This window comes from Mus caroli, unplaced genomic scaffold (assembly GCF_978045245.1).
Source record: "Mus caroli unplaced genomic scaffold, Mus_caroli_1 scaffold_8, whole genome shotgun sequence".
Lineage (NCBI taxonomy): Eukaryota > Metazoa > Chordata > Mammalia > Rodentia > Muridae > Mus > Mus caroli.
Window position 1 is genome coordinate 24163448 of NW_028227263.1, and position 144179 is coordinate 24307626.

General features: G+C 42.7%; 1 protein-coding gene across 1 annotated transcript; it reads left to right on the forward strand.

Annotated features, from left to right (window-relative positions):
- The first annotated feature begins 897 nt into the window (after window positions 1-897).
- On the forward strand, window positions 898-65579 carry Usp31 (ubiquitin specific peptidase 31). Its single transcript, XM_021168785.3, has 16 exons — window positions 898-1625; window positions 32343-32480; window positions 33506-33591; window positions 33685-33777; window positions 34494-34629; window positions 36859-37003; window positions 38608-38785; window positions 41276-41387; window positions 41851-41945; window positions 43695-43772; window positions 44634-44763; window positions 49298-49417; window positions 51602-51827; window positions 57776-57934; window positions 59424-59576; window positions 61292-65579. The coding sequence occupies exons 1-16, from the start codon at window positions 1008-1010 to the stop codon at window positions 62863-62865; spliced, it is 4041 nt and encodes a 1346-aa protein (XP_021024444.1). The 5' UTR covers window positions 898-1007; the 3' UTR covers window positions 62866-65579.
- Window positions 65580-144179: the final 78600 nt, after the last annotated feature.

Consider the following 144179-nt stretch of genomic DNA (forward strand, 5'->3'; position numbering starts at 1 on the left):
CAAACTTGGGTTTAAATGAGATGTCAAAGGCACTGAACTGAAGACCAAGGAAGGTATTCCATGATTGGCATAGTGTGTGGAATACAGAGGTAATCATGAATGAATACCTATTGAGAGTGTACACTGTAGGAAGGCAAGCAGAAACTCAGTTTCAGTCTTGTCGTATCCTTAGAGTTTAGTACAGTATTTGGCAAACAGCAAGTGTTCAGTTGCTATTTACTGAATGAATGGATGGATGAATGAATGATTGAATGAATGAATGAGTAAATGCTCAGTGTATTGAGTGATTAAAGGGAGAGCTCAGAGGATTTAAAGGCTGTATTTTACAAAACTTTTCAGCAAGGCAATGCTAATAATATTACTTTGCTGAGACCTCAAGGTACATCCTGAAAGAAAAGCCCACCAGAATGTGCCAGCTCCGTGACCACGTTTGGGTGGGTACGCGGCAGTCCCTCGGGAGCCAGGCTGAGTTAACTCGCCTGGGACAAGACAAAGCTGTATCTATCAGCTCCTCTGCCACCTGGTACGTGGCATCTTGATTTCAGTACTTTCTCTAGATCTTTTCTATTTGACAAGCAAAGACGGAGACCCACCCCTAAAATCCACCATCCAGCGCCTCCTCCAGCGTGCAGGACCGTGCCCATACTAAACATGGCCAGTCTTGAGCTTCAACACGCAGAACCACGCCCTGAGCCGAGGGAGTCCTTGAATCAGGGTTCAGGGAGAGAGCTGTTCCCACAGTCAATATGGCGGCCTCGCAGCTTCAGTGCGGGGCGGGGCTGCGATGCCAGCGGGTCACGTGAGCTGCCCACTTGGGCGGCCGCGCGACGCACGCGCGCCCCTCGGTCGCCGCTCTCTTGCTCGCTCTCTCCGCGGCGCTCTGAGGTGGTGTAGGGCGCGAAGCCCCCCGGGCCGGGTGAGGCGCAGGCGGCGGGATGCGGCGGCGGCCGTGGCGGAGTCGCGGTCCGGGCGGACTGGCGCGGTGATGAGCGTCGGCAACCGTCGCCATGTCCAAGGTAACGGCGCCCGGGCCCGGGCCGCCGGTGGCGGCGGGCGGGAAGGAGAAGCGCTCGTTCAGCAAGCGGCTGTTCCGGAGTGGCCGCGCTGGGGGCGGCGGCGGCGCTGGCGGCCCCGGGCCGGCCGCGCCCTCGTCGCCCTCGTCGGCGCGCTCGGTGGGCAGTTTCATGAGCCGCGTCCTCAAGACGCTGTCCACGCTCTCGCACCTCAGCTCCGAGGGCGCCGCCCCGGACCGCGGCGGCCTCCGCAGCTGCTTCCCGCCCGGGCCGGCCTCCGCGCCCACGCCGCCGCCGTGCCCGCCGCCGCCCGCCTCGCCCGCGCCTCCCGCCTGCGCCTCGGAGCCGGTGCCCGGCGTGGCGGGGCTCCGCAACCACGGCAACACGTGCTTCATGAACGCCACGCTGCAGTGCCTCAGTAACACCGAGCTCTTCGCCGAGTACCTGGCACTGGGCCAGTACCGGGCGGGCCGACCCGAGCCAGAGCCGGAGTCGGAGCAGCCGGCGGGCCGCGGGCCGCACGGCCAGGGCGAGGTCACCGAGCAGCTGGCGCATCTGGTGCGGGCGCTCTGGACGCTGGAGTACACCCCGCAGCACAGCCGCGACTTCAAGGTGAGCCCGGGGCGGGGGGCCTTGGAGCTCGGGCGCTTCGTGGGCTCCTCCTCTTCGGGCCGGGAGGATTTCTGCGCTGGGTGCTCAGAGAGTTCTGGAAGATAACCCAGATGACAAAGGAACGCATTCCTCCCACCATTCATCCAGCCAGCTTGGCTTCCGAGCGCCAGAACATGGGCGCCAGGTCCTGTGATCCGCCTTGGGGATGGATGTTGCCAGGAGCAAGACCCTGCCTTCATGGAACTTCAATCTTTGGAGCGGGCATTGGTGGGAGAGTATCTATCCATCTGGGTTTGAATCCGGCTTCTGCTTCTTAAGTAGTAAACCACTGAGCCTCTTTATGCTCCCGTTTACCTGGTACTTACTCATAGCAAGTTGACAGGTTACGTTGGACAGCGAGGTTACCCAGTTTGGGCACTTTTAGGGGGTTCAGTGTGATACATAAAGTGCATCAGCTATGTTTAGTGCCGTACATGCGTAGTGCTTTTTTTCTGTTCTTAAGTACAATGAACCAGGTGTTATGAGATAGTACTTTGAAGAAGGCAGAACCTGATGATGTAATAGATGTGGTCCTGGCCCTTGGCTTGCAGCTGCTGGTGGAGCTGCCCGTGTACTGAGAGGATGAGATTGGGGAGCAGAGGAGTTTGCTGGGTCCAGATGGTAAGGGTCATTTAGGCCATCCTAAGGAGTTGGCTTCTTATTGTAAGCTGAGCAGAGAGGTGATTGGAGATTGTATGAGGGCAGGTATGATATTAGCGAGAATGGAGTCGGACAGTGAAAAATAAGTCTTTCCATTCCTTCCCTCATTTACTCATGCTTAGAACTCCACACTTTGATAGTTACCCCCATTTTTTGACAGCTTTCTCACCTTGATTTTCTACCAGCCTTCTCTATTTTTTTTTTTTTTTTTGGAGACAGGGTCCCACTATGTAGCCCAAGGCTGACTTTCAACTCGAGATCTTCCTGATAGCCTTCTGTGTGCTGGGATCAACCTATCCCTCTCCACTGCTCTTTTAAAGAAAACAAGTTTCAAGTTTAAAGACGTTGGTAGACAACATTAAAAAATATTTACATAGGCGTGGAGTATGTGTGTGTGTGTGTGTGGGGGCTCTTGTGTAGAGGTCAGAGGACGATTTGTGGAGTCGGTTCTCTTATACATTTATGTGGGTTCTGGGGATTGAACTCAGTTTGTCATGTTTACCTGATGGTCCATCTTGTCAGCCCAACAGTAGCTAAATTTAATAAGGTTATTATGCTTTTATTGAGTTTTTTTTTTTTTTTTCATTTGTCTTCTATTTATGGCAAGTGGTACTGGTTTTCCACTGTGCTATCAAGTTTCTCTCTAAAATACCTTTCTCTAAGTCCTGATTGGATGGCAGGCCTGAATGATGATGTAGCTGAGCAGTCTGCTTTGGCTAGGTCCTGCCTTCTTGCTGAAGAGCAGCACTGCCACTGCCTACCACTGCCTTTTTAGTTGTTTTTGCTTATAATGTGATAATATTGCTTAAAAAGAAAAAGCGCTAGCTGTTTGATCTCGACATTTTGAATGGAAGTATTAGTCTGGAACGAGGACTGGAGAAACAAAGATTAATGTTAGAGGTCTCCAAGTAAGGAACCAGGAGAACTGCATTTGTGTAGGACCCCTCTCCTTGGTTTATAGTTACCCACAGGTAGCCTCAGTGGAGGGGAGGTTTTCCAGGCAGGATCCTAGTGTGAAGTTTGCAGTTTCTTGGCGTGCCAGCTTCTTAGCATGTGAACATTGCAGTTGTTGTTAGGAGGTGCTGCTCCCTTCTGTATCTCTACACTGTGAGAGCAGAAATAGGTTAGGAATTCTAGGCGTGCAGGATGATTGCTAAGCATACTTGAGCAAAGTTGAATGCATTCTTCGATGTCGTTCCCATTGCTTTTTATGAGGCCGTGCTCACTTTTACATCCATTACGACCATTAAGTGGGTCGATACTTTTAGAAGAATTGAGATTTTTAGAGGCATATTTGGCAGTGTTGTGCTGGTTCTTGGGAGCCCTCATGTTTGAAACACTGTAATCTTTTGAAACTTCAGTACAGTTCAGTGTGTATTCATTAATTCACCTTCCTTTTAGTGACAGTTTACTCAGATAGGAATGCATTCAACATCAGGAGGAAGATTCCTTAATGAGAGCCTTGTGAAGTAGAAATGTTGAACAGGCTGGCACAGTAGTCTGGTGGTTCTCCAGAGAGTTCATGGACTCACTGCTGACGCAGACCGTTCTGTTTCCTCTCTGTTGTCCTTAGCTGTTATTGGGATTTTCATCTGTGTTTGTTACCTCATGGTTGTCTGACAGAGGCACCTGCGGCACCCTGTATTCCAGTAGGAAGACAGGAAGTCACAAGAGAAATAAATGTTCTCCTAGGAACCCCCAGCAGACTTCTGCTGACATCACAGGTGACATACCTGTCAGTTGGCTGCCATGAGGACTTAGAAGCAGGTGTTTTGGTTTCTGCTTTAATATAGCAGATGAGTAGGGTTTTGTCTCTTAGGCAGCCCACCCAAATGACCTCATCTACAATGGGCCAGACACTTGCTATGAGGGGTAGATTCCAATGGGACTTAGGTTCCCTGAGAGCTCATCTTGCACTTGAACTTGTACATGACTCACATTTATAGTTCACTTGAGTATCTTGTGATTAAAGTAAATTCTGATTAGCTGGAGTGGGGCCTCACAGTTTGCTTTTCCAACAAACTCCCAGGTGATACCGCTGCTGCTTATCTAAGGATTATACTTCGAGTAATAGTGGGCTTCAAGGAGCCGAAGATAGGACATAACTGAACAGGAGGCACAAAAGTTTCCTGGGCCAGGAAGTGATAAGGGGTAGTGTGAAATCACATATGCTTTGAGGAAACAGACATTAGGTAGTTTTGCACCATGACAGCCATCGTGGTGCAGACCTTCTTTGGGGAATGATGTTGTGAAGAAATTGTGAAGGGCTTTGTAGGATGCTTTGGACTTTCTCTTGGGAAGTTGGGAGCCTGAGTTGGTAAAGCAGGAGAGTGTAGGACTTCTCTCTTTCTGTCTTCCTCCCTCTCCCTCCTTTTGCTTTCCCTTTCTCCCTGTCTTCTGTCTCTTGCTCTGTGGAGGGTTGGTTGGAGACGGATGTGAGGCGTGTCTGTCCCTGATCCCCTGTCTGTGGCCCTCATGGAAACTTATTGTGTGCTTTCCATATTCAGGTAGCTCATTGACTCTCAGAGTCCTCCTTAGTTCTTGGCTCCAGGCAGCCATCACCCGATTGGAGTTGGCAGAGGAGATAGAACCAATTGGCCTTCTTGGTTTTACCTTTTAGTCTAGAAGAGCACTCACTAGATTTGAGTGCGATCTTATCGTGTTAAGCCTTCCAGGTAACTCATGTTTCTCTGTGTAAGTTTTCAGTTAGAATTCTTCCTTCTAACCATACTGATTTGAGCTTAAAGAACTTGCCAGGTAGATGTGGTTTTTGTTTTCTTCAGTTTTATTATTTTGTTTTATTTTGTTTCTGGTTGCACTATGGTTGCAAACTGAGTTTTATTGACTAGAATGGCAAATTGGCTCTACTTTGATATGCTTCAAGAAAGTTCTCTAGCTGCAGCCTATATATATATTTTTTTTAAATAAAAAGTATCTTTTAATGCTCTGATACTGTTCATGTACTGGCTTTTGATGAGAGCATTTTTACCTTTTCCTGTGCCACATACCTCTCACCCCCTGGGACATTTGTCTATCTTAGAAGATATTCTTGGCTGTTACACATGAGATGAGACTGCTATTGCATCTAGTGGGCATATTTCAGGGAATCTGTATGCCACAATGTGAACTCTCCTCCCCCCATCATTCAGCCCAAGATATCAGGAGTGCAGAGATGGAGAAGCAGTTTGTTCTCAGCTTCCCTAACTTTCCCAACCTCTAGCTTGTTTACCTTGTAGATTTGGTACATGTGTGTGCACACAGACTCTGTGTGTGTGTGTGTGTGTGTGTGTATTCACATGTGCGTGTGCACAAGCATGCTCACTAGGGTAAAACTTGGGTGCAACCCTTGTGTTAGCCACTTTCTTTATAAAACAGTAAGGTAAATAAATGATTTTGAAATCAGAATACTCATTCTGGTGTTATAAGGGGAATCAACATATTGCTTTAATTTTACAAGGAGCATGAATGTTCAGGTTCTTAGGATACCTTTTGTTATACTCCGTCCTCCTTGTAACAAGTGTAAAAAAGACAGATGGGCCACTTTCATCCAAGAGAGGTAAGTTTTATACGCTCAGTTTTCAAACCGTGGTCCCAAAGAACAACTGCAGCAGAGTGATCTACTGATAGAAGTGATCTGGAGACTCCAAGTTTGCAGTAATCAAAAACACTTGGCCTGTAGTGGCCTTATCAGCACAGCCTCTGACATGACAGGGCTCAGTGGAGTGCTTGAGCAGGCCTAGCGGACATGCTGAGACGAGCAGCATTTTTTCACTCTGAGACGGTGGTGCTGAATTGTAGTGAAAATAAGGTCATCTGCAGCCAGCTTTGAATGTATGCCATTCCTCCTGAGGATCAGGTACTTTCAGAAATCGTGCTTAAAAACAACCCTTTCCGACTCTTTAGATGCATGAGCTCATGTATATCACTTCTTATCAGGCACAGGAGGAAGGAAAGACGTTGCCTAAGTAGGCTTCTTGGGGAATGAAATACATAGACACTTATTGAACTCAGTGTTTGTTGATGTTCTGGTTCTTTTTGCTAGGATAATACATACACTGGCTGACTTCTAAAGAAATGTATGTACTTTAGAAGTTCTGGAGATGGGGAATCCCAATGTTGAGAGGCCCACATCTGTCAAAGAGGATTGATTCTTCCTCTAGCATCCTATGGCAGAAGAGGTCAGGAGATAGAGCTTGTGAGTTTGCAGGGGGTGAGGAAAGAGAGTATAATGGAGTATAAACTTGTTCTTTTATCAGGAACCTACTCCTGTGATAATGACATCTATCCATTCTTAAGGGCAGAGCCCTTATGCCTAATTGCTTTTTAAAGGTCTCAGGGTTTGTATTGGGGATTACATTTCAAGAACAAGAGCTTTGGGAGTCATGTTTAAAACATGGCATCTGGCTTAAACCACACCAATTATTCTGCAGTATTGTGTTTAAAGGAGCTAGTTTAGGTGAAAGGTTGGGAATAGAGGATTTAGTGTGCAGATTATGGAGCAAAGTTCTTGCTGTCAGAGGACCTATCTGTTAGAGGGAAGCAATCTTGAACTATTAATTGTAGGTTCAATAGGAGTTCAGAAAAGGACCAGATTGTAAGCAGAAATATAAGCAGAAGACTGATTCATCTTTTAATTCACTGTCAGGAATTAACACTTCTACAAATTGGAGTTCCTGACACTAGCTACTCTTTGGGTATATAGTGTTTAAATAAAATGATACAGCAGTGGTAAAATAAAGAAAGCAGTAAGCAACATGGTTCCTTCTCAGAACTTGTCACAGAAGAGGCAGATATTAGTCACCACTGACTGACAAGTAAGAAATTTTAAATCCTAAGACCTAAGAAAAAGATAAGGTATATGCGTGAGAATAATAAATTTGCCAGAAGGATTTGGGAGCAAAATGGACTCAAAAAGACTATATTGTGGGAAAGACCTGGAGGTATATTTAGAAGTCTGACAGATCTTGTTTGCAGTGCAAGGAGGCACACGAGGGGGGCAGATGAGGCTGGAAAGGGACAGGCCTCATTGGACCTTATAGGCCAAGATGAAATATTTAAGTTTCATTCTGAGCAAAAGCTGGTTGTTACTGGTTTCAAGCAGTGTTCTGGCGTGATTATGTTCAAACATGAACTGTTCATCCTGGTGCTGAATAGTGAGCAGAAACCAAGCTTGAGACCAGGCAGTAGGCTTTTATAATGGACCTGCTGAGCACACTGCGGGAAGGAGATAGATTTGAGACACATGTAGAGACAGACTATCTTTTCCTCATCATTGCCAACAATTTGACTCTTTATGTGTATGTGCAGTATATGCTCTATATGTTTGTCTTACTGTCTGTGCCACACTGTTTTGATGACTATGACTGTGTAGTAAGTTAGAAAATCTGGTGTAGTACCTTCTTACCTTTATCCTTTTCAGGATCCTTTTATCTTCAGCGTCTCTTGATATTCTGTATGGACTTAAGGACTTTTATTTCTGGAAAAAAAAATGCTGTTGAAATTTTGACAGGGATTATATTCATCCCATAGACTGCCTTGGGTAGCAGTATCATTATAGTGATACTGAATCTTGCAGTTCATAAAAATGGGACAGCTTCAATCATGCCACTTCTTATTTCTTTCAGCTGTGTTTTGAATTTTAGTACAGTTTTTTTCTGCCTTATTAAAACTGACGTTTTATTCTCAATGATGCTATTGTGAAAAGAATAGCTCTTTTTGGTTTGGGAATGGGATCCAAGGCCTGCACATATCAAACAGGTTTTCTGCTGCTGAATTGAGAGCTACACTCTCAGCTGCATAAGTTGACTTGCTAATTTCTTTTTTGGATTGTTTATTAATAGTGTATAAAAGTATGTAATTGATATAACTTTTGTCATGTTGATTCTGTATTCTGCAACTTTGCTATTTAACTTATTCTAGCAGATTTTCCTAGTATCTATAGTTTTCTACATAAAAGGTGATATCATTCATAAATAGTGATAGGCTTCTTTCCAATTTTGATATTTTTAGTCCCCCCCCCCCTTAATTGTAAACTGGGTATCCTTGTCTCATTTCTTGGTCTTAGAGCGATGCTTTCAGACTTCCACCATTGAGAGTGCTCACCCCTGTCCTGAGGCAGTATCCTTTCCTTTCTGGTTTGTTGACCCTCCCCCCTCCCCAACCCTCTTAATTCATTGAAAGAGTTTTGGTTTTGTTAAGTGTTTCTTTTCTGTATCAGTTTGAGATATTCCTGCCCCCACCCAGAATTTTGTTAATGTGTGGCATTTTTACATTGCTTAATGTTTAGTATGTTGAAACCACATTTCACAGCAGGAATAAATTCCACTTGGTTATGCTGTCTACTCTGATTTTGATCATTTTTCCTGTTCTGTTATGTTCTTTAGTAATTTGGAGTTGACTGTGCTCATGTGATGTGGATTTACACTGAGGCTTGTGTACTTTGGTAAGCCGTAAGGTAGTGGCCTCTCTTCTAGCCCCACTCCTCTAATTACGGTGAGACCTTGAGGCTTACATCTCTGGGCTTTACTCCCTCATCTGCAGAGGAGATGACAGTATATCTATTTCCTAAGCTTGTTTTGGAATAAATGAGAGAAGAACCTGGCAGAGGGCCTGCACACAGTATTCAGCAAGTGCTAATGGATGCTGTTCTCATCCAACCTTATGATCACCCTGCTTTTGTTCAGAAGGCTTCTTTAGCATTTGATGATGTACTTGTGAATTTTGCATTCTGTTTCACCAGTTCTATTGATATCAAATATTGCTTATTCTCTTTCATGCTCTTCTTTAGAGTTTCTCATTTTGTCAAGTTAAAAAAAGCAGTTATTCTCTGTGAATTTTACCCTTAAATATCTGTATTAATTTGGGATAGAGAACTATCCCTACTGAATACTTCTATGCCATTGACAAATATCAGTAGCCTTCAACAAAATGTCAAATACACGATATAGTGAGAAAGCCTGCATCAGCGAATAACTGAGAAGAAGTGGGATAGTAAAGAACCACCTGCTCCTCAGAGGATAACAGGACTGCGTGCACTGATGCATACATTCTTCCTAGGCCCAGATACTCCCTACGTTGTATGAACTGTTGAAAAACAGAGAACTTATCCAGAGACACGGGGATTCAGATTTCTTAACCCATTGTTTTTTTTTTTTTTTTTACCCAGTTCCCTGTATGCAGTGGGCAGCAATTAAGTCTTATTCAGTATCACGTTCTTGATCCTGGCTTGTGGAATGTGCACACTACTGGTTAATCTGAACTGAGGAAGCCGTAGCTAAGGACAGCTTGCAGACTAGACTGTTAGCAATGTGGATATGCTGTTGTAGACTTGGAGCAGACCTCATTTGCGGCTTTGAACTTTCAGAGAGCAGGGAAGAAATCAGAGATGGCGTGGCAGGCCTCAGTACTCAGGACTTATGAGCAAATAAAGCCAGAGAATGAGTTGCTGTGTAGAAGGGTGCACTTCCTGTCACCAGGCTCCCTTAAGCAGTCTGGTGACAAGGGGCTGCATGTCCTGTCCTGTCCTGTCTCTTGCCTCTTTCCTTAGGTAAATGTGGGAAGACTATGCACTGCAAGGTGAGTTGACAGCATTTGGCAGCTATACAGGGAAAGGATGAGGTAGGAAGAGTTGAAAATAATATGGAGGGTTCTTGAGACAGGGTATCTTGGGGTGGCACTTTTCAAGACTGGTAAAGTGGAAAATGGTTTTGGAGGTGAGGGAGAATTTAGTTGTATTTGAACTTTAGAAACCTAGGCAAAAACCATTTTTAATGCTGTCTTTCTTCATTGTTGCATTTTCAGGAGCTGTACAAAGTGGGTCATATAAGTCAGCAGTTCTCAACCTGTGAATTGAGACATCCTTTGAGGGGGTTGTCAAATGACTCAACAGGTGTTGCCAAGGACCATCAGGAGACATGACTCATATCAGCAAAATTACAGTTATGAAGTAGCAACAAAAATAATTTTATGGTTGGGGTCACCACAACATGAGGAATTGTATTAAAGGGCTGCAGCGTTAGGAAAGCTGAGAACTGGCCTGTCTGGTCTGTCCATAGAACAAACACCTTAACCCAAACATAGTTGACATAACATAGATGCTTGTTCCCAATGAATTGTTTTACATTTTCCTTTGTGTGCTTCAGAATTTTGCTTTGACTCGGCCACTTCTGTTTGATATGTGTGGTTTGATGAATTTTTCCTGTCCCTTTATACCCTTGTCACAAAGAGAGGTAACTAAATGGGGCAGTGTTTTCTGTTTGTATAGTTCCCCACAGCTGTTTCCTATAGTAAAACTCTGGAAAACAATGACCTCATAGTTTCCACATACTCAAAACAAAACAAAAAAATCCAAGGTTTTTTTTTTTTTTAATTTTTTTTATAGTAGTGGGAGAGAAGTCATTAAAAACTTGAGTAAAACCTGTCATCTGTTGCCTCTTCTTCCAAAAATTATTTGCTCTGTTATTAATTGTTCATTCTCTGTTCTTCAAATGATCTTTTTTCTTTTCTGTATAACAAACATTTTTGCAGGGAGCACATGGGGTTATCTTGAGTCTTTTGTGTTATGATTGTTCCTTGTCTGTGTAGAACCATTGTTCTGTGCCTGCACTGAGGCAGTGCCTAGAGGAACTGGCTAGTCACTGAACATCTGTTGCTTCTTCCCTCCAGTTGTCAAGCTCAGATGGAGCAAATAGTACATCCACAAACAAATAATTCATGCTTTAGAAGATTCCATGGGGCTAGTCAGACAATGACCTTGTTGGTATCTGCTCCTACTAAAAGAATGTTGATGCTTATCATCAGATCAGTACATTTTAACTCTTGACATTCTTCTAATCTTTAAGAACAAGGCATAGATATTTGGTTTTTGAGAGCATTAAGAAACAATCATGGGACTGGAGAGATGGCTCAGGGGCTAAGAGCACTAACTGCTCTTCTGAAAACCAAACCAAACCAAACCAAAACCAAAAACAAAAAACCCAGAAAAACCTGGTTTAATTTCTTGCACCTACACGGTGCCTCACACTTTTTGCAACTCCAGTCCCAGGGGATTCTGGCTTTGTGGATATCAGGCATGCATGTGTACATGTGGGGAAGACACCTATACACATAAGTACAGATTAAAACAAAAACAGAATCATAAGAATTCTCTCTCTCTCTCTCACTCTCTCTCTCTCTTTCTCTCTGTGTGTGTCTGTGTTAAGCCAGCTTATTTACAAAGTGATTTTATACTTGATTTAAAAATTTTTACAGCAGCTCTGAAAAAGAGGGGTTATTGTTCTTTTGTCTTAAATTTTGTTTTGGGTATTGGGATTCTGTGCTAGTGAGTAGCAGAGCTGGATTGCAGTTCTACATGTATTTTTTTTTGAGCATTAAAGGAGAAAGTATAAGGAGGGTTTCGTGAAGGACAGTGGTTCTCAACCTGTGGGTTGTAACTCCTTTGGCAAAACCTCTATCTCTAAAATACTTACATTATGATTAATAACAGTAGCAAAATTACACTTAGGAAGTTGCAATGAAAATAAATTTATGGTTGGAGGTCTCCACAACACATAAAGTGGTGTGTTTAGTACACTTTAGTATAGAAAGTGTACTGAAGGGCTGCAGCATTAGGAAGCTTGAGAACTGTAGGTCTAGAAACTAGTATCCTGTACATGTCCCAGAAATGATGGCTGGGATAATACAGGTCCTTGCTGTCAACTAAAGCCACCTGAGTACCTTCTTTGAATCCAAATACCCAGAGTGCAGAGATCAAACAGGCTGTTGGAGCCATTCTCCATACTCTGTGTGGTTTGAGAGTTCTTGGGCATCAGATGTGCTACCCTTCACTGCTGCACTTGGTCACTGAGCAGCTCTTTCAGGTCAAGTTCTGAAGTGAACTTGGAGGTTTCCAGGTGTCATCCTAGTCGAAATGTTTATATTAGTGGGTCAGATAAGGTTCCAGTAGGGATACTGGTCAAATTTGTAAAATTCTGAAATGTATTCCTTCAAGTTATATAAGATAAAACTATCTGTAAGATTATAGTAGAAATGGAATAGAATGTTGTAGCTATATTTTGTATTTGGGTCTTTAGCAAGCTGCCCATGGGTCATATGTGAAGGACCCTGATTTATTGTGTGTCATTGGCATGAAGCTTAGGCTGATCCGATTGTCAAATAGGTATATAGTGTTTTGCTGTCAAGTGAGTATCATATCATAATATGGAGAGGTAATTATTCTATTCTCAGTAGACCATACCTAAGGGTTAGTGTTTCATTGTGGGATCCTTAGGCTAGGACATTGTGTAATCTTGACTGAAAAACTGCCACTTCTGCAGTCGATGAAGAAGCAGAGAAAAGAGATATGGCCTAGGAGAAGTGACTTCAAGTAAGGTAAGGGAGTTTACTTTGAGGGAAGGCATTTGGTAGCTCTTCTGCACACAATTCCAGCTCCTAGTTCTGGCCACCTTACATTTTAGTTATATAATTGCTATAGTCATCCTACCTTCCTCATTTGTAAACTCTGCCACTTCCAATTTAAGTTTGTAATGCTGCCAGATTAGACTTCTTAGAGTTTACTTTCCATTACATCTCAAAAATCACTATTGCCTTTCCTGTCACATACAGAATGCTGTATGTGTTTCTTAGCATTTAAGCTTCTTCATGATGTAGTCCCTTTTAGCCGAAGGGCTGAATAAAGACTAAGAGACTTTGGTTCAGATCCTGAGGTCTGTGGCAAGGGACTTTTCCTCTTAGTTGAGTTTTATTTTATGATACTGGTATAATAGTAATACTTTTCTTGCTTGGCATGGTGGCTTATTCCTATAATTCCAGGCTTTGAGAGGTTGTGATAGGAGGATCACTAAACTTGAGGCCAGCCTGGGCAAAGGGGCCTATCCATCCAGGTCAGCCTGGGATATAGCTAGATCTTGCCTCAAAGGAGGGAAAAAAGCTTTCTTTATAGAGTCAATACCATGAATAAGTGAGAAATATCTATAAAGTGCTTAATACAGTGCCTGAAAAGAGACCTGGTAGCCTTGTTCTCCTCAGCCACTTGCCCCCACTGGCCTTCCCTACTTTCTCTTCTTTGTGGGTCCAGGGAATATAATTCCTCAAGACCCACTTTAAAATCCAGTCCTCTATTAAAGCGTCCCCAATCCCTGTGAATGATAGTACTAGCCCCTTCATTGAAAGCAGGTAGGTAGCAGTTTTCATGGAACTCTTTAGGCGCTAACGTTCTCTTAGTTATGTTTAAATAACAAATCTAGCTTGTGAGGGGAGAATGTTGAGCCCACATGTGCCTGATTCTCAGCTTTGCTAGTTACCACTTGGTGACTGTTCTTATTTAATAACCATTGCCTTTCTTTGACTGGCTTTTGAAGTGAATTCCAAGCCATTACTAGTTCAGTATCTGTCCTGTGTTTTAAAAATCACTGTTCCATCATCCACCTAAGAAAACGAACATGGATTTTGTAACATCATCATTCTATACTATGTGTGTTTCTTTTCACACACACACACACACACACACAGACACACTCACTTTTCTTTTTCTTTTTTTACAGTTTATATATATTAGGATTAAATATGGTCCTAAATTGTTAGTGGATTAAGTCATTTAGTTCTCTCATAATTTATTTATTTTTTTCTTCTTGTAATTTCTGTGCTGTGTGAACTGTTCATGTTATTATCAGTGTTTTTCAGATTATTTGTGTTTGAGGACAAAGTTTTAAAAATTTCAAGCTGGATTTGGCAAGATGGCTTAGTGGGTAAAATTATCTGCAGCAAAGCCTGATAATGTGAGTTTAATCTCCAGAACTCACTGTACAAGTAGAGAACTGACTTAAATGTTGTCCTTAGACTTCCACACACATCTCATGCAATAAACACAGACACAGACACACACACACACAAATAAAATTTCAAATTGTTTTGAGCTGATGTGTAATGTGGTGCATATTAAGTACTAGAAAAATGAATCTAGCCGGGCGGTGGTGGCACAAGCCTTTAATCCCAGCACTCGGGAGGCAAAGGCAGGCAGATTTCTGAGTTCGAGGCCAGCCTGGTCTACAAAGTGAGTTCCAGGACAGCCAGGGCTATACAGAGAAACCCTGTCTGGAAAAAACAAAACAAAACCAAAAAAATTATGAAAAATGAATCTAAAACAGCTTGTAAGACATTTTGGGCTGGTGAGATGGTTCAGTGGGTAAAGGCACTAGCTGTCGGTTTAAGTTTTATTCCTGAAAACTACATGGTAAAGGAGATAATTGGCTCTGTATCACATGTGTGTACACATGTACACATACAATAAATAAATAATTGTAAGATTTTTAAATGCTTTCATCTTAAAGAAACAGTTCAATTAAAAGAGTATTAAGTTTAGCAGTTATTGTTCATTTATCCATGCTTTTTGTAAGTGCTTATTGCTGGTTTCTGCATCTCATGGTCATGATTTGAGAGTTCTATTCTGGAGGTTTCTATAGTCTTTTTTCATGTATTCATGGAGCTTCAGCTGAAATCTTTCTCTGTCCATATTTCTTGTAAAATGTTGTTAGGTCTACAGTTTAAGAAGATTAAAGTTCCCCTTTTTGGTGATCCCTTGTGTCAGTGGTGCTGTTAGCCTCCCTCAGGGTATCTGTCTCTTTGGCTGTGTCTTTTGTAATATTGGCAGTTGTTTGTAATTATTCCCTGTTCCGTTAATTCATTAAGGGCTGAAGAATGGTGAGTTTAGTTCTGGCATTCATTTTTTATGTTTCAGTTGTGAATACTTCTACAGAGACACTTGTCCTCTTTGGTTATCCTAATGTATATTTTGTAAAATAAAGACAACATGCTTAATGCCTTTGCTTTATCTTCCAATTTTAAAAATAATTGATTTCCTCATAATGGTTTTTATAACTATGAACTCAAAGGCTTATTATTTTCTCTTAGTCATAATGTCATAATTACTCATCCCATCTCCTGCCATTCTAGAGTTTCCCCTTATTCGTTGGCTCAAGGGGGTCTCTCTGACCTGTCTTCCCAGGTGCTAGGACATAAGCCACTAAATTTGCCTACTGGTAGCCTTGTAGATACATAAATTTTTGGTTATTTTTGGCCAATAGGATGAGTCCTTTTGACACAGTACTTGTAGTTGGTGATGTCAAACTAGAGTGTAAGGAAGTTAGGATGTTCCTGGCTTATTGTAAATATTTCTTGTACCAGGTCTGGATTCATCCAGGTTGTTTAAGGAGTCCTGGCTCTTCAGTTCAAATGATACTGAGATACCACACTGTAGGAATGTATTGTTTTAAAGCTAGATCATGAATTGAAATTCTAGTTGAGGGTTTCAGGGGCTTTTGCCTCTGTTGGACTTAACCTTTGTGTCTCCTTTCTCCTTCGATGGAGATCCTCTTTACAGCATGTGGATTCTTGTTGCTTCGTCACACTGTGCACTTATTACAGTAACAATCCAGTGTTGTGCTAACAAGGGGCATTTGAATCGCTTTCTGATGTCTACACCATAAATCCTTCTGGGTTCTGGGTCCCTACTGTGATTGAAAGTCACTTGGAATCATTTCCTGTGTGGTTCTGTTGTCAACTGGCTACAAAGTTAAAATCTTGCTGTCTGAAGTTTACTTTTGCATTATTATGTGAAAAGTATAATTTATGACTTGAAGTCAACTCTGCAAAGTAGATCTGTTTAAAAGTTGATCTTTTTGTCTGATCCTTATATCCTGTCCTTTCTCTCTAAATTTTATGATTTATTCATCCACTGTTCAAATACAAGTAGATGTGTGTGTATGGTTTGCATTGCTCTCTCTCTCTGGCTTGGGTAGTAGTTGCATGGGGGTGTGTTCGTCCTTGTGTTCTTATGTGAGGAGCACACAAATGTCTACAGTGTCTGCTGTACAGGGGATTGTTTTATATTCCTTACAATATTGTAAGACAGATTTGCACAGTATTACTTGCTTTATAGATTATGCAAAGAACACTTTCTGTACAGACTTCTCATTCCATGACTCTGCTGCCACATGGTAACTAGTTCTGCTCTTTGCTCTGAGTACCACTGGGACAGAAAGATCCTCTTTTAAACTATAGGGAAGGGCGTTCATCCTTTCCTCGAGAGCCATCCTTCTAGCAGGAGAGTGGTAATGGAAGACTATTTCCTGTGTATATTTGATCTTAGTAGTTATAAAGACACATTAAGTTGGACTAGCCTTCAATCTGCCCTAAAGTAAGAGTCCCCTTTTAAAAGTTCAGTGACAATTTGGTAAATTTCCCTGTGTTAGTCTTTATTTACTGGACGTCAGTAATTAAAAGACAGATTCCTTTGAAGTCAACCACTAATCATGGGAAATACCTGTGAGTAGATAATTTGGGAATTTTAATAGTTCAGGAAAGAATGGAAAGAGGCCTCACTTTCTGGTTGAGCAGTGGGTGCTCTTTCTCTTCATGTGAGAGGACTCAGCTGCCCTTTTCACACTTGTGAACTTAGAGAGTGGTTGGGTGTTGTAGCTGTGACTTCTTCCTGGATCCTCCTTGTTTATGTGGTCATCATCAGATACCATGCTGGGTTGAGGGGAAGGAAGGCCACAGTTGAAGGCTACTCCTTTTCTTTAGAAAATGCTGTGAACCTATGCATTTGACTCATCAGAATGCTGGAGCAGCTGAGATCTTGGCAGGCCATTGAGCCCCAGTTTTCTTAGCTTTTCTTTCCTTACCATACATATGTAATTAAACTCATAGATTGTGGGTATTGGATGACTTAATATGGCTAATTCTTAGTGTGATATATTCTGTGCCATTGACTTGTCAATATATGATCTTTAAACACCAACTGTCCTGAAGATTTTAAACTTTTTTCTTTAAATGGATGGCTGAATCACATGCTGTGCATATTTTCCTAGATACTTTGTGCTGTTTTTGATCAGAGTTCTCTGATATGAACATTAGTTGCTGAGACCCCTCATCTTTGACATGAAGTGTTTGTTTGGGGCCATACAGGTGAAAGGTTCTAGATCGCTGTCTTGTGGTGCTTGCTCCCATTGATCTGCACCAGTGCCGTTCATGGTTCATATTCTCTTTCTGTGTTCTGTTCCTGGTAGCCTGTCACTTGCTGCTTCACATCTGTATTTGACAGTTCCTGATCTGCTCCTAGTTAAGTATCTGGGTGAGTAGAATCTGTAAGAAGTACATATAGCTAGAGCCCTATAGCTGGAATGAGGTGTGTGTGTGTGTGTTTGTTTGTGTGTGTGTTTCTTTTTGAAGGTAACATTAAAGCTTTTATAGAATATTGCATACGTGCAAAAAATGCACAGGTCATTAGTGTACAGATTGATGGATTATCCTAAAGTAATGAATTGTCACCTGGGTACAAAAATAAGTTACCAGCACCCTGGAGGCTTCTGCTCTCCCTTTAGTGGCCTTATCCTTTACAAAGGCAGTGTATCCTTTACTCATTTTGTCTCTCCTTCATCGTTATTTCAAATTAGATACTAAGTATTTATTGGTTTAAAAATCAATTTTATTGAGATACAATACTTACACTAAATCATGTATTTTATGTGTATAGGGACATAAACAAGATTTGAGATTTTTCGGGAGTTTTGCAACCACCACAATTCCAGAAACCTACATTCCCTTAAGACTAGTGGTCACAAGCTGGGCGTGGTGGCGCACGCCTTTAATCCCAGCACTCCGGAGGCAGAGGCAGGCGGATTTCTGAGTTCGAGGCCAGCCTGGTCTACAAAGTGAGTTCCAGGACAGCCAGGGTAACACAGAGAAACCTGTCTCGAAAAACCAAAAAAGCCCAAAAAACTAGTGGTCACTCTACTTCCTCAGCTTTATAGCCTTACTTATCTGCTTTCTGTCCCCATAGCCATACTTGTTCTGGATACTTCACATAAACTTGTGATATGTGGCCTTTGTTTTCTGGCTTCTTTCATTTAGCATGTTGCTTTAAAAGCTCAGTGCTTTGTAGCATGCATGCACTTTATTTCTTTGCACAACAGAAATAATTATATATGAACAGTCCATTTTGTTTATTTGTTTGGTTTGGCTTCTTGTGATAGTTTATGTAACCTAGTCTGACCAGGAACTCATTAGGTAGCCTGGTTCAGACCTTGCCTTTTCTATTTAGCCTTTCAAATGCTGGTATTTCAGGTGTGTCCCTTCTGTCCTCACCTGTATTTATGTTGTCTTTTCTTTTTGGTCCTTTGAAAGACAGACTGCATACATGGTGCTACTAGGAACATTGTATTCAGGTTTTTGAGTGGATGTATGTTTTTATTTCTTCCGGATATGTACTAAGAGTAGAATTGCTGGGTTGTATAGTAACTGCATAACTGGCCCAGGAGTGTCAAACTCCTCTCCAACATATCTACACTATAATTGATATTAATCCATTGATGTATTTATTTATGTTTGTATGTATAATTTTGCATTATGCAATTTCTGTTTCATATTGTATTTTGAGTAGTTTTGTCCAATAAAATTTTTGTAGCTCATTCCATGAACATGTAGTATCTATCTGGGGACATTTAAGTGACTTCTAGTCATGATGAACTTTTTTACGTACATCTTTTATTCATTTCTTCAGGCTAGTAATGGTGACATTCCTGTCAGAAGTTACCTTAAATCATGTTGTTACCCAGTTTTACAGGGTTGACTGTCCTCTAGCAGTTGGAAAGAATGCTTTTTTGAAATTTAAAAAGGAATCTTTTATGTTACTAAGTGGAAACCATTTTACAGATTTAGTGCAGATCTGGGGATCAGTGTCAGAACATCATACATAGGAGGCAGGTGTCCTGATACCAACAAAGTCTAGAAAGTGCAAGTGGATCTGTGTGATACTAACATTTTGCCATTAGGTATCACTCTATTTTGACTCCACAGGCTTCCCTTTGCTAAGTATCCACAGACTTTCTTTTGGAAAATGACCAAGACATAATCAAAATAAAATTGGTCAAGATTGGGCCACACCAGATTTAGGCTGTGGGAAGATTCTAAATTGTCTTTTGATAGGAAAAAAACTTGGAGGCTCTTCATCTGGGCTGGTTTTAATGAGATCACATTGTAAAGTTCAACAAGCAGAGAGAGACTTTGTCTCCCTGAGCCTGAGGAAGTTGGCCTGGTTTGACTGACAAGCATGCAGTGTGGGGGGTGGAGAGAGATGCGTAACCTGTAACTTAAAAGCCGATTAAGATTTATTGGGTTTACCGTGGGTTTATGGCATTATAAATGTATGATGTATTGTGAAACTTTATGGATTTACTTAGGAATACCATCTCTTGGTGACTCCTAATAAATGTTTCAGCTGTAAAGAGGCAGTAGAAGCAAAAGGATTCAAAGCAAGAGTCTTTTTTTACAATAGTTTGGATTCCTTGTTTAAAAAGGTTAGTCAGAAATACAGGTCAGGTATCAAATGTCAGCGTCTCCAGAATCAGGAGGGTATATGCTGTGTGTGTGTGTGCATGCATCTGTCTGTCTGTCTGTTTGTTTTTCTTTCCTCTTGTATGAAATAGTCTATTGTCTGGTAGTCTGCGTTCTCCAGAAAGGAGAAAAGCACATGTGTAGCCAATGTGTACGAACCCCCTACTCCCAATTATTGTTCCCGAGACAATACAGTTCTATACCAATGATGTACATTGTATTATATCTCATGGTAATTTAGAGATTAATTTATATTAGGATGTCCATAGGCTAAATGGAAGTACTAAGCCATTTATTTTATAAGGTACTTGAACATCTGTAGTTTAACTATCCACAGATGCTGTGGAACCAGTCTCCAGAGGGATAATTATATGTGCATGTTTGTACCGATGGGTAGTTAAGCAAGGTTAGCCTTGCCTATTTCTTCCACTCTTTGCCTTTTCCACTTACTCAGCTTCCTAAGTGGAATAGGTTGCTTCTACCTCAGGAAGCACTGACAGGGTTATGCTTCTCTCTGGCTTCCTTCTGTCTGATCGGGAAGCTGACACTGCTGTGCTATTTCTCTTCCTGGGACACTTAGCTGTATTCCTAGCCTCTGGAAGCCAGTGAGTAGATGGAATTCTCTTTCTCTTTCCCTCCTAAGTTGCTCTATACTGGCAGCTGTCACTTTGCCCCAGAAAATTTTAGTTTTAGGCTTTGTAAGTCTTTTTTTTTTTTTTTTTTTTTGAAGTTAAATGCTTTATTAAAGTACCAGTTCTTTTAAACTGTATAAACTTAAATTGTACATTTTGATGCTTTTAAAATAAAACATTTTTATATTCTGTGGTAGCAATATGTACTAGTTCCTTAAATATTTAGATGACTTTTTCAGTTTTCTTCTTTGATGCTTAGATGGTTATGACTAATATGCTTCCCTTATGATTACCATTTTGTTGTGTCAGGTTTAGGCGTTTGCTTTTAAATTCCAAGCCAAAATTTCTCACCTTCCTTTAAAAAAAGAAAAAGGCCTTGTTTTGCTATTGTTGGGAGGAATTGTACATTGTATTGGGAAATACCAAGGAGGAGAAAAGAAGACACTTTTGAATTACTTGTTACTTAATTGGGATATATAAATATATTGTGGTGAGCTGAGCTGACTAGACCTGGAGTCAGCTCCCTCCGTATGCAGAGGTCAGCAAGCATGAATCTGTTGAGGCAGAGCAGCTTGAACAGTATGAAGTGCAGAGCCCCTGCCTTTACTTGGCCTGATGAAAGAAGAGGGAGGTGTCTGGTTGCTCTCTAGAATCTTAGGATGCTGGGCAGAGAAGTAGTCACATGCTGCCACTTGGTTCTCCTAAATATTCTGAATGCCTCCTTACTTTTTTCTTTTTGTTTGTTTTGCTTTTTTTTTTTTTTTGGAGCATCTTTGGATTTAATAAGACATGAAATGATTTTCCTATACTTATTTTTTTCTTGAAAATATATTTTGATTTCACTTTCCCTTACCACCAATTCCTTACAGATTTTTCCAATGACCTATTCACCCAACTTTATGTTCTCTTTCTCTTTCTCAAAATGAAGAAAACCAAACCAAACCCCCCAAACCCCAAGAAACAGCCCTCAAAGAAGTCAAAATAAACAAGCAAAAGGTCAGTACGACAAAAATGTCAAAAAAAACCAAACTAAGACAAAACATTGGAAACATATAATTGATCATGGGGCCTGTGCTGAAGTATCCTTAACATACCCAGCATGGCTGCCCTGTAGAAAATGATTTTCCCTCTGTCAGCAGGCCTCACATGCACATAGCTTCTCGATTAGGGGTGGAGCATGTGACCATTTCCCTTCACAGTGCTGAGACTCCCCATCTGGCTTAATATGTGCACATGCATGCTGCCACAGTCTCTGAGAGTTCATATATACATTAAGTCTTGCTGTCCTGGAAGATACTCTTTCCTTGGTGTCATCACTTCTGGCTCTTACAGTCTTTCTGCCTCCTCTTCTTTCAGACTTCTGAGCCTTGAGGGAAGGGATTTCACGAAGTCACCACATTTAGGCCTGAGTATGCCAAAGCCTTCCACTCTCTACACATCATTCAGGTGTGGGTCTCTGTGTTAGTTCTCATCTACTTCAAGAGGTAACTTCTCTGATGAGGGCTGGGCAAGGCACTGATCTCGGAATGACTTTTTCTAACTCTATCTATTTACTTGTGAAGTTCATCATTTCAATTCTTTCCTTTTCTCTCTCTCTCTCTCTCTCTCTCTCTCTCTCTCTCTCTCTCTCTCTCTCTCTCTCTCTCAGAGAGGGAAGAGTTTATTTCATCTTATATCTTACAGTACATTATGAGTGGTAGTCAAGACAGGAAATCAAACATGAACCTGTAGGCAGGCACTGAAGAAGAGGTCATGAAGGAATAGAATTACTATCTTGTGCAGTCTGATTTCTTATTCCAGCTATTCAGGGATGGCACAGTCAAGAAAATAATGACCTTTTGCCTATTAGACAGTCTGATGGAGACTTTTTCTCAACTGAAGTTTCCTTTTTCAGTTTGATTCCTGTTAGATTATATTTGATAAAAAACAAAGAACAAAAGGAAGAAGGAACAAGAAGAAGAAAGAACAAAAGAAAGAAGGAAGTAAGGAGAGAGAGAGAGAGAGAGAGAGAGAGAGAGAGAGAGAGAGAGAAAGAGATTGAGAGAGAGAGATTGATTGATTTTTCTGGATTCTTTGTATATTCTTTTTGTTTCTACTTGGTTGATTTCAGCCCTGAGTTTGATTATTTCCTGCCATCTACTACTCTTAGGTGTGTTTGCTTCTTTTTGTTCTAGACCTTTCAGGTGTGCTGTTAAGCTGCTAGTATATGCTCTCTTCAGTTTCTTTTTGGAGGCCCTCAGAGCTATGAGTTTTCCTCTTAGCACTGCTTTCATTGTCCCATAAGCTTGGGTATGTTGTGCCTTTATTTTCATTAAATTCTCAAAAGTCTTTAATTTCTTTCTTTATTTCTTCATTGACCAAGTTTCATTGAGTAGAGAGTTGTTCAGCTTCCATGTGTACATGGACTTTCTGTTGTCTTTGTTGTTATTGAAGCCCAGCCTTAGTCCGTGGTGATCAGATAGGATGCATGGGATTATTTCAGTCTTCTTGTATCTGTTGAGGTCTGTTTTGTGACGGATTATATGGTCAGTTTTGGAGAAGGTACTATGAGGTGCTGAGAAGAAGGTATATTCTTTTGTTTTAGGATGAAATGTTCTATAGATACCTGTTAAATCCATTTGGTTCATAACTTCTGTTAGTTTCACTGTGTCTCTGTTTAGTCTCTGTTTCCATGATCTGTCTATTGATGAGAGTGGGGTGTTGAAGTCTTTTACTACTATTGTATGCGGTGCAATGTGTGTTTTGGAATTTAGTAAAATTTCTTTTATGAATGTGGCTGCCCTTGCATTTGGAGCATAGATGTTCAGAATTGAGAGTTTATCTTGGTAGATTTTTCCTTTGATGAGTATGTTATCCTTCCTTGTTTTTTTTTTTTTTTTTTGATAACTTTTGGTTGAAAGTCGATTTTATTCAATATTAGAATGGCTACTCCAGCTTGTTTTGTGGGACCATTTGTTTGGAAAATTGTTTTCCAGCCCTTTACTCTGAGGTAGTGTCTGTTTTGACATTGAGGTACGTTTCCTGTATGCAGCAAAATTCTGGGTCCTGTTTACAGATCCAGTCTGTTAGTCTATGTCTTTTTATTGGGGAATTGAGTCCATTGATGTTAAGAGGTATTAAGGAATAGTGATGTTGCTTCCTGTTATTTTTGTTAGAAGTGGAATTATGTTTGTGTGGCTATCTTCTTTTGGGTTTGTTGAAAGAAGATTACTTTCTTGCTTTTTCTAGGGTGTAGTTTCCCTCCTTGTGTTGGTGGTTTCCATCTGTTATCCTTTGTAGGGCTGGATTTGTGGAAAGATACTGTATAAATTTGTTTTTGTCATGGAATATCTTGGTTTCTCCATCTATGGTAATTGAGAGTTTTGTTGGGTATTGTAGCCTGGGCTGGCATTTGTGTTGTCTTAGGGTCAGTACGACACCTGTCCAGGACCTTCTAGTTTTCATACTCTCTAGTGAGAAGTCTGGTGTAATTCTGATAGGTCTGCCTTTATATGTTAATTGTCCTTTTTCCCTTACTGCTTTTAATATTCTATTTTTGTACATTTGGTGTTTTGATTATTATGTGACAGGAGGAATTTCTTTTCTGGTCCAGTTTATTTGGAGTTCTGTAGGCTTTTTGTTTATGGCATCTCTTTCTTTAGGTTAGGGGAGTTTTCTTCTATAATTTTGTTGAAGATACTTACTGGCTCTTTAAGTTGGGAATCTTTTCTCTCTTCTAAATCTATTATCTTTAGGTTTGGTCTTCTCATTGTGTCCTGGATTTCCTGGATGTTTTGGGTTAGGAGCCTTTTGCATTTTGCATTTTCTATGACTGTTGTGTCAATGTTTTCTATAGTATCTTCTGTACCTGATATTCTCTCTTCTATCTCTTGTATTCTGTTGGTGATGTTTGCATCTATGACTCCTGATCTCTTTCCTAGGTCTTCCATCTCCAGAGTTGTCTCCCTTTGTGATTTCTTTATTGATTCTATTTCCATTTTTAGATCCTGGGTGATTTTGTTCAATTCCTTCACCTGTTTGGTTGTGTTTTCCTGTAATTCTTTAAGGGATTTTTGTGTTTCTTCTTTAAGGGCCTCTACCATTTACCTTTGTTCTCCTGTATTTCTTTAAGGGACTTATTTCTTCTTAAAGTCCTCTATCATCATCATGAGATATGATTGATTTTAAAATCACAATCTTGCTTTTCTCATGTGTTGGGGTATCCAGGGCTTGCTGTGGTGGGAGAACTGGGTTCTGATGATGCCAAGTAGCCTTGGTTTCTGTTGTTTATGTTTTTACCCTTGCCTCTCGGCAGCTGGATATCTCTGGTGTTAGATGGTATTGGTGTCTATGACTGTGGCTTGGGAGACCAGTTTTCTCCAAGATGAATTTGGGTATTGAGAGCTGTGGCACAGGGTCAGCTCCAGGTTGCAGACGGAAACCTGAAGGATCCTGTCTCTGGGCTGGTCCCTCTTGGGCCAGGAATTTGAGCAGAAGTGCTGGTGTTACTTGTGTTCACAGGTGTGCCCGCCTCCTTACTGTTAAAATACTATCCCCATTAGATAAACTGCATTTTTGTTTCAGGCTATATTTTGTTTGTTTTGGGTTATATTTTGCTTGTTTGTTTATTAGTGTGAGCATTCCCATATGCCTAAGTGCCTATTTTTTGGTAAGTATTCTTCTTACCTTTAGTAAGTTCTAGGACTTGAACTCAGGTTATTAGTCTTGTACAGCTATTATTGTCTTTACCTGCTGAGCCTTCTCACTGGCCCTCTAGGCTACATTTATTATAGGAAGAATACACTTAAAATAAAATGGAAACAGATGAACAAAGGTTTACTTAAAATTAGCAAATAAACTTCTAGAAGCCTCCTGGTGAGTGTAGCTGTTCAGTCTCTAAACATATTGTTGACTACACAGACGATTGACATTCAGTGTGAGAGAATTTTAAGTCCTGTGTCAGCCTCAGTTGACACACCGGGCTACGATTGTTGCAAGATGCTTTGCTTTATTTGTCAGTGGAAAGTCATGGTCAGAAATGTCTAAAGGCTGAGTGTTTGCTTTGGACAAGCTACTTCATAGTTCTTTCAAATTTTATTTTTGCTGTTGATTTTGTTTTTGTTTTGAAACAAGGACTCTGCATAGCCCTAGCTGACCTGAAAATCACCTGTAGATCAGTTTGCCCTGAAACTCAGAGATTTTTTTTTTTTTTTATGAGGTGGCTAGCTGTATACACACTTCTTCTTTTTTTTTTTTTAATGACGATTTTTTTTCTTTTTTTTTTAATTAGGTATTTTCTTCATTTACATTTCCAGTGCTATCCCAAAAGTCCCCCATACCCTCCCACCCCACTCCCCTACCCACCCACTCCCACTTCTTGGCCCTGGTGTTCCCCTATACTGAGGTACACAAAGTTTGCACGACCAATGGGCCTCTCTTTCCACTGATGGCCGACTTCTTACACATGTCTCTGCCTCCTAAGTGTTGGGATTAAAGTGTGAACCACCACATCATTTGTGACTACTAATACTGTAACGTGGAATTTTTCTCAGGATGGATTTTGTAGGGAATGACACCCATAGTTACTTTGAGCCCAATACAGTATATGCACTCAGTAAATCTTAACAGTTAATATTGTCTTAAGTGATACACAGTTATGAAGGGGCCTCTGGAGCTTCTCATAAGATTTGGTGATTTAAAAGTGAAATCAGAGCTTTTCCAGCCTGTTCCCATTTGGTCTGAGTCTCTTTTCACTTTAGATGTAGAGTCACTAGAAATATTACAGTTGACAAAGACTTGGAGTGCTCAGGTTGTGCCATAGACTAATGATGTTATATCTCTGCTCTTGTCAGGAGATGAGCTTTGTTTGTCTGGCTTGATTTGGCAGTTTCCCAGATGACTGTGATGTGTAGCCAGGCTTGGTAAGCTGTGATTCAGATCCTTCTAAGGAAGGAGAGTAAAGGTTAGAGGTTGCAGTGGAGACTTAGTATGCCAGAATGTACAGACCTTAGAGTTTGTCTTCCAGGGTCTGTTGCCAGATTTGTATTGGTAGGCTAAAGGGCGGCCTCCACAGAGGAGGTGAGGGTGAGGGAGTAGATGAAGGACACAGTACTGTTTGATCACAGCCCCATTCTGTACCCTGTGTGACATACTGCTATGTAAGTACTTTGCCTTTTTCACTGTTTCCTTGCCCTTCTGATGTGTAGCACTCACCCATTCTCACAAAGATCAACCCCTAAGGCTTAGATAACTTAGTAGTTATCCCAAAAATTAGATTAAAAACAGACAAATGCTTAGTTATTTCTAGCATTAGTTTAGAAAACTAATTTTACTTTAGATACTATCTGTGCATTTAGATGCTCATATTTCATATATTTCTTTAAAATAGTAGATACAAGTTGAATATCCTTTATCTGAAATACCTAGAATGAGAAGTGTTTAGAGTTTCAGATTTGGTTTTGGATTTAGAAATATTTGTGTATATAATGAGATGTCCTGGGGTTGTATGCTATGTAGGGTAGACACAGAAGGATCTCTAGGGCTTGCAGGCTCCTATCCTAATTCTAGGTTGAGTCAGAAACCCTAACTCAAAAGAAGAAGGAGGATGCCAGAAGGATGGTGGTGAGTGCCTTTAGTCCCAGCACTGGGGAGGCAGAGGCAGGCAGATCTCTGAGTTTGAGGTCCAATACAGTCTACATAGTAATTTCAGGACCAGGCAGGGCTATCATTAGGCCCTGTTTTGACAAAGAGAGGGAGTAGGAGGGAGGGCAGGACCTTGGACATCTCGTTGCCTCTGCACCTGCACAGGCATGCACATTGCGCATTTATGCATATATACTACACTACACACATACTATACCACCACCACCACCACCACACACACAGAGACATACAAAATTTTTATTTTGGAACATTTTAGACTAGGAATCCTCAATCTATGTACTTGTCCTTCTGAATTCTGTGACTGTTTTCAACATTCTATTCACTAATTTTGTGTGTATATGGATGTCAGAGGACATCTAGTGAGAGTTAGTTCTCTCCTTCTATCATGTAGATCCTAGGGATCAAACTCAGATTTATCAGGCTTGGTGGCAAGTATCTTTACCTGCTGAGCCATATTACTGGGCCAGCTCCCCAAACCCTTAGGAAATAAATTCCATTTTCTTTTCTGGCAAAGAAAGTAGATAGTGATTGTTTGATGAATCTTACAAAAACACTGTCCCCAGGTGAGTAGCTCAACTCCTGATCAGTCAGTCATGTCAGATCAATATTATGTTATCTGTTTCCCATGAAATGAAACCGACATCATTACTGTGTTTATTGTTTTTGTCTTGCAGTCAGATAATGAATGTCTGTGACCAGTCAGTGTTTTCCCTCGGGCATGAGATGTTGCTGCCTGTTTAGGGGGCTCTATGAGGATCTCTCCTCATAGAGCCTCATGTCTGCAGGTTTATAGTTCTAACTGTGTAGACTTTACTTTGAGCTATGTTCCTAATTCATTCTGTTTGTTTTGAGGGGGAAAAGAATGTTACTTGGTTAAAAGATATTATGAAGCTTAAGGGTCTTGCAAATGTTTTGACTTTTATTTGGTGTCTGTAAGGATCATCAAGTTAGGAGACAATTGGTCTAATTATAGTAGGAAATATAGGTCTTAAACCAATAGACTCTGTTTAATATTTTCCAAGCAGAAATACCCAGGTTCTACAAAGCAGACACAAGTGTGTGAAGTTAAGTTTAGGGAGGTTCATGTTTTACTTTTCACAGAAGCAATGTATTGTGTAATTTTAATGCTTCAACATATGCTGTCATTCAGCAGAAGCTAGTGATAATAAGCTACTAAAAACTTCAAGGGCTGGAGAGATGGCTTAGCAGTTAAGAGCACTGACTGCTTTTTCAGAGGCCCTGAGTTTAATTCGCAGTAACCACATGGTGGCTCATAACCATCTGTAATGGGATCTGATGCCCTCTTCTGGTGTGTCTGAAGACAGCAACAGTGTATTCACATACATAAAATAAACATCTTTAAAAAAAAACCTAAAAAAATATAGTGACTAAATTTAGGACATTAAATAAATTGAGACTTAATAGTGAAAAAAAAATCTTAAAAGACAAATGAAGGTAGGATTAGATATGACTTAGAACATGATGAAATCACTTGCCAGGGCTGTGGGCGTTGAGACAGTTAAAGACTTTGACCACCAGGTTCTCTCTTACTTGCTTATTCAGTGAATCAGACATATCTGGTAGCTGGTGGCACTTAGGTGACTTGCTTTTTTTCTGAGGCACACACTCAATAATTATTTTTTCTATTTTGTTTTGTCTAGGGAAGAGGTAAGATTAAATAGTCCCTTGAGTGTCTTTGGGTGAGATGTCACCATGTTGAGGGGCTAAAAGTGGCAGAAAGAGGAGCTTTTGTGTTTGTTCAGTGGGGTTTTCTTTTCCTTCAGTTCCTTCAGTTTCTGATGTGGTGATTGAGGATGGGATTGATCCAGGATAGATTTTATCCTAGTTAGGTTTGATATAGTTCAGTTGCTTGTTCAGCCTTACTTGACAACCTAGTACAGTATCTTGGTACTCGGTAATTGGTGGGTGAGTCTGGATGACTTGAAGTGTTAGCTGTAAGAACTATAAGGAAGCTTAATGCAATCTTGATAAGTTAAATGTTGACCTGGTCCTGAAATTTTAGAGGCTGCTGTATGTAAAGTTTCACTGATACACAGGGAAGGTTGTGATTTTGGTTAATTTGTTTCTAGGATACATGAGCTGAATAAATTACCCGTGTGTTTAGAGCAGAGGGTTGCTGTGCTTCTGACAGTGGCTGTGACCTAGCTACATGCTGTCAGACTCGTTATCTCTCCCATGATACTTGAGAGCTCTTAGTTGTTCTGTTCCCTCTGTAAAGCAAACTATGCAAACTGGTGGAACCAGTATCTTCTCCTAGCTGTAGTTCATCTGTGTAGGACTGTCTTCACTTGCTTCTGTTGCCTGAACCCCTAGCCTGTTGAAGGAGAATTCCTCTACTTTTTGAATATCCCCTCTTTGAGCTGAAGAATGATCTTCAGATCTCTTTTCCATTAGCTGCCTCTCTCTAGGTAGTCACAGATTGCCTTGCTTGCACAGCTCAGCTTCTGGGATATGGAGAATAGTCAGTAGAAGCTGTTCCGTTTCCTTCCTTGTCTTCTGCTTTACTCCTTTGTGATAGATATTTGCTTCACTGAGATCAAATGGGCAAGTGAGCCCAGAGGATGACCACCCCAGTGCTTGTGTTACTTGGCTTTTCTCTGGTATTTTGCATTGTTGCTTTCATCTCCTCGAGGTTCAGTTTGTGTGAACTTCCTTGACCAGTCTCATTTCTTTTTGTTAGGCTCATGTTGTCAAGATCCTGGCCTGGTGGCTGCTCTTCTCACTAGATAGTGCTTGAGCAGTTCTCTTTGCTCATTTGATAGCCATATGCCTTTCTGATTTGAATCACTCCTCTAGATCTTTTTCCTGAGCCATGGGCAGCTGTATTTGGGGTGATACATAGATGCCTCAAATTCAGCTTGTTCAGAACTCTTTGGGTTTCTTATTTTTAGGTTTATTCATGATCATTACCCAAGTCAGAAATAAAAAACCTTAATGACATTCCTGGTATTCTCTTTAGCTTCATCTCCAGCTACCTAGTCATCTCCATTCTTCTATGGCACATACCAATATGACTTTGTTTTGATGCTCATAGGTGAAGGAACAGAAGGCCACAAGCCAACACATTTTACAGTGATCAGGAGAGATCAGGAGGCAGACTTCAGGAGGGTTGAATCTTAATCATTAGACCACCAGGGAAGAGACCAATTTATCAATGGAGATAGATAAATAAGTACAAATAGACCAAGAAAGAAGTCTGACCTCTTCTGGGAGAAGTTGGGTAGTGTAGTGAAGGCAGACCTGTATCTGTCCCCTGTTTCTGGATGACATCTATGTTGTATTCTTATAGCTCTGTTTGTTATCAGGTCCTTCCTCCACTATTTTTTTTTTTTTTTTTTGAGACAGGGTCAGTCTCTGTAGTTCAGGCTGGCCTTGAACACACACAATCCTCTTGTTCCAGGCTCCCAACTGATGAGATATTTGGTGTGAACGTCCCTCTCTTGTTTACTGGTGTGCTTTATTTGTGTCACATGTATTATTTCTCATATCTCTTTGACTCTTTCTCCCAAACCTAATCTCAAAGTATTTTATAGTCAACTTTTTTTGTTACTTACATGTAATTGTCATCAAGCTGTGACAGTTCTTTACAATTAAATTACATCCTGTTTCTTCTTTCTTTCTTTTTTTTTTTTTTTTTGGTCTTTATTATTTTTCTTAATTGGAAATAAAGCAGACAGTTTGTGATTCTCATTCTCTCTCTCTCTGTGTACATACTATGTCATCTATGTACACATACTATGTCATGTGTACCTGTGTGATGTGTGTGGGGATGTGTACATACTATGTCATCTGTGTGGAGGTCAGAGTACAACTCTGTAGCGTTGGTTTTGTTCTCTCCACCGACCTTTACATGGGTTTTGGGAATCAAACTGAGGTTGTCAGGTTTACATGGCAAGAGCCTGCTGGGATATTATCTCTCTAGATCCAGTTTGTAGTTGCTTGGTTTGCTTTGTCATTCTTTACCTTGTAGGCCATTTCCCCCATGAATCTCTTCATTTGACTCTTTAGACATTGTGCTCTTGATTTTTCTTGGCCACAGCTCTAGTGACTTCTTTTCTCAGTTTCCTTTGATATCCTCCCATACCTGAATATATGTGTTTTCTGAGTTTTCTCCTCTGGCTTGATGTCTCCTGATATCACTGGGCAATCTCAGTGGTATCTGTGATTACAATCACTCATCTGTGACTTTTGTATTTTTGTTTTTAGTGTAGACTTTTGCACTGAGCCCGCATGAGTACTTCCTTAGTTGTCTGCCCTGCCCTCCTCTTAGAGGAACCACAGAACTTCAGGCGTAGTAGATTTGAAAGAGAATTTATCATCCTCTTTCTCTTTTTCCCTTCTGTCTTGATGTATGTAAAAATTTGTCTGAACAGACATGGGTGGCATAGAGGCCTACTTCCTAAGTCTCTAATAGGCCACAAATTCCGTTGATTATGACATATTTCTAAATCTCTTGCAAATTTGCCTTTTCATGTATGTCTTCACAGTGTTGTCTTAGACTCATATTTTCTTTCCTTATTTTGTTTCCCAACTGCTTTACCACTGTGTACCACCCCCTACTCCAAATTAAACACTCATTTGCTAAAGTTGGAATGCAGTTTGTCTCATTTATCTGTAAAATGTTCTGCATGCATTATTCTGTAACAGTTCCCAAAAGTCACTTCTTTATACTTAAGAATAGTCCATCTTCTCAGAGCATGTGGTCTTAGTTCACTTAAAACCATTTCCTGGCTTCCTGTATCATCTTTGATTTGCTTTCTAAGTTCTTTCTGAACTAGTCTCGTCTTTACTCATTCCTCTTGCTCTTCCTTGCAGACCTGCGTTTTCAGGTCTCTTGGACTTCTTGGTCTTTCATAAAGGTGCCATACTTCCTTACTACTTTGTCTGCTTAAATATGTTTCTCTGCCCCCACCCCACGCCCTTGATTCCTGTCTTTATCCTTTAGGGCTTAAGGGACATGTCTTGAGATATCATTATCCTCTAGCTTGTCTTCTACTTCACGACACCTTCGCTGTACAATTACTATATTAATTTAAAAAACATATTCCTAAGCTTTTAATTCTTAGAATAATTTTAAATTTACAGAAAAGTCAACAAAAGTAGCATAAGAGTCCTTTAAAAGTCTATTGGTTTTCTTGTTATTAGTACCTTATGCCAGTATCACAGCTAAGAAGTATCTTGCTGTTGAGTGAATATAGTTTATCAGGATATTCTTCTGGTTTTGTTTTTCTGGAATTTTTTAGGACACCCTTGAGATTTTATATTCCTCTTTCAGAATTATGATAGTCTTTAGAGCTAGAACTCATGACTATTTGTGCTGATTATTTACTTGCAGAGTATTGTGTCAAAGAATGCGTTGCAGTATCGAGGAAATTCCCAGCATGATGCCCAGGAGTTCCTGCTATGGCTTCTGGATAGAGTTCATGAAGACCTCAATCATGCTGTAAAGCAGAGTGGCCAGCCTCCTCTGAAGGTGAGTGCATGTAGTCCCTGGCTCAGTCAGGGAGCAGGGAAGAGGGTAAAGAGAGAAGGAAGTCTTCTCACAAATATTCACTGGGCTTGTTGCATTAAGTAGTGACTAGCTCTGTGTGCATATAAAACTAAGTGGACACTTTATGGGATATTTTACCTGCTTATTGCGTTGGCAATGTAAGGTAAAGACAACTGTCCCTAAGGACCTTACAGTCTTATGGGGGTGGGAGTGGGGAGTTGGTTGCTTTCTAGTCCAGTAAGACACATACTTTGTAATCAGTAGGACAAATAACATAGCCAGAAAGGAAATGTATGAATATCTCTGCTGTTAGACTTGGATTTGAGCATAGGAACTGAGTCCAGAATGGTCCTACTGAGAAACATAGTATTTCTTACTCAACTTCTCTATGTGTATCCTCGATATGATAGATAAAGTAGTTCATATCATGGGAAGATTATTTCCCCAGGGAGCTTTTGAAGTTTGTGACAAGTCTCTTCTGTATTTCAAAATTTCTAGTTTTAGAAACTTGGTGGATTATTCTGATTTAAGGTCCTTTTGTTCCTGAACACTGTACTGTCATAGAACTATGTAGATATGGCTGACTTACTATATGGGAACAGCCTAAAGACCAGGCACTATGTTACTAGTCCTTGTATCCTAACATCCTATACAGTATTCTCTACATGTGGTAGCAGATGTTTAGTAGTTAGGGACATGAAGAAGTTGAATAAAATATGAAGCAAACTGTGGATTAAGCATCAAGATAAAGGTTGAAACAACTTAGGGAACAGCCGGCCTGTCTCTCAACAGGCTAGAGAGTGATAAACATGGTGTGCAGTAGTCTGTTTGAGGGAATGAGTCCATGTGCACTGTGTTCTGTTTACTTTAGCACAGTATGTTACAGAGCATCTAGGTTCCATATACAGCTTATAAAGGACTTTGAGTGTTTGTGACATTTTAGGCTTAACTTTACTCAAGAATTGGTACTTTTGGCCTGTGACTTTTCCTTTTTTTTTTTTTTTAAGCCACCATCAGAGACAGATATGATGCCTGAGGGACCTTTTCCTGTGTGTAGCACTTTTGTACAAGAACTTTTTCAAGCCCAGTATAGGTAGGAGCAAATGACATGTTCCCTCTTGTTTTGTCTGCCTGATGTAGTTCTATGTTATCTTAATGTGAATGTTTTACATTTTTGTTTTCAAAGATCTTCCTTGACATGTCCTCATTGTCAGAAACAGAGCAACACTTTTGACCCTTTTCTGTGCATTTCTTTGCCAATTCCTCTACCCCATACAAGGTAAGAATATATGTGTAAAATTAACAGTCTGCTGTGATAGGGTACTTCTTCCTCTGTAGCCTCCAGTTAAGGCTTTTTATGTATTTAGTTAAGTAATAGGTATAATAGTAATGTTAAATTCTTGAAGCTAAGTGTCTGTCGGGGTGTGCAAGCTGAGCAGGCACCTGATAGAGGCAAGCCCATGCCATAGTCTTTTTAAAACTGGTTGTCCTAGATTCTCTGGAGACCCTGCTTGTACTTATTTCAGACTTTAAAGAGTTTGCAGAAACTAGACAGTTTTGAAGGAAAAGACAGAATCAATTATGACTATGTTATTTTTGAAAAATATTTTTATGTCATAGCTTTTTCAAAGTTCTTTCAACTTGTTTAGTAGTTCTATTCCCATTTGGCTTCCAGATAAAGGGAAGTCCCCTATCCCTCAGTTTTAGATAGAGTCCTGTGTATCACAGGCTGGCCTCAAACTTGTGTGGTTGAGAGTGACCTTGAACTCTCACTCTCCTGCCGTCAGGTTCCAGGTGCTGCAGTGGCAGGCAAATGACACTGTTCTGGTTTATATCATATTGGGGGAAGGCAGGGCTGTGCATGCTAGGGACCTGAGCTGTGTCCCAGGCCTCGTTTTAGTTTTTGTGTTGATTTCAGGTCAGGTTTGTTTCACTTCTTCTATATTTGAGCTAAAATAAATAACTAATGGGAAGATCTGACTTTGATCTGCACAGGCCTCTCTATGTCACTGTAGTGTATCAAGGGAAATGTTCCCACTGCATGAGGATCGGCGTGGCTGTGCCTCTGTCTGGGACTGTTGCCAGACTTCGGGAAGCTGTATCCATGGAGACAAAGATCCCCACTGATCAGGTAATAACCTGCTAAGACCAAATTACACATGAGTCATTAAAGTGTTGCATTCTGCTTATATGGATTTTTTTGCCCCATTTTCTGCTAAACATGTTTGAAATTTAAAATGGCTTGCATTTAGTGTTGAGAGGCAGATGGATGGAGGAAATCCAGACTCAAAGAATCTAATGTATAGAAGACTGTTTCCTGCTTCAATTAATTGTGTATATAAAAGAAAAACCTGCTTTTATGTAAGACCTTATGGATTGTAAAGTATAATTACTTAGCCTTTCAGACTGCTCCTGTAGCATTTAACAGAGGCTTGGGAACCCCTTTGCCCGTTTTGGTGGTGAGAGTGGGCATCTCTCCAGTACAGTGCTCTGTATATAGCATATGCTTGTTGGGCTTCTTCTCTGACCCCTCTTGTGGGGTTTGGACCCAAGACCTTATTCCTTCGAGCAAGTGCTCTGTACCTGAGGTATATCGGCCAGCCTGTTTTGTTTCCTTACTTAAAGATCAGATAGGGGAAAGTTGGGTGTCCCCTTTTGGGAGAGGGGACACATCTTTGATAAATAGTTATGTCTTAATTGACCAAAAAATGCTTTTGGCTTGTGGTGACTTAACATATTTTACACACAGTTTTTACTGGAAAAATATCATGGGAAACATTTCTTAGGATTTATAAGGAAGAATGACTTACCAGTGAAATAGCTTTTCCCTGGATAGCTATTGGAAATGTACATGTAATTAATTACTTGAATAATAATGGTATTTTGTCCTTTGGCCTCATTTGGCCCCATTTGGGCAATTACACTTAAAGCCATGTTGCTTTAATGTAGCAGATCTCTTCCATTTTCATAGGCTGTGTTCTGGCACAATGATAAAATATTGATACTTTCTTTAAATTGCTGCTTGATTCTTTTTCTGTCCAGGATGAGGGGAGGGCAGAGAGAGGAGAGGTCTTGGCATCCAAGGCAGATGCAGCTGTGTCTTTAAAGCCTCAGTGGTGTCTCACTATTTTCTCATGTGGTATAAATTGGTGATATAATTACTAGTTTGCTTTAGCTCTCAGCTTTCTGGAGAGGTGAATTATACTTCCATGCTTACCGGGAGAAAAACAGCATACGCATTAAATTCCTTAGAAAGAAATGTGGGAGGAGCTCCCCAGGGCCATTTGTGAAACAGATTACAGACCTTTCCACCTCATGGACTTGTTTAATGTTGGTAGCAGTGGGGTGGTGGTGGGGCAGGCTGGCAGTTGGTGCCCAATGGTGCCTCTTTACCCCATTGTAGAAGGCCCTGTTCAAGGTCACAAGACTGGTTGATGGCAGGTGGTACCTGGAACTTTCTCTTGCTCTGCCTAGTCTAGTACTTTTGCCCTGGACAGCACTGCTGAACATGAAGCAGAAGCTCTAAATGTGGCCATGGTTTTCTTCCCTGCCTTTTGTTTTTCTGTTTCATCACAAAAATACAACTTAGAAATTAAAAGTGTCTTAAGCACCAGTGCAAACAAGTAAGAAGGTTACTAACTTTAGTGCTGTGTTATGTAGCATTTTTTTTTCCTGAGAGAATCCTATAATCGTTTCTAAAAATAGAATTATTTGCACGTGTTATTCTTAGCTTTGCTTTTTGTTTACTTAGGGTTTGGCTTCATAATATAGATACTCTACAGGTCATCCTTTCTAGTATCTTTCTGAGTCTGTAGGGCTGCATTAAACTAGTTTCTAGCATTGGGCATTTGAGTTGATTTTGCATGTTTCAATATAGATACCCATGGTCATTTGACTTTTTTTTAAACTGAAAAGAGAATTTAATGATATGAAAGAATGTCTTAGATTCAGATATAGACCGTCCTCTCCTAGACCGAAATCATATGGATTGTGTGGAACCTCAGGCAGGTCTCTGTTGCCTTCTTCCTCCTGTGAAACAGAAAAATGAGTAGTTCTGTTATTATTTATTACCTATCCCCAAACTCGGAGGAACTCTGGATTTAGTGCCATAAGTGGTCTGGATTTAGAGTGTATTGTTAGACAGTTGTAGAGGTTACTATACTTCTATATACTTCTAAGAGTCTTTCATTATCAGCAATTAATATGATAATAATATTAATAATAATAATTAGAAGCTATCTAATAGTCCTCACTGAACATTTTCAACATGATGGTCTTCAGAAAGTCAGCATAGAGTTAGAAAATCATTTTATATTGAATTTCCAGTTATACAACTGTTCACATTTTCTTCGTTTTTTAGATTGTGTTAACAGAAATGTACTATGATGGGTTCCATCGTTCCTTCAGTGACACAGATGACCTGGAGACGGTTCATGAAAGTGATTGCATTTTTGCCTTTGAGACTCCAGAAATATTTAGGCCTGAAGGAATTCTTAGTCAAAGAGGTAAATGGCCATGTTCTATAGTGCGTCTGAGTTTACAGATTTCACCACTGTGGGCATTGATGTGTTCTATGATAGTATACAGTTTTAAAAATAGTGATTAAGTACACATACTGTTGTGTTTTTTAGATTTTTTTTATTATCTTTAGTTTGTTTTCAATAAAATCTATTTTATTGCTACTAGTGATTCTTCTGAACACCAAATCTGACTCCTATGTATTGAACATCTGACTCTTCACCTGCCTGTTATACACAGTTCTTTACATGCCTTCATACTATGTAGAGGCCCATTTCACCAGCTTTTCTCCCTAAATACTTTAAGCCACTTGAATTCCCTAGGGTGTGTGTGTGTGTGTGTGTGTGTGTGTGTTTGAGTTTTAATATCTCTATTCCATTTCTTTTCCTAATTTATTGGAAACTTCTGAACACATTGTAAGGACATCCTTCCTCACATTACTCAGAGAACAAGGCTAATTTCTTCTTTTGTTAAGTGTTAATAACAACTGTTTTATTTGACTTCTATTTTGGACATGAATTTGCACTTGCATCCTTAGATGCCCTTCTTCCCATTCAGTCAAGTGGATTTTTTTTTCTTTTTAAACCATTATCTTTAATAAATCACTGTTCTATATTTAATTTCTTTGTTGTTTTTCTGTGTCCATCTTATTGCCACATGAATTTGTGTTCCTGTGCTCAATAATAAATAAAAATATAAATAAATTTGAGACAAAAACAGAAGGGAGAAATCTCAAAACTAATTACTAAAAATAAAAAAAAATACATAACTAAAAGAATAGCCCCAACTTCTTTTGTAACTAAGTAATAAATTTATTTGTGCAGAGTCAGGTACCAACAAAGACAGACAGACAGACAGTGAGTGAGTAGAAGCAAGGTCCCATCCCAACGACTGCTTCCTCTAGTGAAGCCTCATTTCCCTGGGTGGGCACTGCGTAGGTGACAGACTTTTGAAAAAGTAAATTAACAGATACTGCCATTGATTAGCTGCAGAGCCTTGTGATAGCATTGAAGACCTAGATGGCCCTAAATAACAGGAAGTTCTGCTATAAGACACTGAAGATTTGTGCTGTCTGTCAGGCATTTTTGTTCTTGCTAATATGGGTTGATATGTTCTAGTTATGTTCTCACAACAGCTCTTGATTAGTAAGTACAGCTTCATCTCTTGTTATAATAACCAGGGATAAGAAATTAGTGAAACCTTGTAGATGAGCCCAAATGTTGTCTGTGTTGCTTCTGGAATGCATTTGATTACTGGTTACTAAATCTAATTTTAAATTGTATTTGTGGGTCATTCTAGTAAACTTGCTCTTCAAAACCATGTCTGACTTAGATTCATGGAGAGTTCTAATTTCCAGTTTAAAAGATAGGGAAGTCTACATTAAAGGAAACAATGAATGCTGATACCTAGCCTGTTGGCTAAATGAGTGATCTTATAGGGTGTCCTTATTTTAAATTGTAGTTTAAATTATAAATGACAGTTGTTTAAAAAATTATTTCTTTTTTTTAATTATTTCTATTTCTATTCTTTGTAATGAATGAATGAGAAGGATCTTGAAGAGCTAAGTTGAGCTGTTTTTATTTTGTTTCAGGCATTCACTTAAACAACAATCTAAACCACTTGAAATTTGGCTTGGATCATCACAGACTGTCTTCCCCAGCACCAACAGCAGCAAAACAAGGTCGAGTAGACTTGCCCACCAGAGTGGCAAGCGACAAGATTGTTCTGCTTGTATGTAACCGGGCCTGCACTGGGCAGCAAGGGAAAAGGTAAGAATCAGCTACTTCCTAGTAAATACTGACATTTTTGAGACTAAATGCTTTAAAATCGTTTTTGAAAGTAGGGATGAAGAATCTACTTTTAATGGTAATTTTGCTTTGTTTTTGAGGTAGGGACTCCCTATGTAATCCAGGCTTCCCATGAACTCCCAATCCTCTAACCTTAATTCCCAAATGCTGGAGGTGCTGACGTGTGCTATCATGCCCAGCTGCAGCTAGTGTTTGGTTCTGATATTCAGAAGGAATCTTTATAAAAGTTGATTTGATCTGTTGGATTGGGAAGGGAAAGACTACAAAATTACGGTTAGAATCTGAATAAGAGGTGCATATTTTAAGACTTATGTAGCTTTTGAGAGCTTATATTCTGTGTATATAAGGCTATTCTTAGAATTCTGAACCTGTATCTTAAAACTTTATAGCTTACTGTGTCTGTTTGGATGGTACACGCTCCTCAGACTTATGTCCCAAACTGAACTTATTATCTTTCTCTTCCAATGTTTCCTGTCTTGGAAAGTTGTACCATCATTCATTGAGCATTGTAAGTCAGAAATTTGGGAGTAAAAAATCTCTCTCAGATTTCTCTGCTGCCCTCTTTAAGAATTTATGGGGACTATAGAATATCTTTCAAAGTAGCTTTGTCACCTAAGTGTCACCTGGGTGAGAACAGATGAATGTGTATCAGGAGAAGGACTTAGGTTTTGTGTGTGTGTGTGTGTGTTTAAAACTAGTCAAGATAGCCATTAATTTCACTTTGAAATAAGTTCCTTGGGTGGTAACATAAACATAAAAGATGTCACATGTATTAATGATATCAACAAAAATGCTGATGCTTAGATGCTTATATTCTCTGGAGATATAGACAGGTTCCCTGTTTTCTTTTTTTTTTTTTTTTTTTTTTTGGTTTTTCGAGACAGGGTTTCTCTGTGTAGCCCTGGCTGTCCTGGCACTCACTTTGTAGACCAGGCTGGCCTCGAACTCAGAAATCCGCCTGCCTCTGCCTCCCGAGTGCTGGGATTAAAGGCGTGCGCCACCACGCCCGGCTGGTTCCCTGTTTTCATGAAGTTGGCATTCTAGTTAGGACAGGCTAACCCCAAACAAGTAAATGCATTTAACCTCAAGTAGTTGTCACCATGTAGAAGATGGTGACACCAACTAAAATGATAGGGTGTGAATGAGTGAGGGTTCTGGGTCTGCATGTGAACCAGAGTATGGGATGGTGCCCCAAGGAGAAGGAGTGAGCTGTGGTAGCATCTGAGGTGAGGTCATGTGCAGAGGAGGCCCCAGTGCACATTAGGAGTATGATGTGTTTAAGGTACAGAATGGCAGGGAGCACATGGTATTTTCATTGCATTGCATTGATGCCTATGAAAACCCCTTTGTGGTACCAGGCTTTTAAGAGTGGAGTCATTACCTGTGATAGGAAGCTATTTGATTCATGGGGGCTTTCAGACAAATAGCTTCAGTGTTACTGCAGTGGGGAAACCACTAAGATGGTCATTAGGAATGATTTTCTTGGTGTTTTTACCACTCTGTGTCAGCATCAGAGTTCATCTTTTAGCTAGATTTGTCATTATTGCATTGACATTGATTCAGCAGCTTCTGTTTTCTACTTATTGGCTGTTTAGGCCATGAAGGTAAGTAAATTTCTTTCTTGCCATCAGTCTATTGCTGTCTTAGTTAGGATTTCTATTGCTGTGGTAACCACCATGACCATGAACAACTTGGGGAGTGAAGGGTTTATTTTATCATACAACACTTAAGTTACATTTCATCGCTGAGGGAAGCCAGGGCAGGAACCTGGAGTCAGGGTCTGGATATGTAGAGGAGACATTCAGGGATCAGTACATAGATTTGAGCAACTAGGCCATGAATGAAGCTGAAGCCAGATGTCTTCAACTTTTAACTGTGTATTAGAACTACCTGGGGCCTCCTCAGAAAAACCTCAGTGCTAGATCACATTGCATACATACTTCACCAGAATCTCTGGAACTAGCCTGGGCAACAGTCAGTTTGATGTTTCTTTGGGGGTTTCAGATGTAGCTGAGGCTGAGAACTATGTAACTGCCTCTGGTTTTAAGTGATGTAGGAATCTGGCAAAGCTCTGCTGCCTTCTACCCTAGTTAGGAACTGCCTTCAAGTATCACTTGCTTGCCAATTCCTCTCTTGTCAGTACCAGAGTATGGCTGCCTGCTTCCTGGGCCCTCTGGCCTTACCTGTTGCTGACACCTTATGTCTTGATGTACACAGTTGGATGCCTCCTTGTTGCTCCACAGAAGCCATTTGTTACCTAAGAGTCCTGAGCAATTCTTTTGACCTTATTGTCTCCTGATGATAATGACCATTGTTAGCTTATTTTTTTCTCTGTTTAAGAACTGTCCTAAAACCAGTTAGATTGTGATCCAATCTAAGAAGACTAAGACTAGGGGATTGCAACTCTAAGGGGATTGCTGTATTAATGTGACCCTATTGTTTGTGTTGTAGATTTGGACTGCCCTTTGTCCTGCACCTAGAGAAGACAGTAGCATGGGACCTTCTGCAGAAGGAGATCTTGGAGAAGATGAAGTATTTCTTGAGACCTACTGTCAGCATCCAGGTTTGTAAGCGCTTTGATATCCCAGTAGAACATGATTTTTACTCAGAAACAGCGGTTAGTACAGTGAAACTGCTTTTGTTGGGGTTTTCAAAACTGATAATTTATCTCCAGTTTCTGAAAGGAGTTGCCACTGTAGAAATTCCCCTTGAGTTGCTTTGTGTTCCTTTATGGTGCCAATCTAGTCCATATGATCAGTGAAGACACTATAGAACTTCTGTAATTTTAAGAATTATTATTGCTGTATTAAGGTATTCATAGAAAACCATTAAATCAGTGTCTAGTGAAAGCAATGGAATGGTTACATACTTGATAAATAAGTTGCATTTGAGTGCTTTGTATTCAAAGTGGAAAAGTATTTTGCAAGGTGAGCTGTTTGCTGCCCGCCTGATCTGTTTTGAAAATGCTGCTTGGAAACATGCCCTTGACTAAGCCCAGCCTAATTCTCATTTGACATTTGATACAGGTATGCCCATTCAGTTTGCGTGTGGTCAGTGTTGTGGGAATAACTTACTTGCTGCCTCAGGAAGAACAGCCCTTGTGCCACCCAACAGTAGAAAGGTAATAGACAAACACAAAGCATCTTACATGTGCCATTTAAAGTAATGTCTAATGTCTGCTATGATTTCCATGTAAGTGTCTCAAGTTCTTTAAGCTCATGTAGAAATTAAGTACTTGTTTTACTTTTGATTCATGGTAGGTACAAAGTTGTCTTAGGGTTACTATTATTGTGATGAAACACCATGACCAAAAGTAAGTTGGGAGGGCTTATACTTCCACATTATGTTCATCATTTAAGGAATTCAGGACAAGAACTAATAGGCCAGGAACCTGGAGGCAGGAACTGATGCAGAGGCCATGAGGAATACTGCTTACTGATTTGCTTCTCATGGCTTGCTCAGCCTGCTTTCTTATACAACCCAGGACTACCTGTCTAGGGTGCCCCCACCCACGGTGGCCTCAGCCCTCCCACATCAATCACCAATCTAAGAAAATACTACAAACTTGTCTACAGCCCAGTCTTTAGAGGCATTTTCTCAACTGAGGCTCTCTTCTTTCCAGTGACTCTAGCTTATGCCAAGTTGACATAAAACTAGCCACCACAGAAGTATTTGTTCTTCCTTGAAATTAGAGAAGCTCATGTTAGGAAGGGTGTGTGTGTGTGTGTGTGTATAATGTTCTGGGCATGCCGAAGTCATTAGTCATTACTTATACCTGGTGACTTATGGTCTAGAAGGTAAAGCCCATGCCCCATAGTTTGAACTCACTCATCTTTAGTCAGGTCTCTTTGCTATTCCTTTCCCCACTATAGCAAACCTGTCTTTGTTGTCATTGTGCTGGTGAGTGCTTGAACACATAACATCGTCTTATATATGCTTTGCATGAATGGTTTCTGCTGTCCATAATTTCTTTATTAAGAAAACATTTATTGGTCCTAATCCTGATGGAATTAATTATTCTACTTTACTACTCCTGTGCTTTTATACATAATATTATTCTATTATCTTTATACTATCTATTGTATTAGCAGATATATATCTATAGACTGTCCATATGTGGCTATATAAATATGGAAAATTGTACTGTGTTTTCAGCACATACTGTTGAAAAGCACACAGCTCCTCATGATGATACATGCCTATAAACCAGCACAGGAAGGTCAGAATTTGAAGGCTGTTCTTGGCCACATAGTGATTTGAGACCTAGGGTGTATGAGATCCTGTCTCACCCCACCCCCTCTTTTTTTTTTTTTTTTAAACAAACACAGTCTTGTTTGGTTTTAGACTTGAAAGTAGGTGAGATAAATAATCTAAACTATTATAGCATATGCAAAAGATAAAAGATGAATTATATTAGCCATTAGTGATGAGTGTCTCAAAAATTGGTGATAACCAATGAGTTGGCTAGTGTGCATTAATGGAGAAGGAAGGTGCAGGGGAGTTGTCATGGGCATAAGTTAGGCATAATGGGGTGGGGTTGAGCAAGTGTGAGAGCAGACTGTTCATAAGAAGCTGCATCTAGTCTGTGTGGGTCAGACCTGGACAGAAGTTGGAAGGATAATAACATCTGAGAGTGTACAAGGAAACCTATAGGGTGATTTCTTATACTCTTATTTCTGTATTGCGTGTTTTATGATTTTTTTTTTCATTCTGCTTGTAAACTAGTTACAAAATCAGGCTACATTGGTCTCATTAAAGACTTTCTGATGGGGAACTATAAAGATTTTCCAAGAGTCTAGATAGAATATAATTATATTTAAGTAAACTCTTTCATTTAGAAATAATATGTGGCGCCACTCTCATTCTTTAGGGCATTAAAGTCCTGTGGACCAGGCGGCACAGCTCATGTGAAACTGGTAGTAGAATGGGACAAGGAGACGAAAGATTTGTAAGTTACTTCTCTCTCTCTCTCTCTCTCTCTCTCTCTCTCTCTCACTCACCCACTCACCATTTTAGCAGCATATAGATATTTCTATTTAGCTGGAACATACAAGTCTTACCATTAGCTCAGTATCTTAAAATGTGTTTTCACATTTTACTGAAGGAGTTTGTTATTCTTTCCCCAACTTCTGTCCAAGGCTCAAAACTTTACACAACTTATTGCTGCTGAGAGGAAAGCCATATGTTCACTAACTGCCATGTAGGTTAGTCTACTTTGATTTTTATTTATTTATTTATTTTTTTGTTACAGGATCAGCAGCTCTTGTAGGCTTAGACAGGATCAGGTGTGTTCAGGATTGTATGGCTGTAAACTAGTAAGCCTGTATCAACTACATGTCCTTAGATGTCATGGACAAGAATGATTTAGGCAGCACTGACAGAGAGGTAGTTCTGGTTAAGAGCACACATTACTCTTGCAGAGGAACCAAGTTCAATTCCTAGCATCCGTGTCAAGTGCTAACAAGACTAACAACAGCCTGTAACTCCAGCTTCAGGAGATCTGACATCTGACCTCCATGGGGACTTACACTCACATGTGCTTACCCACACATATATGTACATACACATAATTTAAAGCCATGAGAATAACCATGGACAGTTGAAAAACGCTAACTCCAAGTCAACTTTTGAAATTACTTTGCTGATGGAGACATTTCCAAGGACATTTTGGAATGTAGAAGAGTTGAATGACTACTGTTTGAATTGATCTATTGGGATATGAATTTATAGCTACTTTAAAAAGCCGTTGTTGTGTCTGTGAATGTTTTTATAAGACATTCTCTGAAAGCTGCTTTCCCCTGAATTGTAGCTTGTTTGTAAACACAGAAGATGAGTATATCCCTGATGCAGAGAGTGTCCGACTGCAGAAGGAGCAGCATCATCAGCCACAAACCTGCACTTTATCACAGTGTTTCCAACTCTACACCAAAGAGGAACGGGTAAGATGCAGGGCCTGCAAGATGACAGTGAGGAGATTCATCATGCCTCAGGAATTTTCATTCCCACAGGCTCCACACATTTAAGTGGGCATTTTTAGTGTTAGTCCTTTTAGAACTTTTATAAGGAGTGACTTAAATTTTTGAGTATTTGGAGTGTGTCTTAGTTAGGGTTTTACTGCTGTAAACAGATACTATGACCAAGGACAACATTTAATTGGGGCAGGCTTACAGGTTCAGAGGTTCAGTCTATTTTCATCAAGGCAGGAACATGGCAACATCCAGGCAGGTATGGTGCAGGAAGAGCTGAGAGTTCTCCATCTTCATCTGAAGGCTGCTAGCAGAATACTCTCTTTCAGGCATCTAGGACTAGGGTCTTAAAGCCCACACCTACAGTGCCACACCTACTCCAACAAGGCCACACCTCCTAATAGTGCCCCTCCTTGACCCAGGCATATACAAACCATCACAGAGTGCTCTAGAAACAAGTCTTTGTAATTGTTTTCTTTTTAATGACATGGTTTTTTGTTCATTTCAATTTGAAATTCTTTAACTATTTTTCCTTAGTAATGAAAACTTTTCCCATTTTTTTTCCGTTTTATTTTATGTTTTTGTTTTTGAGACAGGGTTTCATGATATAGTCCTAGCTGCTTTAAAACTTGCTATGTAGAGCAGGATGGTCTCAAGCTCAAGGCAGTTCTCTCCCTGTCCCTCCTGGGTGCTGGGATTACAGGCATGGCCGCCAACACACCCAGCTTTTCTTAATTTAGTACACATGTACCATAATCACAGGTGTCAGAATCTAAATCAAACTTAGATTGAGTAATTAAGATAAAATGAAAATTTTTCTTAGTTGTGTAAACTCTATCTCAAATGCTTCAGTGACTGTGGCTACAGTACAGAGCAGCGCACATATTATGTTCTGTCGGATCATCACAGTAGTTTACATAGAGTAGGGATTCAGTAAATATTTAAATGTTGAATGGACAGGTAGATGATAGATAAATCTCCGTGGGGCCCAGGCCTATGGGAAATCTTGACCAGAGTGTAGAGTTCATCCAATCTTCTGTTTCTATTCATGATCTGTGTTAGTCTTTGTATAGCTGTGACAGAACACTTGACATACTCAAGATAAACAACGTAGGAGAGGAAGATCTATTTAGTTCCTGGTTTCAGGCCATAGTCCTTTGTTCTGTTGATTCTGGGTCTGTCATGAGACAGACTATCCTGGAGATGGAGAGTATGTGGAGGAGAAGGCTACTTGCCTCATGGTTGGTGGGAAATAAAGATATGAAGGGGCCAGGAAAAAGATACCCCCAAAGTTCTGTGGTGGGTGACCTACTACCTCCAGCCAGATCCTTCCCAAGGTTTCCAGTACCTACAAAAATAGTGTAACTAGGTAGGGGCCAAATATTAAGTGCATAAATCTTTGGGGAACACTTGTATTAAGCTATAGCAGGATCTTAATTTTGACCATTAGTTCACCCTTTGCTCTTGTACATATGGAATTAGACACCTTAGCATTAGAAGGGACTTTAAAACTTCCTTTTTCTATTCTTCTACCTGATTTAAAATGAATGATTGTTCTACCTGCCAGAGTGCCTTCTGTTATGAGGACTTTACCTACGTAAGACCTGGCACTCATTTGGGTCTGATAGGGACTGCAATTAGCCTGAAATAGGGCCTCTGGTCAGTCTACAACAAATAGTCATTTTCTTCAAATATGCGGCAATAAGCTTTAAAGCCTAACTGAGTTCTCTAACCTGTTTGTAGCAAGTTCCTTCAAAAATAGTTTATCAAAAGACATATGTTTATCAATTTTTAGCTTAATTATAAAGTATCCAGTTGGCTTTGGAACTAGTTGATTGAAGACTCTTGGTTCATCCTGTCGTTTTTACTATTTGTGTTTAAAAATTGACTTGAGAGATGTTTGAAAGCTTAGGGATTAGCAGATGTGTCACTGGCAGCGCTGGATCTGCAAAACAACTGGCTGCCTTGGATTGAGGGGTTTGTGATGGCAAGAGAGGTTGCTCTAGAGGCTCATTCATTTAAAGGTTTGTCAAGTACCTATAGTGTACTGGGTCCTGTACAAGGCAGTCTGACACTTAGGGATTAAGGCAGTGTTCTGCCTTCAGGTTGTTTATACCCTAAAACAAGAAAACAATTATATAAGGTTCTAGAATAGGAAGGAGCTTAGCATGGTTGAAGGCAAGTGTAACCATTGTGGCAGGAGCACAAGAGCTAAGGGAGAGAGTTAGGATAGTTTGAGCCCCAGTTAGAGCTGTGACTTATCTGTCTCTCACTAACTATCCTTGTATCTGAGAGAGGTGCTTGGCCCATAGGACATGCTTAATAAATATGTACTGGAATGTGTATGTGATACTTGGGGAGGTCAGTGTGGGGCCAAAAATAACAGAAGAGAGATAGAGGAGGAGGTGGAACTTAGCAGTTGGTTGTGTGACAATAGTTTGGGGTCCAGCTGTCTTCAGGCTCAGTACTGATGAGCAGCATCTCGTGGGTGTGAGCCATTGTTCTGTCCATGGAGGCTTTAGAAACAGTGCTGGAACTGTGATGGTGCTGATGCTGCTCTCTGTCACCTCAGATGTGTATTGTTAAAGATGACAGCACATTAGGACACAGGTGAGGGAGAGGGTGGGGGTGGTACTTCTGAAGTCGTGAGACTGCCAAGAAGATTTTGATTGAGGGGGTGGGAATATCATAGTTAATTGGGGACACTTAGACTGTCCTGTGAATGAGGTGTTGGACTTAGTTTTATATAAGGAATGTAATGGTTATTCCTGGTTGTCAATTTGACTATATCTGGAATGAACTACAATCCAGAATTGGAGGGCTCACCTGTGATCCAGCTCTTGAGGCTAGAAGACACACGTTTCTGACCTGGATCTTGGCATGGAGATCTTGAGGTATAGTGGCCATGAAAAGCTTAGGCTCAGGCAAGGTAGTATATGCTTTTTATCCCAGGACACTGAGGCAAGGAGATCTCTGGGGTCAAGGTCAGCATGGAACAAAGCAAGTTCCAGATCCAGGCATGATGGTTCACACCTTTAACTTAGGCCATACCTTCTGCTGGAGGCCTACATAAGGACATTGGAAGAAGGAAGAATCACTCCTCTTTTCCTGCTTTCACTTGCCAGCACATCTGTCGGAACCTACTTCTACAGAAGACCAGCTGAAACAACTAGCCTCATGGGACTGAGCAACTACTAGATTCTGGGACTTCCCATCCACAGCTGACCATTGTTGGGTTAGTTGGACTATAGACTGTGGGTCATCACATAAATTCCCTCAATATAGAGAGACATTCTATAAGTTCTGTGACTATAGAGAGCCCTGATTAATACAAGGAACATAATCTAAAGGTTGGAAATACCAAAGAGAGTGCTCTTGTCTTGCCATAAGGAAGATCTGTAGAAGACTGACTGACTGTATTCCTGTAGAGCAAGAACCTTCAATGCCAGGAAGACTTCATAGGCCAAGGATTCTCAGAGTACAATCACAAGGCCAAGGAGCTTTCCAGCAGTTTATAGTCAGTACAGAAACCAGAGAAATGTCTTAGAAATGATCAGTGATTAGATATTATGACATTAATACTACAGTTCATAAAAGTATCTGTTTATAATATATTAGGATTAAATGGACAGAAACCTATACTTTTGACACAAGTGTGAGACTGTATAGCCACATAAGGGGAATTTTGATATGCCACATGAGATGTGGGCTAACTAGCTGATAGTTTGGGTTCCTTTCATCTGGCTTTCTGACACTCCTATTTACCTAAGTATCTCCTCTTTTGTGTCCCAATCTTTTCTGTGAACATGATTGAGTTGCATCATCATGAAAACAGATCTCATCAATTGCGCTCCCCTTTTTAAGTTACCAGACTGGTCTTTCTCCTCTGTTTTACCCAAATTTACTGTTGGTAGCCCGTTTGTTCTCCAAAGACTTTCCTTGTTTATCTGGGAACATATGGGGAAGACTGCATGGAGCAGTTTAGTGCTGCCAGAGAAGAGAAGAGTTAGGAAGTGTGGCTAAGAGTGAGCAAGAAGTTGGAGTGTAGTGGTGTTCATGGAGGTTAGTGTGCAGAAGAGACAGGCTCAGAAATGAAGGGACGTGCGGTAAAAGGAAGAAGAAAATGGGAGGAACCTAGGTCTTGGCGTAGTCCCCTATGTTCCAACTTGGTGGGCAATAGTATGATTTGCTGAGGTAAGATGGTCTAGACCAAGAAAGTGCACATTGATGCAAAGGTAATACGCTACAGTTTGAGGCAGTGCTGGGCGTGGGGTGCATCTGTTAAGGGCATTTAGTCAGCCTTCTTTGGGGGAGGTTTGCTTAGCACTCATCCAGTGTCCACAGCAGCCAGGGCTACTTGTGCTATCCAATTGGCTTTCCTCCTGTGCAGTGTCCAGAGAGATGCTGAGGTGATCCCAGGCCCTGGCAAGAACGTAGTTCTGTTGTCTGCCATGACACAGGCTTTCATTATGTGATGCCTAATGGGAGTCCCACTCCTTGTTTCCAGCTTGCTCCAGATGATGCCTGGCGGTGCCCACACTGCAAGCAGCTGCAGCAGGGGAGCATTACATTAAGCCTGTGGACTCTGCCTGATGTGCTTATTATACACCTCAAGAGATTCCGCCAGGTGAGAAAATCCTGTCACTGGAAAAGCTAGCGTGACCTTGTTTCTCTTGACTCTTCTTAGTGGCTTGTGTGGGTTCTTGGTTGGCCCTGTTGGATTCACCCACTGATGCTGTCTGAATGTGCCCGTACATGTTTGACCGAGCCTATCTGTAGTCATGTTTTCTAAAGAATAATTTGAGTATCCTGTGATAGTTAAGTCTTGAACATTGTAGTTCATGCACATGTTTTACTTCGTTCTTGAGGGTTTGCTTTAGGCTTGTAAATGTTTTGCTTACAGTTTAGTGTGTTTACTTTAGGACTGTGAAGTAATCCTTTGTGAGAGAGGTAGAGCTGTATTTCTACCTAATGTACTAAGCAGTGTTGTCCTGCTCCAAGCAATTGCTATGTAGTTGGGGAGGTGAGTCATACATAAATACAAACATGTGCTTTTTGTTACACACCTTTATGAGTCACTTCCCCAAAAGTCTGTCTATCTCTTGAGGTGAAGAATGTCTTGTACAGCCACAGTAAGAGAGATTAATGAGAGGTGAACCTTAGTGAGTCTTTGTGGCCTGGATTTAAGAGAGTTTGTGCCTGAATAATGAGCAGATATTTGTTAGACGAGAAGAAGCAGGATTGTGTCTTCGTGTGACAGAGAAAGCAGTTATGCTGAGCCTGGGGCCTGAAGAGGCTGAAGCAGGCCAGTGGGATAACACACTCCAGAAGATGGGGTAGTGGTGGGAGCTGAGGTGGGTAGAGAGCCGCTGTTCAAGCAAGCCCTTGTAGGCAGAGTCAGGTTTTTAGTGAAGTGCTTTGAATAGAAGTAGCAGTTGCCAGATACATACTTTGAAGTGATCGTTTCAGCTGCTGGGTGGTTTTGTGGGCATTATAGAGGCTACTACTGGCTTAGGACAGAATTATAGCAATAGGGATGGAGAGATGGGAAGACCTAAGAGGGAGTAGGGGTGGCAAGGGCTATCTATATACACCTAGTCCTCAGTCCTGGGTTTTCCTAAGCACTAAGGTGGAACTTGAGGGATGATCCCAAATTCCCAAACCTTTCTAGATTTAGAGTTGGGCTTCTGTGGTAATGAAACATGGCATTTGTCTTGGGCATCCTGTGTGGACTCTGCAGGTGGAAATTAACTGAGGTTTCCAGTTTAGCTTTCTCTGGTTTTCCTAATGATAACTAATTTCCTTCACCGTTTCCTTCCAGAATCCCAGACTTAAAAACTTCATTGTCATCCTGGGCATTCCTTCTTGTCACTCTAATTTAGGTGGCTACTTGCCCAAGTTGACTTGGCTTTTCCATGGATTTCTTGTGTGTTTCTCCTGCTTGCTGTCACCCTGCCACTAAATGGTTTTCTCTTATTGTTCAGACTGATGCAGTTGCAGTCTTTTAATTGATTTCTAACTCTGTCCTTCCTTTGTGTTTTACACACTGCTCACAGTTCTTCACTCACAATTCAGGTGACATCACTTCTTCCCTCCAAACCTCAGTGCTTCTCTCTGCACTACAAAATAAGGTCCCCGTTCTTCAGCCTGGCCCTCATTCAGAAGCATCTCTCCTATAAATGTGTATTTTCCTTTAATAGATTCTAAATCCTTAGGATTGTCACATCCGTGTCTGATTAGGTTAAATGTTCTCCTAGACATAGAAAACAGGAACAATATCCATTCAACAAATTTTTATGTTTCAGGGATATTCCACATGGTTTAATAGAAAATACAGATTATTAGATTGTTGGCTAAATAGCTAAGTTCAGCCAGGTAAATGTGCATGATGGGAAAGTAGAGAGGTCACGGTTTCTTGAATGCCTCTCCTGTGCTAGGTATTGAGGTTTGCCCTTTACTTACATAGTTCAACTTTATTAATCTTGAGACATCTGACAGGGTGTCAGGATGAACCGCCTGAAATTGTCTCTTTGCTTCTAAGTTGCCTCCCTCAAAAAAGCCTTGATAGATAAAGAAATGAAAATCTAGAATTCCTTTCCCCTCAGGTTGGCCCTCACTGGTTCTACTTAAGTTGTAGTAAATCTTGTCCTGTAGTTCTCACTATTAGTCTGTTTCTGTTATGTGTCTTGAGAAATATCAGATAAGGCAATTCAAAATGATTTAACTGACAGGGCCCACATTTCATGCTAAACTGATCTGCCATCTGCTTGCATTAAAATGTCATCAGAACTTTTTTTTCCTCTTGCAACAGGAAGGAGACAGGCGTATGAAACTTCAGAATATGGTCAAGTTCCCCTTGACTGGCCTGGACATGACACCTCATGTGGTTAAGAGAAGCCAGAGCAGCTGGAGCTTGCCATCTCATTGGTCCCCATGGCGACGGCCCTATGGACTCGGGAGGGACCCTGAGGACTACATCTATGACCTGTATGCTGTGTGCAATCATCATGGCACCATGCAAGGGGGGCACTACACAGGTCTGCAGTGTGAGAGGCTGCGTGTCTGTACTGACGCTTCTTTCAAGCTGTTTGCTTGTGGCTTTTGAATCTCCAACTTCCCTTTGTCTTCCAGTGTGCCTTTTGCCAGCTCTGAGAATAGCTTCATCCTCCAGATCTCTGTCCAGGATCAAATGCATGAACCTTCTTCTTTTTTCTGAGTTCATTCATCTAGTAGTTAGCAGACCTGATGGGAGAATGTTTATACAGTGCAGCTGAGGGGCCACTCTTGTTTACCCGGCTGCCTCCCCATTATAGCTATGCAATGCTTTTGAAGTTCTAGCATCTCCCTATCTTAGAATGGTCATGAGCCATTTTCATGTCATCTATTCTTTTAAGAATAAATTTACTTTAAATTATAAAAGCAACTCTGTTCAGCATGTGAAGTGTAGAAAAAGGTGGAAAGAATGCCATTGTGAAATAGGCTTATCAGGCATATCAAGATAAAAGTTACTAACATTTAAATCATGGTTAAAATACACATGATTAAACTTAGCATTTTAGTCAGTGTTAAGTGTCCAGTTTGGTGGCATTGAGATCGCATTGTTGGCCATCACTATCTATTTCCAGAACTTTTTCATTTTCTCAAACAGAAACGTATTAAATAGGAATATCCATGCTCTCCTCTTCTAGCCTCAGAGAGCCATCACAGTCTGTCTCGGTGAACTTGTTAATCTAAGTGCCTCTTGTATGTGGGACCACATAGTAGTATTAGTTCTTTAATAACTGCAATATTTTATTGAGCATAGTGTCTTTAAAGTTCAGCCATAGTAATGCTTTGATACATGAGATACATGCTCAGTGTTTTTCATATTTTTTTTGCTATTTTACACTGATTTGATTATATTAGTGTATTTTACTCATAAATATTATAAACAACTTTGTAGTTAGCTTGCAGTGGACTCACATCAGAAGTGACTAAATCCCACCATGTATCTTCTAGGAGTAGAAACAAGTAGGCAGAGATGTAGATACAAATAAAATTCAAGGGCAGTACAGTGTGTGTGGTAATTGGTAGTGGAACGAAACCAGGGTGGGTGAAGGGTGTGGCAGGAGAAGCTCTCTGAGATTGGAAACCTGTCTGTGCTCTCAGAGTGAGAGCCACACCTTAATGATGGTACAGTAAAGATGATACTGCTTCATGATATGGTAACATCTTAGCTTGGGTAGTTACACTGATGTTCTAATGACAGATTATCTAACATTTCATTTCTCAGAATGTATTTCTCTTAAGTGACATGACTAGTAATCATTGCCATTGCTAAACCTATATTGCTTCTGCTTTTAAACTTTTAGTCTAATATTGATGACTCTTCTTGTATATACTTACTTTTTTTCTCAATTTTGATTCTTCATTTCTTTGAGATTGAGTCTTGAATTAAGGGCATATATGAACCTTGGGCATGTATGAACCATGTAAAGGCAGATTTTAGAATTTCTCACTTAGACATCTGTTTACATAAGGATTGATGGGGGGTACTATTAATTGGTTATCTGTACAGGTCCCTAGAGTCATATTGCTATATCCTTTATCTTCAATATCTTTGATGAACATGCCTCTCACGAGCTTAATTTATCAGTGCAGCGGTTTTTCTAACAAGACCCTGGCACTCTAATACTGGCCATTGGCTGGTAATGGTAGATGGAGATGAAGTGGGGTTGGGGGTATCTGCCAGAAGGTATTTAAAATTCTCGAGATTCTTCTCCTAGCAGTTAGCCAGCCATTGGCTCCCTTGTGCAGTGGCTACGTAGTGGTGATTGTTGGCCTTCCCAGCCTTGCATGCCCTCTCAACCTGCTCTCTTCCACTCCAGGAGGGCAGGAGGGCAGGGAGATGATGAGCTATAACCTATAGCCGCTCATTCTTGAAACCCTTTTAGTCTAACTCTGCAGGTAACTCTCTGTTGTCTCTGAGAGGAGCAACACAGCCTCTGGGCGTGTTCTTGATAAAACAGTCTGGCTTCCGCTTGTTTGGGAAGCAATTGCCAGGAAAAAAGAGGCTCCCTTGGTGCTTTCACATCACAGAAGACATTAATAGCTTAAATATGTTTAACCTTGTACTTTTGTTTAAACACTATTTAGATGGCAATGCAATGTTTGTTGTTTTATCTATTTTTACAGCAGCCACTTGTGCGATTTTCTGACATTGCTAGTAATGTCTGTGTTCTTAAATACATAGACATGGGACAGACATGGGATTATGTATTCTTTACTCTTAAAATGAAGGACTTAAAAGTAATTGAAATTTACTAATTACTTGCTGTATGAACACCTTCACCAGCATTCTTGGTTGATTCTTAACTCTGCTTCAGCTTTGGTAAAGAAGTCATTTTGTAAACTAGGTCCCTGTTACTGTGTAGGCAAGAAATTGGAAGGGGAAAATAGGACAGTGTAAGATTTCAGAATATTGTGTTGTTCTTTATTTAGTACAGACTTTGAAAACCTCATGAAAACCCTTGGAAGCAGTGTAATTAGTGAGAGGAGCTTGGGTGAGATTATAGACCTATCTTCCTAGCTCTGAGGACTTGGCTAAATATCTTTACTTGGACCTATGAAGTACATTAGAGTATCTGCTCATTGCCCCCTACCTAGGAGGTGCTTACATGGTCTGATCAGTGGTTCTCAACCTTCCTAACGCTGCCACCCTTTAATACAGTTCCTCACGTTGTGGTGACCCCCACCCACAATTATTTTCGTTGCTACTTCATGACTGTAATTTTGCTACTGATATGAATCATAATGTAGCTATCTGTGTTTTCCAAAGGTTTTAGGTGATTCCCATGAACGGGCTGTTTGGCCTTCAAAGAGGCCGTTACCCAGCGGTTTAGAACTGCTGGGCTGTATTCTTTCTTTTTTCCTGTTCTATGTGTGTATTTGGATGTGTGTTTGAAGGCTAGAGGACAGCCTTCCTCAGGCTTTGTCTACCTTGTTTTGAGACAGTCTCACTGACCTGAAGCTTGCCAGTTAGGCTAAGATGGCCATTGAGTCTCAGGTATCTGCCTGCCTGCCTGCCTCTCCAGCAATGGAAGTATCACCATGTGCCACATGGACCAGTCTCCCCAAGCCCCTCCTTTTTTTGTTCTTAAAGTAAACTGTTGCTTGTCTCATCTCTAAATGTTTGAAGTTGCAGTTTAGAGAAAACAATCCTTGGCCTTACTTTTTTTTAAAGTTACATTCATTCATTCATTCATTATTTGTGTTGAGGGATAGCGATTCCTATGGATGTCAGAAGACAGCTTGTGTGAGGGAGCTTGTTCTTTTTCCATCACGTGGGTCTCAGAGATCAAATAGGTTGTAAGTATCTTTACCCGCTGTGCCACCTCACAGCATTTTTTTAGTTGAAGATAGTGCTTTTTAAGTTTTTACTAGAATATCTTTGATATATTCTTGCTGTAATTGCATGGCACATATATGGCTAACTTGTGCAAGGATTTTAGAACAGAGCCTCTCAGTTTTTCTAGATAAAGGCCTTGCTATTTTCTATTTTAGCATTTCAATCCTTCATTAGCCAATTTTATAAAAATACAACACAAATGTTAGCGCTGTATCATATTGCTAGATGCTTTTGAATGTCCACAAAAGGAAGCAACGAAACAGGGATAAACATTCAAAAGCATCTAGCAATATGCTGGTGTCTGAGCCAGAACTTGAGTAGCTCTGGTCTCGAAAACACTTTGGAAGGCAGTGTTAGATAGAAAAGCAGGTAGATAAAGTAGTTATAAAATAGTTAGCTGGGCGGTGGTGGCGCATGCCTTTAATCCCAGCACTTGGGAGGCAGAGGCAGGCAGATTTCTGAGTTTGAGGTCAGCCTGGGCTACAGAGTGAGTTCCAGGATAGCCAGGGCTACACAGAGAATAAAATAAAATATTTAGCATATTAGTTAGTTACTGTGTGGCCTTTCCATGTCACAATCAAGAACAGACCATCCTGACAGGAGGCAGACTGAAGGAGAGCAGGGTTCCTCAGTCTCCTGGTGGGTAGGTGTGTCCACTGTGCAGTCTCCTGGTGGGTAGGTGTGTCCACTGTGCAGTCTCCTGGTGGGTAGGTGTGTCCACCGTGCAGTCTCCTGGTGGGTAGGTGTGTCCACCGTGCAGTCTCCTGGTGGGTAGGTGTGTCCACCGTGCAGTCTCCTGGTGGGTAGGTGTGTCCACCATGCAGTCTCCTGGTGGGTAGGTGTGTCCACTGTGCAGTTTCCTGGTGGGTAGGTGTGTCCACTGTGCAGTTTCCTGGTGGGTAGGTGTGTCCACTGTGCAGTCTCCTGGTGGGTAGGTGTGTCCACTGTGCAGTCTCCTGGTGGGTAGGTGTGTCCACTGTGCAGTGCTGCTCCTACTCCCCTCTCCAGAACAGCAGCCTCCTCCCAGACGGGCCTGGCCTGACACCAGTTGCCCAGCCAGTGCTCTTGCTATGATGTCTCCACTACATTCTCTATGGTTCTGGTAGCTGTACACGACCTCCTTCCTATATTTTGAGCCTTTGCTTCTCTTTTGGGACTTGTCTAGCCAGCAGCAATTCCTCACCTGGGTGGTTCCATACTTGGAAAAGTGAAGTGGCCTAATGAGAGTGCCACTCATCATCACTCTCAGAATTGTGTGTGTCGTGTCCTTGAAGGCCATCCTAAGTCTGTGTGAGCATTTACTGGATATTTCAGCACTCATCTGCGTTCAGCAAATGGATAGTTTTAGAAATGTGATGATAATGTGCTTTTCCAGGTCAAGCTTCCTAAGGTTCCTTGATCTAGCCTTGGTATGGCTTGGCTTCATGATCTCATAGTTTGGGAGTAGGTATGGTGTTTGTGATTGAATCCAGGTTCTTGGGCACATATTGTATTATTGAGCTATACTCTCAGCCCTAGACTCTTAAGTTTTTATTGGCTCTTGAGGGTTCTTTTATTTGTATATGTCAGGTTTAGAGTTGCAGCTATAGAGAAGACTCCATGCATGTATTCTTAATTTCTGTGTTCTCAAGTTTGCCAGGGAACTTACATAGGTTGTTTAGGCTTTCCCTGAAGAAAAACGGTGGGGCATGTTAGGGCTTTAAGTACAAGCCAAAGGATTAGATGCCGTATGCTCATATGCCATATACAAAATGCCATATATTCATCCTTCATCAGTTGCATGACCATATGCTAGGCAGTCTTTGTATGAGGGTAATATGGCTCTATTTGTGGAGTTTGTGTGTGGAGGCCAGGGGTTCTTCTTGGGTGCACCCATTTTGTGGTTTTTGTTGTTGTTGTTTCTGTTTTGCAAATTTGACTAGACTGGGTGCTAGGGATCAAACTCACGGCCTCATCTTTGTCTGATCTTTTCCCAGCTGAGCTATGTCTCCAGCCCCATAAGTCGTCTTTCTTAGCCTATGTAATAATGTACAAATTATTGTGAGTAATTTGTAGTAATGATAAATCTCAGGATAAAATGAGATGTTTAGATTATGGTAGGTCTTAGATGTCAGTGGTCCTTTCATATTATTTGATATCCCTAATAAACACTAAAGTAATACAACAACAAAAATCAAAGTTCTTTACCCTGCCTTTTGACAGTGAGACTGGATAATGCAATGTTGTATAATGTTTCGTATGCATTGTGAACATACCTGGTCTCTACTCACTAGATGCTGTTGGCCCCACCCCACCCATTTGTGATAATCAAAGTGTTTTCACTCGTTGTTAATTATCTCTAGCAGGGAAAAAAAATACTTATACTTAGAAGTATAATGAGTTTTTTGAGATGAAACTATTATGAAATTGAAATATTTATGAATTTCTTAAAACATCCTGCCTGGGTATAAGTTGAAATTTGGATTTGTTTTTTCTGTTACTGTGGGCAATTTAAAATGCTGTTGAATTAATTACATAAATAAAATATAAAGGATGGTATCTGTGGATAGAGTACCCAGTGCAGCCTTGCTGGTACTGACGGTGAGCTCTTTTTGGCAGCCTACTGTAAGAACTCCGTGGATGGTCTCTGGTATTGCTTCGATGATAGCGATGTGCAGCAGCTGTCAGAAGATGAGGTGTGCACGCAGACAGCTTACATCCTTTTCTACCAGAGGCGGACAGCTATCCCATCATGGTCAGCCAATAGCTCAGTGGCAGGTAACCTAGTTCTTGGATGTTTTTTCACAGAGCAGGAGGTTGTAATTCGTGGTCCAGAAGATGTCTCAGAAAGCTTTATTATTGAAAGCTTAACAAGATTAATTTTTATAATTCCACTTAATCTGGGCTCTGATATAATTTCAGTCAAGGAAGTTTGGGTGGACTCTGAACTGCCATGGACCAGCAGCAGGTCAGAGTTCACATAGAGGTAGGGCAGAGCCTAGCCAAGCCATTCACAGTCTTTATGTGTTGGGTAAGTGCCTTGGAGGAATAGTGTTAACTGCCTGAGGTGCTGTTCTGACATCTGTTTAGTTTATCTTGGAATATGTCCCATCTGAGCCACACGATCATCTATCTCTGATATGGATGTGGTCATCGCACCTACTCAGTGGGGCTGATGTTTGTTTTAACATTGTGAAGGTTTGTGAAAGCTTTCTGTAAACAGTAAAGGACCATTAGAAGGAAAGAGCTCTTTCTCTACAGTAAGAGTAATCTCTTCTGTTAGAGTACACATTGGTGGCTTTTAACTGATTGAGGATTTAGTTTTACAGATGAGATGGAATATATTATGTTAATAAATGTAGAAATGAACCCCCCCCAACATGGATGCATGCTTCCTACTGCCGAGTATGAAGAAAAATAGGGTAGCTTGAAATGTGTGTGTATGTGTGTGTGTGTATATATATATATATATATATTCAATAGGGAAGGCAGGAAGTGACCTACATCCCTTTCCAAGGCCCTACAGTGGTATGCTCAAAGCAGCTGAAGGAAGCTTCACTCTAGCAGAGTCACCCCTGCAGGAAACAAGCTCTACCCAGTGGGTAGGCTGCTCACTTGACTGGATGCTGGATGAGGGAACTTTGGCACTCCTTTCCATTATCTCAGATGTACCCCAAAATAACAGTCTCTTGAGGTCTGATTGAGACAGGCTGCTTCGTGTAGTCAATTTCAAGAGCACTATCTATTGCTCTAATATAAGGGTACTCCTGGAATTGACAGGACAGGCTGACAATCAGCACATTTATATTGCTACCATGTTTATGTGTGTGTATGTATGTGTATGCCATTAGTATGATAGTGGCTTAAAAATGTCCAAAGGACATTGAAGCTAAGAAAGACAATGTCTGTATTATCACTCTTCCTCTGGGTGGTTCAGCAGCACTGCCAGTGTTGAGAGCTGTGCACATGGTGAATCCTTGTAGAGTGAGTGGATGTGTGTCCCTGGTCTATTGTTCCCTTGCCAGGATTAGGTGTTACTTTTGGAAACATTTATTCTACACTTGCATTTTGTTTCCATGACCTTTCTCTATACAGAAATTGCCTGAAGTTTCTTCATCTTTGCTAGGGATACTCAGCTCTGGGGGTGGGTCTTAACTCTGGGGCAAGGAGACAAGTCCCTGGCTTGACTGGCAGCAAGGATGTGCCTTGACAGGATGTGTGCAGTGCAGGACCCTGGCTGACCTCAGGACTGTCTCTTCTTCTTCAGGTTCCACAAGTTCGTCTCTGTGTGAGCACTGGGTGAGCCGGCTCCCAGGAAGCAAGCAAGCCAGTGTGACTTCTGCAGCCTCCTCCAGACGCACGTCCTTGGCCTCTCTGTCTGAGTCTGTAGAGATGACAGGGGAGAGGAGTGAAGATGATGGTGGGTGTTGGTCATGGTGTCAGATTTCCAAAGTGGCAATGCATAGACAAAGGTCTGATGGCTGGAGAACTCAAAGGAGATGGGGTGCAGAGCTCAGTTACGGCTTCTCTGTGACTTGGGACTTTTTTCTTCCACTTTATTATTTCCCACTTTTATATTCTGGCATATAGATTAGAGCTTTAACTCCTAGTAAAATACACTTTTTGTTAACTAGGCTGTAAGGATTCAGATGTTCTACCATGCTTGGGACTCCCTCATATAGAGTTGCTGTTCTCTGCTTAATGAGGATACCCTTGGCTCAGCCTGACCTCTACTCTAAACATAGTCACAATATCAATTCTGGACAAAATCTGATTAAATATTGAAGTGGGTTTTGTTTTTGTCTTTTTTTTCTTGATATCTTTCACTTACTGCTTGAGTATTGACAGGCTAGCCCTTAGTACTCTTAAGGAACCCCAGGTGGCATGGGATGGATTGTGTAGCCAAAGCACTAAGAGCTGGAAGGGGGGAGGGTGAGCTCAGCCTCTGTAATGAAGACAGTGATGCACCTTCCAACGAGGTTCACTCTGCTGCCAATTTTTCAGTTGCTTTATTCTGCTTCTAGGGGTGATGGATAATTCTGAGAAAATGAAATGGAGCCAAAACTAAGCCAAACTAGGAGAGCTGTGGCATGGCTCTGGCTCTATCTGCTTTAACATTTTACTTCTTTTTCTTGTGAAGCAAGAAGATAATTGGTGCTAAGCCCTTCTTCATTCTAGCTTTTATGAAAAGCTGACAAGTGAACCTGTGCGTGTTTAGATGGATGCTATTTTCATCACAGCTTTGTAAACTTGGAATTTGTTGTTTTAACAATAAACCCAGAAATGGTTCCCTTAATCTATTTTTAAACAGTCTGGTTGGTAAAATCAATATCTTCTTAAGCATCATCATCATTTAGTCATGCTCAGTGGTCACACAGAACAGAGCCTGACTCTTAGGAGTCACAAAGACCATAGCTACAGCAACAAGTACATACAGAATCCAGCTTGGAATTGTCTTGGGAAGGTTTAAGTCATTGGAAATACTACTTGCCAGTCACTTGAGGTAGCATGTATTATATCCAGGCTCTAGTTCTTTCCACTGATACCCTTTCACTGTTACCTGTTAGGGTAATGCGTTCTTGTGTCATTTTGTTCAAGGAGTTTATTTTGTGAGCCCCAGGTGTCCTTCAGGAAGATGAAGAAGCTGGATTAGCAGCCCATGTTTAGTGAACACTTGGGAGTGCCAGGATCTTTGGTTGACACAAACTTCTAAGATTTTATTTAACTCTTTAATTAGACCAGCAGTCTGCAGGTCACATGTGGTTGGCTGGTTTTCCCAAAGTTTTTAGAACATAACCATTCATGCTTAGTTGTGTGCCACTTGTGGCTGCTTTCATGTTAAGATGGCAGAGCTGAGCAATTGCCTAACATTCTGACAAAGTCTGCTGACTCTAATGTAGGATGGTATAGATGGAGAACATTTTGCTGACTTCAGAGTTAGCATGACCCTATTTTGTGGATAAGGGAACTGATCTCCAAAAGGTTGAAAGCACTCTGCTGTCCTTGACTACAGCACATAGACTACTTTGAAGGTTGTGGTCCTGTCGTTACACCAGGCTTGCCTTTGCTCTGTCTTCAGTGTCTTACTAAATGTTTTTGTTGGTTTAGCCTGACAGAATTTTCTCTGCCATGCAGGAGGCTTTTCTACTCGACCATTCGTGAGAAGTGTGCAGCGTCAAAGCTTGTCATCCAGATCTTCTGTCACCAGCCCCTTAGCTGTCAATGAAAATTGCATGCGGCCTTCTTGGTCCCTGTCTGCCAAGCTGCAGATGCGCTCCAGTTCTCCTTCCCGCTTCTCAGGGGACTCCCCAATCCATGGATCTGCCTCCACCCTTGAAAGGATTGGCGAGGCAGGTGATGACAAAGTCTCCATTTCTTGCTTCGGTAGTCTGCGGAACCTTTCTGGTAGTCACCAGGAACCAAGTGACAGTCACAATAGACGAGAGCACAAGGCTGTGGGCCGGGCCCCACTGGCTGTCATGGAAGGTGTGTTCAAAGATGACTCAGACTCTGGAAAATTGAACTCCAGTGTTGTAGACACACCAAGCAAAAACCGAGCACAAGGGGATCACTTGCCCCCCGTCTCTGATCCTTTTGATAATAATAACCAGATTGCGTATGTGGATCAGAGTGATTCTGTTGACAGCTCTCCAGTCAAAGAGGTGAAACCTCCAAGCCACTCAGATTCTCTCACAAAGAAGCCGGAGAGCACAACCAAGAGCTCCCCTAGTTCCAAAGGCACTTCTGAGCCAGAGAAGAACGTGCGGAAGGGGAGGCCAGCCTTGGCTAGCCAGGAATCTTCTCTGTCAAGTCCATCTCCTTCTTCTCCTGTTCCTGTAAAGGTTTCCATGAAACCTGCCCGCTGTCGGAGCAAAGCAGATTCTTCCAGGACAAGTGGAAGGCATTCATCTTCCTCCTCTACCCAACCCAAAAAAGAATCTTCCCCCAGGTCCCAGGAATCCCTGTCATCTCCTTCACCACAGAAGCAAAAGTCTGCTTCTGCCTTTACTTATTCCTCCTCATCCATATCTGCCAAAAAAGCCCCAAGCCCTGTCACCAGGGGCCCCTTGCCTTCTGGGAAGAGCAGGACTTCTGACCGGAGCTTGAGTAGAGAGGGTTCCAGACAAAGCTTAGGCTCTGACAGAGCCAGCGTCACCTCCACCTCCACCTCCAAACCCAGCTCCCCTCGGGTGAATCAGGCCAGAGCAGGGGACAACAGAGTGGATGGCAAACACGTCCGGAGCTCCTCCATGGCCAGCCTGCGTTCACCCAGCACAAGTGTGCGCTCTGGGTTGAAGAGGGACAGCAAGTCTGAGGATAAGGGGCTGTCCTTCTTTAAGTCAGCCTTGAGACAGAAAGAAACCCGGCGGTCAACTGATCTTGGCAAGACAACCTTGCTATCCAAAAAGGCTGGTGGGAGCTCTGTCAAGTCAGTCAGTAAGAGCACTGCAGATGACAAGGCAGAGAAAGGCCATCAGCCTCCAGGCTCACAGCAGCCAAACACAAATGCAGTTGGAAAGGAACAGCTTGTCTCTAAGGACCCTGCTTCTGCTAAACATTCCTTGCTGTCTGCTCGCAGATCCAAGTCTTCCCAGCTAGACTCCGGAGCTCCCTTGTCTCCCAGTAGCAGGCCGGCCACTGAGAAAGGCTCCAAAAAGCTGTCTTCTAGCATGCAAACCTCTGCACGGCCTTCTCAAAAACCTCAGTGATCTTCTGCAATCGGGTGTTTTATCTGTACAGATGTTTATTTATTTAGAACCCCTCCTCTCCCACACCAAAGCCCTCTATGCTTTTATTTTGTATTTTTTGGGGTCATGTGCCTGACTGTGTGAGAGTATGAGTGTGTGTGTGGAGTTCAAATTGTTAAAAGTGTCGCCTTATTCTGCCATTGAACCAAATAACAGCCATAGGCAAAGCATTGATACCAAGCTAACTGGAATAATTGTAGAAAATAATCTGAATAGTCCCTTTAGCAATCATCCCTATTTCTTTCCAGAAAACTCTTAATGACTTTATTGGACATTAAGGTTTGGAAACCTGTGAACCAATTAAGCTATCAGTGTGTAGACAGATGAACAGTCAGCCTTGGGTTTCATCTGAGCAGAATTTATCTTCATGTGGATTGTTGAGTGGCATCAGAAGCTTAAAAAAACAAACAAACAAAAACTGATGCTAACAACAAAATAAACTGAGGGAAAATTTGCTTTCTGCACTTTGGCCCCATCTACCAGTCTTTGTAAGGGCAATATCTTAACACTAATGTTTCTCAGGTATATATACTCAGCTAGTCCAGGATGGATGCACATTACTAATAGATGGATTCAAGAGGAAGGTGACATGGGGTGGCGACTATCCTGCTGCCACAGGTAGAAGCTTTACAGGTAGGCATAAAATCTTTGCTACTTTCATATCTGAAGTGATAGCCTGTCTTGACTCCTTATATATGTTCTAAGAGCTGACAAATTTTGAATAGTCAGAAAGCCAGTCACTAATTAATTTTTTTTTCATTCTCAGTTTGCTAGCTAAGGCCATTGGAATTTTGAACTGTAGCAGAGTAGTTAATGCCTTTGAAAGATTCCCAGAGAAAAAATTTTATTCCAAACTGAAGCCTGAGTTGGTACCATTTTCCTTCCCTGATGCTGCTTGTTTTTGTTAGAAATTGAGGATCTCATACTGCCTCGTGTGTGCATGCTCATGCCTTGTCTTGTTGCTTGGAAAAGAAAGAAGTTGCCTCTTGCCAAGAGCTACTGATGGTCTGTTGATGTGGGGTGAGGCTGAGCGCTATACATGCAGTGTGGACCCTGGTGCCAGTCTTCCTTTTGACTGCTTTCCAGTAGCTTATTTATGTCCACTCTGCTCTGAAGAGGTAGTCTCTGACCCAGCATTCAGAAACAGAGTCTGGCATGTGTTCCCCTGGCATGTAGTTACAAATTACATTCTTACTTATGAGAAGGGGAACCTCACTGAACTCTCACAGATAAAGAAAACACTTTTCCAAGGCTTGTGGAAATCTCTTAGAAATACTTTGCAGCTCAGTTTTTTTCATATCCTCTTTATTTATTTATTTTTTAGTATCAAGAGAATCATGGTTGTGATTCTCAGAATAGCGTTTGTCATTTTGTCATTAGATATAGCATGTGAGTTTGTAGTTACTAAATTCTAAGGCTTGTGGTTCCCAGGCCTCACTCTTCAGTATTTCTGTGAAGGGACTGCAGTGCATATGTGCATGCAGTTTTGATTTTTTTTTTTTATTGTTCATCTTTTAGGAATACCTCTTGGGAAATATTTCCAGTAGGTTGCTTAAGTTTATTTTGCTGCTAATGTTGACATTAGCTGGTAGCTTGCAGGTTGAGGGTGGCTGGAACTTTGAGCTCTTGTGGTATTTGAGGCTTAGTTGTTCAGCCTTGTGCACATTACCACAATGCTGTCTACCCAGTTCAGTGTGTGTAAGCCAGTGCCCATGACGCTCAGTCCTGCACTGGCTGCTTTTATACTCCTCCTGTCCCCATGCCCCATTGTGGCTTCCCAAAGCATTGAAGCTCTCTGTCCTGCCTTGGTGTGACTGAGGTGACTGCTGCCTTACATGTCATCATTTATTCAGTGGCACAAGGTGAGCCCTGTTAGCGTTTAGCCACCAATCTTGTTTTATTTTTATTTTCTGAAAAATCATGAAATGTTGAGACCATTAGTATCAGGAATTGAGCATTTATGTCCTTTGAGCCCCTGAAACAGTCTTAGAATTATAGTATGATAAAACAAAGGACTTTAATAACAAGCTGTTTTGCCATAATTAAGATGAATAGAAACTAGTTTAATTTTCACAGTACTATATCATTTTATTTTTGAAGGCAGTTAGGAGTGGATCCTCTTTTTCCTGCATATCATGTTTTTAAAGACAAAACAGAAAAATTCTCTACTGGTCTTTACTTTTCCATGGGATCTAGAAATACATTTTTTAATAATATAATAAAATCTAAAAGCTACATGAATATGGAGTTTAGTGCTTATTTCATAGTTAGTTCAATAGAAAAAAATCAGGAAGTGTCATGGCATTATCTAGGCTGTGAAACTGTTATGCTTGTGAGGTTGGTTAACGGTAAAATCTAATTCCCAACTAGTGGGATCTTTTTAAGACATAGAAAATACTACTTTGAAGGTGCTGCCTACAGTGAAATGGCTTATGAAAATATCACTTAGTTCATTCTGTTCTGAGGCGGGGTTAGGGACTTGGTTATTAAAATCTTTCTCCCAGTGATTTGGGCACAGTGTACGTGTGTACTTTGGGGCCAAACTCAGATGGTAGGTCAGAGTTTCTGCTTAGCCTGGTAGGGCAGTCATTCCCAGGAGGCACACAGCACCAACCAACAGCGTGATGAATTGGTAATGTTGTTTTGCTGTTAAATAAAAATCCTTTTTATTCTTGCTCTCTTTTCCTGTAAACATTGTGTGCATGAGGCTACATCATTCCTTAAATCACCCTTCCACCTTGCTTTAACAACTCCTCAGATGATGTGGAAGGGCAAAGCTCATATGCTCCTGTCACTTGAGACCCTGGCCAACCTCATTTGTATTTTTTCCTGCTGGCATGAAAAGCAGCTTGAGGGTAAGTAGTGCTGTGCCAGACCTAAAGAGCTGTGCGGTGCCACAGGTGTGCAGCCATCAGGTTGCCTTGATCGCATGGAATCCCCCTTTAATCATTCATTCATTTGGGCCCACTTTGCATCTAGAGGCAGGCAGAAAGCTTGAGCAGCTGTGTCCTGGAAGACACCAAATCAGTGTCAAGGAGGGACAGTTGTCAACAGAAACAAGCTGGTCAATCCTGTCCAGCTACAGTGTCCTTGCTCATCACTGGTTCAGACTGAACTGTCTGTACTGTGTAGTGGCTAAGATGCAGTACCTAGTCACTCCACATCAAATTAACCCTCTATGCTTGTATGAGATGGATGGGAGGCATTGTCAGTCCCTCTAAACTTACTATAATAAAACTAATAGGATTGGTATGTAAAGGGAGCAGTAGTGGCAGTTTAAGGGAATGTGGATTAAAGAGTTATGAACAAAGCTCATTTCAAATATGAGTAGATGGACATGTGACATCACATTTCATTTTGACATTACTAACTAGCTGAAGTTACAGTTTCCTCTGTAGGTTGTCATTGAATACAAAGATAGTGTTCTGGGTTGGGTTTTGAGCTACGTTGAAAATCATAAGCACAGTTTCCTTAAAACACACTTTGGAGGTGCATTGATGCTTATATCTTGGAGTTGAGAAGGGCAAAATTTACTGACAAACCAGTGCCTACTATAAAAACAATTTAGCTGCTAGTGTGCAGGCTGCTTTTGCTTTAGTTTTATAAAGGGTTCATTGATGCTTAACCTGACTGCACCTTTCAGGTGGGACATGATGCTTTTATTTCTGTGACTGCTTGATGTCCCATGCTGCCTTTTGATCAGACCCCAAGCTGTTTTTGCAGCTGCCTTTTGAGCATGACCAATCATTTTGTAAGGAAAACAATTGTGCATGCCCACCATCCAGCTCAGAAAGCATGCTCATACTACCTATGCAAGCAACTGATTAAAAAGCATACAGAGAAACTACGCTAAACATTGCGTCTTAGAAAAGGGACAACTCTTAGATTCTAGAGTTCTATTTTTGAATTTGTGATTTTTAAAATGTGGCTTAATCATCAGTGTGGGTGAACACGAATGTGAGTTTAGGTTGCTTTGCATATATTTCTTCGCCAATCTCCTTGGTCATTGGTAAGATTGTGTATAAAATAGTATTTTGCAAGCAGGAGTGGATTGGACATGTTGAACATACACTGGTGTATATACTGTATTTAGCCTGAAGACTTTCCTAAAGTATTTTGTTCTAAGAACTAACCTGCCATTTTCTATAGATTTTAATTTTTTATATCTTCTAGTATTCTTTCATCATCACATGGAGAGGTGTGGCTTTACACAGTGCTAACTATTTTTAAGTGCTTTTATAGCGACTTGGAGCTGCTAAGGAAGATTTGGGAGCTTCCCACCTACGGGCGTCAGTAAGATAAAGCATGTGGGATATGTGATAGTGTTGTACGGTGGATTCAGGTCCAGATCCATCTCACGTTTATTTAAAACTATTGTTTCCCATGGGGCGGGGGCAGGGATAGGAGCTTCATAGCATATATAAGAGGTGTAGACTCTCCCCAGGCCATTCTGGAGAATTCCCTGAGATCCCCAGTATCCCCAAGGGCCGTGGAATGCCTGGGCGGCTCCCAGGCTTTTGATGCCATTTAGCACTGCCTGGGTTCTGTGACTTTCTCTTTTTGTTTGCGGTGAGAACTGAAGGATGTGGTACACCATCTTTTTGCCAACAGTTTATGGTGAGAATCATCACTGCCATGCAGGGCACTCAGGAAGAGCTCCAGTTGCTCTGGACAAGAAAATTAAAAGGTGTCAGTCCCTGACTTGGAATCAGGGTGTGTGGGTGTGTGTGTGTGTGTGTGTGTGTGTGTGTGTGTGTGTGTGTGTGGTGGGGGGCTTTCTGACTTCAAGGCCCGAATTGGATGTGTGAAGTGTTTTATGCCTGATGTGTCTAGGTATTGTCCTTATTTGCTGGTGGCAGGCCGAGTGCCCTGAGGGGTCTGAATTAATTCCCACAGCCTCTCTCCAGATTCTACTCTGGGGCTGACACCGACCCATGCAGGAGAGGGAAAAATGTCCAGGTTAAAAAATGTGGTAGAAGAGAGTGGAAAGTTTCCTGCCTAGCCTTGCAAACCCTGACCTGCTCTGGCAGCACCATTGTAAACCACAGGCAGCACTGGGCCTCCTGCTCAGGTTCACTCCCCTCTAGGTCTTTTCTATGTAGTTTCTGGAATCCTTTTTAGTTTGAAACAAATGTGAAACATTTTATTCAAATTATTTTGGAGCCTTTGTTGTTTTTTAAATGTAATTAAAAAGATCATGTAATACTTAACCAGAAATGTGGTAGTATATGTTACCTACAGAGGCACATGAAATTTGGTTTTAGTCTGTGGTGAGCCAGGCACACTATACCATCTTCAAAATAATCCACTGTGTTGTGTGTCCTCATCCCATTGAGCATCAGACTGCCTACAAAAAGTTTATCTGACATGGTCCATATTTTAAGGCTATCAGGAAAACATCAGAGCTGGGACAGCTTTGGCACAGCCACCCAGAGTGGAGCTCTCTGCTGCTATGAACTCTGCAGCGGGAACTTTGCTAGGTGCTATTCCAGACTGGGGGGCTGTGTTTCTGTGCTTGCGGTTCTGTTGGGTTTTCCTGTAGGCATTTGTGTTGTATAGGTTTGCTCACCAACTGTGCCTCTCACCACTGGTTAAAATTGAGTTCAGGCCCATTACCAAAATGTGTTTTTTTTGTTTTTGTTTTGTTTTGTTTTTGTTTTGATTCTCTTGTGTTTTTGCACCGGCGTCTATTTCTCCAGTTGTCTTAAAAGCTGCATGTCATGTCACTGTACACAAAATGCTTTGGTGTCATTCACGAGCCACCATTAGTGAGCTCTGTATAAGTTTAATTTTGCAGTAAAAGGACGGCAGAGTATCCTTCCTGCAGGCTGGAAGAAAGTGTATCCTACATTTTAAATTATGTTAGGCCAAGTGCATGAGGTGTGGCACTGCCTTCTGTTATTTATTTGTATATTTTATTATTCGAGGTGTACGCACTTTTAAGAAGCAGAATTTATATTTTTATGTTGAAAACGTTTTATTTCTGAGACAGCAGTTGGTTGTATAGTATACAGTTGGAATTAAGAGAAAACTGGAAAATGTAACAAAACATAATAAATTTATTACATGATGCCTTCTTCAAGATATATTTGTCTTTTCTCTCCCTTGCCAAACCAGTTTTTTAAATGTTGAATAGTGTTTGTACTGCATAGGTTTCTCTAACAAAAGGCTTTAAAACAGCAGTGTTTGAAGTAAAACATCAAGTTACAGGATACTGCCATGCAGTTTGGCCAGCTCCCCATGCAATTACTGTGTAAAAAGATCACATCCATACTTGTTCAGTGCTCCCAGTCAGCAGTTATATGAGATAAGAGACTATTTGTCCTGGGCTACAGAGCTGGCCTTGAGAGAGCTCACATTCTGCCCCATTTCCAGCAGATTCTCATTGTTCTTCTTTGGTCGTAAGAGGAAGCTGTAGCATAAAAACATTCTTTCCTCAGCCTTCTCTCACCCCATATACACATTACCTGCTTTATTATTTTTATGTGTATGAAAGTTTTGCTTGCATGTATGTAAGTGCACCACTCGTGTGCTGGTGCATAGGGCCTGGGGGAGGCTAGAAGTAGCTGTGCTCCACTATGTGGGAGCTGGACCGAGGCTCTAAAAGAGTAGCCACTGCTCCCAACCGCCGAACCATCTCTCCAGCACTCCAGGAACTGACTTCTGAGGTGTTTTTGTTTGGTTTTGGTTTTGGTTTTCCCATAGCTATCTGGCCAACAGAATGCTCTAGTGGGACTGTCATATCACTTACAACCACTTGGGGGCAATAGAGCTCAGCATTGTATTTTAAGTCCAGTTTACCGATTTTAAACTTCTCATCTGAGGGTAGAAATGCCTGAGGTGAATTGATTCCTCATCTGGTAAATACTCCAGCCAGCCATCACTCCCGGAGAGTACCATGGAACAGGTATCTTTCCATTGCGAAGCACAACATCATGGCTGGGTTGGGGTAGACCACATGCTCGGTCATCCAAAATAGCACTTGGCTCTCCCTCTAGTTTGGAGTGGTAAAATTTCTCCTTTAGCTTAACCACAGCACACTGTTTACTAAAGAGGTTTCACCATGGGTATAAATGTTCATGTATAATATATAGATCTAATATTTGCATAGATATTTAAGGACCACTTTGACGCCACTGTATTTGGAGGATTATTTTCAAATACTTGAATGCTTACTGTCTCCACAACATGTTTTAGCCTCTTAAGTCTTCCTGAAGAAAGCAAAGGCATGGCAGAGCTCCTTGGCCTGGTCTACTTACTTGTCCTTTGAGTTAAAGCCCCCATGAGAGAGTTGAAGCCTATGCCCATAGAAAAAGGTTGAAAACCTATCACCCCAAGTCAGGGCCCTTCCCAGGTGGGCTCCAGACTTGAGCAAATGTTTGGTGTTGCCAGTGGCTCGCCCCTTTTCTTGGCATCTCCTCCATGTGGGTTGCCCCAGACTTTTCCTGATCTGGTGGATAGGGTCTTTCTCCTGCGGAGCCCTCTGAGATTCTGTCTTAACTAGATTGTGGCTCACCACATTTCTCTCTCCCTGTCAGCATTCACTACACAGGAAGAACAAGGAATCTCCTCTCTTGGAGACAAATTTTACATATTTAGCCCAATGATCATTACCCCATTCTTTATAGTTTCCAGGGCTATGTCATTAATTTGACATGCTCTTTTGGTTTAAGCAGCTCCATTCTTTTCTCAATTTGTTTTTATGTGTGTATGTATGTGTGTGTGTGTGTGTATGTATGTATGTATGTATGTGTATGAGTGCTTGGCCTACACATATGTTAGTGTTTCATATATATGCCTGGTGAGATAATGAAGATCCCCCTAGAACTGGAGTTGCAGGTGGTTGTGAGCCACCCTGTGGGGGCTGGGAATTGAACCCGGTCCTCTGCAAGAGCAACACATGCTCTTAACCTTTGAGTCAATTCTCCAGCTCCCCTATTCCTGAGGTGAAGGTTATATGAGGCTTCACTATTTAGTTAAGACCAGACGTCTCATATTTCCTAGGCCTTCCAGTGTTTAAGGAAAAGAAAGAGAGACTCAGATCTGATTCCAAGGACTTGGTCTGTGTAGAATGTGAATGGATCTCATTCATACAACATCACATGGGGGGAGATGACAGTTTTCTATCACCCCAAGACAAGAGTCAGGTCCCTTGTAGCACTATCTTCTGTGGCCCAGCCATAGGGTCTGTCTAGTCACAGGGTCAAAGTAGCCAATGTGACATTTCCGCACTGTGCTCATCACTGCTCTTCAAAGCATTCTGCCTGCCAGCTCAGAGACACAGAAACGGTCCATTTCTTCACCCTCACATCGTCTCCCAAATACCTCCTTGCTTCAAAGTCCTCCTGGATCTCCCTCTCAAACGCTGCAGTCCATGTTACAGTCTACCCCCTCCCTGTCTTACGTTCTGCATGTCACTCACTCAGCTGGTGCCATATATGTTTGAGGGAGACGGGTTGTATTTCTTTATCTTAAGGATGGCACATGGTGGTAACTTCCTGAATGACCAGCTGGCTGACTTGTCTGAGTCAACCATCCTGTCTGTGAGGTGGAATCATAGAGGTTAAAGGGGAATGATGCTCTTTAAGCCTGACCCACTGTACTGGGCATAGAGAAAATGTTCAGTGAGCTGTCATTGTAACCATAGTGATGAAAGAAGTGCTAACCCTGGAGGACTTGCAGGATAGCTCTCATTCCACACAAGGGAAACTCTACTTTTAGAAGCCACAGGAAGCCCTTCTCGGTCAGGGTAAGAAGCAACTGAACAAAGGAATGTGTGATCATTCCAAAGGAACCTCCTATGACCTGCTGCCCGTGTTCTCAAGTAAATGACAATTAGGAAGAGTTTAATTTAGGGGAAGAAACGAGATCCAGTTTAAGTCATTTCATAGTCACCATGACAATAATGTGGCACCTGAGAGGTGAGTTAGGAGCTTGCTGCAAGCATCTGGGTACAAACTGCGGAAGGGGTGACCTAGAGCTAAGGGGGGCGGGGAGGGGGAGAGGACCTATGCAGAGGAGGCTTGCTGCTAGGTTTGAGCCCTGCTACTGTGACTTGACGGTTGGACAGTCTGGACACGTTACTCAACTTCTCTGTGCCTGGGAGTCGTCTTCACCTGTGGAATGTAGGTAAGGTATCTACAGGAGGAGGTGTTCATGAAAGGGGTGTTGGATACACTTATACTTACTGTAGTTACTAATGTGTTTGGTTTATCTTACTGTTTCTTTGATGTTTGTATCACCTGCTTTATTTTAAAATTATTTTTTGGTTTGTTTTTTTTTTTTTGTTTGTTTGGTTGGTTTTTTTTTTTTTTTTTGAGACAGATTTCTCTGTGTAGCCCTGACTGTCCTGAAACTCACTCGGTAGACCAGTCTGGCCTCAAACTCAGAGATCCTCCTGCCTCGGTCTCAAGAGTGCTGGGATTAAAGGTGTGCACAACCACACCAGGCTTTTTAGTTTTTAGTATGGTGCCTACCTTCCTTCCACCCTTCCATCTTCTCTCCCACCTGCTTTATATCTGTCTCTTCTTTCTTACTCTTTTAAAACACCAAGCACTTGTGCATATATAGGTGTGTATATATGTGTGTGTTCATGTGTCAGTGTACATGTGCATGTGGTTGGACATATGCGTGCTTATTGAGGGGCCGGAGGTTGACAGCAGGTATCCTCAGCTGCCCCCACATTTCTTTTTGAGACAGTCTCTTACTGGTTTCACTGAGTTGGCTACCAAGCTCTAGGGATGTTTCTGTCTCTGTCTCTTCAGTGCTGAGGAAAGTGTGTGGTTATATATGCCACCCCACTTGGTTTTTCACTTGGATGCTGTGGATAAAAACGTGGGTGGATCCTCTGGTTTGCACTAAAGATACCTCGCCTGGCCGTGTTCTTACTCTTCTCCAAACTGGTCTCATACTCAAAACCCTGCCTCCACCTCTGATTTTAGTTGTCATTTTGTTTTTAAAGACAGGGTGTCACCAAGGACTTCATGCTGACTTCCAGTGCACCCATATCCACCCCAAGTGCTGAGATGACAGGTAGGTGCTGCCTCAGCACTGCATTCTCACCCTCAGGTCTGGACAGCACTTGATTCTCTTGCTCTTTCTGACCGTTTACTATGTGCATGTCATCTGACTCCATCTACACTTAACACGACAAACATCACAGTCAATGTTCACCTAGATTTATAGGATGCTTGCTGTCATTGCTTCTTGAGCCTTTCTGTAGCTCACCCTGGGATTGGTGCGCTTGAAGAATTCTGTTAACATTTTACTTTAAGCCTGTGTTAATGGTGCATTTGCTCAGTTCTTATTTGATTAGAAATGTCTTTATATTTTTAAAGAGGAAATCATGTGTGCTTATTGATCCATGTATGTTTTGTTATTAAACGATAGTTAACCTTTTGACTGAGGGGTATCTGCTTTAGGCATGACAACCAGCAGCAAGGATCTTCTATTTTCTAGCTGAAAATGTTTCTTTATAGTTAAAAGAAGGAAGGAAGGGAGGGAGGGAGGGAGGGAGAAAGAAGGAGAGAAAAAGGAAGTGAGAAAGAAGAAAGGAAAGAAAGAGAACGAAAGAGAAAGGAGAAAAAGGAAAGAAAGGAACTAGAACAAAAATTTTTCTTCTGCGAGGTAAATCTTTTCATCCAGAGATTAGGGATATAGTTCAGTGGTACAGTGTGTGACTAGCATGCTCAAAACTGTAGGTTACCCCCACCCCACCCCCACACACAGTTAGTTGGATATTGGATATGTTTCCTGATTATTGATATGCTCTGGCTAGATTTTATGTCAACTTAACACAGGCTAGAGTAATACTGGAAGAGAGAATGCCAGTTGAGAAAATGTTTTCACCATATTGGCCTGTAGGCATGTCTGTGGAGCATTTCTTTAATCAGTGATTAATGCTGGGGGGCCAAGTGCATTGTGGGTAGTGCCACCTTCTGGGCTGATTGTCCAGGGTTGTGTAAGAAAGCAGGCTGATCAAGCCATGAAGAGCATGTCAGTCAGCAGCACTCCTCCATGGCCTCTGCACCAGTTCCCACTTCCAGGTTCCTGCTTTGAGTTCCTACCACAATTGCCCTGGGCCACAAGATGAAATAACCCCCCAGCTCCTCAAGCTGCTTTGGTCACACTTTAGCACAGCAGTAGAAACACGAAGACAACATGCAAACATGCTGCATTCCTGCCTGTCCTCTGCAGACCCACCTCTGCTCACCCCAATACTCTCCTTGCTGGGAGTTGTTCCTCACCTCACTTCTCCTCTCCCATCCTGACCATCATCTCCACAGCATTACTTATCTTTGCATCTTCCAGAACACCAGGCTCTGCCACTGTTCTTCATGCTTATCTGCTGCTCTCATTCTCTGCTTGGCTGGCTTACATATGTGTATCCTTTGGGTTTCAGCCCCCACCCCGCCCCCAGTGTATCTAGGATGAGACTCCCAGATATGCAGGTGTGGTAATCACTCTGCCTCTAAGCTACATCCCCACCCTATTTTCAGTTTTTATTTTATTTTTTTATTACACATTCACTTTATATACCATTCACTGCCCCCTTTCTGGTTACTCCTTCCCACAATTCTTCCCCCTTCTCTTCTCCTCTGAGCAGGTGGGGGGTCCCCCTGGGAATTCCCCCACCCTGGCACATCAAGTCTCTGCAGGACTAGGTACATCCTCTTCCACTGAGGCCAGACAAAGCAGCCCAGCTAGAAGAACATATCCCACAGACAGGCAAGAGCTTTTGAGATACCCCAGCTCCAGTTGTTCGAGACCTATATGAAGACCAAGCTGTACATCTGCAACATATATGCAGGGAGGCCTAGGCCCAACCACCATGGTTGGTGGTTCAGGCTCTGAGAGCCTTAAGAGGCTTCCTCCTGTAGCCAAACAGGAACCCCAATGGAGCAAAAGGAACACCAACCCACCCACAGAACTCTCCACCCAAAACTTATCCTGTCTACAAGAAATGCAGGCATAAGGGATGGAGCAGAGACTGAGAGTATGGCTCAACAATAACTGGTCCAATATGAGACCCATCCCATTGGCAAACACTGATACCTGACACTATTAATGGTACTCTGTTATGCTTGCAGATAGGAGCTTGTTGTCCTCTGAGAGGCTCCACCCAGCAGCTGACTCAGACAGATACAGACACCCACAACCAAAGAGTGGAAGGAGCTTAGGGACGCTTATGCAAGAATAGAAGGAAGGATTGTGGGCCCCGAAGAGAATAGGAACTCCACAGGAAGACCAACAGAGTCAACTAACCTGCATCCTATTTTCAGTTTTGAAGGGGATTTTCCCTAGGGATAGAGCTCTAGGTTGGAGATTATATTCTTTGATTCTCATTCCATGGGCTTCTTCCATTGGCGAGTCTGTGATCAGTCTTATTGCGCATCCTCAGACAATATGGGTGGGGTGGTTCCTTCTGGATGCTTTGAAGGGATTCGTTTTCCATCATCTTTCTTCAGATGGGCTAAGGTGTGGGTTTCTTGTTTTTATTCTTCAGGAAGTGAATCTGACTTGGAAACACCGCCGTCATTTGTTGCTTTAAATATTACTTCTGGCACATGTTTGCTTTCTAGGACTCGGCTTCATGTGATTTAGACGGTTCACCAAGTCTCAGATGTCTCTTTCATTTGCTTTTACTTGTTTTCTTCCTAGGATTTTTTTTTCATCCTTTTAAAAATATCATTCTGTATTCTGGATATCTCTAGCAGAATGAGTCTTCAGCTGTGTCTGAGCTTTCTCAGTAAAATAAGGAGTATCTCATTAAATAGGAACATCACATGAACAGTGGATACATTTTAGAATGTCTAAAATTTCGAGTGGGGCATATTTATTCCAGGCTTCTGTTGTTTGTCTGAAATTAAAATTAAACTGGGCATCCTCTATTTCATTTGCAAATGTGTCAACTCCTAACTGTGTCAGTCTGTTCTTAGGCCTTCCTCGCTGTGTTGTCAGCTTCGACTTAGGTGATTACCTTTTCAGTTCTAGAATTTCCATGGATTATTTATAGATTTGGGTGTCTGGTGCTGTTTCCCACGTGGCTGTCAGTTTTCACAGGCGATGTAGTTACTTGAAAGCCTGTGCCTATGGCGCTAGTAACCAGTTCCATGTGCATTCCCTGCTATAACCCGTTTGTTCCACTTCTTGGCATGCTTTATTTTTTTCTCATTTTACATTATATATTTATTTATTTATTTTGGTGGCAGGGACATGCCCCTACATGCTTATGGAGGTCAGAGGACATCTTTCAGGTGTATATTCTCTCAGGTTGTCAGGCTTGGTGGCAAGAACTTTACTCACTGAGATATGTCTTTTGATTTGATGCTAACTGGTGCATTAGAAAATAACATGGAGGCTTTGGATGGTGTTGACATTTCCCTCCAGAGAAAACTTAACCTGTTTCTAGGCTGGCAGATGGGAGCTAATCTGACTGAAACCAGTGTGGGAGCCTTTAAGACTCCACGTCCTTCCAGGTCATTGAACATAGACTCAACATTCATTCCATTGGCCTTTCAGCAGGAATGTGTGGAACAGTGCCAAGTATATCAGTGAGCAAGCCAGAAACCCCACCACAAAATAAAACCTTTCCTTAGTGCCCAAGAGACATAGGAAATGCTAGTATTTGACTTTACTTGAGACTAGCTTCCTGAATAAATTAGAGTCCAGGTAAGTTAGTATTTTAAAAGTATAGATTTGTACACTCACACACTCCACACACTACTAGACCCAGGCTTTCTGCCTCTGTAAATAACACACCCATCCTGACACTCCTTGATGCTTCTCTTCCACAAAATCTCATCTTTATAGGCCATGTGTGGGCTCCATCCAATTATTCTTTCCTAGTTATGTGCTAAGTCTACCCTCTGTCTCCACTGCTGACCCTATATTTCAATTACCATGGTCTCCAGTCCAAGCTCTTGTATGACCACATACATCTGTCTACTTAGCCAACTCTATCTGGCTCAGTCCATCCCAATGCTATAACAAAATGCCTTTGGCTGAGTAATTTATAAACAATAGAAATATTTCACTTCTAGTTCTAGAGGTTGGGAAGATAAAAGCATCAGCAGATACAGTGGTAAGAGTCCATTTTTATAGGTAATGCCTATCTCATGTCCTCTCACGGTAGAAAGGGTAAAAAAGCTACATCACTTTTTTTCCTATTCATTCATTCACTCATTCATTCATTTACTTTATATCTCCATTGCAACCCCCTCCCTCCTCTCTTCTCAGTTACACCCTCCATCTCTTCCTATTTCCCCTTCTAGTTCTCCTCAGAGTAGCATACCTCTGCCAGTACCACATCAAGTCTCATCAGGACTAGTGCATCCTCTCCCATCGAAGCAAGACAAGGCAGCTCAACTAGGAGGAAGGAATCCAAAGGCAGGCAACGGAGTCCTAAGTCAGAGAGATAACCCCCACTCCAATTATTGGGGAACCCACAAGCTGCACATCTGCTACATGTGAGAAGGGCCCTAGGTGCAGTCCACGCATACTCTTTGGTTGGTGGTTCAGTCTCTGTTAGCCCCCATGGGCCCAAGTTACTTGTTCTGTAGGTCTTTCTTATGATGTCCTTGACCTCTCCAGTTTCCTCACTCCTTCCTGGACTCTTCCACCAGACTCGCCGAGCTCAACCCATCTAATGTTTAGCTGTGGGACTGCATCTGTTTCTGTCAGCTGCTGGGTGGAGTCTCTCAGAGGACAGTTATACTAGGCTCCTCTCTGCAAGCATAACAGAGTATCATTAATAGTGTTAGGGATTGGTTCTTGCCCAAAAGATGGGACCCAAGTTGAGCAAGTCATTGGCTGATCATTCCCTCAATCTCTGCTCCATCTTTTTTTTTTTAATATTTATTTATTTATTATATGTAAGTACACTGTAGCTGTCTTCAGATGCACCAGAAGAGGGCATCAGATCTCATTACGGGTGGTTGTGAGCCACCATGTGGTTGCTGGGATTTGAACTTCGGACCTTTGGAAGAGCAATCGGGTGCTCTTACCTACTGAGCCATCTCACCAGCCCCTCTGCTCCATCTTTATCCCTGTACATCTTATAGGCAGGGCAGATTTTGGGTTGAAGGTTTTGGGGGGTGGGTTGATGTAACACTCCTTTCACTGGAAGTCCTACCTAGCAACAATGGGTGGCCACTTCAGGCTCCATATCTCCCAGTGCTAGAAGTTTTCAGCTAGGGTCACCCCATCCCACCAGGAGCTTCCCTATTCCAGGTCTCTGGCTTGTCCCAGAGATGCCCCCTCCTCACCAGTTTCCCTTCTTTCCCAGCTCTCTTACCCCATCTCTGCTCTCCCCTCACCTGATATCCACCCCGTTCCCACTCTCTCTTTCTACCTCTGGTGTCTATTTTATTTCCCCTTCTGAGTGAGATTCAAGCATCCTCCTTTGGGCTCTCCTTCTTATTTAACTTCTTTGGGTCTGTGGATTGTAGCATGGTTATCTGTACTTTGTGGCTAATATCCACTTATAAAAGAGTACATACCATGTGCGTCTTTTTCTGTCTGAGTTACCTCACTCAGGATGCTATTTTCTAGTTCCATCCATTTGCCTTCGAATTTCATGATTTCCTTGTTTTTAATAGCAGAGTAGTACTCCATTTTCTTTATCCATTCTTCTGTTGATGGATGTCTAGCTTGTTTCTAGTTTCTGGCTGTTACAAATAAAGCTGCTCTGAACATACTTAAGCAAATGTCCTTGTGGGAGGGTAGAACCTCTTTGAGTGTGTGCCCAAGAGTGGTATAGCTTGAGTCTTGAGGTATAACTATCCCCAGTTTTCTGAGAATCCACCAGATTGGTTTCCAAAGAAGTTGTACAAGTTTACAGTCCTGCCAACAATGGAGGAGTGCTCCCCTTGGTCCATATCCTCACAGCATTGCTGTCACTTGAATTTTTGAACTTAGCTATTCTGACTGGTGTAAGATGGAATCTTAGAGTTTTGTTGATTTGCTTTTCCCTGATGATTAAGGATGTCAAACATTTCTTTAAGTGTTTCTCAGCCTTTAGAGAGTCCTCTGCTGAGAATTCTGTTTAGCTCTGTACCCCATTTTTAAATTGGGTTATTTGGATTGTTGGAGTCTAACTTCTTGATTCTTTATAGATTTTAGATATTAGCCCTCTGTCAGATGTAGAGTTGGTGAAGATCTTTTCCTTTTCTGTAGACTGCCATTTTGTCCTATTGGCAGTATCCTTTGCCTTACAGAAGTTTTCAATTTCATTAGGTCCCATTTATTAATTGTTGGTCTTAGTGTCTGAGCTGTTGGTGTTCTGTTCAGGAAGTTGTCTCCTGAACCAATGAGTTCAAGGCTATTCCCCACTTTCTATTCCCCACTTTCTCTTCTGTTAGATTTAATATATCCAGTTTTGTTTTGTTGTGTTTTGCTTTGTTTTTTTTTTTGAGACAGGGTTTCTCTGTGTAGCCCTGGCTGTCCTGGAACTCACTTTGTAGACCAGGCTGGCCTCGAACTCAGAAATCCGCCCGTCTCTGCCTCCCGAATGCTGGGATTAAAGGTGTGTGCCACCACGGCCCGGCAATATATCCAGTTTTATGTTGAGGTCTTTGATCTACTTGGACTTGAGTTTTGTGCAGGGTGATAAATGTGGATCTATTTGCATTCTTCTACATGAAAACATCTAGTTAGACCAGCACTATTTGTTGAAAATGCTTTCTGTTTTCCACCGTATAGTTTTGGATTCTTTGTCAAAAATCTAGTGTGTGTAGGTGTGTGGATTTACTTCTGAGTCTTCAATTTGATTCCTTTGATCAACCATTCTGCTTTTATGCATATACCACGTGTTTTTTATTGCTTTTGCTCTGTAGTACAGCTTGAAATCAGGGGTGGTGATACCTCCAGAAGTTCTTTGTTTTAGCTATTCTGTTTTTTTTTTTTTTCCCATATGAAGTTGAGAATTGTTTTCCAAGGTCTGTAAAGAATTGTGTTGGAATTTTGATGGTAATTGCATTCAATTTGTAGATTGCTTTTTGTAAGACAGACTATGTTAACCCTACTGATCCATGAGCATGGGAGATCTTTCCATCTTCTGGTATCTTCTTCAGTTTCTTTCTTCAGAGACTTGAAGTTCTTGTCATACAGGTTTTTCATTTGCTTGGTTAGATTTTACACCAAGATATTTTATATTATTTGTGGCTGTTGTGAAGGATATTGTTTACCTAATTTTTTTTCTTAGCCCATTTATCATTTATATAAAGAAGGGCTTCTAATTATTTTGAGTTAATTTTTGTATCCAGCCACTTTGCTGAAGGTGTTTATCAGCTGTAGGAGTTCACCAGTAGAATTTTGGGTATCATGTATACTATCATGTCATCCATGAATAGCAATACTTTGACTTCTTCCTTGCCAATTTGTGTCCCCTTCATTTCCTTTAGTTGTCTGATTGCTCTAGGTAGAATTTCAAGTACTATATTGACTAGATACAGAGAGAGTAGACAGCCTTGTCTTGTTTTGATTTTAGTGGAATTGATTTAAGCTTCTCTCCATCTAATTTGATATTGGCTGTAGGTTTGCTGCACATTGCTTTTATTGTGTTTAGGTATGGTCCTTGTATTCCTGAACTCTCCAAGACTTTTATCATGAAGGGGTGGTGTATTTTCTCAAAGGCTTTTCCAGCAGCTAATGAGATGATCACGTAGTTTTTTTGGTTTTTGTTTTCTCTTTAGTTTGTTTGTATGGTAGATTATATTGATGGATTTCTGTGTGTTGAACCATCTCTGCATCCCTGGGAGGAAGCCTACTTGATCATGATGGATGATTTTTTTTGATGTGTTCTTTTTTCCTTTCCTTTCCTTCCCTTCCCTTTCCCTTTCCCTTTCCCTTTCCCTTTCCCTTTCCCTTTCCCTTTCCCTTTCCCTTTCCTTTCCTTTTTTTCTTTTTTCTTTTTTTTTTTTTTTTTTAATATTTTTATTACATAATTTCCTCAATTACATTTCCAATACTATCCCAAAAGTCCCCCATAGCGCCCCCCACTTCCCTACCCACCCATTCCCATTCTTTTGGCCCTGGCATTCCCCTATATTGGGGCATATAAAGTTTGCAAGTCCAATGGGCCTCTCTTTCCATTGGTGGCCGACTAGGCCATCTTTCGATACATATGCAGCTAGAGACAAGAGCTCCAGGGTTCCGGTTAGTACATCATGTTGTTCCAACAATAGGGTTGCAGATCCCTTTAGCTCCTTGGGTACTTTCTCTAGCTTCTCCATTGGGAGCCCTGTGATACATCCAATAGCTGACTGTGAACATCCACTCCTGTGTTTGCTAGGCCCCGGCATCGTCTCACAAGAGACAGCTATATTTGGGTCCTTTCAGCAAGATCTTGCTAGTGTATGCAATGGTGTCAGCGTTTAGAAGCTGATTATGGGACGGATCCCTGGATACAGCAGTCTCTAAATGGTCCATCCTTTCATCACAGTTACGAACTTTGTCTCTGTAGCTCCTTCCCTGGGTGTTTTGTTCCCAATTCTAAGAAGGTGCACAGTGTCCACACTTTGGTCTTCATTCTTCTTGAGTTTCATGCGTTTAGCAAATTGTATCTTATATCTTGGGTATCCTAAGTTTTGGGCTAATATCCACTTATCAATGAATACATATTGTGTGAGTTCTTTTGTGATTGTGTTACTTCACTCAAGATGATGCCCTCCAGGTCCATCCATTTGGCTAGGAATTTCATAAATTCATTCTTTTTAATAGCTGAGTAGTACTCCATTGTGTAAATGTACCATAATTTCTGTATCCATTCCTCTGTTGAGGGACATCTGGGTTCTTTCCAGCTTCTGGCTATTATAAATAGGGCTGCTATGAACATAGTGGAGCATGTATCCTTTTTACCGGTTGGGACATCTTCTGGATATATGCCCAGGAGAGGTATTGCTGGATCCTCCGGTAGTACTATGTCCAATTTTCTGAGGAACCGCCAGACTGATTTCCAGAGTGGTTGTACAAGCTTGCAATCCCACCAACAATGGAGGAGTGTTCCTCTTTCTCCACATCCTCGCCAGCATCTGCTGTCACCTGAATTTTTGATCTTAGCCATTCTGACTGGTGTGAGGTGGAATCTCAGGGTTGTTTTGATTTGCATTTCCCTGATGATTAAGGATGTTGAACATTTTTTCAGGTGCTTCTCTGCCATTCGGTATTCCTCAGGTGAGAATTCTTTGTTCAGTTCTGAGCCCCATTTTTTAATGGGGTTATTTGACTTTCTGGAGTCCACCTTCTTGAGTTCTTTATATATATTGGATATTAGTCCCTTATCTGATTTAGGATAGGTGAAGATCCTTTCCCAATCTGTTGGTGGTTTTTTTGTCTTATTGATGGTGTCTTTAGCCTTGCAGAAGCTTTGTAGTTTCATGAGGTCCCACTTGTCAATTCTCGATCTTACAGCACAAGCCATTACTGTTCTATTCAGGAATTTTTCCCCTGTGCCCATATCTTCAAGGCTTTTCCCCACTTTCTCCTCTATAAGTTTCAGTGTCTCTGGTTTTATGTGAAGTTCCTTGATCCACTTAGACTTGACCTTAGTACAAGGAGATAGGAATGGATCGATTCGCATTCTTCTACATGTTAACAACCAGTTGTGCCAGCACCATTTGTTGAAAATGCTGTCTTTCTTCCACTGGATGTTTTTAGCTCCCTTGTCGAAGATCAAGTGACCATAGGTGTGTGGGTTCATTTCTGGGTCTTCAATTCTATTCCATTGGTCTATTTGTCTGTCACTATACCAGTACCATGCAGTTTTTATCACAATTGCTCTGTAGTAGAGCTTTAGGTCCGGCATGGTGATTCCACCAGAGGTTCTTTTATCCTTGAGAAGAGTTTTTGCTATCCTAGGTTTTTTGTTATTCCAGATGAATTTGCAGATTGCACTTTCTAATTCGTTGAAGAATTGAGTTGGAATTTTGATGGGGATTGCATTGAATCTGTAGATTGCTTTTGGCAAGATAGCCATTTTTACAATGTTGATCCTGCCAATCCATGAGCATGGGAGATCTTTCCATCTTCTGAGATCTTCTATAATTTCTTTCTTCAGAGACTTGAAGTTTTTATTATACAGATCTTTCACTTCCTTAGTTAGAGACACGCCAAGATATTTTATATTATTTGTGACTATTGAGAAGGGTGTTGTTTCCCTAATTTCTTTCTCAGCCTGTTTATTCTTTGTGTAGAGAAAGGCCATTGATTTGTTTGAGTTAATTTTATATCCAGCTACTTCACCGAAGCTGTTTATCAGGCTTAGGAGTTCTCTGGTGGAATTTTTAGGGTCACTTATATATACTATCATATCATCTGCAAAAAGTGATATTTTGACTTCCTCTTTTCCAATTTGTATCCCTTTGATCTCCTTTTGTTGTCGAATTGCTCTGGCTAGGACTTCAAGTACAATGTTGAATAGGTATGGAGAAAGTGGACAGCCTTGTCTAGTCCCTGATTTTAGAGGGATTGCTTCAAGCTTCTCACCATTTACTTTGATGTTGGCTACTGGTTTGCTGTAGATTGCTTTTATCATGTTTAGGTATGGGCCTTGAATTCCTGATCTTTCCAAGACTTTTATCATGAATGGGTGTTGGATCTTGTCAAATGCTTTTTCCGCATCTAAGGAGATGACCATGTGGTTTTTATCTTTGAGTTTGTTTATATACTGGATTACGTTGATGGATTTCCGTATATTGAACCATCCCTGCATCCCTGGGATGAAACCTACTTGGTCAGGATGGATGATTGTTTTGATGTGTTCTTGGATTCGGTTAGCAAGAACTTTATTGAGGATTTTTGCATCAATATTCATAAGGGATATTGGTCTGAAGTTTTCTATCTTTGTTGGGTCTTTTTGTGGTTTAGGTATCAGAGTAATTGTGGCTTCATAGAATGAGTTGGGTAGAGTACCTTCTGTTTCTATTTTGTGGAATAGTTTGTGAAGAACTGGGATTAGATCTTCTTTGAAGGTCTGATAGAACTCTGCACTAAACCCATCTGGTCCTGGGCTTTTTTTAGTTGGGAGACTATTAATGACTGCTTCTATTTCTTTGGGGGATATAGGGCTGTTTAGATCATTAACCTGATCTTGATTCAACTTTGGTACCTGGTATCTGTCTAGGAACTTGTCCATTTCATCCAGGTTCTCCAGTTTTGTTGAGTATAGCCTTTGGTAGAAGGATCTGATGGTGTTTTGGATGTCTTCAGGATCTGTTGTTATGTCTCCTTTTTCATTTCTGATTTTGTTAATTAGGATGCTTTCCCTGTGCCCTCTAGTGAGTCTGGCTAAGGGTTTATCTATCTTGTTGATTTTCTCAAAGAACCAGCTCCTTGATTGGTTGATTCTTTGAATAGTTTTTCTTGTTTCCACTTGGTTGATTTCACCCCTGAGTTTGATTATTTCCTGCCGTCTACTCCTCTTGGGTGAATTTGCTTCCTTTTGTTCTAGTGCTTTTAGGTGTGTTGTCAAGCTGCTAATGTGTGCTCTCTCTAGTTTCCTTTTGGAGGCACTCAGAGCTATGAGTTTTCCTCTTAAAAATGCTTTCATTGCGTCCCATAAGTTTGGGTATGTTGTGGCTTCATTTTCATTGAACTCTAAAAAGTCCTTAATTTCTTTCTTTATTCCTTCCTTGACCAAGGTATCATTGAGAAGAGTGTTGTTCAGTTTCCACGTGAAGGTGGGCTTTCTATTATTTATTTTGTTATTGAAGATCAGCCTTAGTCCATGGTGATCTGATAGGATGCATGGGACAATTTCAATATTTTTATATCTGTTGAGGCCTGTTTTGTGACCAATTATGTGGTCAATTTTGGAGAAGGTACCATGAGGTGCTGAGAAGAAGGTATATCCTTTTGTTTTAGGATAGAATGTTCTGTAGATATCTGCCAGATCCATTTGATTCATAATTTCTGTTAATTTCACTGTGTCCCTGTTTAGTTTCTGTTTCCATGATCTGTCCATTGGTGAAAGTGGTGTGTTGAAGTCTCCCACTATTATTGTATGAGGTGAAATGTGTGCTTTGAGATTTACTAAAGTTTCTTTAATGAATGTGGCTGCCTTTGTATTTGGAGCATAGATATTCAGGATTGATAGTTCCTCTTGGAGGATTTTACCTTTGATGAGTATGAAGTGTCCCTCCCTGTCTTTTTTTAATGACTTTGGGTTGGAAGTCAATCTTATCAGATATTAGAATGGCTACTCCAGCTTGTTTCTTCATGCCATTTGCTTGGAGAATTGTTTTCCAGCCTTTCATTCTGAGGTAGTGTCTATCCTTTTCTCTGAGATGAGTTTCCTGTAAGCAGCAAAATGTTGGGTCTTGTTTGTGTAGCCAGTTTGTTAGTCTATGTCTTTTTATCGGGGAGTTGAGTCCATTGATATTAAGAGATATTAAGGAAAAGAAATTGGTGTTTCCTGTTATTTTTGATGTTAAAGTTGGCATTTTGTTCTTGTGGCTGTCTTCTTTTAGGTTTGTTGAGGGATTACCTTCTTGTTGTTTCTAGGGCGTGGTTCCTGTCCTTGTATTGGTTTTTTTCTGTTATTATCCTTTGAAGGGCTGGATTCGTGGAGAGATAATGTGTGAATTTGGTTTTGTCGTGGAATACTTTGGTTTCTCCATCTATGTTAATTGAGAGTTTGGCTGGGTATAGTAGCCTGGGCTGGAATTTGTGTTCTTTTAGTGTCTGTATAACATCTGTCCAGGATCTTCTGGCTTTCATAGTCTCTGGTGAAAAATCTGGTGTAATTCTGATAGGCTTGCCTTTATATGTTACTTGGCCTTTTTCTCTTACTGCTTTTAGTATTCTATCTTTATTTAGAGCATTTGTTGCTCTGATTATTATGTGTCGGGAGGTATTTCTTTTCTGATCCAGTCTATTTGGAGTTCTGTAGGCTTCTTGTATGTTCATGGGCATCTCTTTCTTTAGATTTGGGAAGTTTTCTTCTATAATTTTGTTGAAGATGTTTGCTGGTCCTTTGAGTTGAAAATCTTCATTCTCATCCACTCCTATTATCCGTAGGTTTGGTCTTCTCATTATGTCCTGTATTTCTTGGATGTTTTGAGTTAGGATCTTTTTGCATTTTCCATTTTCCTTGATTGTTGTGCCGATGTTCTCTATGGAATCTTCTGCACCTGAGATTCTCTCTTCCATCTCTTGTATTCTGTTGCTGATGCTTGCATCTATGGTTCCAGATTTCTTTCCTAGGGTTTCTATCTCCAGTGTTGCCTCATTTTGGGTTTTCTTTATTGTGTCTACTTCCCTTTTTAGGTCTAGTATGGTTTTGTTCATTTCCATCATCTGTTTGGATGTGTTTTCCTGTTTTTCTGTAAGGACTTCTACCTGTTTGATTATGTTATCATGTTTTTCTTTAAGGATTTGTAACTCTTTAGCAGTGTTCTCCTGCAATTCTTTAAGGGATTTTTGTGCTTCCTCTTTATTGTCTTCTTCCTTTTTAGCAGTGTTCTCCTGCATTTCTTTAAGTGTGTTATTAACGTCCTTCTTGAAGTCCTCTATCATCATCAGGAGATATGCTTTTAAATCCGTGTCTAGCTTTTCCGGTGTGTTGGGGTGCCCTGGACTGGGTGAAGTGGGGGTGCTGGGTTCTGATGATGGTGAGTGGTCTTGGTTTCTGTTAGTAAGATTATTACGTTTACCTTTCGCCATCTGGTAATCTCTGGGGTTAGTTGTTATCGTTGTCACTATATAAAGATTGGAGCAGAAGCTGTGTTCCACTCACCAGCAGTCCCAAAATCCTTCGGCGGGGGTCGTGGGTAGCTGGCGGGTGTCAGGCAACCCTGCGCTCCCGCTACCCTGGCGCTGATCCGGCCGGGTGAGGCCTGTGGCCCTACTCAGGCCGGTTTCTGCTTCCCTAACTAATGCAGTCTCAGGTCCCGCGCAATTGGATTGGAGCAGAAGCTGTGCTCCCCTCACCAGAAGTCTTAAGATCCTGTGTCGGGTGTTGTGGGCAGTTGGCGAGTGTCAGCAGACCCTGCGCCCCAGCTGCTCAGGTGCTTTTCTGACTGGAAGAGGGTTGTGGCCCTGTGTGGGCCGGATTTCTCTCTCCCCAACCAGAGCAGTCTCAGGTCCCGCGTAATTGGACTGGAGCAGAAGCTGTGTTCCACTCACCAGCAGTCCCAAAATCCTGCGGCGGGGGTCGTGGGTAGCTGGCGGGTGTCAGGCAACCCTGCGCTCCCGCTACCCTGGCGCTGATCCGGCCGGGTGAGGCCTGTGGCCCTACTCAGGCCGGTTTCTGCTTCCCTAACTAATGCAGTCTCAGGTCCCGCGCAATTGGATTGGAGCAGAAGCTGTGCTCCACTCACCAGAAGTCTTAAGATCCTGTGTCGGGTGTTGTGGGCAGTTGGCGAGTGTCAGCAGACCCTGCGCCCCAGCTGCTCAGGTGCTTTTCTCCTTTCCTTTTTTTCAAGACAAGGTTTCTCTGTGTAGCCCTGGCTGTACTAGAACTCACTCTGTAGATCAGGCTGGCCTCAAACTCAGAAATCCTCCTGCCTCTGCAAAGGCATACACTGCCACTGCCAGGCTTTTTGATGTGTTCTTAACTTCAGTTTGCGAGTATTTTTTTTTAAGATGTATTTATTTAATTTATATGACTACACTGTAGCTGTCTTCAGACATACCAGAAGAGGACATCAGATCCCATTACAGATGGTTATAAGCCACCATGTGATAGCTAGGAATTGAACTCAGGACCTCTAGAAGATCAGTTGATGCTCTTAACCACTGAGCCATCTCTCCAGCCCATTGTGAATATTTTATTGAGTACTTTTGCATCAATGTTCATAAGGGAAATTGATCTGAAATTCTCCTTGTTGAGTCTTTCTGTGGTTTAGGTATCAGTGTGACTGTGGCCTTATAAAATGAGTTTGGCAATGTTCCTTCTGTTCCTATTTTATGGGATTTTCTGAGGTGTATTAGCATTAGCTCTGTTTTGAAAGTCTGGCAGAATTCTGCACTCAAACCATCTGGCCCTGGCTTTTCATTGGTTGGGAGACTTGATGGCTGCTTCTAATTCCTTGGGGGTTATAGGACCATTTAAATTATTTACCTGATCTTGATTTAACTTTGGTAACTGGAATCCATCAAGAAAATTGTCCATTTTGTTTAGATTTCTAAATTTTGTGGAGTACAGGCTTTTGAAAAAAGGCTTAATGATTCTTTAGATTTCCACAGTGTCTATTGCTATGTCACCCTTTTCATTTCTAATTGTGTTAATTTGGTTGGGTGCTATCTCTCTGCCCTTAATCTGGCTAAGCATATGACTATCTTGTTGATTTTCTCAAAGAGCCAGCTCTTGGTCTCATTGATTCTTTGTATTGTACTCTTTGTTTCTAATTTATTGATTTCAGACCCGATTTTGATGATTTCCTGCCATCTACTCTTCTTGGCTATGTTTGTTTCTTTCTGTTCTAGAGCTTTTCAGTGTGCTTTTAAATGACTATTATGAGATCTCTGCAATTTCTTTATGAAGGCACTTAGTGTTATGAACTTCCCTCTCAGCTCTGCTTTCACTGTGTCTATCAGTTTGGGAATGTTGTGCTATCATTTTCATTGACTTCTAGGAAGTCTTCAATATCTTTATTTCATCCTTGACACAGTGGCCATTGAGTAGAGAGTTTTTCAGTTTCCACAAGTGTATAGGCTTTCTCTTGATGAAGTGCAGCTCTTATCTATGATGGTCTGATAAGATATAAGGGGTTATTCGATTTTTCTGTATCGGTTGAGGCTTGCTTTGTGACCGAGTATATGATCAATTTTGGAGCAGGTTCTGTGAGGTGCTGAGAAGAAGGTAAATTCTTTTGTGTTTGGGTGAAATGTTCTGTAGATATCTGTTTGTTCCATTTGATTCATAAGGTCTGTTAGTTTTGCTATTTCTTGATTTGGTTTCTGTCTCAATCAATGATCTGTGCATTGGTGGGAGTAAGGTGTTGAAGCCTCCCACTGTTAATGTGTGGTGTTCATTGTGTAATTTAAGCTTTAGTAAAGTGTCTTTTACAGATGTAGGTACGTTTGGGGCATAGATATTCAGAACTGAGATGTCCTCTTGTTGGATTTTTCCTTTGATGAGTATGAGGTGTCCTTCCTCATCTTTTTGATTAATTTTGGGTGAAAGTCTATTCTATTAGATATTACAGTGGCTACTCCAGCATGCTTCTTGGGTCCATTTGCTTGGAAAACCTTTTTTTCCCCAGCTCTTTACTCTGAGGTAATGTCTATCTTTGTTGCGGAGGTTGGTTTCTTTTATGAAGCAGAATGATGGGTCCTATTTACATATCCATTCTGTTAGGTTGTGTCTTTCTATTAGGGGACTGTTGAGACATATTAATGACCAGTGATTGTTAATTCCTATTATTCTCATGTTGTTGGTTTTGGTGGTAGGAGAGAGGGAGAGAGAGTGTGCACACTTTCCTCCTTTTAGTTTTTACTGGTATAGAGCTATTTATTTCCTGTGGAGTTTTTTTTTTTTTGGGGGGGGGGTTAGCATCCTTGGATTGGAGTTTTCCTTCTAGTATCTTCTGTGGGGTTGGATTTGTAGATGGATATTGTTTAAATTTGGTTTTATTGTGGAATATTTTGTTTTCTCCATCTCTGATGATTAAAAGTTTTGCTGGGTATAGTAGTCTGGGCTGACATCTGTGGTCTCTTAGTGTCTTCAAGATATCTGCCCAAGCTACTACATCACTTTTTATAAGGACAGTTTCCTTAAACATAATAGTTACACAGTAATTGATGTCTTACTTAGGGTTTCCATTGCTGTGAAGAGACACTGTGACCAAGGCAACTCTTAGAAAGGACAACAGTTAATTGGGGCTGGCTTACAGTTTCAGAGATTTAGTCCATTATCATCATGGTGGGAAGCAAGGCAGCATGCAGGCAGACATGGTGCTGGAGGAGCTGAGAATTCTACACCTTGATCCAAATGCACCCAGGAGGAGACTGGAATTCCACTCTGGGCTGAGCTTAGGTATATAGACTTTAAGGCCCACCCCCAGAGTGACATACTTCCTTCTCTAAGGCCACACCTACTCTAACAAGGCCACATCTCCTAATAGTGCCACTCCCCATGGGCCAGTAATTCAAAAACATGAATCTATGGAGGCCAAACCTACTAAAACCACCCTAGTCATTGTCTGATAACATTAGTACCTCATTAATAAGGACTATCCCTTCAAGGTCACTCCCACAAGGCCCCACCTCTTCATACCATGGCATGAAGAACTAGACTTTACCATGGTGGTTGGGGAAGATAGGGGAGAACCAAAATTTAGATGCTAAAAACACTTTTCATCAGTCCTGATAGGAGCTGCTTTTTGTTGTTGTTGTTCTGGGCTCAGGCCTAGATGTGTTCTCTGCCAGGGAACTTTCCCTCTGATGTTCACATGGCAAGTGCTTCCACATCTCAAATGGAACCTCTAAGTCTTTGGATCACCAAGTCTAGTGCAGCCTTTCTTCAGTGTTTTTCATCTCTGCTGCGTTCTTTTTAAGAGCATTTTGTATACTTGGAAATTGCTAATTTGTCCACTGACCTTAACAGTGGGATGTGCTTACCATGAAAGTGGATCTTTTGTCTTTTTATTCCCTGATAATTGCTATTGCAAATGTGTTAGCAATAGGCAATTGACTGTCCAACCAAAGGACACTCCATTATTTTAATTTTATTCAGAGGTCCTGATCATATAAATAATGGCAAGCCACGGGGACAACATATGTAACATATGGTAGATCTTGGCTAGGAACTGAACTTGAATGGTTTTATTTCAAAGCTTGTGGTTTTATTCATCTATCATGCCAATACTCAACAATTAAGCAGGAAAATGTAGTAACATATACAAGCACTTACGGTGATAGGGTTTCCAGAAGGGCACTTCTGAAGGCTGGATATAGTCCTTCTCTGTATGATCCCTGAGGGACTTTCACTACATCCAATTCAGAAGTTGATAAAATTTGTACAGTTTACTAACAGAATTTAGAGTGTGCTCTTCGGCATATATTTTGTTAATAGTGAAGAAGCATTCAGATTTATAGAACAATTGTGAAAATTATTCAGTGATTTCCCTCATATCCTTTGCTATGCTTCCCCTGGGGACAGCCCATAGATCCACAGTGCAAAGGTCAAAGACAGATGTTAACATTGGTGCAATGCAGACCCCAGCTGGATTTCACCTGCTTATCTTTCTAATGTTTTGGTTTTTTTGTTTGTTTGTTTGTTTGTTTTCTTTTTGTCGTCTAAGGACCCATCTCTGATACCAGGACATATCTAGTTGTCTTGTGGTTTCTCAACTTTTCATGACATTGACACTTGAAGTGTCTGAGCCGCTTGTACAGAACGTTTTTCAAATTAGGTCTTGTCTCTTGTCTTTTCAGGAAGTGGTTAAGGTTCTGCTTCTGGGGGTAGGATCCACAAGGCATTGACCGTGACCTTGACTACTTGGTTATCCTCACGATTTGAAGTAGCTAGCCTCTCTTCCATCAGCATTAGATATCTTGGCCATGAAAACATCCCATTTCTCCTCAGATTTTGGAATCATCATCTAGCCAGGTGGGTCTTGCTGATGATGCTTTTTTTTTTTTAATATTACAATGAAATTCTAAGGGTAAAGGACAAGCTTAAAACCTCTCTTCAATCATTGACCACTCAGCCCTAAAATGGAAATCTCCATTGAATTCTCCTCTCTGTGCTCTCGGGAAACTGCAGAAAAGCTGGAAAGAGTCAGAGGGAATTGAGAACACTAAGAAATCAAGCACAAGCACATAAGAACTCACAGAGACCAAGACAGCATGCACAGGGCCTGCATGGGTCTGCACAAGATGGGGTCCTGGAGCTGAAAGGAGACGTGGACACATGCCCCATCCCTAACTCAGAAGCTTTCTCCAGTTGGTAATCACTCGAAAACGAAGTATTAGTTTTTTCCAAAGGAGTCTGGTCATACTGGGGAGACAAACCACTTTTAAGGGTAGGCCCATGCCCAGCATTTAGATGGCCATGACAAAATGAACCCAGCGGCATCTTTGGCATCTTTGGAGGTTCTCTGTCTCATAATGCTAAGCGGGGCATTTTTTTTTTTTTCCTGTTCACATCTCACAGGTCCTTCGCAAGTATCTTATGTCCTCTGGCTTTGTGTTTTTAAGGGAACCCTGTGTATTTGAACATGTATGTTTCTGAATCTTTATGCCTCGTTTGTGCCTTTTCTTTGGCTCTTTTCTCCTTTTTGGTTGTTTTGTCCTGTTCTGGTTTGTTGGTATTTTATTTATCTTATTGTATTCTGTTTATTTTTCCTTAAATGCTTGTTCTTTTCCTGTGGATCTGGTTGGGAGGGGAGATGGGGAAGAACTGAGAGGAGTAGTGGTAGGGAAACCATAACAAGAATATGTTGTATGAAAAAAAGTCTATTTTCAATAAAAGAAGCAAAACAAAAACTCTCCACTGGAAGTCCAGAGGCATGGCAGGGGCCAGGAAGCTTAGTCCCTCATCTGTGTCATCAAGGACTGGGGGAATTTATTTACTTATTTATGTTCTTCTTAGTATATCAGGCTTTGTCTCCAAATTTGTCCTTCCTGACTGTCAAAGTTCTGAAAATGTGACATCTAGATGAAAAAAATAGGACCTTTTCCCACCTAGGTTTCCCTCCCCTCCCCTCCCCTTTCTCTTCCCTTTTCTCTTCTCTTCCTTTCTTTTCTCTTCCCTTCCTTTCTTTGCTTGCTTGCTTTTTTCCCATACAATATATACTGATCCCTGTTTTCCCTCCCTAACCCCACCCCCACCTCCCCACCCATCAGGAAGTAAATATTTCTCAGAACCTCATCTGCTCTCAGAATCTTCTTTCCCGTCCCACTGAGCAGGAGCTGGCTCTAGATCAGTGGTTCTCAGCCTTCCTACTGCTACCACCCTTTAATACAGTTCCTCACTTTGTGATGACCCCCAACCATAAAGTTATTTTCATTGACACTTCATAGCTATAATTTTGCTAGTGTTGTGAATAGTAATGTCAATATCCGATACACACCTCACCCACCTCACCCACAGGTTGAGAACTGCTTGTCTAGAGCCCATACCGGAACAGCATGGAAGCTGAATTGACATTCCCACTAGGGCCAGGCGGATGGACTTTATCAGGAAGGCACCTGGAGGAGGAACTTGGGGAAGCAAGCATACATTGTCATGCGGTTCCTGCCTCTGCCAGTGCTCAGGAAACCCTTGCAGAATGAGTGAGGTTCTTTGCTGTCTGCAGGCTTATCATCTCCCAAGGCCAGGAAGAGTCACACAGCTCTTTACTGGTGTCACAGGGAAGAATGACTGAAGGCTAGATTTGGGGACTAGGAAGGTCAGTGTGACTACCCCAATAGCTAACCACAACTCAACTGTTCTCTTCTTAGTCTCTTAGGGCTATGATTTCCAGGTGGGGGCTGACTTGCAACCTTTCAACCTTGCAACCACCTGTCCCAAAGCCTTAGAGATTTCTTAGGACACATTTTAGAAGGAAGGCAGAGAGACCTGCCCGCCAGACCCAACCACCCTTATCCTGAAGGTTCTTCCAAGGGAGGGCCCTGCTCTACACTCCTGAGTTTTTCTCTGGGGGGTACTGACGCAGCCGGGTAGCTTGTTTGGTAAATAATGACATTGTTATAAATATTTAACAAGTCAAGGGACTGCAGTGCATGCAAAATTGATGAGGTCCCTGAGTGGGAAATGCAGGCTTCTCTCCCTGTGCTCTGGGGGAGGCAGTTAGAGTCTGACGTCGGCTCAGGCTGACACCTGTATTTGTGGTAGGGCTGATGAATGGCTGGAGAAATAGTCTCCATGTTTAGGAAGCATCAATCCATCATGCTGGCGCATAGGCTAAGGGAGGAATTCACAGCCATCAATATTGCCCATGTTTATTAAGCCCTACGTACAGCATGAGACAGCCAGTCCCATGCCGGTCCTGGGAGCAATGCCTCCAGAAAGGGCACGGTGGCTCCTTGATGAATGACTTTAATAAGCAGCAGCTTGGAAGTCCCTCCAAGTAAGAAACTAATAACAATAATTAGATGTTTCTTAATCATTTATTTATTTTATAATGTATGCCCTGCCTGGTTCCGGAAAAAGAATGGAAGTGGCTTGCAATTAAAACACATCTACCCAGGATGGTTCAAATGAAGATAAACAGGAGATCAGTAACCAGACAGAGGGAGTGCATTTTTCTTAATCAACTTTCCCGTTACCAGCTGAGGATATTGTGTTCCCTCCCCTCAGCAGTCACCCCTGGCTCTGTGGAGCCACAGGAGTGCATGAAAAGCAGCAGCCGGCAGTGTTGTGGGGACCAGAGGCTGAAGTGGAGCATGATGTGACCTGTAGCCTGGCATCTCCGGACTCCCTGTTGTATCCGAGTTTCATTCATCATAGCCCCAATCCAATCTGTGTGTCTGCAGTAGGGCAGCATGAAAAATTAATGCCCCTGTGTCAGACAAAGCTTGTCGGAGTGACAGTGCAGAGAGGAATAACAAAAGGGTGAAGCTCACCGGGCTTTCTACTTAACAGCTTCTCTGTGTTCCCTGAACGAGGACCCACCCCCCACCCCCAGCCCTCTTGCCCAGGATAATGGGCCTCAGCAGCCAGCCTATCCCCATAGGCTGAGGGCAGAGGGTCTGCTCTGAGCAGCAACTCCACCTGTGACCCAGGACCTCTGTGTCCACTTGTCAGGTGAGAGCCAAAGCCACTGTGGTCACAGATGGGTGGCTTGTGTCTGCTGAGATGCCTGGGTACAGAGAAGAAGGAAGCCTCGTTTCAGAAATCAGACTAGGGCAGGGATGTTTTGGAGGCTCCAGAGTCGAGTCCGCTGGGGAAACAGGTGAACTTGGTAGAGTGAAGCATCATCTGTGGCTCCAGACCTTGGGATGTGGAGTTCAGATTTCTCAGCATCTTTAGATGCTGCACAAGCCATTGTCCTAGATGAAGCCATTTTGTACCTAGCTCCCCTTCTAGGGTTATAGAAGTCGAAGGAGCCAACTCCATTTTTTTTTATTTTATTTATTTATTTATTTTTTTGCAGCAGGAATGTTCTGGCACAGTGGCTGAAGTCATGGAGCTTGAAGCCTGGTGCTCTGTGTTATATCCCAGCCTTATCATTTTGTGACCTGGAGCAAATTGTTTCTTAGTCTTGTGGCTCTGTTTCATTATGTAGAATACCAAGACAAATGTATTAATTGCATCAGCTGTTACCATTTGTCTTTAGCCAAGGTGAATGGCTAAAGAAGGGACATAAAACACAGAGATTTAGCCCAGTGCTGTGTTGAAAGAGTCATAAGGCTAGAGCTTTGAGGAGAGAATTGAGACCTTGTTGACATGGGAAAGGTTTGGGGAGATGTCTACATCATCTGGCTGGGAAGATGGGTCAGGTATCAGAGTGCTTACCATACAAGCATGAGGACCTGAGTTTGGGTCCTTAGCACACACATCAAACAAACAAACAAACAAACAAACAAACAAACAAACCCGCATGGAGCACACACCTGTAATTCCAGTGCTGGGAGGAAGAGGCAGGAGGAAACCTGGGGTTAGCTGGCAAGCCAATCTAGCTGAACCGGGAGCTCCAGGTTTAGTAAGGGACCTGCCTTGGAAAACAAGGTGGGGATATATTGAGGACACCTGACATTGACTTCTGGCGTGCGCACGCACGTGTGCACACACACACACACACACACACACACACACACACACACCACACAAAAACTATGTCCTCTTCCATAGACACACCCAGAAACACAAAGCCATTCCATGTCCTTATCAAGGATGAGCATAATAGGTGTGGTACGAAGTTTATTAGATGAATTGGCCCTCATCCCCACCAATGCAAACCAAGGCCCTGTGGGTCTCTCTTTTCCTACTGTCTTTGGATCCAGATGTAGAACTCTCAGCTCTTCCTCCAGTCCCATGTCTGCCTTCGAGCTGCCATGCTTCCCTCTGTGATGATAGTGGACTAAACCTCTAAACTGTGAACCAGCCACAAGTAAATGTTTTCCTTCATAAGAATGGCTGCAGCTAGATGGCGGCACACACCTTTAATCCTAGCAGGGACATCTCATGGGGTAGAAAGGAACCCTTTATGCCCTTTGTGGAAACTTGGTTGTATTTTATTTAGTGTGAATACCTCAGGTTTCTCTCCTCTGACACATTAGAATGTCCTTAGAAATGAAAACTGACAGAAACTTGGGGCTGGAGGAGAGGGTCAGTAGTCATCTTAACATCTATGTACTTTCAGAAGACCCAGGTTCAGTTCCCAGCACACACACCAGTATCTCACAATCCTGTAAGTCCAGTCTAAGGGGATCCAACATCCTCTTCTGGCCTCCATGGGCACCTGCATGTGTGTGGTGCACAAACAGGCAAACAGGCACACACATATACTTAAATAAAAATAAGTACAAATTTAAAGTAACAGAACTTAAATTAGGAGATTCTGATCAAATTGGTCTTAAGTGAAGCCGGGATGAATGGCACGGTTCCAGTGTACAGTAAGGGCTCAGGATTTCCGCTTCTCTCTGATGGTTTAGTCCACTATCATCACAGAGGGAAGCATGGCAGCTCGCAGGCAGACGTGGTGCTGGAGGGGGAGCTGAGAGTTCTACATTTGCTTCCAAAGGCAGTAGGAAAAGAGAGACCCACTGGACCTGGCTGGGGATTTGAAACCCCAAAGACCACCCTAGTGTCCCACTTTATTCAACAAGGCCACGCCTCCTAATGCTATCCCATAATCATTTAAATATGAGTTTATAGGTGCCATTCTTATTTAAACCACCATAGTCCCTCAGCCCCACAGCCATTAAACCAGGAGAGCATTAGGTAACCACTGTTAGTTGTTTAAGTCTATGATGGTTGATACAAGCATTTAGTTAGACAAACAGAGCATGGCCTGCCATTCTGGTATATAGATGGTGGATGGCCTCTCAGGCTTGAGGCCAGCATGAGGTACACACTAAGACCCTGTATCAAAAAACGAAATGAGTGAGTAGGGATGTGGATTAGTTGGTAGAGTACTTGCCTAGCAGGCATTTGGTCCCCAGAATTGCACAAAACAGATGGTTTATACTTGTGCCTATAACTCCAGTACTTGGGAGGGAAAAGTGAGGGGCTCAGAAAATCAAGCTTCAATTACATAGCACATATGAGGCCAGCCTGGGCTCTGAGAGACTCTGCCTCAAAAACCAAGCCAAACCAAACCAAACTCAATCATGTAAGATGTGGCAGTTACAAGAACAAGTAATGTGGGACTGTATTGCTCCCAGCAATGCTAAATACCAAAGGCTCTCAGGGTTTTGAGGAGGATAATGACCCGAGGGTGTATATCTTCCAAACTATTATTTTATTTTTACATAAAGATAAAAGACAAATGTTCTCAGACAGTCAAGAGCAAATGGCACCTCCATATAAGTAGCTTCTTTGAGGCACCTTTTCCAGAAAAACAAAACAAAACAAGGAGTTAGCATTCAGGAATCTGTGGTTTCAGCTATAGCCATAAATGTTAATGGATTAAGAAAGGAACCCAATAAGAAAAAAGCGACTCTGACAGGCTGGGTTGGAAAACACACAGTGCTGTCTGCTGTTGACAGGAGATGCACTTTGGACACAAAAGATGGCTGTAAGGCAGAAGTCAGCAGACAGGAAGAAGATAAGAAGGAAGCTGGAGCAAGGACACTGACAGATTTGCTAAAGACTTTCAGTCAAAAGCCAGAGTCTGGAAGTCATGGCTTTGAAAGGGCTGACCCTGCTGGAAGGCATGCCAATCATGTATTCATCTGGCCGCAGAGCCTCCAAACGCATGAAATAGACATGGACCAAACTGAGAATGAAATAGGTAATTTGACAAAAATGATTTGGAGACTTTACTACACCGTCTTTTAAAAAGTTTTATTTTGATTAACAAGAGTTATGCATTTTTTTCTAGAGTCCAGTGTGACATTTCAATATAGGTATGTATCGTGTATTGTCCACATGAAGGTAGCAACGACACCATTGATACCCTACTTTCTGTGATGGGTGGAACAGTTAGGTAGAAGAATACTATGGAAACTGAAGTCTGACGACACTGTGGCTCTTGATTGCTAGATTCAGAACTAGTCTCCTGGAGTTAGACTCTAGCAGGCAGCTATGAAACACTCTCAAACTCTGGAACCCAGCAATAGCAGGGTATACGTTCTTCTCCCAACCACACAGGATGTTTTGTAGTGGAGATCATATAGCACCCCATAAAGCAAACCATAGTGGACTTACAATGATTAGACACATATGATATATTCTCATAATGGAGTGACTGGAAGTGGGTAATAGTGGGGTGAGTTAATACACAGCTATAATCTCTGAACTCTTGCGAGAGCAAGATAGGAAGACGGGACTTCTGGGATAGCATGAGCTTTGTCAGTGAGACGCTGGCCAAAACCAACCAACCAAATAAATAAATCTAGCTGGTGAGTGGGTGGGTCAGCACATGAAAGGTTTTGCTTTGAAGCTTTACAGCCCAGTTCTATTCTGGGGACCCTTATGGGAGAAGGAGAGGACTGACTCATGAAAGTTGTCTTCTGGCCTCCACAGACACGCCTCGGCCTGCGTGCTCCCTCCCCTCTGCCCACAAATGTAATTTTAAAAAGTTCAAACCAAGAACAGAAATTTGGAGAATTCACGGATCTGAGGGGATTAAGTAGCACATTCCTGACAACGAATAAGCAAATGACAAGACCTCAGAGAAGTTACAACGAGTAAGCAAATGACAAGATCACAGAGACGTTGCAACACACTTGGAGATCAGGATTTGGTGCAACATACAAAATATGAGATGTGGCCAAAACAGAAAACTTTGCCCACGAACACCCATGTTTTCAAAAGAAGAAAGCTTGTGTGTAGTGGCTCACATCTTCATCCCAGCATTTAGGAGGTGGAGGCAGGAGGACTGCAGTGGGTTGGAGTGAGGTCCTGTCCCAAATTAGCAGCAGCGGCAACAACAAAAATAAACAGTAGTCAAATACAAGTATAAGAAATAAACCAGAAAGAATTTGTCTCAAAATGACAATCTTTCATCCAATATGTAGGGAAAAGAGCATCATACTAAGTTGAAAGCAAGTGGGAGCAAACAATGGCATCAGAAATTAATGAAGTAGAGAATGGGAAAGCATAGGAAATGGCCAACAGACCTAGAAGGTGGTGAAAGTTCAGCTAACTGAGGAAGCTAGGCAGACCCAGACACAAAGCATCAGTGATCACAGATGATGTGATGGGGAGCCAGTGTGTTTCTAATGGGTGCCCTTCAGCTTTTCAGAAGACTTTACTTAGTTACTTTTGATTGGGTGTGTCCATGTGCGTGTGCTGGAATGTGAGTACAAGGGTGTGAGGAGACCAGAAGAGGTTGTCAGACCCCCTGAGACTGAAGTTATGGATGACTGTGAGCTGCCCTGTGGGTGCTGGGAACATACTTCAGGTCCTCTGCAAGAACAGTACAAGTTCTTACTCTCTGAGCCATCTCTCCATCCTCAAGGTATAAGGCTTCCTGCAGGCTACAAAAAAAAAAGCCTCTCAAAACTAGAGTGGAGCACTGTACCGGACAGTTTTATGTCAACTTGACACAAACTAGAGTCAAAGAGCAGAGGGAGCCTCAGTTGAGAAAATGCCTTCATAAGATCGGGCCGTAGATAAGCCTGTAGGGCACATTCTTAGTGATTTATGGAAGAGGGTCCAGGCCATTGTGGGTGGTGCCATCCCTGGGCTCCTGGTCCAGGTTCTATAAAGAAGTAGGCTGAGCAAGCCATGAGGAGCAAGCCAGTAAGCAGCACTCCTCCATGGCATCTGCATCAGCTCCTGCCTCCAGGTTCCTGCCCTGCTTGAGATCCTGTCCTGACTTCCTGGGATGGTGAACTGTGATATGGAGGCACAAGCTGAACAAACCCTTTCTTTCCCAGGTTGCTTTGGTTTCATCGCTGTATTAGAGCCTCAGCTAAGACAAGCAGCATCTTCACAACTTTGTGAATGTACTAAAAACCATAACAAATTAAACTCTTTAAGGGAAAGAATTGTATTATGTGCAAACTATATCTCAATTGTTTAAAAGGATTTTAAGAAAAAGCAATGACTCAATAACACCACAGAAAGGTGGCTAAAATAATGTTGGTATGAATACAACTTTGATGAAATACATTTTTTTTGGAAAATATATTTTGTAATGGAGATGATGTATTTTGATAGAAAATCTCATATTTAAATAGAAAGTGCAACAGGTCATTATTTGCCAGTCACTCAGTTCGGCAACTGCTATATTTTAGGAATCTTATTTCACAGTTTTCATACACCGGTGGAGGCTGGAAGCATAGGCAATCTGATCTGAGGCTGCAGGTGTATTTAGCATTCTCTCAGTCATCCCTGGAATACGTTCAAAGGATTGCTAGTCACTGAAGATGGGAATTGTACATCTTGTTTACACACTGAGTTCTTTTATCAGGCAGAAATGCTTTCAGATGGAAGTGAAAAGTCAAGCTACAGTGCTTTGTGCAAGCAAGAGTTTAGTTTTTCTTCTATGAGGATCTGGGGGTAGACACTTGGTGTTGGTTCTGAACTTTTTCTCTTGGCTTTCTTCCCATAGGGAGACAAAGCAACTTCCGTATCAGAAGAGCAAAGTGTCCCCAGGAACCCCAGCCATTTCCACTTCTTGAAAATACTTTAAAGTGACATTTTACTTGTTTTGTGTAGGATCTTGGGGCTCAAGCTCAGGTTGTCAGGCTTGGTGGCAAGCACCTCAGCCCACTGAGGTGTGTGGCTGGTCCCGGGCTTTCACTTCCACTTGAGTCTCATGGGCCACTTGTGGATGGATGGTGAGGGATTGGAAATCAGGTGGAGAGGATCACAACGAACGTTGCCAGACAGTCCCTGGAATTCAGTAGGCATCTACTGTGCATCTACACAGCCCTGCAGAAACGTCTGCTGAGCACAAAGACGCAGGGAACCTTCTTTCCCAGGATGAGGCCTCTGTGCCTGCTGAGTTTTCTTTGGTCAGTGAGATGGACATGGAAGGCTTTAAGTGTGGGGCTCTTTCTTCTCTGAACATGGAGGAATGTCCTGAGGCTGCCAGCTGCCAGCTCCAGGTGATGAGGGTCTCCACCTTATCCTCTGTGAGCATGGACCACAAACAGGACTAACCTTTGCTAGCTAAGCCACTGTCTTTTTCTAAGTTGGTTTTTTGGTAGCTGTACTTGCCCTCCTCTGACTAATATAGTATCTGTACAAGTTTATGGAGAATTCCATAACAATTTTCCCAATCAGGAATTTCTACAAATGCTCACTCCTCATGGTTACGTGTATGAAACAACTCCTCTCCCTGAGGTTCAGGGGTCGTTGCAGAAGAGAGGGTGGGAAGATTATAAGAGAGAGTGGATCTGGGAGTTTGCTGTGAGATTGTGTCTTCTAGTAATATCAGGAGTGACACCCATAATCTCACCATCATGACTGCCCAAAGGTGAGCTGAACAGGGCAATAGACATGCCAGAGTGGATGGGAAAGTCTGGCCGCAATCCAAGATACAGAACCACGGGAAACTAGGAAATAGTGAGAGTGGGAGAAACGGTCTTCAGAGAAGAGCACACCAACCGGTTATCTGGTTCGCCAGCCCTGGGAACATGCATGTGAGTAACCTTATAGAGACTGAGCAGGTAATAATGAGGACACACACACACATATATCCTAACAATGCAAAAAGAGGCCATGAATTTGAAAGTGAGCAAGGCAGGATATATGGGAGGCTTTGTAGGGAGAAAAGGGGAGGGAGAAATGATGTAATTATACTATTATCTCAAAAATAAAAGTCCAGAGAAAGATTGCATAAATGTTCATTCTGGTCACATTAATAGCCAGAGCATGGCTAAAGATAGATGAGAGCTGCTTGGAAATTAAATAACATAAAATATGCTTTTTATTAAAGTGGAAATCAATAGTCCTATGGTAGACTAGTTAGATATTTAAGACAATGGGACCCTGAATACAAATTTATATGATTTTTAGCAAAAATTATTTTTATTTTTAGCAAAAATCCATAATCTAAAGCTGCTGTTACTAAAATAAACACGCTTACATGTTTAAAAATGGGAAATAATTGAATTAAGAAGTCAAAATAAGGACAAAATGAAACAGCGGAGGGAAAGTACAGAGGGAGGAAGCAATTAATGCAGATAAGAGGCACACATTAATCACGGAGCAAAAAGCCAGCGGGATTGATTAATCAAATCAAGAAGCAGAACTTTAAATCAATAAAATAAAATAGATGCGTCTCTGGAAAGTTTAACTCCCCTGCAGTGGGGGAGAAAACAGCGAGACTCAATATCAGGTATGAGAAGTGGGCAGTGTAAATCGGCTTCTAGCAGGTGGCTTGACACAACCGTCAAGATATAAAATGTGTGTACTTTCAAATTTTGATGAATGAATCAATGTTAGAAGCAAGTGAGGCTCCTGACATGAAAAAATAAAATAATAAAACGAAGCTTTCCTGTGAGAAGCTTGGGTAACTAAAAGGCCACCAGTGGATGTTTTACAGTGGACCTTGCTGGAGGGTGCTTCCTGGTCACCCTGGCCAGTGGATGGACCATGTGACCACATGGATGTTGTAATCTGTTCCTACTTAGCTTCCCTCTTCTCCCAGGAATGTCTCCTGGATTGTTTCCAATGGCACCCCAGAATCCTAGAGTACCTCCAAGCTGGTTGGAGCCAGTGTCACCCTGGTCATTTCCTAAGGTGTCTCTCTCTGTTGCTACAGCTGTCAGAGCTTTCTCTCCTGATGCTATGAAGAAGAGCCCTTCAGGATGCTGCTGTAAATGGCCTTTGTCACCATTTTGTTTAGGCCTAGAGGAACCAGCACAGCAGGAAGAAAGCAAAGGCTCATCTGCGTTCTGCCCTTACCAACTCCATCTTCAAAGGGAAGGGCCTTCTTCACTTCCTCCTCCCCCTCCTCCTCTTCCTTCTTCTCCTCCTCCTCCTCCTCCTCTTTCTCCTCTTTCTCCTCTTTCCCCTTTTCTTCCTCTTCTCCCTGCCTCCTCCACCTCATTTTCTTTAGGCAGAAATTCTCTATGTGGTTTAGGGCCTTGAACTCATGATTCTCTTACACCAGTCTCCCAAGTGTTGGGATGACAGGAAGATTTCTTCTTTAATGCCTAGAGTCTTTGGCTACAAGGTAAAAATGTATTCAAGCCTCCAGGTCTAGAGTTAAGCTTGCCCATTGAAATTTATAGACAGAAATGAACAGCAGACCATCCATCTATGTGTGTTTATACTTAACCACATATTCACTACAAGATATTCCTTTGCACACTTACTTAGTGATGGAGATTTTGTTAGGATCCTGGGGTTTGGCAGTGAAACCAAACAGAAGGACCCTTGCTATCATGGAACTAACATTTTGGAAGGGGAGATAATAACCAAAGTAAGTAGGTCAACTAAAAGGCATGTTGGATAGCAGTCATCTTTGGAGAAAATAAAAAGCAAGCATGGGGATGGGATGTGTGGTATGGTTTCTGTTAGCATTTTGTCTAGGCTCTGCCCCCCAGTTACTTGGCAATAGCCAGGTGTGCCTGACTCACTATAAAAGGGGCTACTTGGCCCCTCCCCCGAACACACACACACACACAAACTCTCTCTCTCTCTCTCTCTCTCTCTCTCTCTCCCTCTCTCTCTCTCTCCCTCTCCCCCCTCGCTCCTTCTTGTTCTCACTCAGTCCTCTTGTCCTGCTCCTCCTCTCTCCCTATTCCCCTACGCCCTCTCTCTCCACATTCTCATGGCCTCCCTCTACTCCTCTATTCCTCTACTCTGTCTCTGCCTCTCTCTGCCTTTCTCTGTCTCTGCTACCTTCTCAACTCCCCTCCCAATACCCTGAATAAACTCTGTTCTATACTATACTGTCATCTGACTGGTACTCAGGGGGAAGGGATGGCTTAGCATGGGCCTGCAGAGGCACCCCTTCCCCCACACCTCACTGCACAGCCACCAAACACATTCCTTCTCTCTTTATTTTTATAAAACATAACAGTTTCAGTTTGTTGAGATGGTCTCCCTACATAGCTCAGACTGGTCTCCAAGTCATGACCTTTCTGCCCCCACCTCTTGGGTTCTGGGATTGTTCCCCCACACCTGGTTAGATGCAGTTTTTTAAAGATATATTTTTATTAATTCTTTGAGAATTTCTTACAAAGATTTTTATTATCTTCACTTCCCCCAGCTTCTCTCCCTAATTCATCTCAGATCCATACCTTCCCACCCCACACATCTTCCCAAGTTTGTGCTCTCTTTAAAAAACAAAATAACCCACCAAGTCCAGTTTGTGCTGTCCATAAGGGCCTGCCAGGGGGGTGCTGAGGAAAAGTCACTAATAGTTTTACTCAGCTGTGAACCCTGTGAATTAAAGCAATGACCAGCATGGAAAGATATGCCTGTGGGTGCAATAGTGGCCCAAATGTTATGGTGATAACCAACTGATTTCTGACTGGATTTGAGCCTTGTTCCACAAGAGCAAATAGATGCTTGGCACTGTAAATCTACCCAAGACAAATAGCAGGAAGCTCACAAGGTGAATCTCCTGCTGTTATTCTGCTAACTGTACATGGGGTCAAACTGCTTACTAAATTTACATCTTTCTTCCCACAGATTAACTCTCAGATCTAATCAGAGAAGTCTTTGTGTAATGGATAATGGTTAATGTAGAAACTCAAAGCTGGTTAAAGTGCAGAGAGTGGATTGTCAGTGGACTGCTCAGTTACAAATGGGACATCCAACACACACACACACACACACACACACACACACCAAGGCTTAGAGACCATTGCAGAAGAGGAGAGTTAATGGGAAATCTTGGAGAAAACATCGGATGATTTGAGAGAATGGTTAGGAGATCAGACTAGCTAGTCCAGGAAGCAGTGAGGGGGCGGGGTTAGAAGATGAGGTCAGAAGACAGGGTGGAGGGCATTGTCCAACAGAACCATTGTTGTTTGCTGGGAGACCTGAGAGCTACAGAACCACCTGGAAACGGAGGGATGTGGTAGTCTGGAGGCTGCTGTAGGACCAGAGTCTGGGGAGCTCGGACAAATGCCAAAGACCAACGAGGGGGCTCGCCAGTGAACTAAGTGGGAGGCGAGGACCATCTGGAGCTGATGGAAGTGACCATATACCAGGGAAACTGAAGGGCATGCTACAAAAAGGGGCTTTGGAGAGAAAGAGTGGAGCCGGATTCTATCCCTGCTCTGATTTTCAGACATGGCCTTGCTGTGGAGCCTAGACTGGGCTCAGACTTATGGCCCTCCTGCTTCAACCTCCCAAGTGGTAGGATTATAGTCAGGTGCCACCCTGTCCAGCTAATACAGCTTTTAATTTAACTTTAAAGACTCAGGTTTATTATTGTTAACTATGTGTATCTGTGTGCCCTCAGAGACCAGAGGTGTCATATCCTCCTGGAGCTAAAGTTACAGGCAGTTGTGAGCCTCTCAATGTGGATGCTGGAAACCCAATTCAGGTCCTCTAGAAAAGCAACAAGCATTTTTATTGCTGAGTTATCTCTCTAGGCCATAAAATAGCATTTAACACTGAGAACCAGCACCCTCTATGGGACAGCTAAAAGGCGAAGTCATTTCCAGTAAGTCAGTTCAAACCCCTCCTTCTCCAAGGTCCTGCAATAGGCTCATCTGAGTCCTGCCTTAGTCCCCTTGCCTTGTGGCCTCAGTGACAGCTACAAAGCATCCCTGTGTAACATACTCAATGGTGTAACTGAGAGAGTTAGACAAACAAACAACTAAATGTTCTATTGTGATTGGATACTCAGCCACTTACGCTGCAGTCCAGTAAGGAGCCGTTACAAAGGGAGCATAAAAATGGAAATGTAAGGGCTATACTTTTGCACTGCAATGAAGACCTGGGGCTATGATGATCTAAAGATCGTTTGCCTGTGGTGGATGAAGGCTCTCAGTCCCAAGAAGGCTCAGCTCAGAGCAGGAGGAAGGGAACAGAAGGCAGGTACATTCATCAGCTAGATGAGGAGGGTAAGATGGAGCCCAGACAGGAGGCTGTTGACTAAGCTGGTTTGGACAAGAGTGACAGGGAATTGTGGGTGCTATTTATTTATTTATTTATTTATTTTCTGTTTTATTTTTTATGTCTAAGAGCCATCATGAGAATTCTGCCTGGGAGGAAAAAACAGCTTAAATGAAACTTTGGGATGTCTGTTGAGATGCTGGATTATAGAATAAATATGTCTAATAAAATTCCCCTGCCAGCTCAGCTTTGAGGATTTGGAAATAACTTCAGACTCTTTTGGGAAGGCATTGCTTTGCTGCAACTGTTTAAATACCTGCTGGGGCACGGTAGTCACACTCAGGGATAAAGATGCCACTCTCTGCTAAATCCCTGTAGCCAGGCTCATGCCTAGGTCCCTGGGGATTCACAGGTGTCATCGAGATCTCTTTTCCTTTATCCCCTCTAGGCACCTCCTCCTCTGTTTGAAGAGACCTCTCATTCTCTCTGGAGAGTTAGTGTAGCCAAGAAGAGTGGCTCACACCTAGCATCACTGAAGAGCATGAGGCAGGAAGATTGTGATTTGAACCTGTCTAGGTATAGCAAGATCCTGTCTTAAATAAACAACAGCAGCAACAACAAATGGAGCCAGGCAGGCATAGACTGGGCAGTGTAATGGACTAGGGTCTGAACATAGTCCCACTGTAAGTGTAAAGGAAGAGTCCTGGCTGGATTTATTGCAAGGCTGGGCTAGATTGAGGTGCTGAAATGCTCTGCAGAGGAGTCAGCCACATTCACCCTTGACTAGGTCCTCCTGTTTGTTGGCCTCACTCTCTGAGAACTCTTCCTTCTTAGAGGCACCATGTGTCTATGCCATCCTGAAGTGGAAACTTAAGGGTTCTTTGGAAAGTTAGTTGTGTCAGATGGTGTTTTCCTGGGGCAGACAAGGGAAAAAGTATTGTCCTGAAGCAGACACAGGTGAAATGATGTTTCCCTAAAGCAAGCATGTGTAAGGACACATGATGAAGGATGCTTTACTAATGACACGCATGTATTGGTCCGCCTTACATTGCATAGTTGAGCTCCATTTGTCGGGACTCCATAGAGAAATGCACCAAAATATATTTCTGGTGGTGTGCTGTGGCTTCTTGCTGTTTCTACAGACTCTGGCTGATTGGCAGAGTGATGTCAGCTGAGACAGACTCACGTGCTGAGGCAAGACCCATGGTGAGGCGAAACCCGAGGAGGACATGTGATGTTTGGAGGATGTATAAACAGGACTCAGTGGACAGTGAGGGGCGCTTGGCTTGGTTTGCAATGTTTCTTGGTTGCATGTCTTCCCTGATCTTTGCTTTATTGAAAGAGGCACGACAGAGAACAACTCCTGGCATCCCTGTTGGTCCTGATTCCTCCTACTGACTCCTGCCAATTCAGCTGAGGCCTGGCTGTCTCTGCTAGGTCATGCCACCATTGCTGATCTGTGTTTGCTAACACAAACACAACAGGTACTTCTCATTGGTTTGGTCTGAGAGCTTTGGGGAAACCTTATATATTTGCATGTGGGAGGGCTTGGTGCTGCTCCTACGTGACTGATGGCCATATACCTCTCTGCTGGGGGGCTGTAGGAGGCTGTAGCTAAGTGACAGGAGCCAGGAACCCAGGAGGCATGGCTGAACTCCTTCCATGCAGGTGGAAGTCACCACCCATTGGGTCACCGGGTTTCCAGACCTTTGCTTGACAGAGGACCAGGCTGTCTGTGCACAGCTCACCGCCCCACAGGTGGTAGGCTGAAAGGTTGAAAACCATTGCTCTAGAATAAGCCAAAAACAACAAATGGGTTGATTAAGTTGCAAGCTAGTGGGAATGAGCCAAAGCTTTAGGCCTAGGTATTTATTTTATAGTAATTCAGTCTCAGAGTTGTTACTTCAGGAACTTTGGCATAGGTAGAAAAGCCCGCAGTTACACAACCTTTCTGCTATGTCGGTTATACTCTTCTGCATTGAGTCCTTCTCCACTGGGAGTACGGCATTGTCCGCTGTCTTGCTATGAACCAGTGTTATTGAACAATAGTCATAAAACTGCTTTACAGCAGCATAAAGCGTCTTCAGAATGTCTGAGTCTCCAAGCAGCAGGGAGGCCAACTCCATTGTGAAGGAAATGTAGGGGCTATCATGGGACTGGAGGAAAAGAAGTCATAAGAAACAGGTGACTGTCCTGTCCTGGTTAGTTAGTTTTGTTTTGTTTTTCCCAACTTGACACAAGTTGGGAAGATTTAAAAAAAAAATGCTGTGGATCTGGGAAGAGGGAACCTCAACTGAGAAAATGATTTTATCAGATTGACCTGTAGGCGAGTCTGTGGGGGCATTTTCTTCATCAATGTTGATGTGGAGGTCCAACCCACTATGGGCGGTGCCATCCTTAGGCAGTTGGTCCCAGGTTGTGTAAGTGAAAGCAGGCCAAGCAAGCTGTGGAGAGAAAGCCAGTAAACTATCTTCCTCCATGTCTTCTGCTTCAGTTCCTGCCTCCAAGTACCTGCCTTGAGTTCCTGCCCTGTCTTCTTTTCATAATGGACTGTAATCAGGACATGTAATTCAAATAAACACTTTCTCCCCAAGTTACTTGTGGTTATGGTGTTTATCACAGTAACAGAAAGCAAAGTAAGCTGGTGACTGCAGGATGGAGGGCTATGCCTTGGTCTGAGATAGTTGTCACATGTGGAGAACTTCCCATCACACACTGCTGTGCATATAAAGCTGAAACACCAATTTTCACACATAGCAATAATTCAAAACAATTCTGACAGCTTTTTAATAGTGAGAGAGTTTGCTGGAAAATTCATTTCTGGGCTCTCTCTCTCTCTCTCTCTCTCTCTCCCTCTCCTGTGTGTTTGTGTGTGTGTTCATATATGGAGGCCAGAGGTTGATGGTTGATGTACTCTTCCTCGGCCTCTCTACCTAACTTTTTGAGACCAAGTCTTTCCTGGAATCGGACGCATATCACTTCTGCTAGGCTATCTGGCCAGAGTTCTCCAATGGTCTGCTCACTTTGGTTACATGTGTGAACGTCCACACCTGGCTTTTTATGTGGGGGCTGGGAATTTGAACTCAGGTTCTTATTATTAAAGACTGAACATTACCTCGGACACCCTCAGCTTTTTTTTTTTTTTTTTAATCTGGGACTTGAAAAATTATCTGTCTCCTTGAAATTCAAGACTTGGTGGTCTTCCCTCACCAGAGCCCCCAAGCTAGTTGCCTCTGTTGGTTTCTGGAGTCTGACTCTTGGATCCTCCTGTGTTTGTGACCTGCTGTTTAAGGGAACAAAGCAAATAGGATTTCCAGAGGATAGAAGTAGATGGATCATCCCTGAATCCTCTGGTCTAGGAGAGATCCTGGGTACTGACTTGCAGGATGGATAACCTGGGGCCCCAGGAGCCCATATGACCTTTACATTCTTGGGGAGTGGGGTAGAGCTATATTTATGGCACCATGAGTCAGGTAAAAGGGGCCACACAGGGCTGTCAGGGATGATACCTTCCTGAGAGGAACAGTCCGTATTATCAGAGCTAGAGAATTACTCCAGAGTCTCATTAGCTGGGTAGTCACTGGAGTATGTGTGAGTGTGTGTGTGTGTGTGTGTGTGTGTGTGTGTGTGTGTGGTGTGGTACATGTATATGTCAGGAGACAATTTGTAAGAGTCAGTTATCTCTGAGGGGTTGAACTCAGGTAGTTGAGCTTATTGGTAAGTGTCTCTCTCTCTCCAACCTATCGATATGTGTGAGCATGTTGCAGTTTAATTGCTAGCAGCTTTCTTTCCTTCAGAACCACTTGTCCAGTTTAACACAGAAAATACAAATAAGAGCCATCTACCTGATCACGTGATCTCAGAGCCCTTTCTTCTGGTCCTTACCCATTTTGTGGTTATCCAGCCATCTGAGTATTTAGGATTCAGGTCCCCTTGCTGGTTTTCTTCCTCTCCTGAGTCATGGCGTTGGCTTCTTCTGTGGAGGCATCCACACCTCATTTCTCTCTGCAGCTCAACGCTGCAGAATTATTATTATTTTAAAATTCAAATAAATTTAAATCATCTCAGAATATATTAGAGCTGCTCTCCCTTGGGTTGGATATTTGTAGGGTTGGGAGTACAGCGGGCACTTTGGAGTCATCTTTTATTTTTCTTTTAATTGAGCAGAGGTGCAGTGAGAGAGGATTAGTGCCAGGCCTGGGGACCTCGCTGAGCATCCACAGCTGAGCTCCTGGTGATCTCTCAAAGCAGGAGGCCAGCACAGAGCAAAGGTGGTTCAGTTTGGGAGGCAGAAACTGGGCTTGTGAGTAACCGCATCTGGGTGTTCCTGAATCCACAGTAATGGTCAAGCACTTTCTTTTTTTTTTTTTTTTCCTTTTTTTATTAGGTATTTTCCTCATTTACATTTCCAATGCTATCCCAAAAGTCCCCCCATACCCTCCCCCCCCACTTCCCTACCCACCTACTCCCACTTTTTGGCCCTGGCATTACCCTGTACTGGGGCATATAAAGTTTACATGACCAATGGGCCTCCCTTTCCAGTGATGGCCGACTAGGCCATCTTTTGATACATATGCAACTAGAGACAAGAGCTCCGGGGTACTGGTTAGTTCATAATGTTGTTCCACCTATAGGGTTGCAGATCCCTTTAGCTCCTTGGGTACTTTCTCTAGCTCCTCCATTGGGGGCCCTGTGATCCATCCAATAGCTGACTGAAGCACTTTCTTAATTGGTAGTCCATCTGCATTGTATTTGGACTTAGACCTCATGCCATCAAGAATCAGCTTTGGATTTTGCAAGTGATTTATGATTCATAGAGTAAAAGATCTGCTCTTCAGATGCCCTGTTGGAGTAAGCCCATAGAAAGTCTCTAATCTTTATGTCCTAAGGGACAGGAGAGGCCAGAAGAGCCACATGAACACCAGGACTTAGAATTAGCCAGTATAGTGTCTTCATGTGCATTTGCACAATGGAGGTAGACATAGCCATTACCACACAACATGGGATTCTGTCTCAGTACATTCAGCATTGAGCTATGGCCAAGGCTTAGGAGAGGGAGTATGTAGGGCATTTTAGCTCCCTCTGGATGCCATGTTGATGGTCCTCAGCCCAGAAGTGGATATCATTCAGTATCTTGTGGTAATTGAGTATTCTGCTCAGATTCTGGCTCTTACCCTCACTAGAGAAAGAATGACCAACCTGTTTGTCTTCCTTTGTTATGTTCTTGTCTTATCCCAACTGATCTGTTGTGGTAGATGTGAATAGGGTTAGGGAGGTAGCTCACTGGGTGAGAGTACTCCTGTGCAACCATTAGAAATGAGCTTAGACTCCAGAACCCATGCAAAAAAGTCAGGCATGGCTGAGAACGACTGTAACTCCAGCAGTTAGTGGTAGAGACAGATCTTAGATGCTTGCTGGCTAGCTAGCCTAGGTAAACTAGGTGGCTTCCAGTTCAGGGAGAAACCCTGTCTCAAGGGATTAAGACGGAGAGTGATAGAAGAAAGATATCCACCACCCTCTGGTTTCAACATGGTGTGTGTACCTGTACACTCACATGCATTTACACACACACACACACACACACACACACACACACACACACACACACACACATGGGAGAACACTGATTGGAAAGACCTATTTTCCGAGGAAATAGGGCTGAAATGTAATGAGACAGGGGGATTAGAGTTCAGCCTGCCCAGTCCAAAATTCATGGGAGTTGAAAGTAGATTGCATTGGAAAAGTTATTGGCGTGGGGTGAGTGAACATTTGTACCTGTTGTCTGAGGAGTGTGAATGTGTGGGCATGTCAGGTTTGCATATGGAGGTTTATAAATTCCCATTTCCTGTAGAATTGGAGCCTGTGGCTGCTGCAGTGTTTGCTGGCTCTGCTCCCTCCTTCAGCCCTGTGGTAACATACATGGTCCAAATCTAGGTTCCAACGCTGCCTGCTAAAGGCCACAAGCAAAGAGGCTTCTCACCTGGCTGGGAGAGACGGAGAGACAGAAATTACCCAAACCTACTATTGCTATCTTTGGGTTTTGCAGGACAGGTGCCTCAGACAAAGAGGGAAGCCTGGGCTGGGGCTCAGTGGTTTTGGAGCCCAACCCAAGGCTGCTGTGGTCTTGTTTTGTGTACTGAGCAGACCACACAGTGTAGTGACACCTCACTAGGGGCTGACTGGGACTTGCACAACTGTAGCACTGTATGCCTCCTGTTCTGGAAATGTCATTGTCCTATGCAAAACTCTCATCCTCCACATGACCCTACACTTCTGTGTCCTTAGAGAGATCTCGTATTTCACAGAGGAGAGAGAGGGTGGCTAGTGTTTTCTTCTTCCCTTTCCCCTTTTCTGAAGTATAGAGTCAGGCATCTTGATTGTTGCAAACTGATAACCAGGAAGCTGCCGCACCGAAAACAGCTGATATCCATACGAAAAGGTGCTCAGCCTCCTGCCGAAAGAAATGCAAATCAGAACACAGCATCATCTCTTCCTTTCAGATAGAAGGGCAAATGAGAACGCTGAGATACTTCGTTTACTCTGGAGAGGCTGGCAGGTGGGGGCGAGAGACTTCATCTACTATGCCAGGAATGGGAGTTGATGCCCCCTTTCAGCAAGTCCATTTTGCATACTATTAACATCTCACTGTGTACATTATCCACTCTAGCAATTCTATTTCTAAGAATGTGTTCTGGTGAAAACCTTGTGTTGGTCTATAAAGATGCATGTGAAAGACTGTTCAATATACATTCTTTGTTGTAGTAAAAATCTGGACCTAATTTAGGAGACTACCAACCAGGGTGACCAATTGGACAATATTCTAGGGCAGTGGGTCTCAACCTGTGGGTTGTGACCCATTTGGTGGGTGGAAAGATCCTTTTACAGGGGTTGCATATCAGTTATTTGCATATGTAATTCATAACAGTAGCCAAATTACAGCTATGAGGTAGCAACAAAAGTAATTTTTTGGTTGGGTTCCGTGAGGAGTGGTATTAAGGGGTTGCAGCATTAGGAAGGTTGAGGACCACTGCTCAAAGACGGAGCCCAGGGAAGAGGGCGATAAGTGAGGGGAGGGTTAGCGCTCTCTTCTTTCTGAGACTCCTGTAGAAAGATGTTCTCCTATTGTAGCATGCTTCTCAAATCACCTGGAGAGGATGTCCTTGCAAATACAGTGCTTGCTCTAAAAGGAAGAAGTGTTTAATTTGAGCCATATATGAGAGTGTCCACGGCCCAGGAAATGGACTCAATTTGCCCTCATGACCTGATTCACTGTGGGAGATTACATGAAGTTTCCTTGATCACAGAAGAAAATAAAGTTATGCCTCCACGCATTTCCCAGAAACCCTCAGTGGGAACATTAGGCAGGCAAGTCACAGCCACACAGGGAGATTTCTGTGTGGGTCTCAGATGCTATCTGAAGAGATTCTTACTTTGGGGTTGGTGGAAGCGAGGTGTTTGGTAAATAAATACATTGAAAAGATTTTTACCTGGTAGCCCAAAAGAAAGCTAAACATCAAGAAAACAAAGAACACAGTTAAACACCGAGGCATGGAACTGAATAGGGAGTTTCCAAAGGTGCAGAGCAATGGCTGAACAGCACTGTTATGATGTTTGACATCCTTAGCCACCAGGGAAATGCAAATTAAAACTATTTTGAGATTTCATCTTACCCCACTCAAAATGGTGAAGATAAACAACAAACCCAAATGACAATGCTGGGGTAGAGGTGGGAAAGGGGAACATTTATTAGCTGCTAGTGGGATTGCAGAATGGTGTAGCCACTATGGAAATCAGGGTGGAGGTGTCTCAGAAAGGTAGAAATAGACCTTTCATGTGGTTTACTTGTATTACTCTTGGGCATATACCCAAAGGACTCTATATCCTAGCACAGGGATGTCTGCTTATCCATGATCATTCTGCTGTATTTATAAAGTGCAGGAAATGTAAAGAGTTTGGATGTCAATCAAATGATGGATGAATAATGAAAATGTGGCATATCCACACAATGGAGTATTCAGCTGTTAAGAAAAGTGAAAATTTGCAACTCACAGGTAAATGGATGGAGCTGAAAAAAACAAAAAACAAAAAACATCATTTTGAGTGAGGTTAGCCAAATCCAGAAAGACAAATGTCACAAGTTCTCTCACATTTGTAGATGTTAGCTGTGAATCTTCAGGTATGTGTGTTTCATTTGAGATTCCCATCGAGGTCAGGAAATTAGTCAGGAGGCACAGGGGCCATGGCTTTCAAGGTAAGGGAGATAGGATGCTGTAGTATGAAGAAGCAAAGGGAATAATGGTACAGGAAGGGTTAAGTGAGGGAAGGACTGGAGGATTGTTCAAAAACAATCTGTGGAAATCTCCTACTATAGAAGTGTTCTCCAGATAAATGGAGCTTATAGGATACATCTCTCTATATAAACAGAATTTATCAGAGTGGCTTATAAGTTATGGTCCAACTATTCCAACAATTGCAAGGCTGGATGTATCCAGTGGTCTACAGTATATGCTGCAATCCTGAAGAAGTAGACTCTAATGCCAGTGAAGGAATGAGTTTGCCAGTGAGAGTGATGGCGATCAGGCAAAGAGCAAGTTCTTCTTTCTTCCATGTCCTTTATATAAGCTGCAACCAGAAGGTGTGGCCCAGATTTAAGGTGAATCTTCCCACCCCAAATGATTCAATCAAGAAAAATTCCTCACAGGTGTGCCCGGTGTCTTTGGTTTCAGTTAATTCCAGATGTAGTCAAGTTGACAACCAGGAATAGCCATCATAATAAGCTTCTTAAGTTTCCTAACTCCCCTCTCCCTCCCTCTCCCCCTCCCCTCCCTCTCCCTCTCTCCCTCTCCCTCTACCTCTCCCTCTCCTCCTCTACCTCCCACTCCCTCCTCCTTCCCCTCCCCCTCCCCCCTCTCTCTGTAGAAGACCCTATTGTTGAAGACATCACATACTTGAGTGTTGTTAGAACACGGAGAAATCAAGTATGTACCAATCTGGTAGCATCAGCCTTCCTGGCTGCTGTTCATGGTGCTGAAACGTGCTGAGAATGCTACTACTGCAGAGTCCTCAGTTACCTGAACTGGACATCCAGACTTTCAATAAATACTAAGTTGTTATGTGGGCATGTGTGCCAGAAGTCAGACTTGGTGTAAGTCCTCAGGAGATGGCCACTTTATTCTTTTGAGAAAATCTCTCATTAGGCACAGAGGCTCATCAATTAGATGAGAGTGGCTGGTAGTAAGGTCCAGGGACCTGCCTGTATCTGCCTTCCCAGCACTGGGATTACAAGTGCACATCATGACATCTGACTTTTAATGCGGGTTCTGGGTTTTGAACTCAAGTCCTCATGCTTGCATGGTAAGTGCTTTGCTGAGCCATCTCCCCAGTCTTCATCCCCATTAAGGTCAATCAATCAATCAATCAGTCTGGAGAACCTTTCACACAGTTAGAGCTTTTTCATGGAGTTTCTGTCCACAAGGACTTGTTCAGAGACTGGCACTAACTCCAGCCTCAGTTTCCATAGGGTATGAATGGGGCCTAAGAGCTGGCATTTCAAGGAAGATCCCAGGGCATACTTCTTCCAGGTCATGTTTTGAGAAATATTGATAGAGGAATAATTAGGAAACCCTTCCCCAGTATGACTTAGTCTAGATCTAGAAGCAGAAGTGTAAAGAATCAGAGAGAATCGGGCATTAATTCCTTCCTTTGGCCCGAAGCTTCAGTTTGTTCTCTCAGAACACAGGTCACACAGAGAACCTCAGGTGTGGAGGGAAAGAGGAAGCCCCCGCCTTTTGCTAAAGAGGGCCAGTTGGGAACTTCTGACAGCTGCTTTTGTTGGTGTCTCAGATTCTCCCTGGGAAGCTGGTATTCTGGTTTCAAGGACAACATCAGATGTGCAGGGACCAGAGGAGCAGGTGTTCCTAGGAGTCAAATGTTGCAAACGAATTAGCAGGTGTTGATTGCTGCCAAGCAGGTGTACTGTGCCTGGCTATTGCTTTCTGCCTTTTTTGGATTGAGGCCACGACACCTCCCCCCAAAGCTAGCACATCTCTTGAGACTCTCCCAGGTATATCCTGTAACTTAGAGATCTCTCACTTAGGCAAATACAGTTGTGTTTTGTCCTCCCAGTCATTGTTGTGAGGAACCTAAGAATGGAGTGAGAGAGTACCCCGAGGTTTTCCTGTCCTGTGGGAATCCCGATGGTGCTCACGGTCACAACTACCTCTACTCCCCATATCCTAGGTAAGACTGATGGTGGTGATGGGGATGTAGATGAATGTTTACCTTTTTTCACACTCCTTCCCACCCACTAGTCTGAGCCTTGTTCTGTTTCTGGCCCCTGCTTCCTAGATGAGCATCATGGTGGGCTGGCCCAGATCCTTTGAAATGACCTGCCTTCTTCTGCATATCCCTTGTCCCAGTGATGATATGCTGTGTCCACCCACTACTTATGGTCTTATTCTTGAACTTCACTGATTTGGTCATTACATGTTGCTTCTTTCTGCTCCTGACTTTCCTGGCTATTGAATGTGGTAGGCATTCTCCTACTTGTCTCTTTGCCTCATCCAACATGACTGCTGTCAGAAATTATGTTAGTTCTCCATCCATGGTGCTCTTTTTGTTAATTAATTATTAATTAATTTACTTTATATCCCGATCACAGCTTCTCCTCCCTCTTCTCCCAGCACCTCTTCTATCTCCCTTCTCTCATCTCTCAGAAAAGGTGAGCCTTCCCATGGACATCAACCTTCCTTGACATATCAAGCTGCAGCAGTATGGGTGCATCTTCTCCTATTGAGTCTGGACAAGGCAGCTCAGTTAGGGGTAAGAGGTCCAAAGGCAACAGAATCAGGGACAGAGCCTACTCCTGTTGTTAGGGTTCCCACATGAGGACCATGTGGCACATCTGTTACATATGTGTAGGGGACATCCATGGCACTCTTGCTTCTCTTTTCCTAATCCAATATCTCACCTATAGAGTAGACCTCAAAACAGAAGATTAGGAATTTCTTCTAGAGGAAGTCCTGCCCCAACCTGGAAAAATGAAATAAGAACTTGGAATTAAAGGACCTCCATTGACGAGTTAGAGCTATAGGACTGTGGCTTGGCACTAAATCAAATGTAGGATGTCTTTGAATCATGAGTGAATAGCAGCAGCTGCAGACGTTCTGGAAGGGACAGATCCCCAAGTCAGTAAGGAGGCTGGCAGGATCCCTGCTGTCCATGGTGCTGACTTTCATTGTGTTTGCCCATTGGAGAGGAACAAGAGCAAGCCTGCCATAGAAAGTAAAAGTAGGCTGACTGTCTTGGAAGCTAAGCCACTCCCCCCAGCCTCCAGGAAGGCAGACATGATTACCTTGGGGTCTGTTTGAACTAGGTATCTGGGGTCATCTATCCAACTGGAAGTCCCTGTCCAAACACCACTGAACACCTGGCTGGGCCCTGGCCTTGGCATCTTGACTACATTATGTATTTCAGTCTTTAGCCAGCACAGGCAGGCTGTGTGATTGTTGTCTGATGAGGGAGTGGAGACACGGCAAAGCTTCTCTCACTTTGGCCAAGCTTAGGCACCTACTGAAGGGCGATGCCAGGGCTAAACCAGAGAGGTGCCTGTTCCCAGAGCTGGAGCTGGTCTCATTAGACTCACATACCCCAAAGTATGGGTCGGTGGCTTTTGTTGACAGCTGCATGAGAACTGCTGACCACAGCAGGTCATCACATTGTCATTTCTTTTCTGGGACAGATTCTAAAACCATTTAAAATGTCTACATTGTCTTCAAGACCTCCTCACCACTCACAAACACGAGCAAGACCCATTCACATTTCTATTTACAGCGAATATAAAACAAAGCACGCAGATTAAAATGGATGGTCTTGTTTAATTGGCCCTTGTGTCTTAACTCACCATCTTCCTCCCTCCAAGTCCTGGCCTCCTCCATCCCTTGCTCTGTGATTCATCAGGACCTGAGGCTCAGCAGCTGTAATTGGTTCCTAACTTCCTGGGATGTCAAAGCCAAGATGGAAATTTTTACGTATCACTCCACCAATTCCATCCCAGCTTTAATAATAAGCTGGCAGAAGGGAAGGCAGATTTACAGTGGGAGAGAAATGTAATCAAATTTGGAGGTGAAATGCAATAAGTACAAATGCTAGTTTTCATTTGGAAGTTTCTCAGATCAGTGTGATCTCATCCTGCTCCACAGCCAAGCCCTTTGTTTCTTCTCTGGGAACAGTGGGGAACCCTCCTGGAACATGAGCCTTGAAGGAAGAGTCCTCGCGGGATTCCTTCCAAGCTCTGTCCCAGCAGAGGCTCTGGTGACTGGAGGGTGATGGATGGAGAGACAGAAAAGGTCAGCGGGGTGAAGCTATAGTTCCTGTGAAAATGGCTTGTGTGCTTGAACACTTGGTCCCCAGCTGGTGGTGTTTTGGGAAGTTGTAGATAGAACCTTTAGGTGGGAGGCATGGCTGCCCCAGGCTCCCTATTTCCTGATTTGCAAAGGCACCAGAGAGCACCGCAGGAGGCTCTTATCATCAATGCACATTCAGCCACCCGGTGCCACACCCGCCCTGCCATAGTGGACCATATCCCCTGGAGCAAGTGCCAAAGTAAGTGCTTCCTTGTATAAGCTGTTTCTGTCAGGAGTTTTGAAAAGAAACTGATTCAGAGAAAGAGGATTAATCAGAACCACCAAGAAGCTAAATTCCAGGAAAAAGAGAACTGAGCACCCACTTGTGTTAGTTTCTTCTAAGCCGTACCTGTCTCACCTTTGTGACACTCTGTAATATTAAGCAATGCTCTTCTTCCTATAGGATAGTGAGAATAAAGGGAGGTATAGGGAGAGGATTTTCAACAGTAGTCCAGGGGGTTCTATTAGACTCTGAGGTCTTTCTTTTTCAGTTTTCTCCACAAGAATAGTAACTGAAAGTTAACATTTCTGAAAGGAAATGGCCTCAACCCAGTTACCCACAATCCTCTTGTTACTGCTGAGATGATAAGTGTGCCCACCATGCCCAAACTACTTATAGTTTATACCTATGCACACACACCCTGTTCTCATGTGTGGGTGCATATAGAGACCAGAGCGTGCTGTCAGGTGTTGGCCTTACTCTCTCCCCATCTTGTTTTAGGGCAGGGTTCTTTGCTCTCTCTGAACATGAAGTTCACTGTTTCTACTAGGCTGGCTTGCTCACAAGCCCCCAGGATCCCAGTGTCCCTGCTCCCCAGCACTGAAATACAGGCACGAACAGCTATGCATTGCTCTCTTGTGGATTCTGAGGATTTCAGTGTAGGTCATCGTGCTTGTGCGGCCAGTGCCTTACCCACTTCCCGTCTCCCCAGCATCCAGTGTTTCTTAGAGAGTCATACAGTGGGTTCAAGAACACAATCCAACACCTCTGAACAGTATCTATCATGGTCCTAGTTTTTAACCCTTCATCTATTTGGTGAGAAAGTGATCTCAAGAATGAATCCCTTACAAAAGTTTATGAGAAGATATCATTAGCTATTGGAAAATGCAAATTAGACCTCAATGAGATGACACCACACATCTATTGCTTTGGTCAGAATACAAAACAGTGATAACACCAAATGCTGCTGTGGGTATGGAGGGCCAAAGAACCTTGGTCATTGCTGGTGGCAAATAGGATGACAATGTCCTACAAAATCACAAGGGTCCTACTTGTCCCAGAGAGGTGTAGACTGATGTTCACAAAAGCCTGTGCAGGAATGTTCATAGCAGTTTCATTTATAAAGCTCCTAATTGGAAACAATCCAAATGGTCTTCATGGGCAAATAGCTAAGCAGATTGTGGACCATGCATACTGTTATCCATACTGTGAATTCCAAGTCAGCAATGTAAACAAATAAGGAGCAAGGTGTCAACATGCTTAGCCATTAGGCTGAGCCCCAAAGAAGTTATGCAGAGTGCAAAGCAAACCCCATGTCAATCCAGGGAGGCTCTAGGTACATCGTTCTCACTATATGACATCCTTGACATGTCAGAAATGGAGGATGCAGGAATGGTGGCTACTGAGTGGAGCTCTCAGGAGGAGGCAGGTGGCTGTAGATGCAAAAGGCCGCATTGGGGCTCTGTGGTGAAGGGTCTTGACTGTATATCATAGGCTTGCATGCACAGGACACATAAGAACATATAAACTGTGGCGACTACAAAGAATGGAGAATTGTGCCACTGTCCAGTCTTGGTTATTATATTGTAGTCTGTTTGTGCAGAGTGTTGACACTGGGGCAAACAAGCTGAATTCTGTTAATCCGAAAGTGTGTGTGAAAGGTTCTTTTGAGCATCGGTGCTGGGGAACAGTGGAGGGAGAGGAGGGGAGAAGGCCAGGCTCTTGCCTAAGTTCACATGTTAATCCTTGTTTCCACCTGTCTGAGAGAAAACTCTATGACCTTGACTTCTGGAGCTTAGGCATCTTGGGTGACTCTGGTAGAAGATCTAGTGTGTTAACCAGGAACATTCAATACAATATTACTAATCCATGCTGAGACTCACAGATAGGATAGGGCATGTGGCCATGTGAGAGCCCACCAGTTCCACAAGTCCAGGAGAGCTGGAAGCCAAGCTGAGCCAAAATCCTTTTATAGTATCTGTGAGTGCTCATGCATGTGTGTGCCTGTGTATGTGTGTGTGTGAAACATGCATAGTATATATGCATGTGTTCATGTGTGCATGCACATGGAGGTCAGAGGTCAATGTCTCTCCACCTTATTTTTGAGATAGGGTTTCTCACTAAACCCAGAGCTTACAAGCTGAGCTGGACCAGCTGTTCGGTGTTCTTCAGGGATTCATATGTCTCAGCTTTTCCACAGGGCTGAGAGTATGCATACATGCCCCTACATCTGTTCTGTTTTACAGGGTAGTTGGGGATCTGAACTCCGGTCCTCGTGCTTGCATAACATGACTTTTACTGATGGAAGCATCTCTCCAGTCCCTCAAAATCCTCTTAGAAGAATGAACATATATATATATTGAGAGAGAGACCCTTAGTTCTGAAAGGACCACTGACAAAAGTCACTTCTGAGTTTTCGTTTTCCCACCACATCAAGGTACAGTGTCTGAGAATGAAACAAGTACAGAAAATCAGAAGTGAAGGATGGAGAGAGGGGCAGAAACATGATGATGAAGGGGTGCCTTCTCTTCCTCTCTATTCCCGCATCCTTTCTCGGTGTTAAGACTGAAGCATCCTCCCCTGGGCTGCTTAGATATGTGGGGTGTCACATCTGTTTCTTATCACATCTACTTTTGTTGTAGGATCACTTGGGTTACTTGTAAGAGACCTAGTAGGAAATGGCCCTGCTTGCTATGGTGTCCCTCAGGACTTTCCCACCAGCCAAAGCTCTGCAGAAGTCACTAGTGAACCCACAGCTCTAAAGATTGCCAGAGACCTAAGGAAGCTAAGCTAAGCTTTACTCTGGGTATCCGTGTAGAGAGAAGGAATGGGTTGCTGTGACCTGAGTGGGTTTAATGAGTAGCAAGCCCTTGTCTATAGGTGTGTTCTCCTTGAGAGGCCTTTGCTTTTGATCCTTCTCCATCTTCTTTTTCCTCTTCCTCCTCCACCTCCTCTTCTTCCTCCTCCACCTTCTCTTCTTCCTCTTTTTCTGAGACAGTGTTTCCTTGTGTAACAGCTCTGTCTGCTCTGGAGCTTACTCTATAGATCAGGCTGTCCTTGAACTCATAGATCTTGTCTGCCTCTGCCTCCTGAGTGCTGGGATTAACGTTTGTGCCACCACCACCTGGCCTGGGTCTGCTTCTTACTCTAGTTGTCAGATCATCATCAAAATATTTTTTCACTATTATCCTCATTTACTTTGTAATTAATTCACTTTACATCTTGATTGCAGCCCTTCTCCCTCCTCTCCTCCCAGCCCCACTCCACCACCCCCTTCTCTCATTCCCCTGCTCTCCTTGCCTCCCTGACTGGGTACTAACCAGGAGGGTGGAGGTGGGGCAGGGTGCTGCTGGGGTGAAGAACAGTCAGGGCGCTGCTTCTCTGGGGTGTCCCCCCATCTTCTTATACTCAATTACCTGTCACTTTAGAGTTTTAAACCCCTGCTGAGAAGCTTTGAAAGATACTATTCATGTGGTCCTCCAGTTCCTCACATTCACATGGTGTAAACCAATTGACCCTTCATACTAAGGAGCCCAGTGCTTCCTTCCTACTGTGGGGTCTGTGGCCCAGAGACCAAGACTTCCTGAGTCCAGGAATGTACACTCCAGTCACATTCACACGAAACACTGAGATTTACTGATTTAAACTCAGCCTTTTAATAGAAAAGATACAAATAACCTAGGCGTTGGAAGTTGAGGGTTTCACTAGATGGCTCTGTTCCATAGAGGAAGCCGGGCATCACAGAGAGCTGCGGCGTGAATAAGGCTATAAACTCTGAAAGATCAGCATGTCTCCAGACCTGCCAACGGGAATTCAAAACGATAACAAGGCCAAAGCTTACACACTTCATATACTCCTTGAAAAGACTTCCTTCTAGAAGTGCTAGCTAGCAAATGTTGGATATGATAATTAAAATGAAAACCATTTTGTTTGGCGGACACATTACGGCTTAGTTCTTGTCCCATGAGAAGTTAGGTTACTCTGAAATCATTCCTTCATTCCTTCATTCCTTCATTTGATCATTAGTTTCTGCAACAAATATCATTGCCTGTGGGGCTGTGTTCTTGTGATGCAGAATTAGTAGGAGGGTAGTGAGCAAGGAAGGCACTGTGTAAACAGTATGGAGCAGTGTGGGAATGAACACTGCAGAAAAATAAAGCAGGAGGGAATAGAAGTTGCTGGTGCCCAAGAGTTAGGAGATTTAGAGGCTCTGGGAGAAGAGTCTAGACAGGTGAGGGTCCATAATTGTGCTGATTTCTGGAGCTTTAGGCAGGTAGAAGACTCCAAAAAACACCCTATCCAGAAAAAAATACCAGCTAAACCATGGCTCTAATCTCACTAGAAGCTAAGTGAAACCTTTTGACTGCAGGATGGTCAGAGGGGCTGGCACTCAGACTCTGTCAGCAGTTGCTACATTGCCCTTGGAGTGGGCACATAAAAGATTGTTCAGTGAACATCAGTTATGCAACAGTTGTGTGCCCAGGCCTGTACAAGCACCTGAAGCTCAGAGACTGCTCAGCAAACCTGATAAAGAAACCAGGAAGTGCTGCCAGACCTCCTGGCTCAGGCCTGCAACCCCAGCCACTCTGGAGGCAGAGGCAAGAAGTTCAAGCACTTCCTGCTCTACAGTGAGTTCAAAGCCCGGGAAACCCAGAGACTCCGACTCAAAATAAAAACCTCAGAAACAGGACTGGGATGTAGCTCAGTGGTAGAGTGCTTGCCTCACAGAGCTCTGGGTTCAACCCCTTGGGTGAGGGTTGGGGACAGAGGGGACAGTGGAGCATCTGGTCTTGGTGTGGGGAGGGAAGAGGCTTCCTGCCTGCATTGTGTTCTCATCCAACTTCCCCACATTATTAAAGTCCACACTCCCTGGCTTCCGTTAGATCTCAAAGTCTTCAGTTTGTTCTTACTCTGGGGCTCTACCTGGTTCCTGTGTTGATGTCCAGGTCCCCTGGTCTTTTCCTGGGGTAACTGCTCACCATACAATCTCCAGACAATTGTCACCAATCCTCAGGAATGACCCAGGGTCCATCATCTTGCTTGTCTGTTTCCTTCCCAGCACCCTCTGAGGTTATTGGCACACAAGTTAACTCTGTCTGTTCTCCACAGAAGCTGGGACTCAGCTGTCCTCTTTCAACTTTCCATCTCCAGGGCCAGGCAAACGGAGACACTCCGTGAATAAAGATGAACCGACTTATTTACTAAACAGGGAGCATTGATGCCTCCTGGAGTCAAGTCCCACGCCCTGACCAGCCTTCCTCGGCCACGCCCCTTCCTGCCTCTGCGCATGATGGAGGGCCGATCTGCCCACTCTCTGATCCCCTCATTGGCTATAGGAACTATTGTAATCTATACTGCAAGACTCCAATCAGTGTAACAGTTGAGACTATGGACAGGGAGCGATCCAGAAACATTTCTTAAATCTCTGCCTTTGCCTCTTTCAAGCTGTATGCCCTAGGTAAGTTAATTTACCTCTCTGAGCCCTAGCCTCAGTTTCTCCCAGCTGGTCAGGCATACTTTCAATAAATAGCAGGCTTTGATATTCTGCCAAACAGTAATTACCGATGGCTGTGTCTGGAAGATTGGCTTGCACCACCTCTTCTGGGGAAGAGAGCCCTGCTTCCGGCCCACAGGGACCCTTGAAGAGAGACCTCTAGAACTGAAAGTCCACACTCAGTGATTGTGCCCCTGGGGAGCAGGAGGTAATGATCCGGGGACGGCTAATGAGCTTCCGCCTCGGCTCTCTCCCGTTGCAGGTGGTATGGCAGAGTTCCAGGCCCAGCGGCTGCTCCCTGCACCTGCCCCCTCCACATCCAATTTCTTTGCAATGGCCTAAAAAGCTAACCAAGCTGAAATAGCTCATTCCAAGGCTCTCAAACTCCGGCACCATTATTCAGTGTTTGCAGAGGCCTAGCCTCATCCCTGCCACTCACCACTTCCCATCTGCGGTATCTTCGATGCTCACCGTCCTGCTGGGCTTGAGGTAAGGACTAAAGAGTTGCCCCATAGGGCATTTCTAGCTGTGGATGCCTGCAGGGACCCTGTCATTCTCCAGCATTCTTTCCTGGTGCTTGACATTGTGGTTATAACCATAATTCTGTTACAATAAGATAAAAACCACTAGCAAACATCCCTAGAGGGATGTGGGCCATGGTAGCTTAGACTACCAGCTGGGAATCTGTTTGCCTACATTTGGCTCCATCATTTGATAATTGAAATCTTGGGTCTCCAAGTCCAATATCATGCTAGCTCTCTTTTTCTATGTGTGCGACATGAATTGAACCCAAGGCTTTGTACCTACTAAGCACATGTTCTACTACTGAGCTATATCTGCAGCCCCCAACAGTAGCTTTTTTTTTGTTACACACTCCTTGCTTTGTGGTAGCCAGCAGTTATCATAAACATGTGAGTGAAAAATAATTCTAGTTAATATTTATCAAGAGTCTATATTGTTATTTTGCTTAATTTGCTTTGTCTCCACAAGACACATTAGTGACTAACTTTGGGGGATGGGTAGTGAGTGTTAAGATTAGACACAGGGTCTATGACCCCCCCCCAATTGTTTATGTGAGTGGGTTGCATGAGAGCAAGAGGTCATTTCCCCTACATTTATTTGTCTATGTAGGGATGTGTGCATGTGTGCATAGACCATGACAATTTGTGGGCGGTGGTTCTCTCCTCCATGTAAACTCAGGTTGTCAGGCTTGGTGGCGAGCACCCTCACCCTCTGAGCCACCTCATTGGTCCTGATGAAATCATCTTAAGGATTCATTTCCAGGATTAGAGAAAAGGTGATTTATCCCAGGCTCAGCCCATAGACTGAGGAGGTGTGAAGGTGAGAGACACTTCCTATTTCTAATCATCTTGGTTCCTGCACGATTCTCCATGTCACGCTTGGTGCTTCACGCTGGCCCTTGTCAGGTTTAGCAACAGAAATGGTGGGCAGTCCCATCTCAAGATCCTGCCTTGTCTCTCTGTCTTTCTGCCTCAACTCATAGACAGAGAGCAGGCAGACTGCCTAGGCCCTTATGCAGCGAGTATATTTATTAGTGATACATTTCTCAGTATCATTTTTGGTACATTTCATTTTTCAGAAGGATACAGAGTGTCCCTTGGTGGTTGGGCCCTTTTTGTCCAAACTGGCAATCCATCATATTGTGGTTTGATGTGTTTCTCAAAAGTCCACAGGTTGGGTATTCTCCAGTGTCTGGGTTCATCATGTTTAGACCTGGTGCTTTGAGAGGTCAGGGCTAGAGAAGCCCTGGGACTGGGGCTCGTCCCTAGGTGGCAGCAGTGGCTTCATAAGAAGAAGAAAGGAGATCTGCCTTGGTTCCTATTCTTGTAAAAAAAAAAATATGCAGAGAACAACCTAAGAGAGAAAGGGTTTATTTTAGCTCACAGTTTGAGGCACAACTCAGCCTGTAGGGGAATTCAAGGCAGCAGGAGCTTAAAGCATTTGGTCACATTACATCTGAGGTCAGAAGAACAGGGCAATAAATGCATGCATCCTGGTGTTCAATGCCCTTTCCCATTCTTATACAGGATAAGAGCCCCAGCCTAGGATGAGGTGCCACCCACAGTGAGCCAGTCTTCCCACTTCATTCAGCATAATCCGGATAATACCCACAGGTATGCCCAGAGCTCCATCTCCCGGGTGATTCTAGATTTTTGTCAAGTTGACAATGAACACCAAGCAAGCACAAGACTCCAGCTAATTCATCAGCTCTGTGTCAGTGCATTAGGATGCAAGAAGACTCTTACTTTACTCTCAGCAGATGCCACGCCATGCTCTTGGACTACCCAGCTTTTCAAATCATGAGCTTAATAAATCTCTATTCTCTACCAGTTACCTAGCCTCAGGTATTTCATTACAGCAACAGAAAATAGACTAATGTCAATTACATGGGATTCATAGGTATTTCATCTTTTCTTTTGTACTCTCTTTTAAATCTCTCCTTCTCAGAGTCCCCTCTCAGATCACCTATCCCAGTGGTTCTCAACCTGTGGGTCACAACCCTCTGGTGGCTGCACATCAGATATTTACATTATGATTAATAACAGTAGCAAAATGATAGTGATGAAATAGCAACAAAATTATTTTTATGGTTGGGGCTCACCAAAACATGAGGAACTGTATTAAGGGGATCACAGTATTAGGAAGGTTGAGAACCACTGGTCTAGAAGAGGATTGCCTCCATTTCTTGGCCTGTGGTCCCTTTCCACCTTTAAAGACCAAGTTACTATATGTGAATAAACTTTGGTGAACAACATACAGACATGAGAGATACAGGCAAAGATTGAGAACCACTGATCTATTGCCACTCAATCCTTTCTTCTGGTCCATTTGAGGTATCACAAATGAAGATGGTCATATACCTGGAGCCCAGGCAACTACACCAGCTTCTAACTGGTGTAGTTCTCCAGAGCAATGATGCAGCAGACATGACTGGGCTGAGACCTGGTGCTGTCTAAACACACATGGACCATCTCTCAGAGACTCCCAGCAAACCTTGTGTTGGTACCATAGCAGAGTCTCCTTATTGCTCTAAAATCTGCTCATTCCTTTTTCTGAGTAATAGGACCATGTTAGTCAGGTTTTTGCCGAAGTGACCAGAACATATAACAAAAAAATGGTGATGAAGAATTTACTTTAGACTGAGATACTTAAGTCCAGTATGACAGGAGGGCATATCTTCGTGGCCAGGATACAGAAAGAGAAGGGACCCCCATGGAAACTCCTTCTAGTGATCTACTTCCTCTGGCCAGCCTTCTCCTTTAAACATGTCTTGTATGCATGGCGCAAGTTGGAGAGGCAATCCTTCATTCAGTACATAGGCCCCTTTGAGGGGCACCTCATATCTAAACTAGAACATTTCCCAGCTTCCCTTGCAGCTAGTGCGGTCATAGTTTTGTCAATGGAATGTGAGCATGACAGATCACTTATTTCAAAATAAACTGATTGGTTTCAGCTTCCTCTCCTTCCCTTCTCTCGGAGCTGAAAATGAACTTGATGGTGGTGGTACATGAGCCCTGACGTAGGTGAGAACAGTATCATCCTGGAAAGTGGGACAAGATAATAGACACCAAAACCCCGAGGGACCCTGCAGACAGGAGTTGCCTCCCTGCCCAGGACCATCGTCCATCCCTGTGATGTGGTGTGAGAGGGAAATGAATTCCTATTCATTTCTGTTTGAACTGCTATGTATTTAAGTCTCTCTGTTCCAGCAATGTATCTCCAGCTCTAAACTAACGCAGTCAATAAGAAGGGATTTGAGTAAGCTAATTATGGGTATAAATGCTGATGCGACCTCATTTGTGCCATGAGGCTGGTGAGGCCCGGGGACATTTAGTCTGTATAATTACCCTGTGGTGTGCTAAGTACTGCAGAGTAGCTGGGAGTCTGCAGAGCGTCAGCATCATTGCTGGCGCCCAGGCTCCTCTCTGGCTTATTAGAGACTCCAGTGGGCTCGTTTCTTAGCCTTTATTCCCTGTCTCATAATGCTGTCTGTCTCTGTGTCCTTCCTTCCTACGTCCTCTCCTCCCAGGCATGTCTACAGACTGAATGGCTCTCAGTTTGTCTCATGTGGAGGGGGTCTTCCAAAGGAATGAGTCCACCTTCAGGGATGTGAATTTTCAAGTGGACATCAGGTCTGGGGCAGACACACCCTGCCTTGTAAGGTTTCGTTATTGTGTTCCAGTGTGGGTAACTTTGATCTTGTGGAAATCCTGTGTTTTCCTGCCTACTAGACAGGGTCTGGTGGCAGCAACTTCAATTGCTGTGGAACACGTTAATCACAAACTTCATGAAAATACCTTATGTTTTGGCAGATTGAAATTTGGGGTGCACTCAGATAAATTCCCTACTTAGGGTCTCACAAGATTACTCTGGGCTCACCTCTAGAGAAGTGTTAGGGAACAATTCAGTTCTAAACTCATTCACATTGTTGGGAGAATTTAGTTGCTTGTGAGTGTAAGATGAGGTCCCAATTCTCTTGCTGCCTGCCAGTCAGGGTCCTTGTCACCTCCAGGTTGCCAGTCTGTGGTCCCTATGCTTAGATGCTCCACATGCAAAGCCATTGGTGGTACCCTTCATCTTTCTTATTCTTTGAACCTATGGCTTGCCTTTTTTATCAGCTTGAGAAAACACTTGGTTCTTAGTGTGATTATGTGATATGATGATTTTATCAGACCCTGAAGTAACCTTCTTATTGATTCATTCTAAGTTGGTGACAAAGATCTCTTTATACAGGAAATACAATCATGCTAATAGTGTTTCACCTTCTTGATGATCTTTGCCTTTTGGACAGAGAATTTTGGGATCTTAAATTCTGCTTATTGCTTTTATGAACTCTTTATCTTCAAACTTCTAAAATTCTCCTTTCCTTCTTCCCTGTGTGCTGACTGGTTTTGTCAACTTGACACAAGCTAGAGTTATCTAAAAGGAGGGAACCTCCATTGACAAAATGTCTTCATAAGATGTAGGGGATTTTCTTTTTTTTTTTTTTAATATTTTTTATTAGGTATTTTCCTCATTTACATTTCCAATGCTATCCCCAAAGTCCCCCATACCCTCCCCCCTATTCCCCCACCCACCCACTCCCACTTTTTGGCCCTGGCGTTCCCCTGTACTGGGGCATATAAAGTTTGCAAGTCCAATGGGCCTCTCTTTCCAGTGATGGCCGACTAGGCCATCTTTTGATACATATGCAGCTAGAGTCAAGAGCTCCGGGGTACTGGTTAGTTCATAATGTTGTTGCACCTATAGGGTTGCAGATCCCTTTAGCTCCTTGGGTACTTTCTCTAGCTCCTCCATTGGGGGCCCTGTGATCCATCCAATAGCTGTGAGCATCCACTTTGTGTTTGCTAGGCCCGGGGATTTTCTTAATTAGTAATAGATGAGGGAGGACCCAGTCTATTATGGGTGGTGGTCTGAGGTTCTATAAGAAAGTAGGCTGAGCAAGCTATGGGAAGCAAGCCAGTAAGCAGTACCTATCTATGACATCTGCATCAGCTCCTGCCTCCAGGTTCCTGCCCTGTTGAAGTTCCTGTCCTGACTTCCTTCAGTGATGAACAGTGATGTGGAAGTGTAAGCTAAATAAGCCCTTTCTCCTTCAAGTTGCTCTGGCCATGGTGTTTCAGCACAGCAGAAGTAACTCTAAGACACTCGGGTAGAAAGAAAATGTGTAGTTTTATTGTTTTGTTGGTGCTAGATTTGGGGAAAGACTCATTGTGTCCAAGTGTCTAAGAGTGCTGGAATGGTGTGGGATTAAGAGGTTAGAGCATGGGGCTGGGGCTAGGGCTGGGGCTGGAACTCAGTGGTACAGCACCGTGCTCTGGGTAGGATCCCCAGCTCTCAACCCCTTTAAAAGCCCAGGAGAATGAGTCAGTCTTAGATGAGGAGTGGGCTTTATTCGTTCACCCAGTCACATCTATTGAGAACTTGTGGTACCAGGGCTAGGAATCCATGAGGGAAGGAACAGGGATAGCCCCAGTCTTGATATAGCCTCTAGGGTTGTTATTAAAGGTGCTAGGTATTAAACTGGGACACTTTCTCTCATGTCATGGGAGGTTGGAAAAGTTTAGGGAGCTCCAAAGTTAATTTTATGGATAACATGGGTAGTTTCTGTCACTCCGGGCTGTACAAAAGAATTATTTCATTGATTACAAATTCATCTATTTATTGTTGCTATGTATATGAGTGTTTTCCTGCATGTGTGCATATGTACCATGTGTGTGCTTGGTGTCCTCAGAGGCCAGAAGAGCGGGTCAGATCTCCTGAACTGGAGTTACAGGCTGTTGTGAGCCTCCATCTGGGTGCTGAGAATGGACCTGGGGTCCCCTGGAGGAACAGTCAGTGCTTTTAACTTGCCAAGCCATCTCTTCAGCCCCTCCACATTGAGTTTTTTTTCCTTTTTTTTAATTAGGTATTTTCCTCATTTACATTTCCAATGCTATCCCAAAAGTCCCCCATACCCTCCCCCCCCCTCCCCTACCCACCCACTCCCACTTTTTGACCCTGGCGTTCCCCTGTACTGGGGCATATAAAGTTTGCAAGTCCAATGGGCCTCTCTTTCCAGTGATGACCGACTAGGCCATCTTTTGATACAAAAATATGGAACGCTTCATGAATTTGCGTGTCATCCTTGCGAGCACGAGGTTGTTTTTTTTTTTTTTTTTTTTTTTTTTATCATCCTTGTGTTCTTTAAAATTGTAGTTTATAGCACAGCTGTAGCCAGGGCTTATGAAAGCACTCTGAGCAGGCAAGAGAACGCCCCTGGGGTTGTCTCTACTTCTCTTTGCCTGGCTACTGTTCCATGTTATATGTTCACTACTTGGAGGATTAAGAAACAACAGCCAGTTGGCTAAATTTGAGCTTGTTGCCTCTTTTTGAAAAAAATAATGAACTGCCTATGTAGCTAAGGATGACTCAGAACTCCTGATCTTCTTGCTGCCACCTCCCGTGTTCTGGGATTACAGGTCAGCTTGCAGCCATGCTCATGAATTCATGTTCTGTCCATGACTGCTTCTGTTTCGATGTTGACATTGAATACTTGTAGCACCGACTGTGTAGCCAGGAAAGACTCAGAAGATACGTACTTGATGTTGTGATGGTTACTCCTAGTAACTATTCTAGTTACTACTAGTAACCTAGTAACTTGACCTTATTGAGAGAAGGCTAGGAAATAGGTAAGCACGCCTCCTGGTGTCTGTGAGACTGGGGAGCCTGGGTGGATCAGATAGCAGCAGGACCCTCACTGGCACATACAAGCTTACTGTGGCCACCAGCTGCAGACAACAGATGCTGGTGTCTTTGACTACACAAGGTAGTCCTCTCCAGGCCTTCAGCTTTGCAAATAGCCATACTTTTGGTCTCTCTAGTTTTGAAGCTTCCAGCGTAGTCTGGCAGATCCTGACTTTCCTAGCTTTCCAGCCTGCAGAGAGCCACTGTGGGACTATCTAGCTTCGGCCTGGGGAAGCGAGTACAATGCACTCCCTTCTGTGATTGTGTGTATTCTATTGGTTTTGTTTCTCTAGAGAACCCTGACTGATACTCTAGACTTGACAGAGAGCTTGCCAACCCTTGCCATGTATTGCCGGACTCAAAACCCTTTTATATTGACTATTAAAGCCTTTATATATAGTTTCAAATATTATACATATTTTTTCTATTTGAGAAACATATAACTTCAAATTACATACTATGTACATTTCTACCTATAAAAGTAATATGTGCACATAATAGAAATGATAAAATCATAGAACCGTGGAATGATGGGCTGGGCACGTGACTCAGTTGGTGGCGTGCCTGTCTAGTGCAGACAATGTCTTGTGTTCAACTCCAATGCCACATAAACCAGTCACAGTGCACTTACCTGTAATCCCAGAACTTGGGAGGTGGCAGCTAGGAAGATCGGGAGCTCCAAGTCATCCTTAGCTCTGTGGGAAGTTGGGGGCTAACCTGAGCTACATGAGATCGGCTCTCAAAACAAACACACAAACCCCAAACAGCAAAGAAAGAAATATAACTGTGTGTGGTGACTGTAGTCTGTTTCATTCTTGTTGGTGGCTTTGTTAATTCTTAACTCATATAGAATTCTCCAAGCTCTTTTGGGTGTGTCAACTGTCCTGCATACATCCTTAAAGCCATATCACAGAGGAACCAGATCTCCACGGGAGCGAATTGTCCTGAGTAAGCATTCCTAAAGCCTCCGTCAGCAGCATTTCTCGACACGCCCACAGCCGTTCTTACACATCCTATCCAATCTCTCTTCTCCCTGATCTGTTTAATGAGAAGCTCTTCTGTCTTCACAACAGCAGCAGCATCCCAGGTTCTAATTACTAAGTACTGCCAGCACTTCTCATTATGCAGCCATCCTTTAAAAGATAAATATTAATGACCATTGACTTTATAATAACTCTCAGAGTCAGTGAGAGCCGCAGAAATGGTCCCCTTCCTCCACACCAGCACACTGCAGTCAATTGGTGGTATCTGTTATGGGCTCCTGGCTTCTAAGGCCCTGGCCTGCTCATGTCTAGGAGACGGTCTTCTAGACCATTTGCCATCAGCCTGGATGCAGCTGTCCACATTGCTGGCTGCCACATTCCTTCTGTCTCTCCCAGATCTGTCTTCCATCATTCTTCCCTCAGTGCCCTCTGGAATTAACCCCTCAGACTCCTTCAAACTCTCCACTCCTCCATGATGCACAGCCTTTCATTTACTCTTTTAGCCAGAGGGCCTCGAGCCTCCTGGCCAGACTTTCTAAGTATAAAGTGAGTTTTCCTCCCATCTCGTGCACCCTAGGGCTCCCTGGTTGCTTTCAGAACTCCCACCTTTCTTTTACTTTAAACGACCCTGGAAACTTTTCAAGTATAAACCTCAAGGGGAATCTCAATTCAGATCAGCTAAACCTCAAGTGCTCGGGTGCTGTGTGCGGCCTGACTGGACCGGAGAGCGACAGTGCCTGTTGAGCTTCTTCAAAGTGGCAGGCTTCCATCCCTTTAACCATCAAACACCCCACGACTGCCTCTCACTATCCACTCTCTTTCTACCGTGTCTAGTACTTTCAACATACTTGTGGATGGCTTCTCCATCTCTTCACTCAGTGGCCTTTCCGCTCACTCATGATCTTCTCGTGAGCCCCTCCTGCCACCCTTTTCTGTAGCCACACTCTAGACTTCACAAGTGGGGTTAACGATATCACCTCCGAAACTGGAAGTCTGTGTTTCTCACATACAGGCTTTTGCTCAGTATTTTCCTGACTCCAGGACACCTGTAGCTTGGCCTTGCTTGGCAGAAATAGAACAGAAGAGACTGTTGTCAGTTACAAGGTTACAAGAACAGTAAGGTGTATCAAATGATCCATTACAGTTATTTTTCATCATCTATTTTATTGAATCCAGTAGATAGGAAATATAATTGTGTTGACATGTAATCAATAGAAAAATTATGGATGGGCTGTTTTGTGTCCTCATGTTTCATGCTTCCTTTAGAAACCATGTATAATTTATACTAGACCCCTTACAGTTCAGACCTCCACCTGTCAAGTGTTCTATGGCTGATGTAGCCAGTGGCTTCCATGTTGTACAGGGCCTCTCTCACCTGTTGTCCTATTTAAATTACCCACCAGCTTCTTCACTCTCTTCCATTATTGTCTGAGCCTGTGTAGATTCCATATCTTCTGACTGATTACACAACTTCAAATGTTCCTACCCCTTTGTCTTTCCTGCTTCAGTTATTATAAAAGACCTTCTCAGTGGCTAGGCCAGGCCATCGTATGTCACATACAATGGGACATTGCAGGAGAGCATCTCACACCTGGGCTGCTTGGCTTTGCCTCAACCCCATGACCACACATTTCAAATGTATATATAATGTTCCCAGAAATTTGAGGCATTCTCCTGGCTGACTTTGCTTCTTTTATCCTGACTCACCTTTTCCTCCCCTGGTCCCTCTCTCTCATCACATACTCTTGCTTCATGATCATAGTCACAGAGAATGTTCATTTGGGTCAAAGTCCAAGCCTTATATCTGTTTTTATTTATGACCCACATTTAATTCTTTAGCATGCCCTAGCACCCAAAACAAATGTAAGAGTCTGCCTACTTCTCATGTCTGCTGGACTGCAAGTCTGGACTACTACAAGCCTAGACTGCAAGCCTAGACTGGAGCATGGACTATAAGCCTGGACTGCAAGCCTGGACTGCAAGCCTGGACTGCAAGCCTGAACTGCAAGCCTGGACTGCAAGCCTGGACTGCAAGCCTGAACAACAACCACGGCTCACTGGTCTTTGTTTTCATGCTGACACCTCCAAATCTGTTTTCAACTGAGCAGCCTGAATGAACCTTAAAATAACATAAATCAGATCATGTCATTCCCCTCCTTACAAGTCCTCGTTTCCATGGCTACAAAGGTCCTACACAGTCTGACCCTTGCTTGCTTCTTTAGTAATATCTTCCCTAACTCCCACTCACCACAATGGAGCCAACTTCTTTCCTATTTTGGAACAGACCAAGTTCTTTCTGGTCTGCTTTTCTATCCCTTTCCCGGGCATTCTCATGACTGGCCCCCTTCCTCTGGGCATTCTCATGACTAGCCCCCTTCCTCCTTTCGGTTTTTAGAGATGACATTCCCTTAAAAGTCTCATGTGAAGCCTCCTTCTTTCTCCCTCCCAGGCACTCCTTTATCCTCCCTCTTTGTTATTGCCCTCACGACAATTAATATCTAATGCTACATCCTGCTATTCCTCTTCCTCCTCCTGTTCCTCCTTCTCTTCTTCCTTCTCTTTCTCCTCCTCCTCTTCCTCCTCCTTCTTTTCCTCCTCCTTCTTCTCCTCCTCTCCCCTCCTCATCACCCTCTCCACTCCTGTTCATAGGTATGCACCAAGATGCAGAGGTCATAAGTAGAAGTCATCCGTCTTCCTCTATTCTTCTCTACCTTATTTTTTGACACAGGGTCTGTCTATACTTGGAGCTTACCAGCTCAGCTAGAGTGGCTGGCTGGCAAGCTCCAGGGATCCCCCTGTCTCAGCCTCCCCAGTGCTAGGATTAGAGGTAGATGAAATCATGCCTGGCTTTTTATGTCAGTGCTAGAAATCCAAATTTGGGTCCTCATGCTTGCACAACAAGGGCTTTACTGACTGAGCTGCCTCCTTATCCCTTTTGCACCTTTGGTATCTGTTTCTTAGAAATAATCCCTCCTAGAATAGGATCTTCGTAACTGCACTCCCCAAGCCTGGCATAGCATCTGGAACATAAGAGAAATTCAATGACTGCTCACTGAACAAATGAGGGATGAATGAATTATGAAACACAAGCACATCCTAGCATTTCCGGACTCTTGTCATTACTGTGAAATTCACAGAGTCATAAGATCAAACTTAACAGATCTGGTGAGATCGTTAACCTCAGATTTGGGTCACCAAGGTTGACAAAGTGCAGCCCCTCTGTCTGTTTTAATAGGGATCATGTCTGTAAATATTTCTGAGTGTTTACGCTCTTTTACATGTGGCCAATCCACAAGTCTAAATAGACCACTGTCCTAACAGGGTTTAGTCAACAGAATATTTTATCCTGGGGGTAGATGAGGTGGAAGCCCCAGGACAACAGAGTTCCAAGGGCTCAAGGGACTGTCATCATGCAGGGTATACAAAGAAGCTGTGACCTAGTGGTGCTTTTTAGAACCTATACCATTGCTTTTAAAATAATGCTGGTTCTGCATGGAGGAGGGGTAGGAAGGACATGAGAATTAGGAGTCTTTCATTTGCAAGTGACAGAAACTCACATTGGTTCTAGAAAGAAAGAACATGTTGATATATTTTATTGAAGAGGCTGGGGGCATTTGGCTTCAGGTATGGGCGGCTTCAAGGGCTCAAAATTCCCTCTAATCAGGATGTGGAGCTTAATTACTCCCTCTCACTTAGGTGCGGGCTGCTTCCAAAGAATGGAGTATGGACAGGGAGGGAAAACGAACTAACTGTAGCTGATGTTTGATAAATGTTATGTTGGCCAGATGAAGGTTAATATTCCCAGCAATCGGTCATGCAACAATTAAATGACAATTAAAGGTCAATTTGGTGCAACCTCTAATCATCTGGGAAGAGAGCCTCGGTGAAGGTTTGTTTACATCAGGTACCCAATGTGCATGTCTGTGAGGGATTATCTTAGGTTCACTGATGTGGAAGACTCGGCCCACTGTGGGCACCACCATTCCCTAGAAAGGAGCTCCTGAACTGCATAAAGGTAGAGAAATCAAGCAAGTATAATCAATCGATCAAGAGTACAAGCAAGCAAATGAGCATTCACACATTCATTTTTTTCCCCACTATTTCTGACTGTAAATGTGATATGATGTGCTGTTTGAAATTCCTACCTTGGCTTGCCTACAATAGTGACCTGTGACCTGGAGTGGTAAGTTGAAGTAAACACCTTTGTCCCCTAAGTTACATTTTGTCAGGGCATTTTATCATAGTGATAGAAATGAAACTATAGCCGGGCATGGTGGTGCACGCCTTTAATCCCAGCACTTGGGAGGCAGAGGCAGGTGGATTTCTGAGTTCGAGGCCAGCCTGGTCTACAAAGTGAGTTCCAGGACAGCCAGGGCTACACAGAGAAACCCTGTCTCAGACCCCCCCCCCCCCCCCCCCGCAAAAAAAAGAAATGAAACTATGAGAGATCATTTTGACAGATGTACCCCTGTCACATGGTAATAAGGAAGGCTTTTTGCTTCTGTTGTGTTTTACCATTCATGAAGAAAACACCAGATAAGTCCAGGTGGAGAGAAAGTCTACTTTCTGCCTGTTCTGAGCTCTAAAGCTTTCAAGACCTCAACAACAACCACAGTAGCAGCAAGAACAAAAACAACAGAGGGAAGATGGAGACAGTGTCACAGGCTTGACTTGAGAGATGGCTACTAGATCCCATGTGATATCTTACCTTACATCCAAGAACTGAAGATACTGCCAGAGAAGAGCTATGGAGTATGAAATCAGGGCAGTGTGCCTAGGCTGCTGTCTTAGTTGTGATGACTGCATCATGATGACATAGGATTCTTGCAACAGTGGAACTCTGTAATGGATGCAAGGAAACTGGTTGTTTGTTCAATTTCTCTGTAATTCTAAAATCATTGTAAAATAAACAATTCTAAAGAGCCACCAGCAGGATGTGGTTTCAATCTCTTTTGAAGTTGTACATTTACATTCCTTTCCAGCTCTGATTTGGTGACCATGTTTCTAGTTTCTGTCCCTATGAACATCCATACACGTCTGTAACCTCAGTGTTGGGGGATGGAGACATGTGGGCTCTGGAATCTCATGATTACTCAAGGTAGGCCATTTAAGAGATACCAAGTAGCATGTGTCCCTTGGCCATTGGCTTCTTTCACTTAAAATAATATCTTTGAGGTGAATCCCTGTTATGGTATGTGTCAGAATTATCTTCCTTTTAAAGACCAACCAATCTTTTTGTGTCTATAGACCATATTTTATTTATGCACATATCCATCAGTGGATATTTGGCTGTTCCCTCTTTTTAGATATTGAAAGTAAAAGTTCTCTATTATGTGCATGTAATAAATAAAATGTGTATGTTTGGTGTGAATGTGCATGTGTGCATGCCCACACTTGATTTTGAGCATGCAGAGACCAGAGGAGGCTGTTGGGTGTCTTTTTCTAATCTACCTTTTATTTATTTATTTTTGAGACAAGGTCTCTCATTGAATCAGAGTTCACTCCTTTAGCTAGGCTGGCTGGCCAGTGAGCTTCTACGATTCACTCATCCTTGTCCCCGACACCAAGCTTACAGTGCATGGTCATGTCTGGCGTTTACGTGGGTAGTAAGTAGGTACGTGAGCACAAGTCCTCTTGCTCTCACAGTAAGTCCTTTTACACACTGAACCATTGTCTCAGCCCAATGTCTCTAAATTCAAACTGTATTTCCTCGTTCTTAGCTTTTCTCATGGCCCAGTTTTCCTGAGTCCCAATATTTTGCCTGTTGCCTGGCATAATTAGTCGAATCATCTGTTATTTTCAAAAGTTTCTCTAAATTTGAATTTTGAGTTATATGTCCATTTGACCTTGCTGTATTATATAGACATTAACAGCTCCACCCTTTCCACCCAGAGGACCATAAGTCAGGGGAAGTCACTTGGCAGTGTTGTCATGTGGCTGTGCTGACTAATGTCCTTGCATGGAGTCTGACAGTCAGGATGAAGCAGTATACAGGGATATATTCTGTATATCAGTATATACAATATACAGGGATATATTCTGCTTTCATGAGCTAAGTATGGATCCTATTCCCACTTGTAGAACTCAGTTGGAGCCATCCCTACCAAGGCTAAATTAGGAGAGAGGTCTTGCTTTTCTAATAGAATGGACACCAGGTGGACAAAGGCACAGATGTCAACCACATATGAAGAGATGAGATCTCCACATGATTTGCACTCCAGACTGGAGTGTGCTGTGGGTGGACTGTGCTCATAATACCTTGCCTTCACTCCCTACTTCACAGTTAGTGTGTGGGAAATTGCACGTGCGTCTAGACAGTCTTGTCATCTTGGTAGTTCACAGTGGTCAATCGTTGCTGTTTTGTTGTTTTCTCAACTGTGATAGCTGGGAATTACTGTCCTGCATGTAGACTGTGATTTAGAATCACTTCTAGTGTCCCCTACAGTTTACTCATGGGCAAAATAGGAATCTGGTTATAACTGTGGGAGTATATAGTGTGAGCTCCTTGAAAACCCTCTGGTGGTTAGAAATGGCTGTCAGCCACTGCTGTAACAGATAGATGACCATTCCATGTAGAGGGTTGCCCCAAACAGTTCTTAGGATGCTGGGTTCTTGATCAGTCCTAGCCACTTGGGCAGCAGATCTAAATGCAAGCTCAGATCTCAGGCTTGGAAGGAGGGCAGCCTGTATTGGAATCTCAGGGCTGCTAAAGCCGTGTGGCCTTTGGAACATTGCTAACTATCTCTGAGGCTAATAATAGTGTTTCTCTCTAACATCTTTTAGGATTAAATAACACCAGGCAGCAGTCACTCACAGTGGGAAAACTCCAGAGAGGGCACACATTCATTCACTCTTCTTCTTCTTCTTCTTCTTCTTCTTCTTCTTCTTCTTCTTCTTCTTCTTCTTCTTCTTCTTCTTCTTCTTCTTCTTCTTCTTCTTCTTCTTCTTCTCCTTCTCCTTCTCCTTCTCCTTCTCCTTCTCCTTCTCCTTCTCCTTCTCCTTCTCCTTCTCCTTCTCCTTCTCCTTCTCCTTCTCCTTCTCCTTCTCCTTCTCCTTCTCCTTCTCCTTCTCCTTTTCCTTCTCCTCCTCCTTCTTTTCTCATTTTATTTTTATTTATTCCCTTTACTCACTCACTGTCCTCTTCCCAGTTACCCCCTCCAACATTTCTTCCCCCTTCCCCTCCCTGTGTCCTCTGAGCAGGTGCCCCCTCCTTGGGTATCCTCCAACCCTAGCACATCAAGTCTCTGCAGAGCTAGGCATATCCTCTCCCACTGAGGCCAGACAAGGCAATCCAGTTAGAAGAACATATCCCACAGACAGGCAACAGCTTTGGGGATGGCCCCTGTTCTGGTTGTTTGGGACCCACATGAAGACCAAGCTTCACATCTGCTACATATGTGCAGGGAGGCCTAGGTCCAGCCCATATATGTTCTTTGGTTTGTGGTTCACTCTCTGAGACCCCTAAGAGGCTTCCTCCTGTAGCCAGGCAGGAACCCCAATGGAGAAATAGGAACAATGACCCACCCACAAGACTTTCCCTGCCTATAAGAAATGCAGGCATGGGAGATGGAGCAGAGACTGAGAGAACGGCCAACCAATAACTGGCCCATCGTGAGACCCATCCCATGGGCAAGCACCAATCCCTGACACTGTTAATGATACTCGGTTATGCTTGCAGACAGGAGTGTAGCATGGCTGTGCTCTGAGAGGATCCATCCAGCAGCTGACTTGGAAAGATGGACAGACCCACAGTCAAACAGTGGATGGAGCTTGGGGACTCTTACAGAAGAGCTGGGGGAAAGATTGAGGGCTCAGAAGGAGATAGGAACTCCGCACTGGTTCCTATTCTTTTGAGACAACTTTAGAAGCCTGTTTACAACTTTAGAAGCCAGTTTTTCAGTCCAGAATGGCTGAAGAACAATGTGACTTTAAGGAAGGCTGGCAAGGTGGGCTTGTTAGAAATGCAGGCTGTGGACTGTGAGTTCCAGCTCCTGTATCAGGTGCTCTGGGCTTGAAGCTGAACAAGTGCTTTGGTAATGTGTTTACATCAAAGGTGTTTGAATCAGTCTTAAAGCTATTTTCTTCTTCTTAGCACTGGTTGAAAACATCTTGCAGGTAAGTAAATGCTCTGAGAGGGGTGATCAGATACATCCTGTGAGCCTAGGGCCCAGAAAGTTCCAGATCAGTATAGACATTTAACAGATACAAGGTGAATATGCTTTGGAAGGCTTTTCCAAATCTCCTACTTCAAATGTGTCTTTGCCTGCTGTCTCTGACACAGGTTAGGCCCTGGAGAGCCTAACTCAAGCAGAGATTTGCATCCAGGGGCAGATGGGCCCATGCTGAGTTACAGCAGCCATAAAGTGAGAGAAAGAGAGAAGCTAGGGGGCAGAAATGGCAATGGACTTGAGGAGAGAGATCTCAATCATTCAGAAGGGACTCTGTATTTGAGATGTCGCTCCAGAGGTGTCCTTAGCAGAAGCAAGTCTCTTGTCATCCCACCTCAGCCTCTTCTTGGATGAGGCTGCCAGCAGGATATGGCATAGCCTTCAGGAAGGCAGGTGACTTGGATGAAGGACACAGCCAGGAGCCAATGGTGTCGATACTCCCACAGCCTGCCAGGCAGGCATCGGCTTGCCTGCTCATTGCACTTGGGTTTAGCTTAGTATGAAGAAATTGAAGCTCACAATGTCTTCTTTTTTTTTTTTTTTTTTAATATTTTTATTACATATTTTCCTCAATTACATTTCCAATACTATCCCAAGAGTCCCCCATAGCGCCCCCCACTTCCCTACCCACCCATTCCCATTCTTTTGGCCCTGGCATTCCCCTATATTGGGGCATATAAAGTTTGCAAGTCCAATGGGCCTCTCTTTCCATTGATGGCCGACTAGGCCATCTTTCGATACATATGCAGCTAGAGACAAGAGCTCCGGGGTTCTGGTTAGTACATCATGTTGTTCCAACAATAGGGTTGCAGATCCCTTTAGCTCCTTGGGTACTTTCTCTAGCTTCTCCATTGGGAGCCCTGTGATACATCCAATAGCTGACTGTGAACATCCACTCCTGTGTTTGCTAGGCCCCGGCATCGTCTCACAAGAGACAGCTATATTTGGGTCCTTTCAGCAAGATCTTGCTAGTGTATGCAATGGTGTCAGCGTTTAGAAGCTGATTATGGGACGGATCCCTGGATACCGCAGTCTCTAAATGGTCCATCCTTTCATCACAGCTACGAACTTTGTCTCTGTAACTCCTTCCCTGGGTGTTTTGTTCCGAATTCTAAGAAGGTACACAGTGTCCACACTTTGGTCTTCATTCTTCTTGAGTTTCATGCGTTTATCAAATTGTATCTTATATCTTGGGTATCCAAAGTTTTGGGCTAATATCCACTTATCAATGAATACATATTGTGTGAGTTCTTTTGTGATTGTGTTACTTCACTCAAGATGATGCCCTCCAGGTCCATCCATTTGGCTAGGAATTTCATAAATTCATTCTTTTTAATAGCTGAGTAGTACTCCATTGTGTAAATGTACCATAATTTCTGTATCCATTCCTCTGTTGAGGGACATCTGGGTTCTTTCCAGCTTCTGGCTATTATAAATAGGGCTGCTATGAACATAGTGGAGCATGTGTCCTTTTTACCGGTTGGGACATCTTCTGGATATATGCCCAGGAGAGGTATTGCTGGATCCTCCGGTAGTACTATGTCCAATTTTCTGAGGAACCGCCAGACTGATTTCCAGAGTGGTTGTACAAGCTTGCAATCCCACCAACAATGGAGGAGTGTTCCTCTTTCTCCACATCCTCGCCAGCATCTGCTGTCACCTGAATTTTTGATCTTAGCCATTCTGACTGGTGTGAGGTGGAATCTCAGGGTTGTTTTGATTTGCATTTCCCTGATGATTAAGGATGTTGAACATTTTTTCAGGTGCTTCTCTGCCATTCGGTATTCCTCAGGTGAGAATTCTTTGTTCAGTTCTGAGCCCCATTTTTTAATGGGGTTATTTGACTTTCTGGAGTCCACCTTCTTGAGTTCTTTATATATATTGGATATTAGTCCCTTATCTGATTTAGGATAGGTGAAGATCCTTTCCCAATCTGTTGGTGGTTTTTTTGTCTTATTGATGGTGTCTTTAGCCTTGCAGAAGCTTTGTAGTTTCATGAGGTCCCACTTGTCAATTCTCGATCTTACAGCACAAGCCATTACTGTTCTATTCAGGAATTTTTCCCCTGTGCCCATATCTTCAAGGCTTTTCCCCACTTTCTCCTCTATAAGTTTCAGTGTCTCTGGTTTTATGTGAAGTTCCTTGATCCACTTAGACTTGACCTTAGTACAAGGAGATAGGAATGGATCGATTCGCATTCTTCTACATGTTAACAACCAGTTGTGCCAGCACCATTTGTTGAAAATGCTGTCTTTCTTCCACTGGATGTTTTTAGCTCCCTTGTCGAAGATCAAGTGACCATAGGTGTGTGGGTTCATTTCTGGGTCTTCAATTCTATTCCATTGGTCTATTTGTCTGTCACTATACCAGTACCATGCAGTTTTTATCACAATTGCTCTGTAGTAGAGCTTTAGGTCCGGCATGGTGATTCCACCAGAGGTTCTTTTATCCTTGAGAAGAGTTTTTGCTATCCTAGGTTTTTTGTTATTCCAGATGAATTTGCAGATTGCACTTTCTAATTCGTTGAAGAATTGATTTGGAATTTTGATGGGGATTGCATTGAATCTGTAGATTGCTTTTGGCAAGATAGCCATTTTTACAATGTTGATCCTGCCAATCCATGAGCATGGGAGATCTTTCCATCTTCTGAGATCTTCTAGAATTTCTTTCTTCAGAGACTTGAAGTTTTTATTATACAGATCTTTCACTTCCTTAGTTAGAGTCACGCCAAGATATTTTATATTATTTGTGACTATTGAGAAGGGTGTTGTTTCCCTAATTTCTTTCTCAGCCTGTTTATTCTTTGTGTAGAGAAAGGCCATTGATTTGTTTGAGTTAATTTTATATCCAGCTACTTCACCGAAGCTGTTTATCAGGCTTAGGAGTTCTCTGGTGGAATTTTTAGGGTCCCTTATATATACTATCATATCATCTGCAAAAAGTGATATTTTGACTTCATCTTTTCCAATTTGTATCCCTTTGATCTCCTTTTGTTGTCGAATTGCTCTGGCTAGGACTTCAAGTACAATGTTGAATAGGTATGGAGAAAGTGGACAGCCTTGTCTAGTCCCTGATTTTAGAGGGATTGCTTCAAGCTTCTCACCATTTACTTTGATGTTGGCTACTGGTTTGCTGTAGATTGCTTTTATCATGTTTAGGTATGGGCCTTGAATTCCTGATCTTTCCAAGACTTTTATCATGAATGGGTGTTGGATCTTGTCAAATGCTTTTTCCGCATCTAACGAGATGACCATGTGGTTTTTGTCTTTGAGTTTGTTTATATACTGGATTACGTTGATGGATTTCCGTATATTGAACCATCCCTGCATCCCTGGGATGAAACCTACTTGGTCGGGATGGATGATTGTTTTGATGTGTTCTTGGATTCGGTTAGCAAGAACTTTATTGAGGATTTTTGCATCAATATTCATAAGGGATATTGGTCTGAAGTTTTCTATCTTTGTTGGGTCTTTTTGTGGTTTAGGTATCAGAGTAATTGTGGCTTCATAGAATGAGTTGGGTAGAGTACCTTCTGTTTCTATTTTGTGGAATAGTTTGTGAAGAACTGGGATTAGATCTTCTTTGAAGGTCTGATAGAACTCTGCACTAAACCCATCTGGTCCTGGGCTTTTTTTAGTTGGGAGACTATTAATGACTGCTTCTATTTCTTTGGGGGATATAGGGCTGTTTAGATCATTAACCTGATCTTGATTCAACTTTGGTACCTG

Coding starts and splice junctions, on each gene's coding strand:
- Usp31 (XM_021168785.3), top strand. CDS start 1,008: ATGTCCAAGGTAACGGCGCCCGGGCCCGGGCCGCCGGTGGCGGCGGGC. Junction 37,004..38,607: donor AGGAATTCTTAGTCAAAGAG/GTAAATGGCCAT, acceptor ATTTTGTTTCAG/GCATTCACTTAAACAACAAT. Junction 59,577..61,291: donor GGAGAGGAGTGAAGATGATG/GTGGGTGTTGGT, acceptor TCTGCCATGCAG/GAGGCTTTTCTACTCGACCA.